This window comes from Acipenser ruthenus, chromosome 20, assembly GCF_902713425.1.
Source record: "Acipenser ruthenus chromosome 20, fAciRut3.2 maternal haplotype, whole genome shotgun sequence".
In the NCBI taxonomy this organism is placed as follows: Eukaryota; Metazoa; Chordata; class Actinopteri; order Acipenseriformes; family Acipenseridae; genus Acipenser; species Acipenser ruthenus.
The window spans coordinates 19,012,749-19,142,664 of NC_081208.1; the positions used below are offsets into that span (position 1 = coordinate 19,012,749).

Below are 129,916 nucleotides of genomic sequence, written 5' to 3' on the forward strand. Positions count from 1 at the left end.
TGACCTTAACCATTCGTAACAGGCTGCTGTGGCTAAAAGCACATACACATATTAACACATGTTCTATATGTACACAGAAGTGGTCATTACAACTAAGAAATATACATTCATACTTAAAAATTATGAAACTGATCAGGATTTTGGAACACTAGTTGCTATTATGAAAATGCAAGGGCATGCAAGGGTATAAAAGAAAAACGTGCGGGTATGAGCAGTTAATTTATAAAAATAAATAAATAAATAAATAAATAAATAAAAAACCCTATAGCCAATTGGTCGTGCCTTTCAGGCCATTTGGGGCTGCTTTGAAATTTTGATTGACGCTGCTGGCGCTGAGATATAACGTGAAAAAGTTCCAATTCAAAGTTCCATGCTATTGGAAAGATTATATATATATATATATATAAATAAAACAACTGGAGCTACCCGTTCTTTCAGTACTAATGCCTCATGTAAGATCCGCTGAAAATTCTGTGCTACAAACATTAATATTACAAAAAGAAGCACAGGGAACATTGGTAAAGCAATACCTGTTTGCAATATGAAATAGAACATATGATCTTAGGATTGTAATATTTTCTTGCCATTTCTTGATTGAACCCCAAAGTCAATTTGGACAAACGTGGTACTGCAATTCTATCCTGCACCACACTGTAGGTCGTGTTGTGATTGAAATACTTTATATAATTTACAAAGTATGTGTAAATGTTGTTTTAACCATGAATAGCTTGCACTATAGAGCTCAAAGCTTATGATTATAAAACTAATAAATAACAACTTACTACCCACAAGCTCTTAAATGAAATGGATGAGTACTATCACACTTATGACATTTTGGAGTAAATGGCTTTAAAAATAATGTATTTTTACAATAGTACATTTTACATAATCGATTAAGCATCAGAGTCCAAGCGTTTTAATAGTCAAAGATTACAAGCCCCACTGTTTTCACCGATGAAGGCACAAGCCAAAACATTTGTCTATTTGACTTAATCAAATCATGCAGAATATTCTAGATTAGCGTCCACATCCATTCCATAATATTGCAACCACAATATAGAAACCTGAAACAGAATCCCTTATCCTCACTGTCATTGAAGACCCCAAATCCCTTAACTCTCCTCTTCAATTATTAAAAATGCATTGGTCGTATTCAAAGCTATCAAGAGGTCAATATTTTATGAGGGCATTTGAGTTTCTGACTAATAATCTATTTTACTTATTATGATTTTATTATTTATTTTCTTAGCAGACGCCCTTATCAAGGGCGACTTACAATTGTTACAAGATATCACATTATTTTTACATACAATTACCCATTCTTAGAGTTGGGTTTTTACTGGAGCAATCTAGGTAAAGTACCTTGCTCAAGGGTACAACAGCAGTGTCCCCCATTTGGGATTGAACCCACGACTCTCCTGTCAAGAGTCCAGAGCCCTAACCACTACTCCACACTGCTGCCCTGAATACTTATATAAGTCTTGCGTTCAAATCCTGTAATCCCGGAGAATTCTTATTCATGCGCTGAAATTTCAGACAACATTTGCAATAAACATTAGAACAGAATAGAATCAGTTTGGACCAAACCTGTTCAGTTATTTATTTAGTTAGTTATTTTTGTTACCTATCTTGTATACTTATTTTTAGTTTAACTGATTTTATTTATCATATTCCATATGTGTAACCTAGTCCTTAGCTTTGCAGGAAACTTTACAATTGAACCTAGCTGTACCATACAGGACGATGGAAATTGAAATAACTGACTCATTTTCGATGTGACGGTCTCTTAACTGTGAATCATTTTATCACACCAATATGTAGGACGGTGTGGTGTAACCAGGTGAGAAAGTGCTATTTCTGGAGTTTACCACCAGAGGCGCTAAATTCAGATTCAGTCTTTTAAAATCTGTTTTCGGAACAACTTGGACATGGGGTTTAACACTATTGGTCCGTGTCTGCACATAATATGAATATTTGATCACAACCTACAAATCAGGATGATCTTTTCTTGTTTTCGTGTTTATGTATTTGAGTATGAACACAGCAATAACCAAGGTAGAAATCAGAACACAGTCAAAGTCATACTGTTATTATTTTCATTGCTATTATAAGATGTGTACTGCACCCAAACAACTGTAAATGTAACACAGAGATGCAATTCATTATTTAATAGAAATAATTCAGTTAAGGTCAAAAATAAAAGCAGTCTCCTTTGATATAAATACTCTAAAGTCCATTTGTGGATGGTTTATGGTATGGAAATAGCAACTCTGACTGGAATGTTATGGACAGGCAGATGTTTTCTTGTTGTGCTGCATTTTAAACGGTTACCGGTAATGTTCTTTTATAATTGGATTGGAGAGGCTTTTTTTATTTTCAATGTCTGAAGATGAAACGGTCTTCTAAATGTATGGAGAGAATTGGAAGGCAGTGGGAGACTAGTTTTCTTTTGCTGAATGTCTTGCTTAAGTGAACGTTCCATACATTCAAAGTTGAATATATATATATATATATATATATATATATATATATATATATATATATATATATATATATATATATATATATATATCATGTTTTTCTCAAAAATATGTATTTTTAAAAAGCACATATTTTCAACTTATTTTCTGATTGGCAACACAACATAATACAGCTTTCACTCTGATCACTGCAAACAAAGATTTAGAAGCACTTAATTGCACAATTGAGCTCAGAAATTGGCAGTCAGCAAACTGAACACTACAAATTCAAAGCAGCAGCAACTAACACAGTAATGTTTTTGTGTGTTTAACCCATTAAGTGCCATTGTCCTCATTTGAAGACATTGCAATTTTTGGAGGATTTTTAACTGGCATCTACCTGTTATTTTAATTTTCTCTTTAACTATATTGTTATGATAACTTACTCTAATGCTGTTACCCACAAAAGTGAAGTCTAAATGTGGCTAAGTTAATTCTGCCCTTCAGATAGTTTTATGACACATCAATATAAAATAAGGAACTGAAGCCTAAAAATGATAGATTTCTTGGTGTTTTCTTACCCACAGTGATGTGAGATAATCTTTACACATATACATGAAAAGCAAGACTTTAAAATCCACAATACATTTTAAAAACCATTTACACACTGCAATGTTAATACGCTAGCCCACCTCACTTTAGAAGATCACCCTTGTAACTTTTGCTGGAATAGTATGGCAAATAAATGATATGAGCAGAAACAGCAAGTGCGCAATACAAATCAAAAGATTGCAATAAATAGTAATATATTAGATCTGCATACATTATATATGTATTTCATTATTACCTCTTGAATAAACTTCAGGAATGAACTCCAGGACTGAATGATGCAGTTGCGCTGTACTGATGAGCCCCAAAAAGGGCGAATCATGTATGCAGCTACTGTATTTTGACTTTTAAAACGCTGTGAATGTAGAAGCCGTTAGGCAACTTTCACGCGATTTGATTGGCTCTTGTAATGCTTTATTTGCATATCTCCCTATAACCCATTTGTTTTTGAATTTATTGCTTTCTCTCACCTTAACTCGAAAGCTACTTGTTATATATATATATATATATATATATATATATATATATATATATATATATATATATGAATAAGAAATAATTGTATTAATTCTATGCTGTCAAGCCAAGAGATGAATGTTTGCTAAAACATTTAATCTTTTTACATTTGCACGGAGACAAAAATTAATTTGTAATCAGCAAGTCTAGTGGTGCATTATTGCAGAAAAAAACAAATAATTGATGAAAAATGTGATTCTTTTATACTTGTCTGAACACAAAGAAAAGCAACATAAGTCTTGTTAATGCTGTTGCCTTGCATGCCAGATGAACTGTATTTTAATATGCTATTTTTCCCAGAAAGCTAGTGCTCCCTATCAAATGATCTGCAATGGCAGGATTAGTCAGCCTTGATCAAATTAAGTGATCGATCAAATTATGTCATAAGGAGATAACAGGTAAAACCATAAGAAACTAAGACAAGGAGACAAACATTTGGGCCAATGCTGCTGTTAATGTACTGTCTTCTCTAGTTATATTATAGCTATTTTATAATGAGAACTTTATTATATAACAGATGCCTTGGTCTTGTTTTAAAGTATTGGTAGATACCACACAGACAAGGTTAAAAGGCAATATCCGATAACAGAGATTTAATTGTGATCAGAAATTGGTAAAATATTGCCTTTATGGTAATGTGTGTACTGTCTGGTGTTCTTTCGTAGCACAACATTTCAGCCAACTAATGAGATCGAAGGACAAAATTTAATATATTTTTTTAATGTTACAGCTTCACAGACTATTCTAAAACTCTGTGTAAGAAAGTGCTTCAGAATCAATCATGCAGTGTATTTGAGCAAACAGAGAAATCAACAATATATATTATTGTTGCTTTTCGTTATTATATACAGTATATAATAACGAAAAGCAACAATAAAATACTAAAGAAATAATAAGATTCCAATGAAAAAATAACAATTTAGATTCGGTTTCTTTACAGTGTTACAGGTTTAAAAGTGTTTTTAATTGGTCATTTTTCTTAGGAAGTGCTAAAAGTGGGCCGCAGTGCCTAATGCAGCTGAACAGGTGGGCCTCAGGTAAGAGTTTGCCTGTGTGATAATTACCTCCATAACCTGATCTCCACTTGCGGGCTGCAGATAAAAACCCACTGAATTTAAAATGAATTGAGTTTAAGGGTTTTTTTCAATGCTCGGCTTGTATTGTTCTTTCCTCAGTCTGCCGGCTTATTCAAGAGGTAATCCATTTGTCGGTTTTTATTTCAGTGGTATGATGTATTATTTTGTGGAGTTACAAGACTTTAATGCAGTTTCCACCCGCATGTCTAGGATAATTACATTCTTTTACGTACTGTGTACCCTGTAGCACTGCCAGGCAGAGAACGTGACATTTATCTGTACTGCTACAGATTACATTACACCACAGCCTCTCTGGTTTACTGTCAGACAGACTTAGTATCAACAAAAACAAGTTTAAATCCTTTTTCTTATCAAATTAATTTTTTCCTCACAATGGTGGCCGATAAATTATTCTCCCATCAGCTTCTTTTGGATTCATTGAAAAGTGTGGAAGAGGAAAGCTGTCAAATATAGTTACTGCCAAAAACAGTACATTTAATAGAACATTTAACAGTTAATTTGTTAAAAACGGGGATAGATCATGTATATTTGAATGACTTGGACTGCCTTTATAAAAATAATGTTTACTTAGTCAGTGCTGTTTAGGGGTCTACAGCACAGAATTGTGTACAACATGCACCACCTAGTGGCAAATACATGTATAAAGGAATCAGAACACAGTATAGTGAAAATGATCATGATTAATTGCTACAAAAATAATAACATTAAAAAGTAAATTACGCTTTTACCATAATGTGTGTGTCTTTCATATAGAAAAATGTACAAAAACGGTAATTAAGATTAGGTCAAATTTAGTGGAACTATGTGTATGTTAGGTATATGTCCTTAAAGAGATATTTTTCAGCAGTCCAGAACTTCAGGTATCATTAATGCAGTGATTACCCTTTGCTTCAGCTGAAAGCTTATTATATCTGAGTGTCAGCAAACTGAGTTCAGGCTTAACCTCAGGGGACTATACTACAGGGTTTTCATACCTAACCTGTGGTGAAATCCTTCTTTAATAATTTTTCTCTTTTGTTTCTGTTTTCCAGTATAACTTGGTAACCTCTCTGTACTCACAATTCATTTTGTAACTGTTCTCCATTACAGCGGTGATATCCCCTTGGTCCTTCTAATAATACTCACAGTTCATGCATTTGACACACACACCTTGCTAATAAGATATATCACTACAAGAGATTACAACAGAAGAGTACCAGACACCAACACCCTCCACACCCAGATAAGGAATGCCCCTATCAGTAACTTTTCACCAGTTTGTCTTTACATTGAGTTTTAGGAAATACTCACATAAAGATTAGCAACATGTAAACTAGAAAGATATTACAAAAAAAAAAAAAATTTAACGCCTTGTTTTCTTAACAGGATGCTAATTCATTCAGACTGTAATATTTTGTGCAACTGATGCACAGACGACGATATCTCTGAAATTCTGGCACGACAGATGGGTGCATTATCATCTTGTAAAGTAGCCATCGTCACTGGGGTACAAGTGCAGCATTAAGTTAACTAGAGCATTCATTCAGCCTTCCAGAGTAATCATGGGGCCATGGGTTTACCAGCATTACATGCCCTAAACCAGAGCAATGCCTAATCAAATCGAGTAGCACTGATATGTTCTAAGTGGGCGCACCTGCCTTGAGCACCTAGAAGAATCTTGAATTGCGGTTGGGTGCTCTCATGAGCTGCACCCAATCAGAGAGCTCAAAACCGTCAAAAGTGGATGATGCCACATCAAGACAAACAGAAAATCTACCTCTTGCTTAATTCATTTGTATTACAGTATGTTAGATTATATGGCTAGACCCACCAAATGCTTTCAAGGACCTTTGTGTTCTACAGCCTGTTAATTTATTATCAATAAAGAGCAAAGTTAGAAAGACAGCCCTGCAGTGTCTGTGCTGAGACTGGTAGGATCCCCCACATGGACTGAGGAAACGCAGCAGTAGAAAGTCCATAAGGAGGAGGCAGTGTGGTCCAGTGGTTAAACTCCAGGACTTGTAACCAGAAGGTCACCTGTTTAAATCCCACCTCTGCCACTGACTGACTCATTGTGTGACCCTGAGCAAGTCACTTAACCTCCTTGTGCTCCCTCCTGCGGATGAGATGTTAAATCAGTGTCCTGTTGTAAGTGACTCTGCATGTTTTGTTTGTCTATTTTGGCCAACGTGCCTTTTGTTTTGTTCTTTATTTTACTTTAATAATTACGATCGTGAAAGCGTTCTTACCCCAGTACTGTGCCTGCCTGTATTTTCTTCCGTGTCTGTGACATCACCACACTACCAATCCTGCCACGGTGTTCTTGGAGTATTACCATGCAAAATGACTACAATCAACAAAAGGGAATATAAAACTATCACTACCAACTTGATGAGATTACCCAAAGTATTGATTCTTCTTATTTTGTCTTTCCAGGTTTATTCATTGACAAAATGAGCAACTGGCTTCCTGAGGGCTCTCATTGTGTCAGCTCTCTTCCAGCTTTTGCTGCACCAGATGAACATAAGGCAAGAAATCACTAAAAAAGGTGATCGAGAGGTCATGAGACCAGCAGATACAGCAGTGCCAGAGCTGTGAACTAGAAACATCCAGGATTATTGACTGAACTGGAACAAGAGACTCTGTAGCTCACATTAAAAGTGAGTGAGAATCAAGGCTCAGAAATCAATGTACTTACTGTCAACAGGGATATAGTGGAGAAGGACTTACACACTTAACATATTTTCATAAATCTGGAAAACCGCTTATATACTTGTGATGAAACTTTGTAACATTATTTAGCATGAGTTTTTGGGAGTATCAGATTGTAAACCAGTTATTTTAATATACAGTACTTTACCACGTTACTAAAACGTAATCTGTTTACCTAACAAGATCTAGGACTTAAATACCACATATCCAATTTTCATTGTCATTTCTTATTTTATACTATTATGTGCATATGCAGTATGTCATGGTCGTCAGCTTTTTCATAATACTAATTTTGAATTTACAGCTGTGGCAGGGAGTGTATGTTGCTGACAATACTTAGAATTACATTTGAAACACGCTATAGCTGTGTAAAGCTTGTACTTCCCTTTCTGGTTCACCTTTGCTTCCTGTGCCAGACACAGACATACATCTACCAGAGTGGAAACATAAAATATATTTAATGTAGAACTTCTCTGAGTTTGAATTGTACTTCATACATTTATATTTGGTTACACAAAAAGGGGTGACACTCCATTAAGTTTCTGTTATCATTACCGTATTCACACAAATAGGTCCATGAGCTTATACTTAGTGATTCACCTTCTCATATATTTTAACACTTTTCTCACCTCTCTAGATAGCTAGCTCATAGCGCCTATTTACATGAGTATACAGGACCTGTGTCCACTGACATCTTGTGGACATTGAGGGTTACACATCCCCAATAATAGTTTGGTGCCACCTTGTGGCTGACGAGGGGAATTGCAGATACCTAATAAAAAAGAAAATCAATGGAAATATCCAGTGGGTTGTGGCTACTTGTAACTGGAAGCTAACACTATTTTACTCTTTAGTAGTAGACAGTGCACAGAGCAACACAAAAACAATCTGTTGTTGTGCTAGCAAGATTGGGCAATGTCCTGACATCTATTAAGCATGTGATTCCCAGATGTTGTTCATGATTGGTGCAGCAGTAACTCTGCAGGGAGGGATACCCTTATACAGTGCTGCATACAGTTTACTTCATACAGTATGCTATCTGCTGCTGTCTTGTCTGCTTTCTAGTGGGGAGTTTATTTACAAAGACACTGTGAATGTGATATATGCAACTGATAAAAAGGAATACTATGTTTTAAGACCAAAACTTAAAAGTGAGTGCCTTACACATACCATGAGCTTATATGGGGTATTCATCAAGTTCAGGGTTTCTGAAGAATGCTTGGAATTTCTCAGTTAGTCTCATGACCATCAGGTCAAACCCAGCACAAAGGGGCTTCTACAGGCGACTCTGGGAATCTTGAAATCATCATCGTGACAACTATATATATATATATATATACAGCTGTGCGTGCAATGCCAGTCCAAAGCCTGCAAATCGAGCTACAGACTTCAAAAGCTAAAAATATAGCAGGTGGTATGCATTTGCACAGCTGGGTAATGCAGAGATGTGATACCTTTCATTATTAGTTACAGCATTGTCTGTTGGGACTTAATCGCATTTCTCAAGCAACATAGTCTGGATGTACAGTATAAATATTGTCTTTTTATCATCACTTCAAAGGAACTGAGCAAAAATTGTGAGAATAAATTGTGAGGAGTTCACCAACAACCTGGCAAAATAAGCATTAACACAGAAGATGTTCATTTAACAAATATGCTATAGAACTCAAAATATAGGACTAGGCATAGGATTGATTAGTTGCATTAGTAAAAAATATATTTTTTCATTATACAGTCTACTATACTGTACATGTACAACATATTGTAATAATTAAACACATGCAATAGCTATTTGCACTTTCCAGTGCTCTGTATGCTACGTAGTACTTCATATCGGAACATTTCAGTGCTGTGATGCACCTTACTCACATGTACACCGTCTAATCTTATGCTTTCATTTCCACAGTGATAGAAAGCAGTTGTATGACTGATACACGTGACTGATATTATGCATGATAAATTAATAAGCAAAGTGCCATTTGGCTCCTGTAATAATCTGGCCGGGGCATTTCAATATGGTGATAATAAGTGGAGGGTGATTTACTATGGTATTTTTTGGAGCAGTAGTCTTCAAAGCACACTAGCGCAATACTTCAGGTGTAAATAATGTGCTCACTTTTCTTACACAAGTTTCAGTGCTGTCGTATTAATAAAAAGACTGTCTAAGCAAATCTAATGTGCAAACAAATGCAAGTTCAGTGTTAGCAATTGGTGACTAGCAGTTAAATATTGCTCACACATTTCATGAAGTTCAAGCAAGATGTGATGTTCACATCAGGCATGTGTACATCTAGGCCAAATGTGGGTTTGCAAGCTGTCAATCTTTCACGAACATTGGGTTTATATTGTTAAGCAGTTTTTTCCTGGACCTTTCATTCATTTCTTTATGGCAGCCCGCCTAGGTTAAACTCCCTAGATAATATGCATCCAGCAGCAGCAAATATGTATTTTCATCCAAAACTTCTTTAAAACACAGTTTTATTTAAAGAATACATTCTATGCTTTATAACAACAACAAACAACACAATTTACTACATATTACAAATGGCATTTGTATTTGTATCAGTCTTTTGACTTGGATATGTTGGTAAATTATTAAGAGAATTGACTTTATATAAGCCTGTGTTATTTAGTTCCTGAAGCTGTGCTCCTTGATTTATGAGGGAGCCACTGACATGTTCTTCAGAAAGTATTGTATTCCAACAAATTGATTATCTATTTAAATAAGGGCAATGAAGCATGTGCACAGTAAAAAGAAGATAGCTCTTACAAACATTTTAGATCTCAGGGTTTACTACCAAGGCGCTTGAAAACCGTTTATTTATTTATTTTTTTACGCTTATCTGCTAAGAACTTGTTCACAACCCTTATTAAAGTTTCTCAGAGAAGTAGCATAGTAAAGTGTATTAAAGCACAGTGCCACAGTGACCCCTGCTGGTCAAGGGCAATGCAAAATCAGTCAGGCTGAGCTTCAGGGTTGGTATAGGGCTGCTTAACTGGGAAAAATGAGGTGATTTGATCAACAGTGGGAATGGAGGTCACCCATTGATATTTGGTAAGTGTATTTGCATCAGTCAGGTGACATTCAAATCATCCATTTTCAAACTGGGGAGAAAAACAAGTGTAAAACATGATTTGGTATTAACAAACAGAAGAAGCATTTCTATAAAAAATATATAAACACATTTGTTTACATGTTATTGACAATTTAGCAGACTTTATACCCAGATGAAGCCCATTCATCTTGCCACAACAAGTTCACTTCCTGTGTTACAGGTAAAAGGACCCCCTCTGAGGAACCAAATGGTCCTTTGGATGTATTACGGTAATATATGGCCTCTGCTGGTCATACATGTCAAAAGGAAGTCACTGGGGAAGCTTGTCCCGGGATTCGCTCCATGATACATCTGGGCTGTGCTTAAGATTCAACTTCCTTCACTGTCAGTACACCTCACTTTCACGGGACCCAACAATTGTAAGTAATCTGCAGTTAAGGATTAGCAAGCCCCTTCTGCTTCATGCATTTGCTTGTTAGGAGTATTTTAAAGGACAAGTAGTTTAAGTGGGTGTTGCTGAAACCACACACACAAAAAAACTGACTAATACTGAAAAACGAGCAATAAAATAAATAAAGAAAGAAATAAGTACTATTTACACTGGTTATTGCAATACTTAGCTAAATTCCCAGAAGCTTTATGCTTTGGCTCTACTTCCCAATAGGAAAAGCAACAATCTCTTACGGCTCACATGTTTTCGGTGTCAACTGCATTCTTTCCTGTGACAACACAGGGACCCAGAAGTACACCATTGAAAAGTCTGCAAGGAGCTATCTATACATTTTCTTCACTAAAAACATTGCATTCAAAATACCCATTTACCATAATGTGCGTATATAAGAAAATGTGAGACATACAAAGTGATGATAATACGCATCGGGTAAGATTTACAGAAATTATGTTGTTAGCGCCATATTTACTTTAATAGACATGGGATGTTTTTTACTCATTAAACCATGGAAATGAATACTTCTGAATAACTTCTGGTGTCACTGTATGTGTGGAACACACGCAGTTCTTCAACAGCAACAATACACAGAACTCACTTTCAGATAAGAATCACAGTAAATTCCAAATAAGGATTTATTATTTTAAACTCTAGGCTTCAGCCAAGTCTGAATACCATCCCTGAGCAAGTAAATGATAATATTACTCCATTCTCATATGGTGGTTATATTAAGCAGATGCTGAGTGATGGAATATTCCATTCTCGTCTTTTTTTTTAACTCTTAATCACTGCTTTTTATCACTGACTTAGATCCAGATGCCAAACGCCATTCCAACTCCTATTTATTTATATGGTGACATGCTTAAAGAACAACTTGGTCTGAAATATCACAGTTAATTAATGTATTCTACATTTTGTTTAGAGTCGGATTTGTATATCATTTCCTGTTTAAAAGCAACTAGCTTCAAATTACATTGCATAGCAGTGTATATATTACAAGCTCAGACATGTCATCTTGAATTTTATGCAATGGGAGTCTTTTTTCCATCCCTGGTTCTGCGTAGTTCTGGGTGCAGAATTTTTTGCCATGGGACCTGGGAAAGTGCTTTCCGTTTCAAAAATCCTGGCTCTTTCGAAGTTGCTGGAACTGTTCATTTCTCTTGCACTTACTCTTTATGGTTATTTCCATAGTCCTCTCACTATTTCAGCAACGGCACTAATAACTACTCAGAATAATTACAGATATCACAGAAATATGAGGGAAAGTAAAAAAATATATATTATTAGAAGCTACTTTGAAAGTGCCCTGTGGCCTCCATCGAGCTCTCAAACATGTCTTCTCTCTAAGTAGTGTTGGTACACCATAGTGTAATCATTAACATGTCCCCCTGCAGAGCCTCTTCTTATTTGGGTAAATAATGCAGAAAGACAGTTGTGCTAGTACATAACAGACAACAGGATAAGAAGTCACCAACATTCTAATCAAATAATGAAATGAACCAACATCTCAATTTCCCTGAATTAATCTTTGCACAAATCTGTGTGGTTTTGAAACAAGGTCATGGCCTCAATACCAGCTAATAATCTTACATCTTCTTACTTCAATTAGTGTTTATAACAAGCGGAAGGGCCAACAGTCTTGAACTCCTGCCACTTGGCAAACGAGACACAATTTAATATTTCCAAAGATGCCAATCTACAATGAGTAATTTGAAATGTGCGGCTTTCAGTGAGACTTTTAAACTGGAATGTGTTCAAACATTTATTTTATAACTAAGTACTGTACTTCTATTTATAACAGGGGCCCACTAACTTGATTTTATCCAGTGGTTGGATAAGAAACCAACTTGTCAGAAATCTCTGTCACGCTCCTCAAACCATTCAACACAATTCTGGTACTGCGAATGGGTACATTTTCTTCTCGAAAGTAGCCACAGAATTGTTGGGAGGACTTGATCCGCAACAATACTTAAGTACTGCATTCATTCAGTCTTCTAGAGTAACCAAGGCACCTAGTAACTTAGCAACTTTTGTGAAAAGTGTGTATTGGTGTAGTCCTAAATCTGAAGGTATCGGTGCACCACTCAAATATTGATATTCTTAAACAAGAATTATTATACAAATTCACATTTTATTTGTATACTGAACTTCTAGTTACACATACAATAGATAATGCATTTATCTAATTTCTACAAGTATTTCCACAAAGTGTCTTTCTCCATCTTGTCAAACAAAGAAGATGTGATACCTTTTATTGGACTAGCAATAATTAATCACAAGCTTTTAAGACCTCAAAGGTCTCTTCTTCAGATGAAAGTAGGAATGAGAGATTGATGTTTTTTCTACTTTCCTACTTTCACCTGAAGAACAGATCTTTGAGGTCTTGAAAGCTTGTGATTAATTATTGTTTAGTTAGTCCAATGAAAGGTATCACATCTCCTTCTTTTTGTCTATCATCTCTGGACTAACACGGCTACCATTTCATCTATCAACGTCCATTGTGTCAGAATGCTTTACTTTACGTGTCTGTGTGTCAGTGGCGTCATTTGGTTTTCGGCCCAACTACACCACGGCTGCCTATAGAAAATAGTACCGGAACGGTACTCTGGAGTGTTCTTGCACATTCCGGCACATTGTTGATTTTCAGTCTAAGCGGGTGGAATTATGATTTCTCTGCAGTTGAAAACAGACCAGTTTCACGTGGAGTCCAACATTCCTCTATAATGTGTGTGTGTTTTTAAAATAAATTAAATCATCTTAGAAACATCTAAGCAGAAACAGCTGAAGCAAAAGGATTTTTTCATTACTTAAGCACCCTTATTCACGCTTGAACAATGTGACCGTTTAGAGTTTAGCAGTAGGTCCTCAACCTTGACCTTCTTCCTAATGGTAGCTATAGCAACAGAATCTTAAAAGTGTTTTTTCTTTAGGCCTTGATCCTAAAAGTTTAAATGCATACAAGCACCTGAGTTTACAGTGTGTGCAACACACTAGAAGCACAATTATTATAGTGGACACATATTAAGTAGAATAGTGCTGTATTTCCTTTGAGGCACTCAGATGGAAATGATGATCTGAGTAATCTTCAGAAAATTACACTAACGAGCTGCGATTCTGTGGCGGCAGGGGTTCAGCTAATGACTCTATGGAATCACGCACAGGCTTCAAGAGATTACCCCTTCTAATCAGCTTTAATATCGACAGCCAATGAATGTGACTGGGGCCGTACAGCTTCTCAGAGGAATCGTATCACTCAAGAATCTGAATTGGCTCGATTAAAAGCTTTACTATCTCTGTGCCTCCCCCTCTTTCCATTTACATATCCTGCTTAGAACTTGTATTTTCTGGTAACTCATTAGTTCGTGAATCAGTTATAAGAGGTTATATAATCTATAGACATAAATAATAGCACTGAGGGGGTTGTTTTCAAAGCTCGGTAACTAAATCTCTGTTAATAAAGCTCTGGAAAATGAATATTTTTGTCTGTGTATATACTTAAACAGATTACTGGACCAAGCAAAACAGAACTTACTTTTAAGTGAATATACAAAAGCACAGCAAATATATGCAGTGAGCAAATATGCTGCTCTGTCGGGTATACTTGCCCATACTTGCCCACAGAGTCAAACCAAAAAAATTAAAAAAGTTTAATTCAGGGCTTGATATGAGAAACAAGTTGGTTTGGCTACAGTTCAAGCGTACACACAGGTTTTATGAACGAAAGAAAAATCTTTCTTTAACGTGAATGTACATGCAATGTAAGCGCTCAGTAGCACAGCATGTTGGGTACCTGCAGCACACCATCATCCAGCAAGTGGTGTTCAACTGTTGAAAGGTTATAGTCATAGCAGTGAATGCTAGCATTGAAATGATGTCTCGACCTGGGGGAACAACACTTAGATACATGGGGCAATTGCTCAGCATTCTGATATTTAAAAAAACAATTTCCTGTGAATGCAGATGGCAGGTTTAAGTTCTTCAGAGGCTGGTGGTGGTTTGCTGTCTTCAGTATAACCACTGGGTTACCTTTTGTCCTTCCACCGCCCTTTATTTAGTATTGCTTTAAAACCTGAGCTACAAAATTAGCCGTTCATCAAAGGAAATCGTCCCTTTTTGATTTAATTTGCTTTGTTTTGCTTTTTGTACTCAAGCAACCTGTATCTGTAATTAGATAACGTGCAATCTGGGATTTGGCTAACGTCCATTTGTTTGAAATCATTGCCGACACATAGTTTAATCTCCTTCTTCAAGCTATTGCTCTTTGTTGTTTGTCTTTAAGATTGAAGATTGAATAATACAGGTTATCGCTTCAAAACATACAGATATTTTATCACCGTCAAGGCAGGCAGTTTTGTATTTCAAGGACACAATAAATAATAATTGTTATTGTTCACAGCTTAAATATAATACTCTTTTAGATTTTATTTAATATTGAAGCTCTTAGATGAACAAGTCTACCTAGCTGATGGTTGATCATCTTTATTCTTGGGAGATTACTGTACAAACCAAGACAAGGCTTTTCTTACAAAACCTATACAGGTACTGCAGGGATGATCAGACTCAAAGCCACAATTGGGTTGTTTTTCAGAGAAAATTAACCTAGTTTACTCTATCAAACCAGTGATTTACTTAAAACATCAAGTTACCTGTTAAGTTGCTCTTCTTCTGTTGCATCTTTAGTTGCTGTGTTTCTTTAAATTACTTTGGTTCCATAACATACATATCAAAAATCTGTTGTGTATGGTGACATTGGCTAAATAGAATATGATGGTGTACAATTACGTGATAACTGGACTCATCAAGTGTACAAGGGGATAACAGTCTTCCATGTAGATAAAATCCTAGACAGGAGATTTCAATAAACTAACAAGGTAGAAGGTTGTCTTCAGCGAGGCCAGCTGGAAGTCCAGAGCCCAAGTTTACTATTATATTTATTATTACATTTTAATGATTCAATTGATACCATGTTTAAAAGGGCTATCACAGTAATAATGTTATCACAAGTAACAGTAAACCAATAATAACAAACTAGGGCTATTTGAACTTTTCATTTAAGCATATATTCATTGTATATACAATGACCAATTCTGTTCTAAGTAGGTCAAACAAACTTGCTAGCTCTTCAGCATCATATGTTTTCTGTTCACTGTGGAAAAATATATTATATTGTGATGCCTCGATATAAATTTTCCTGGCTGTTACTAGTTCCAAAATGTGTAGATTTTTGAGATGTTATACTTTTTTTTCATTTCCCTGGTCCTGCTGTATTCTCAATTATAGTTCATACCTCATGCTGGGACACAGGCTGCATTCCTTGGATTTAATAAGAAACAATTTTACATCTGACTGTATCAAGTCCCATGTTTGTATTCCAACAGCCGCATGCACAGATGAGGTTTTTGGACCCTGGCCATACTTTTGTATTTGAAACCAGGCAGTAAGATCTCAGCCTGTAGCTTTTAATAATATAGTGAAAAAAGTGCTGTACAGCTTGCCTTGCAAACAGAGATCAAAAGTATATATATAAAAAAAAACATTGCAGATAAGGTCTATGTAATGTCTATTCACAAAACTTTAATGGCTTCAAATGCCATTTTAATTTCAGTTTTGTAGTGTTGGCAGTCATCCTGAATGGTTCTGGTTCTGTTTTCCCAATACTGGGTTATTATAATTTTTTCTAGATCTGCTTTTACCTGGCTTTGAGCTAACAGACACATTGTTTTTTTTTTAGAGAAGAGGAAAAAGCTGAGTAAAAGGCTTTAAAAAACACAACTCTTATAGTCCCAATGTGAAACAAGGATATCAGATATATTATACAGAGAGTACAGTATATTTTATAGTCTCTGCTTACTGAAGTCTGGTAACTGTTTTCCATCGATGGTGTTTTATCAGTCCTGACATCTAAATCTGTTTAATAAACAACCTCAACCCCACTGAAAAGATCAAACTAATATTACATGACATTTCCGGCTGCACCGCACTCAGTGCATTTTTTAAACATGCCATGGGGATCTGCAGATAACTAAATGTGTGGTCTTCACATTCCTCCCAAATCACTGAAAACACAGTATCTACTTACATCCACTGCACTTCATATGCACTGGGTAAAGTTACACTTAATTTATTGTGCTTACAATTTCCCAAATCATGTCTCCCAGATCAAAGCCTAGATTTTAAAATATCATTAATTCCTGGGTGCATAACCGTTTTTGTGATTTATGAGGTATTATACTGTATACCAAATGTCTGCTCACAGTTTGAGCAGCTCAGCTTTACTAAGTCTGTCTCCCCTACTGCTCAAGCTGATGTCTCTCATACAAGATGAGACACGCTACTAACATATTAAACCTATAAAGAAATGTGTTACTTCACACATCCAGGCTCAAAATGTAGGTTTGTTTTTGTGTTTGTTCTCTGAGCTAAAACCGAGCTTGTGTATTGCATCCATACGCCCTTGTTGCTGCAGGTAGTCTCTACAGCATGGCTGTCTAGTTAACAGAGTGAACAGTAGCCAGAAAGCTTCTTGGAAGGAGGAACACGATTTTGGGATACTGCAACTTTCAAGTGATTGTAAAAAAACAATTTAATAAATCATACCTCTTGTACGCTTCCATTTAATTATACTGAGCATCAAAAGAAACTTATCACTTATATTTGAGCATCAAAAGAAACGTATCACTTATATAGGGCAGCAGTGTGGAGTAGTGGTTAGGGCTCTGGACTTTGGACCGGAGGGTTGTGGGTTCAATCCCCAGTGGGGGACACTGGTGTTGTACCCTTGAGCAAGGTACTTTACCTAGATTGCTCCAGTAAAAACCCAACTGTATAAATGGGTAATTGTATGTAAAATAATGTGATATCTGTATAATGTGAAATAATGTATAATGTGATATCTTGTAACAATTGTAAGTCGCCCTGGATAAGGGCGTCTGCTAAGAAATAAATAATAATAATAATAATAATATTTGAGCATCTAAAGAGACTTATCACTTATATTTGGATAAAATTCACTAGTATTTTTATTTTAAAACAGGTTGCTTCCACACGTTTAGACATGATCTTCTTTGCACATTTCAAACCAGGCCAAGGGGATTTCACGTGTGATCCAATCTTAATGAACTGTCTTAAAGAGGTTAGCGCTGCCTTGCACCGATGCTAAGGCAGATCAGAAAGGAACTTGGCCAGTTTGCCAATAACCACTTTAAATAACAATTAGAGTATTTATGAGTTTTGACTGCTCTGAATTGGGGAAGGATTACACCTTCACAAGGGTGTTTAAACTGACATTGTAAATAAGACTGCATGCCTGGTTAAACAGCCACTGATTCGCATTCAAATCAGTACAATGTTGGAACACACAAGAGGGATAAAGTATTGCTTACTTGCCAAGTCTCTTCCTTTCAACTACTGTACTGTTTTGTTTTTTTTCATCTCACATTAGCTAGAGGTCCAGCTTATCTCCTTTTGTGTGGAAACTGTTTTCATTTAGAAGTCTTTAATCATTGTAGAAGTGGTTGAGATTCACATGTATTTTCCAGAGCTTTTTATTAAGAAGGTGCACCAGGAATAATTACTTAGTGTATAGAGCATTAGCAGCCCTATACAGTTGAGGGTGTTATAAAAGCTTTCCTTTTATATGGCTATCCTGTCATGTAGGAAAACAAAGGATTTTGCCTTTCTGGATCACATACTCCTAATCTCTCTTAAATTAAAGTGCATTTTAGTTCTTATAAAGGATTAGCATAGCAATCATTCCAACAGGGTCTAATGAATATCCGAGCACCAGGACCATTCACAACGATGGTGAGGAAAGGGGTTTACTCCACATTTATGATTTCCATCATGCATAACAGCATGCATGACAGAATTTTAACTTTGGTTTTCGGATCGTCTTTTACGGCACTTGGTGGAGTTTCAGAGTTTCGATTGACAGCACTGAGGGAGGCAGATCGACTGCCAACACCCCTGTCGAGGGAGAAAATGAGGTGGAGGTTAGGGAGGAGAGAGATAAACTCAAAACAAGGCACAAACTGCAAAGAAAGGCAGGTTTAATGTAGTGCCACGCACACAGGTAGAGAGACAACCAGGTGACTATAACTTTCACGACTTGGCTGCTCAATTTAAGTCTTCTTTAAGTTTTTTAAGTCCTTCTCTCTCTCTGCACAAGAACTTTGGATTCTGTGTCACCACCTCTAACCTGCAGGATGAAGGAACAGGAGCTACAAACCAAGTGAGACACACACACACACACACTCACACACACACACACACACACACACACAGTACTTCAAATAATTTGGCAGGCATAATAAATCAAAATTCAACATTTAAATATAAGTGAAGCTGGATCCCCTACAGGTAAGTATATGCAATACTAGTACCTCTTTACAGGCAACTCAGTAATTCAGAGTTAGTATTCAACTGTCAAATGTGAGCATTATTCGTACATTCTGACACAAGTAAGTATCTGTAATAATACTTAAACTAACAAAACAGTGCCCTTAGCGACAGTAACAACTTTTACCTCTTTATAACTATTATTCTAAAATCCTATAAAACACTAAAATATATCTTAAATAAAGAGCAATATATGAAATACAATGCTGACAGGCCAAGCCTGCCACTCACAAAGCACAATGGGTGGGTACTGTAACAACAAAGCTTGCAGTCCTGATTAACAGTTACTGAGTCCAGTCCTGAGCACACAAGAAGAACGGGAGACATTAATCCTTAGCCTGGGAAGTGGCCACCAATCCTCTTCGTCCTCCAGGACCAGAGATCTTCACACCCAGCCAAAACCAAAGCCCACTCAGAGCTCTCGGTCTAGCAGGGGGCGTCACTTGAGAAAACTGTAGTCCATGAAACCTCCCAATATAGGATTGTCTCTTCTCAGTGATCCAGTGGTGCCTGTAGAGAAGTTAATAACAAAGTCTCGAGTTACCTGCTGTGCCTTGGTTCCCAGTTCCTTCCTTCGGTCTCCAGCTTCCCATCCCACTGCAGCTTCTGTCTTGTTCGAGCCTTGTTCCTCGTTCCAGCCTGCCTGCTCTAGTGTAGATTCTCTGGTTTTATAGGGCAGGTAAATAACCACAATGAGTTTAGATGGAATCAGCTGAAATGCGTGACTAATTCCACCAATAAATCCCCAGTACAAAAAACAAATAAATCTCTAATCAAAAATAATAATAACTCTCCACCATCAACAGTGGGTAAATAAACCAAACAACAAAAGAAAATACAAAGGTCAAATACATAAAACAAAAACAAGTGCAAATTAATTACATAATTAGAGAGAGCTGAACCAAAATGTGAAAACAAACATAATTAATACAATCACCATTTTCTAATATACGTCACTTACGACACAAGCTGGAATACTATTGGTAGCTGCCCTTAAATGAAGTTTGACATGAGTGTGAAAGTTACCTCCATAGTTCAATTTCTGCTTGACTTTTGTCAGTTTTCCTGTAAATTTTTTTTGTCAGTTTCCTGCCTGAAACTTTCCATAACTTTACAATTTTTAACTATTTTCTGTTTCAGTCATCACATCCTGGTGACATATACAGCAACACTTTGGTCTCAGTAAAGCTCACAGGATCATGTTTAACCCCAATTGCTTTTTTTATATAATACCCTTTCATAGTTTTTGATGCAGGCTGTAGTACTATATATTATAGGAGGCTGTGTGGTCCAGTGGTTAAAGAAACAGGCTTGTAACCAGGAGATCCCTGGTTCAAATCCCAGCTCAGCCACTGACTCATTGTGTGACCCTGAGCAAGTCACTTAACCTCCTTGTGCTCTGTCTTTCAGGTGAGACGTTGTTGTAAGTGACTCTGCAGCTGATGCATAGTTCACACACCCTAGGCTTGTATCTTGTAAAGCTCTTTGTGATGGTGGTCAACTATGAAAGGCGCTATATAAAAGTAAAGATTATTTATTGGAAAGAAGCTTCATGTTTAAGTCCTCCAGTACTCCATAAGTACATGACTATACTACCAAGGCCACAAACTAAACTGAAACCAAAGTGGTTTTCCTGACTGAAGGGAAAAACATCCAACAAAACAATAAAACTTCAAGCTGCAGGGACAGGTGCAGCGCTTAGTCACGAGATCATAAAAACAAGCCCTGGGTTGCATGCTTTTCTCTCCCTCTCTCATGTTTAGTGATTTAAAAAAAACTCAGGCCTTGTCTACTGTGTCTGAGGCAGCCAGTGACCCTTCACAGCCTGGAGTGTCAATAAAAGACATAGCGTGCCAGAGAATCTGTATCCAGAGGAGGCCCCATTGCTTGGAGAAGGCCTTATTACTCCATTGTGCTTTCCAATCGTTACCGCACACCTCAGGGGGGAACACTCACTTGTAATAAAGGGAGGAGAGTCCTGTTTTACCAGGCTGGATCATTACAATAACTGGAAACAGCACAGAGGAGGCTGCGGGTTGGGGCAAGCCAGTCTGTCAGCCCTGCCTAGTTTTGCAACATTTACAATACTTGCTAGCGTGCAACAAAGTCATTGTTGGAACAGCTGATTTATACAAAGATTATATACACCATAGAGGTTCTTGTACTAAGGGAGTCTTTATTTGATGCAACTGTCTCGTTAACTACTTCATCTCCTGATGTTAATGAAAACTAAGTGCCTGTTAATAAAACTTTGAAACTGAAAAGGAAAACCACATAGCTAAGCATTAGTTAACTTTTGTAATTTACTCAAAATCAACCTATTGGTCATATTTATTAATATCCATTGCAAGAACGGGTAAAAAATAAATATAACCCGTAATTACATTTATTGCTCAACAATTAAGAAAAACAAAACATGCTTTAGGGGCCAGTAAAGAATCCTTTTCGGCCAATCAAAGCATTTTTAAAATGTGTAGATTTACGTTAGTACATTAAGGACATGAAAAAAAAAATGATGTCGAGATCATAAGATAAATTATCAAAGATCCAGAGATCATTTTCTTGATGCATTTCTTTCAACAAGGAATCATTTAAGTTGGCCAGCAGGTTCAGATGAATCATGTGTTGACTTTATTTTACTCTACATCATATAAATAATGATAAACAAATCTGTTTTCCAGATGTATGGGGTTTACACAGTGGTTGCAAAAGCACTTTTTCTGGATTTCTATCAATGGTTTTACCTCTACCTCCACACAAAAGTATAACCATTAACCTGTGCAATACTCTGTCCCTGTAGACACAAGAAATACATCAGTAAGATATACCTCACAGAACAAAGTGCTATTTCTTGCGCTCGCTGTACTGAGTATTTAAGAGCTCTATAGAGCCACCGGGCTGCTGTTCTTTTAAAAAGCACTGAAACTGGCACCCTGTGCACTGGGAATTGTTCTGTTCAGAGATATGATTGGGTGCAACCCGTGAGTGCACCCAATCACAATAAAAAGAACTTCCAGGCGACCTATAGTAAAGCAGCATCTGTCACGTGCACCCACCAACAGTTAATCATATTAAAATACAATATAAAGAAAATAGTATGATAAAGCATAAGAAACTGCTGGTTACAAGTACCCCTGTGACCTCTATGGAGCTCTCCAAAATACATTTTCTCTGAGTACAGTCGGTACACCAGAGTGTAACAATTAACCTGTCCCCCTGCAACACTCTGTCCCCAGTGGAAGACAAAGTACATTTGTTCTTGTAGCATTTCTGACTGATGTATTTCTTACATCTACTGGGGGCAGAGGGGGCAGGTTAAAGGTTACACTCTGTTGTACCAGCTGTGCTTAGAGAGAAGCCATGCTTGAGAGACCTGTTGAGGCCACAGGTGCTTGAAACTTTTATTTTTAAAGTCACCAAGATGTAATGACAGAAAATGACTGAATTGAATCTTGATTGAATCTTAACAAGAAGTATTAGTTAACATAACGCTGAGATAACAGGTGGCTCTTAAAAGCCTCTTATGTTTCACAGCACTTGGTAACACTGTTCCAGATCTTTTAGCAAAAGAGCAGTACAGCATGAGTACTATTTGAAATAAATACAGTTGGAAAGAGCAGCTTTTTTAATTGTTTATGTCTGTGCCGTTTCTCTGTTGCACAGTGCCTCTCAATACTGCTGACAGGTTGAGAGGTATGCTCTTAAACAGACAATTTTGCTGTTCCCCTTACCAGCAATCACATAATTGCTACTTTTATCGCCAAAGCCTTCTGCATAATGACAGTGCCCCCCTTCTTGAAAATAAATACAGCGGAAATATTCGCAAGCTTGGAATTTGTTCCCTTTTTTTCCCAAACTGATTCAAAACCCACCATCTCCCCTCCCCTCAGAGACACACAAGCACTCCCACAACCGTTACACCATGCCTGTTGGCCTTTTTGAATGGAGTGTGCCAGATGTGAGTAATGCAGGGAGCTTGGAAGTCTAAAAAGTCTTTCTCTCTCTGTCTCTCTCTCTTTCTTTCTCTCTCTGTCTCTCTCTCTGTTAGACAGGCATGTGAAGCACATGCAGACTGAATTAACTGACTACACCACCTGAACCAAGAACTGAATCACACTCTTTCTCTCCGGCTCCTATTTTCTTTCTTTTTGTTTTTCACAGTCGTCATGTCAGACAGATAAATCAACACTCGGATACAATTACAGCTGAAGGGATACACTCAGAAGTCTTGGGGAATACTGTCTTTGAAGAATGCAGAGCAGTCTATCAAAGAAGCTACTGGTTTCAAGTCTTTGCATACTGGTGCTATGGTCAGGAGCTGGAAACATGTGGAAATTACGAAAAAGGGGTCTGCACCAAAAACCTGCAGATAAATACGATGTGAGTACCTTTCAAAGATGAATTCCCTGCAAGGCACAGCCTTTTCTAAAGGCATCTCTTCTGTCTTTGAAGGGTATTAACCTTGTAAGGAGAGAGCTCTAGAAGGGATTGCTGGACCGGAGTGGTAACTCTGTAGTCTGCCGCTTCCAAACAAGCTGTAATTAAAACAGGCTGGAAGGAAAAGTAAAGTTTAAACATTTTTTTAAGGTATGCTGTAGTGCTCTTTTGAGTCAGCAGTGCATTAGATGGCACTGGGAAAACTTTAGATAACTTTAGATGACATATTACCTGAAATGTTTGTGGGTTATTGGAGTTTTTACATTTTTCCCCCAAAAATTGTTTTTGATGGTAACACTGAGGATGTTGGATCTCAATATATTTGATATTTTCCAGGACATAGTTACACTGATATAGTTACATTTTATCTTTTTTAATTACATTTTTACAACATGTATAAAAAATACCAAGGTTTGATTAAATTAAAACCCTTTCCCTCTTAGAAAAGCAATAGTTCTAAAACTGACTGCAGTTTTTTTTTTTTTTTAATTATTATAATTAAATGTTTTATTTGATTAACTGTCAGGGCTGAAAACCTGTATTGATTTTAAGTGGAAAATTGTTCAAGCATTGTGATACAGCTCTATATGTGCCATTTCCAGGTTTTGTTAGTCCTGAAATATCATTTTTGGTTCCCTCGCAGAAGCTTCTGCATTAAACCAATGTGCGTAGGATACATGCACTGGCTGTTACTTAAAACCGACCAGGGGGTACACTTGGGAATATTCCAGCAGCTAAACCAAGCCGGCTGGTCAGCTCACATTATATTGAATGAACCCTGAAGCTCTGTGTAGACCAGCTGTGTCTGGGAGAGTCAATAGCACAGGGCTGTTTGATGTGGAAAATCTGCTAAAGACCTGCTGGAAAACTGAAACCAATGTGGTATGAAAGAACCTTGCAAAATGTGAAGATGGCACCTCCACACTCCCATTAAACATGGAAGCAGTTGAATGAATGGGTGGTTGTTTTAATGTTGTCAATACAGTATAAAAAAAAATAGAGAGGCTTTATGCATTTTTTTTAAATGTTCTTTTTAGCTTTAATCATAAGGACTTAAAAACATAAGAAAAGTTTGGGAACGAGAAAAGGCCATTCGGCCCACAAAGGCTTGTTCCTTGTTAGCACACCATTGGGGGATCTAATTAAAAAGCACAGAACCTAGTCTTTTTTAAATGTGCCCAGTGTTTTAGATCCAATCTATTGTGTTTATAACTCTCTGTTTTAAAAACTGCTTCCTACCTACTATTCTAAAGGTACTTTTACTCAGCTTCCACTTATGCCCTCTGTCTTGTTTTGTGTGCTTAATTTCAAGTAGTGTCGGTTAACTGTATCTATTCTATTTATGATTTTATTGACTTATTGACTTGAACCAAGTCCCCTCTTTCCCTTTTCTTCTAGGCTGAAGTGATGTAATTAATTAAACATTTCCCCATAGCTCACAGATATGCAATACAAATAGAAATACTGTATCAAAACTTGAAAATACAACTTTTTTCTCTTAATTACATATTTGTAGATACATATTTAATGCTGCTTAGCAAATTTGCAGATACCTCTTGATAGTATGAGTAGGGTCTGAGGTCTAGGAAAATGTATTGGTTTGGTCAGTCTACCGTTAGTGTTATCTTCATCTCCCTACGTTTAACACGCCCTGATAATTATCTTTACACAAAAACAAATACCGTAGAGATAGTTATAACGAGAGCCTTATCTCCACTGCCAGAGGACAAAATGAAATCCGTCTTGCTTTAAAACTCTTGTAATTCCTTAAAAGGAATTGTTCATTTCGTGCTGTTTGCTGTTCAGGTTCAGCTACTGCACAGTGCCACCTGCTGGGCACATAAAGAATAGGCTCACCTCCAGAGCCCTGCAGGTAATCATGACCGTTCCCTCTGCAGGATTACGAATATCCAAACCAGCCGCAGTCGGTGCAGTATCAGAAGAACGACCGCTGCCCCCCGCCACCTCAAATGCTGCCGGAGCGTGCCTGCGAGGTACCCAGCTGCAGGTCCGACTCTGAGTGTGAGCGACACAAGCGCTGCTGCTACAACGGCTGCATCTACGCCTGCCTGGAGTCCGTGCAGCCACCTCCGGGTCAGTGGCCTTTAATAATTGAAACTTTAGCTAACCAAATAATTGTTTACACCTGTTGTGCACGTCCATTTAAATATGCAGTTTTGAAAGAAGCACGTTATAGTAAACATGTAGTTTTATTGGTAACACTTTACATTAAGTGTTTCTAAATAATGTGTATTTATGTAGTAATTACTTGGTATATGCATGTGTACTTACACACAAGTACAATGTTTTTATGCATCGTTACAGGGTAAAGGGTTAGGTTTAGGGTTGGGGTTAGGGGTAGGGTTGTAGTGCAAAAAGAGTTACACATTAAGTACATTGTAACTATGCATAATAACATTGTAATTATGTATAAGTACACATGCATTTACTAAATAACGACTATGTAAACACACAATAATTAGAGACACAGTGTGAAGTGCTACCGTTTTATTTTAAAACACTTGTGAAATACATATTTGTTCGCAAAACATGCTTTCATGCGTTCACTTTCTTGGTCATTTTACCTGGAAGGTGACATTGTCACCTTGGCAACTCAAGACCTGCTCCTGAACTCTGACGTAAGAGTATATGAAAATGTGAATGACACACGTTATAAAAGTGCAATAATAACCACTTGGAATGATTGCAAACATCATAAAAAGGAAAGGGGACAGTGAAAACAAGGTGATGAATGGTCTTCTCTCAAGACGAAGTCAAAAGGAATGTTCTATTTTTATTTTATTTTTTTTTCTAGTTCTTGATTGGCTCGTGCAGCCTAAACCCCGGTGGCTTGGAGGAAACGGGTGGCTATTGGACGGCCCAGAAGAAGTGCTTCAGGGTAAACAATTACTGTCACTTAAAAACAGATAGTGCTTAACAGGATCTGCATTTGAATAGAAATCACCAAGCCTCCGTGCAGTAAATACCCCATGAAGAAAATCATGCAAATGTTATCTCTGAAAGAAATATATATATATATATATATATATATATATATATATATATATATATATATATATATATATATATATATATATATATATATATATTAGCAAAGTTTAAATAACAAACAATTATTGTAATGTATTAAAAAAAAAAAAGATCTCTCAGTTATCTGATTTAATGACAAGTTATTATCGATAATCGTATTGTCAAGGTATTGTGTTACATTTTATTTCTGTACACCCTATGTACTTTAATGGGGCAACAGGACATTCATTTAATCCAGTCTCCTCTTTATTGTGGCAGACCAGTCATATGCTAAGCAGACAATGAAAAAAAAAGAATATGTGAGAGAGAAAGAACTACTAACTAGGTAGAAAGCTGTGAGATATTGTCCAACCCAATGGTTGAGTCTTGCCATTATCACCAGTTGAAATCTTGTCTAGTTCGTCAAGACTGGTGCTATTACTGTATCCTACCAGCAGGGGTCATCAGTATTTGTAACCACAAGGTCTCACAGCTACTAAATAAGCAGAAATCCCCTCTCCCAGGCTGTGGCTGCAGTGAGTAAGCAGCGCTGTTCTGATCTCCCTCTGTTTCTGTTTAAGCCGAAGCCTGCAGCACCACAGAGGATGGGGACGAGCCCCTGCAATGCCCCACGGGGTACGAGTGTCACATCATCAGCCCTGGGAACCCTGCAGCTGGGATTCCCAACAGGGGGCAGTGCATCAAGCAGCGCGGAAACTCAGGTCAGCACACACAGAGACTGCACAGCCACATGAACAGGAGGGTTCAATCTAAAACTGTGTCTTAAAGAGACCGCAGCTAAAACAAGTTCTGAAACATTAACGGGTTAAGCTACAAAAGTCTGCAGTTGGTTAATGAAAGATCTCAGTTTGTATGCCTTGCTTGCAGGAAATTTATTCAGCAGTGTCTTGTGGGTGAAAGCAAGGCCCTCAGTCAATAGGGTAAGCAGTTGGTTGTTTAAGGACAGAAAAGTACCAGTCAAAAGAGGGAGGACAATTTCAATAGCCAAGAAAGCATTGCTTACAGAGATAAACTACTGTAGCACCAGATATTTTTAAATATAAATACATGTTTACTATACATGTGTTTCTTTCAAAACTACACATTTGAATCTTATGAATGGAAGTGCACAGGTAAGACTGATGTAATTATTGCTGGAATCTCCATGGCTACCAGTAGCATCGCTTAACCCCTTAGTGATTTTGCTTCAAAAATGAGAGACAGTCAGATTCTATCAGTTATCCTGTATCTGATCCAACAAGTACAACACAGACTGAACAGTAAATGAGACTGTATAAACATAGAGTTAGTGTAGCACTAATTCAATTGAAACACTCAAATAAACCAAATGTAACAATTGCAGGCTCCATTTAAACAAAGAAAATAACAGTGAGGGGTCAAACTAAAGGGACGCTATGGAGATAGCATTACCAGAATGAGGAGGGGGGGGGGGGGGGGGGCTGTTTTTATAGTGAATTCCATTATTTACATAACAAGCCCAACCTTCACTGACATCTGTCTTTATTCTTTGCAGATGGACGCAGCTTACGACATAAATACTTTAAAGATTACAAAGATTATCTGGGTAAGGTGCATCGAAATCCTGAACACATGGAATTGTTTACTCAAGCTACAACAGATTGAGGTCTGTCAGGGTCTAAACAGATATACAGTACCATCCATCCAGCAGCTATGCAGGATTTGTCACTGGCCGTATTGATTATGTGTTCTGGCAATAGAAATCTACTGGTCTTACCATGTCAAATCAACATACTAGTATCCTGCTGCAAGATACCATATAGATGGATACAATACCACATAGATATAGAGCCATACAAAAGAACATAGTTTTTTGCTGATTTACTGTATTTCAGGGTACCAGCTACAGTATAGTCAATTTGAACAGTGGTAGCATTGATACTTGGAGTTCAGAAGCTACTGTCCAGTTCTAGTTGTTGACTTACCCAGGCTAGATCAGCCTAAGTGTCTTTATACAAAGCCAGTGCCATCTAGTCAACAGTATTAGGGATATTAGGAAATACATAAATAAATACTGTGAAAGATTTCACTGAATTTAAGGTTTGTATGCCCCTTTTAAAGTTCAGTACTTTTGTGCACTTTTATTTGCACAAAACCAAAACAAACAAACGAAAGCCTAACTTCTCCCAGCGTACTAACTAAACTTTTAGTTTGCTTAACTAAAGGGTTGGGAGGGCTAGGCACGTCCTCTCTTACCAGCTCCCCGGCGGTCCTCTCTCTAATGCAGCTTCAGGTTCCTTATTAGCACCAGCTGCCTCGTTAAAGAGCAGCCACGTTTCTCACATGCATTTTGGTAGGCTGGGGATTAACCCCATCCCTACTAACCACCACCAAAATACACACCCACATTATATTAATTACAAACACTTAAACAATAATTAATTTAAACGATCCCCAAGTGATTCCCATTTAGCCCTAGAGGCTTCTGGGACGTGTAGTTTTTAGGTTACGGCCATGACACCCCTCCTGTGCACTGCAAAATTACATCACACACACCGTGAATCCCCAGCAAACACACAGTCAGGCTTTGGCTCTGCCACAGTACATATTTGACTATTGCAATATGAACAACTCAGAATGATTCCAAACACAATAGAAAGGCAAGAGGCAGTAAAAAAAAAATGTATTACACACATCATTTAAATGATCTGGAAGTGGTTATGGCTAATACATTGTACTTTATTTATTGCATTTATATAGCGCTTTTTATACAAAAGTATCGCAAAGCACTGCACAGTACACAGCAGAAAAAAATAACTAACCACAATACATTTGTGTAGCACGTCACACATTCAACTACCAGTCAGACCACTTAAATAACAGGTTTAAATAACAGTATACATATAATACAAAAGCAGCAATTTTAAAGTTACATTAAAACCCACAAAGATAAGAAAGCCATTTTATAAAAGTGTGTGTTTTTAGTCTTGACTTGAAAACTGTAACAGTCCCTGCTTCCCTGACAAATGAAGGCAGATCGTTCCATAATTTAGGAGCTCTACAAGAAAAACCCTACCTCCAGTGTTGCTTTTGTTGACCCTAGAAATAACCACCAGCCCCGCATCTTGTGATCTCAGAGTGCGGTTTGGAATATATGGGTAAAAAGATACTTTAGTAACTTCCCAAATATGAGTCTCAAATGATAGATCAGGATCAAAGATGACCCCCAAATTTCTAGTTTAGGTTTTGATGAGAGAATGCAAGGGTCGAGTTCATGTAATCCCACATTTCCTTTTAGTTGGTTCTGTGAGCCCACTAGCATAACCTCTGTTTTATCTGGATTCAACATTAGAACATTCTGTGACATCCAATGCTTGATGTCTGGAAGGCAAGTAGCTAATAACACCCAGGCAGAAGACATTCCTGGCTTTAGGGACAAATATAGCTGGGTATCATCAGCATAGCAATGGAAGAATGAATCGCATAGATCATACTTTCCTACACATTATATAGGATTGGCATGTGCAATTTTGAAAAAAAAGTGATATCTGGATATCTATATTGAAAGTTCTGTTTATAAGGCAAAGTTTCAGGTAGCTTTGCACTTCCTAGGTCATTTATAGCAAGGGCTATTGAAATTGCCCCGGCCCTTTCAGCACCTTCTTTCCAGGACCAACCAGATGCTTCCCCTAAAAACTTTGTAGCCAGTCACCTTGAAGACACACTGTGGCCATGAAATGACCTAGGAAGTGAAGATAACAAACAACCTGAAAGTAAGAAATACAAAGAGTTCCCTTTAAACCAAAAGATACGATGCATGAAATGATTCCATCAACTATAACACTATGTAACACAATTTTTGTTCCTGGGTAGTAAGTGTTATTTCCTAATTGCTTATGCCTCAAAAGTATAGAAAATGGCTATTATTCCCCACAAACTTTGCTTTTGTGACCAGGACAGTGATATTTTGAAATTTACCTATTTCCAATGAGAAAACGGGCAAATTTGTGTCTTTCCGTTCACATAAAGTCAGAAAAAAACAACATATGAATCCAAATTAACATGTATTTATACTAAAGTAATACAAAAATGACTACAAAAGATTTAGAAGTGAGTAGTTTTTCGAGATTTACGATTATACTGTAAATCACTTTCAAGAATCAGCCCCCAAATGTAGTCTCCCATCATGTTCTCATTATACTGTCCTTGGTAGCGGCGTTCAAAGTCCAGTATATCCTGGTGGAAGCACTCGCCTTGCTCCTCCGAGTACACTCCCATGTTCTCCTTGAATTTATCAAGATGAGCATCAAGAATATGGACTTTGAGGGACATCCTACAGCCCATTGTGTCGTAGTTCTTCACCTCTTCACCTTCAGTCTCAACCAGCTCCACATAGTTTTCGGCCTTGTGATTGCCCAGGAAGCCCCGAACCACTGCGACAAAGCTGTTCCAAGCTGCTTTCTCCTTACTAGTGAGCTTCTTGGGGAATTCATTGCACTCCAGGATCTTCTTTATCTGTGGTCCGACGAAGACACCGGCTTTGACCTTTGCCTCAGACAGCTTAGGGAAGAAGTCTTGAAGGTACTTGAAGGCTGCCGACTCCTTATCTAGAGCTCTGACAAATTGTTTCATAAGACCCAATTTGATGTGCAGTGGTGGCATCAGCACCTTCCGGGGGTCCCAGCCGTACTCATCATACTTCAAGGCGTCCAGCAAGGTCTTGATGCTGTTGTAATCCTCTTTGAGGTGCACCGAGTGCGCCAGGGGAAGAGACGGGTACTTGTTAACATTATGGAGCATCACGGCTTTGAGGCTCCTGGATGAGCTGTCAATGAAGGACAGTATAACGAGAACATGATGGGAGACTACATTTGGGGGATGATTTGTGAAAGTGATTTACAGTATAATCGTAAATCTCGAAAAACTACTCACTTCTAAATCTTTTGTAGTCATTTTTGTATTACTTTAGTATAAATACATGTTAATTTGGATTCATATGTTGTTTTTTTCTGACTTTATGTGAACAAAAAGACACAAATTCGCCCGTTTTCTCATTGGAAATAGGTAAATTTCAAAATATCACTGTCCTGGTCACAAAAGCAAAGTTTGTGGGGAATAGTAGCCATTTTCTATACTTTTGAGGCATAAGCAATTAGGAAATAACACTTACTACCCAGGAACCAAAAAAAAATAAAATTGTTACACAGTGTAATCACTTTAATCTAGAACATCTTGCAAGACATTTCACTAACCGGTCTGCCACGTGTTGTCTCTTTGTACAGGGTATCCGAAAATGAGGGTAAAACCACTCCAAGCAAATGTCTAGATCGCTCAGTTCCAGAGAACGCATGATAGCAAGGAACCATCCTGCTGAATACGGAAAAACGACAGCTCTTTTTACAGAGACTCACACAGCAAAGGGTTTTTAGATCTGAAAATACTATCTTTATACATGAACTTGCAGGGATCAACACAAGCACGTAGTAAACCGGAGTTATTTACTTTTAGTAGCCTGGTAGAACTCTTCTCAGGAGTTTCTAGGTACCCCGAAGGGGGAGGGGATGTATGACAATGAGTTTACAGTGCTTTCAGTTCTTAAGAAACACAAATAAGCTATTTTGAGTACAGTTTACTTGGGCTTTCAAGTCACCTTGGCCTTAAAGGGAGCAGATTATTTTGCTATTTAGCAATCAGTCTTCCTACCTCTGACTCATAGTGATAAGCTGTATTCGCCATCTCCCATCAAAATACATGAGATCTAACTAAATGAATAATGCCACAACTTTTCTTAGTTTTTGTTCTTGCTGAAGCTATAGGGAATTTTAATTGACTTTGAGCACAAGAATACAGCACCCTCTCATCACTTACATTCAGAACTTTTTAAACATTAATTCAAAACATGTATTTTTTAAGTAACTAGTTAATTGTAATCAGATTACATAAATGTAATATTGACAAGGACTTTTTCAGAGCCAAAAGTTATGTAAAATACTTATGTAAGTTACTTCAGGTGGCATTCTTTTTTTATTTTACTAACTAGCATAAATACTAGTCAATAAAAGTAACAGTAAAACTCACATGATAAAGGTTTCTTACTGTTTTTTATTGTTATTATTGGCAAAAGTATTATGTAATCAGTAATATGGTATATTACTTTAATAATGTAACAGGTTACTTTTTGGAGCCAGTAATCAGTACTATATTTCAAATTAATATAAACTAACCTGATTTAACCCTTGCATTGTGCAAGGTATACTGGGCAATCAACAAAGTGATACAGACCTTTTTTTAAAAGTTTTATTTCAGATTATTATTTTTTTAGTATAATGTGCTCTCATTATTTTTCATTTCGTGTTTCTCTTTTTAAAAAATTGTTTATTCAAATTTGGACAAAACAACAACAAAAAAAGATAAGGATTAATTTGGGGTTTGACCAAGTTCAGTTTTGCTGTTTCAGTGTTAGTAGTATGAAACACAGGGTTAACTTTTTTTGGTGCACATGAAAATTTCAAAATGATAAAGCAAATCATTTTGAGGTAATTTTCAAACACAGTTCAAATTCGTTTTTAGTGCCTTTTTTGGTTGCAAAGACATTCCAAAATGTTTTATGCTCTATATGTACCTGAATTGACATGGTAGCCAATGCCTTGCAATGCTTCATCCTGTCAACATTTCAGTTGTTTAATGTTTAGTTCAACAAGGGCTCTTTGGAAAAGCTCATTTATACTCTATACTCTGCACAAGCATCTTCAAATAAGAAGAGCTGTCATACTCCACCCATCTGTTTATGAAGATTAAACGGTGTGACTGCGTACACAAGAGGAAATTAAATTCAGACAGTTCTACTTTTTCTTAATTCTACACAGAACAGTCCTGAGAGACCGTGTTCCTATTAGAGTTACTTAGAACTCAACGGAAACCAAGTCAATGTAATGCTAATAGAAACTATGAAACATGTGTTGCCTCTCTCTCATCAGTCACTTTGATGTAAGAAATGTATTATATTTAATCATGCCATAGGAAAAAAAAAAAGGTTCCACAGAACTAATGAAAGAGGACTGTATTCTTCATAGTTCTCAGAAGTGACAATGGGTATAAAGTCCTTTTAAACTGCCTTTTTTTTTTACCAACCAACATTTTTATAGTTAATAAGGCAGAAGTTAAACAATAATCCTAAAAAGATTTCTTACCTGTGAACTACATAACTAACGGATAACCTTGAATACAGTGCTATTAGTAAAAACGTTGTTTTAATACTCATTCCATACCTCAAAAAAAAAAAAAAACACATGGTGCTAGATACTTGGGAATTTTTATTTCCAGATTTTAAAATTAGTACAAATATTTGAGGGAAATTGTTTTAGGCAGCTGGCATATTATAAATCTTAATTAAAATTCACCACCACAGCAGAGAAGGGCCAATGCCAGTGATCACAGATTGTGTTGCAACTTAAGAGCACGACTGTGCTTTGGGTGCTGTATTGGGGCTTTGAAGGCCTCTGGTGCTTGTATATTGTGATCGTATCAGAGGTTTTTGTATTTTAGTTTTTACATAGATAATCGGTTAAGGTCAAATCCTCATTCGGTGCTGAATCATTCAAATATCACAGATAGGATTACCATATCTGTTTCTGAACTACATCATCCACCTTTATGGCTCTTAAAGCACTCGAAGGCAAAACGCTATAATATACAGAGTGGTATAGCAGCATTGTTCTGCAGTTACAAAATTAACTGTTTCCATCTGTGAAGATAGAAATATATATTAAAACCAACAAATGACGGTTTGACCTTGATAGACACACTATATACATGTGTCCAGTGTTGCTGTTAAACTATTACAAAGTAGATTTAAATCTGTGTATTTTAAAGTGTGCCACGGGTGCTGTATGTATGATGCAAAGGTATTTTAAATAAATGTACAGATCACAAATGTGTGTTGTTTTCATTTTAAACCGTAAACAAGTTTTTTTGTATTTCTAGATATCTTTATGTTAACATTAAAAAAAAAAATAGAAAACAAATAGTGATGAACCAAAAGTTCTTCCAACACAAAAGGGACCAGTGATACTGCTCATAAGGCGGTGTGATTTTAAAATACAGGAAAACCACCTTGTAACTACAATTGTCAAAAGGAGGACAGTAATAAACATGGTACCAATGCTTTTTAGAGGAAATAAGTTTAAACTGAATGCCCCAAAAATAAGAGGAGGAAAATATGCATTTTTTTTATCCTTGGGGTACTGAGCAGGTAACAGGGAGTCCACTTTATGTTCCGAATTTCTTCTGTCTTACTGGGGCTGGCAGCTGGGAGTGGATGTCTATTAGGGGGCGCTCTACCACTACCAGCCAGTCATCTTCAAGCAGGTTTACATGGAGGAGGGGCTGCGGGGAACAAGGCAGTGAAGTACAAGGTAAGAATCAGGGTCACTAACCCTAACAAAAAGATCTCTGTGAGGACACATCAATCATAAGCACTATTAGGACCAGTACCTCATATCAGGTTTGCTTATCTGATCATTCGGAAAAGGTCTCCACTGAGGCCGATTGGGCTAATGTACCATTTCAAGCGAAACAAGTGAAGGAAGAGCCGACTGGATTTGTGATACAAATCCAAGCAGCCGTTTATTCACTTGGAATAGTAAATTAGCCCAATCAACACCAAAGCTTAGAGCTTATCTAGTTTTGTGAAGCTCTAATGGCCACCACATTACCAACTTGAAAGCAGCCATTGCCATCAGAGTGCAATTGGGCTAATTTACCATTCCAAGTAAAACAACTGAAGAAACAGCTGCTTGGATTTGTGATGATTGCTACTTCAATACTCTGAGAACACCAATCCACACAAATTCATGCAGCTGTTTCTTCACTTGTTTTGCAGCACAGCGAGCTGGATTGACCCACAACAAAGCTTAAGTAAACTACAGCATTCATTGGTCTTTCAGAGTAAAATGAAGAGACCCAGGGTATGCTAGGAGAACATGCAAAATGGAAGTCTTACACAATCACCAATAATATGACATTGTTTTCGTTTGTTTTACAGTACCAACTCATCTATATTTCCAAATTTTGATACTCACAACGCAGTAAACTGAGCTGTAGAATGTCCTCACCAAGTTTTCTTGGTAAGCAGGCCTCTACACATATGTAAAAAGCTTGTTGAACATACAAGCACCTTCACAATATCCCTGTGCTGTGGGAGATGTATTAATACAGGTTTGGTTTCTGTGTGCCTTGATTTTAAACTACTCTTACTTGATATTTATTGCAGATTTTTAAGGCATTATTCTTGCGCGGCTTGTCCGTTTCTGATGTATCTTTTGGGGTCAGCTGGCTATAGAACTGTGCCTTTAAGCCATCCAGAGGCTGTGGAAGAGATGAACAAAATGTCAAAAATATAATCAAATCAAAATGTACAGTGCAATGCACAGCCCTGGAACAAGGGGGCAGTGAAAATGCACTGAAAAAACACATACACCGCTAAATAAGAAATAAAATATTTCCAGCATAGAAATTTAAAATAAAACTTCCATCATAACATTTAAACAAAATCTTTGGAAAGGATGAAAATATAGAAGTATGAATTTGTGTTTGAAAAATAATTCATAAAAAGTAGGACAATTTTGCTTTGCAAAAAACAAACACAGAAAGAGCATGGATCATACCAAATATAAATGATTGGTTTTGTCAAGAACCATTGGTGGAATCGTTTCAACACTACACATTTCAGATTCTGGTAAAACAGGAACTCAAAAAGGTGATGCTTACCAGGCTTTGGTCAATGATGCAGAACATGTGCATGTCATGGAGAATAACCTGCGATGGTGCCTGGGGGTTAAAGGTGATGTGAGTAACGGGCGTTCCCCACTTAAGCCGGCACCTGTGCAATCCCTCCTTCTGCAGCTTCCTGCTCCAGTCTGTATACTGCTTGTCCACTATACCAAACTCAAACATCTGCCAATGTAAATTGGAAAACCAATGTGTGAATACATGTTCCGCAAATCAAAAATCAGTTTAATTCACTTCTTGCATGTCAAATAATTTATCAAAATGACACTTAATCCCTTTTCGGAAGAATAATTTTATCCGAATTCCACCATTGACATTTGTGTAAAATGGCCATTTAATTCTAGTGGAAAATGCACAAACATATTATTCTATTACTCGAATTGAGCTCTCCACATAAATCAGGTACAGACAATCAGGAGAGGGTCAGCGTTGTTCACTGGGCTAATTTACCATTCTAAGTAAAACAACTGAAGAAACAGCTGCTTGGATTTGTGATGATTGCTGCTTCAATACTCTGCGAGAACAGCAATCCACACAAATTCATGCAGCTGTTTTACCTGGAATGTTAAATTAACTTAATCAACACCAATGCCCCCCCTCGTGGAGAGTGCTATTAGATATCCTTAGTTTTTATACCTGTTGATCTGCATGGGTGACAAGCAGATTGTTGGTCTCTGGGTGTATTGCCATTGCACTGGGGAGAGAGTTATACACTGGCACCATGCAGTGATGCTGAAAGAGAAATGTAAGGTTGGTCACTAGGATGCTATCAACACAATGATAGACATTGTCCAAATGACATGGAGCATTTTATTTTCATAAATGTTATCTCCATAAAAAAAAAATCATCAAGAAGCCATCATAGGATGTGTTCTACTGCTTTACAACTAAAATGCACAATCCTCACCTTCAACTTTTTCAAGTTATACACATTGATCTCACAGTGCCGATTTGCTGAGGTCAGCCACTGCCCATCTGCACTTGCGGCCAGCAAATGAACAGGAGCTGAGGATCCTGTGGGAAGAAACACGTCTAGATGATGAAACACAAAGGAACAGGAGCACTTTTTCTCAGCCACCAAATGTGCTTAATCTGACAAGCACAGGACCACTGCTGTCTACAACCAACTACCACTTAGAGTAAAGTAGCAGGCTTCCGAAAAATAGCGTTATACGTCCCCACATGTTGCTACAACTTTTTAAATAACACACCTTTCATTTTTATTTTCATTGCTAACATGGTTTGAGATCTGTCCTCTAAATCACTGCAGGAAGAGCATTAAAATAAAAAAAAATAAAACGCACACACACACATCACAACAACAACAAAAAAAAAAACATAAAAGTGCTGTACCACATCATGGATCGTTATTGCTGCGTTACCGGTTTGACAACGTGGGCAATAATTGTTAGACTATCAGTGCACTAGTGTGGCCATTTTGAAAAAAACAACAACTTTGAAACAGACTTTAGTTAGACGTGTAAAGGGGGCTCCCGAGTGGCGCATCCGGTAAAGCAGTGAGCTGAGCCTAAAAAATAATTGGCTATTCTAAACTGGGAGAATGATTAAAAAAAAAAAAAACAATTGGCAACTACTAAATTAAAAAAAAAAAAAAAAAAAAAAAAGTGTAAAAAGTTGTCTCGATGTTAACAATGACAAGAAATTACAGGTACATTATTTAAACAGTTGTAGCAACACGTGGAGACATGCAACACACTATTTTTGGGAACCCCGCTACTTACTCCAAGTCCAGAGCCAAGCAAAATCTGAAATTGAAATGAACTTAAAAAAAGAAAAAAGATTCACAAAGACACAAAATGCTTATAGTATGTAATTAAGGGTTTCTCCCATGTTGTAAAATGCTCCTGTGGCTTAAACCGGTGGGTTTAGGTATATCAATTTTTTCACGTTTTGTCTTCTGCCTTACTAGCATAGTTAAAGCAGTTACTGTTAATTATTATTTATTTCTTAGCAGACGCCCTTATCCAGGGCGACTTACAATTGTTACAAGATAACACATTATTTTTACATACAATTACCCATTTATAGAGTTTTTTTTTTTTTACTGGAGCAATCTAGGTAAAGTACCTTGCTCAAGGGTACAACAGCAGTGTCCCCGACCGGGGATTGAACCCATGACCCTCCGGTCAAGAGTCCTAACCACTACTCCACACTGCTGCCCTATGCCACATTACATTGTTACTCCACACTGCTGCCCTATGCCACATTACATTGTTCTAGTATCTAACAGGACTCTCTTCTATCGAAGACTCACCTGACTTTGGTTTGAATGTGTGCACATGTTTGCACTCCGACCGGGAGACGCTGATTACGTGGATGGTCGCCTGTTCAGAAGCAACAAAGAGCTTCGAAGAATCGGCCGAGAACTGAAGCTGGTGAGCGGACCTCAACACTTTTGGGAGCTTCGAGACCTACAAGAGTGGTTGATACATTGAACACATTTTTGTTTTCTAAAAAGTACTGCTGACAATATCCAATGTTTACCTCTACTTTTTATTTTCATTTTGAACACTCCCATACTTAACCATTTGAAAATGTGTAGTATAACTATAACAAATCTTTCACTATCAATAATTGGTTGATAAAAATCAACGATCATACAGTTTAAGTAAGAATATGTGTTCATACTTACAAAAACATGCTTACATTTTAAATGCAATAAATAATAACATTTTCAAAATGCAGCATGTACATTTGACTGTGCAAAACATCACATTTGCAATGCTAGATACAGTTTCTAGAAAGAAGGATCCTACCTTGGTAATACTGATGTTGTTATTGTCACAATGGAGTTGATACAATCGGATGCTGGACACTGTGGAATAGGCAATCCAGTGCCCACATTCTGATATAGTGCTACAGCAAATGTGATCGTCACCCTGGAAATTAAACGGAAAAGTGCAAAAAATTAAACCATTTTGCTTTTTCCTTGAGACTACATTCCTTTGCAGAGAAAAGAAATAAAAACCCAACTGTACCTTTCTCTTAAGCTGAAGAAGTTTCTCCGGTTTTCTTGTAACTGGTAAGCTTTCTCCTGGTTTTCCTTAAACAAAAAAAAAAAACAACATTAATGAACATAAGGCTACCCAAAACATGTTTGCATTAGCATGTAATATAGCAGATTGATTCAATTCAAATTTTACAAATAACTGCCCCACTAAATTGTTATTACAGAGGTATGATAAATATAAAAGAAAACATTAAAATAAAATAAAAAGATTGTTTAATGGAACTCACCAATGGTGTCTGTGCCCCCCAGTCTCCATAGCTCCAGCTGGTCAGGGAACTGAAAGAGAAGGAGGCTGGGCTTCTTTGCACAGGAAACAAGACTCCGCTAGAGAAAAACAACAACATGTGGGTTCATCAATTCATTAAACCATTAAAATAAAATCTAGGACTTAAGTAAATTATAAGACCATTCCAGGACAATTCCAAGATAATCCTACCGTAAGAAAATTATTTATTTGGTGCATTTTCCAGGGCTGGATTTCACTACAGTCATTTTCTTCAACTTTTCAGGTTTCAAGCCCCCCTAGGTGCCCTGTCTGAATGACATCAGCATGACTCACATACACTATGTAATGTTCGCACACAGAGAAAGACAGACTGGCAGCTCCTTATACCCCAGATGTTAAAGGTTTGATCAAGGATAGCCAAGTGCTTCTCTTGCTGCATGCAATAATACAAGTATGACATACCGTACATATGTATTCATGTCACCAGAGATATGCATGTAAAAATACACCTTGTAACTCCTTTCCGCTAATAAAAGAACTGTGACATCAACCAGAAATGCAGTGATGATTTTTGCACTCATTTCAGAGTAATTGCTTGTCAGTGGCTCTATCATCACTGGAGGAGGAAAAAAAAAATCCAACTGTGAAGTGGACTTACATGTGGGAAGATCACTTTCCGAAGTACAGATTCACTAGACTTGACTTCCACTTTATCCATCAGGGGACAAATCACAAGCTGTGTATCCAGACCTGAAGCCAGAAAAGACAGTTTACCAACTTTTAGCCTATTTCTGTAGATGCTGTAGATCTGAATTATTTTTTTAATTAAATACAGTACAGTACAAACAATACAGTAGTGGCTGTAGCTCAGAATTACAAAAACTGTAAATCAGACCTACAGCTGAGGAAGCAGCTTTACATTTTTAATCTTAAAAACGTATTCAGAAAAAACACACACACATTATATAATATATATATTATCCAAGAGCAAAGAACCAAAATGTTTTCAGCACAACAGAAGTGCCAGCATTGCCGATGGTAACAGTTAAGAAACTCCCTTAGCTATCTTTCCTTTATTACTTATGGTTAAGATGTTTGTCAGTAAGAGAATACTCAATGCAAAGTCATCCAATGTGGAGTTGACTTTACACTGTCAACATCTATAAGACAGACCCTGTTGTAAGAGGGCAGAGGCTCACCTCCAGACACCACAGCTGTCCTTGTCTCTGTTACGGCCCTCACATCATGGGTGTGGTGTTTGAAGGTCCTGGTCCTGACCCACTGGGTCTCCGTGTCTCCGATCTTTGGAGAGAGCAGCTGGAACTGGACCACCGTACCTTCTGATGTTCCAGCTACAATGCTGTCCTCATTCTGTAAATTAAAGTTGTTTTTTAACAGTATGTATTTGATCTACCCATTGAGAATGGTGTTCTACTGAAGGTGTGTCATGTTGATGAAAACAGCATCTGTCTAGTTTAAAACATGACCTCTACAGCAACATTAGTGCCTACAATCCCCCAGGGGATATAAAAAATAATTCGATTTCTCACAGAAATTTGTAACCAGGTTTCATTTTGTGATGAAGATTGCTTGGTTCTTAGCTTGTCATTTTTTATTTTGTTATTATTATTATTATTTTTTTAATGTAAAATATAACCTGTTAGTGTAGTTTCTGCAAAATGATTGGGTACCAGGAATAATAATTCATTCTTATCAATGAAATCAATACCTTACCTCCGATACGGATAGTGATAAAACATCCCATTTCGAAACCAGGTGGGTTTTTATTAATGTTCCTTTGTTTGCATCCCAGAGCTGGACCTTCCCAGCAGAATCTCCGCTCACTATGGTGTAATCCGACAGAAAGGCAACATTCCACACCACACAGTCCTTATTGCGGGTCCCTGCTGGCCCCCTATCCACCAGTATCCTCTGAACAGAGTGACCTGAAAACAAACAGCAAGTCAATACTCTACCCCACAGAGAACGTTATATTATTATTATTATTATTTATTTCTTAGCAGACGCCCTTACCCAGGGCGACTTAGTCGTAAACAAAAAATACATTTCAAGAAATGTTATAGTATTCCCCCTTCATGGGCTGCTTTTTAAGACACTTAGATTGCAAGTGGCATTACAAGCAAATCTAGAAGTCTCTCAAACCTCACTTCCGGCCTGGGTTAGAATCCGGCCCAAGTCATATGTCAAATGGTCTCAATTCAGCATTTATTGGACCGAAAGTAGGACAACAGTCACACTGGAGAGAGCATTGTTTGATAGGCAACACATACAGTTTCCATTTGTCCCAATATAGGCTCCCATTATGGGATACTTACTATTAAAAAAATAATGTATACCTATTTGTCTTTGTCAAAATCACCGAAACAGCAAGTGCATGCACAACAGTGGCCTTAAAAGGACAGGTTAGTTGCACCCAATTAGCAAGCCCCCACCCCACCCCCGCTGCCTCCCACTTGTCACTGAATGGCCAGCGTAAACCAATGCTAGCAGCAGCCAGCGCAAACCCTGTTCAAAATCACTACATTGGGGAGACGGCACAGCGCAAGCGCTTTTGAACTCACCTGATTTGACATCAAACACTCTAATCACATCTAGTGAACCTGCAGCGATTAGTGTACCAGACTTGTGCCACGAGAGGGAAAGGATTCGTCCTGAAAAGAAGATAAATTCCTGCTTTTGAATAATACGTCTTCTCAATGCATTAATTGCTGTTGATCATTCCGCGTTTGATTCTCAAATAGGACAATGGTTGCTGATTGCACCTCTTATGTAGTCTATAAAATACCTTACTACTGGGAATGGATTTTAGTATTTTTACCCCGTATTGAAATTTAAAAATTAAATATTTTTACTACAGCTATTGTAAAATCCAGAATGTGTTCTTAATCAAAGATGTGAAGCATGATGAAAAAGAACTTAGTTTTGCTTGATTTTAAGCTTTTCCGTACATGAAAATAAAGAATGTTTTAACCAGTTTTTCTTAAATTGTAATACTTAACTAGAAAAATCGCACAAACTAAAATCAAACACTAACTGCAATTTATGGGGGGAAAATATTGCACCATCTTTACCTGTTACATTATATGTGGGGTGGTATACCATTTTTACCTGTTATGGCATTTTATATGGATTTAACTAAAATAAGTCATATTACAATGATTGTTAGGATGCTCTGTTCATTATTTTTATTTATACATGCTTTTGGACTATGATCGGACCTACCTTTCTGTCGATCCAGGTTTCTCTCAAACTGGATTTTATCAGGTAAAATTTCAAACAGCTTCACAGACCCATCTTCACACCCAAACTAATAATTTAAAAAGAACATAAAAAAAAATACAAACAATGAATATGGTATATTTACTATGCAGTGATATTTAGTTTTCTTTAATACAAATAACGGAAAATAACAAGATTGTTTTTCTGTAACAGATCTTAGTAATTTGACATTAAAAAGGCTCATTAAAATTAACTCTTAAAATGAACCTACCACATGAGTTTATTTATTGAATCGCAACAGTATTTCACTTTTTGGGTTCCGACCAAATCCTTCGACACATTGTGAGCAACTATTCTGCAGCCCTGGCATGGTCTTGCAACTATGGCTCCCGGTTATAGCATTATAATAGGGGAGCACTATATAATGGCATCAAAATAACATTCATGGCTTAGATCTACTGACCGCAAAATGAGTCTCTTCAGAGTTGCAGGCTGCTGTCCAGATGGGTCCTCCGAAAGCATCCAGGGTGTATTTTGGGCAGAGTCGCTCCAGATCATACTCCACAACCTCTCCATTCAAACCAGCCGTGAAGAGGCGATCACAGCCAACCCAGCAAATCGCTTCAATAGATCTGGAGTCATTTCCAGGGATCACCTAAGAAACGACCAAATATCTAATAATGAAACTGCCTGATACTGTGTAATGTAATAGATTTTGGAATGCATTACTGATGTGTGTTACACTTCTGGACATGTGTAAGGCGAGTCTTGTTTAGAGTGCATTATACTAAAAACCACTGAATCAGGTGGTCTTAAGTGAGGAATTAGCTATGGCAGTGTAAAGGGGTCAGTAATTGGACTGTCGATGCATTTCTTCTCAATGTACCTTTTCCTGGAAGTAGTTGTTGGAGAAGTTGAAAATCTCTACTGATCCATCAAGTCGTGCAAGGGCCAGCCGGTCAGCCTTGCTGTTGAAGGCCATGCAGCGAATCCCTGAGGGCATGAAGTCGAAGAAACGCACCCTGTGAACCTTAAACTCCCCCATCCTTCAGCTGAAAATCAAACACAAGTTTGAGACTGAAAACGAAGAAATTCAAATAGATGAACAAAGACAATACAAATCAAGTCGAGTCACTCGAGGTTCCTAAAGCATGGCAATATATTTTAGTATGGTTCAGTGAGTATATAAAACACACTAGCATTCAAGACCAAAGGTCTCTTCAGTCTTTCTTATCTGAAGAAGAGACTTTTGTGGTCTTGAAAGCTAGTGTATTTTATATACTTATTCAGCTGATCCTTTTAAAAGTTATCAAGCAGGACGAATATGTTCTATCTGTGCTACTGTACAGTTTCATTTTGTGGTTGGTACTGGTAGCAATATGTTGTATTAAGTTGCATTTTTACAAGGTCAATTCTCACACCAAAAGTGGTTTTTTTTGGCATTAGTTTGTGTGGTTTCACTATAATGTCAAACATTCCTTATTAAAGCAGATGAGTGTTTTTGTCTGACCATAACTGTTTTTTTACCAGAATTACAGTTACATATTAGGCTATTGGCATTGATTAGGGTTTTTTTTTTTTTTTTTTTTTTTAACACATTACCACTGTGTATCTCTCATACGTGCACTGGCATTTTTCAAAAGGGAAGGCATTATCTGTCTAATCACAATGGTGTAATAATTTCCATTACGTACCAACACAGTGCAACTGTGTTTTACTGCAGAAGCAGCCTTCAGTTTAGAACTTTACATATTAAAATCGGTACTGTTCACAGCTGCTCCTTTTGCTCCCAGTGCCACATGCTGCTAGATTATTAACACTAGTAGTACCTACCTAACTTATTTTCACAGTAAACCGTGCTTTTCTTGATCAGATGTTAGTTTTTATATTTACCACTAGTTGATTATTTGCTTTGATTTAGTACATCATCATCCGTCTAGCCTTAATTCCAAACTTAAGAATCTGCTTTACTTTAGAATAGAAAAAACAAAAAAAAAACGGTGTCACGCACACTTTATCCGCCGCTATGACTACGGTACCGTAATCATTACAGGAAACTCTGTAAACATAATAACAGATTAAAGTAATGCTTAGTTCGTTTTATACATAAAACAAAAACACAGTAGCGGTGCGGTAACTTCTACTGACACACACACAAGCAAAAAACGACTTAATTGCATTTACATTACTAAACTAAATCTACCGGAGTAATAAAAATGTGCAAGGAATGTTCTTACATATTTATGTTTTCCGGACTTTCTTTAGTTGCTTTTTTTTTTTTTTTTTTTCTTATTTTGTGCGTTTTCTTGAATCCATTACAGCAAGCATCACACGCCGATATTCCCCACACGAGCACCACGTTGGTGACCTTCAACTCGGAACTGGAAGCAGTCAATAGTTGCCGAATCCGGAACCACGTGGTTGCTTGTGGAACGCTGGCGGGAAGTTTATTCGCCTTCTGCACTGGGAGCTCGAGCTGGTTATCTAGGCACAGAAAAACGGGAAAAGGTAATGTTAAAATGTCGTTCGTTCTGTGTTTTAATACATGATAGCCAACTCAGCAGGGTGATACACGTGTGTTGAATTATAGTTTAATATAAATCTGGTGGTGTGACTTTGGTTTTGTATTTGTCGCTTGTATAAATCAAATGAAGTTCATAACAAAGTCATACAATCACGTCAGTGTAACGTGGACTGTGCAAGCTATATACATGAAAAATAAATACATCTGTATTTTTCGCATATTTAGTTACAGTAACAGTAGTAATTTGCTAGCCCACTGCTGACGTAATTGCGTTTAACAACTAGAAAAACGACAAGCTTGATTGGTCTGGGTTCGGGTCTTGTATAATATTAGTTAATTCCAACACGTAATATCGCAATGCTGGCGACTGGCGTTTATGTAAACATTGCAATCGGTTGAACTGCTGCTGTCGAAGCAATAATATTACAGTAGTGCTTTTATTAGAACGATGGAATGGGCACGGTACAGTCCTGTTTTTTGTTTTTCCTCCTGTTGATAAAAGCAGAATGAACAATAAACTTGAGTGTTCAAGATCTAAATGCCTCCAATAGCAAGTTCAGTCAATCTATAAAAACTCAATTAAACAGCAAATTATTGCATATTTCTAAAATGGACCACCTATCTCCAAATGCTGTTTCTTTTAGAGCATATTCCTCAAGATTGAAGCCTGTGAAATGGTTCAGATCCTCATCTCAAGGTAAAGTAATGCAATATAAATTTTCTCTTTTTTGCCCATCATATGTGTCAAAGTAACACCAAAAACCCAACGTCTTGGTAAACAGATTTGCAAGAAGTCGCCAGCAGATGGCAGTACTAACCTGGACATGAAATGCGAAAAGTGACCATTACAGTTGGTAATCCACTTTGTATTGGCCTGCCAATAATTTGGCATATTTTGGGGAGCCCATTCAATCGCTACCTTCAATGGCTTCCTTGTACTACAAAATGCTACAGTTTTGCATCATCAATGCTGATGCTCATGTAAAAAATTTGGTAAAGTACAAAAGACTCCTTAATTTTCTCTGTTGGTTTGCCGTGTAATATAGATTTGGAGGTTGAATAGTAAATACCAAGCAGTCATATAAATACTGCCAGCTGTAGCTTGAAGCCTAAGTTTGACCTCGGTAGAATGTCAGCTCTGGTTACGGCGCTGAGTATCACAACAACGCATAATCGGTAAGATTTTTGGATTTGTTTTAGATGTTAAAAATCACTTTACATTGATTCTGTGAAGCCAGTACGAGTGTATTGAATAAAGAGATGTCCTGAAATTAATTTCTTCCAGCCCAGAGGAAGGAAGCCCTGGGGAATGGATGCTGATTGAGCTGCAGGGGGAGATAGAGTCACGCCAAAACACTGGCCTGGCTGGGAGCCTAATGGGGGATCTGCATTACACCAAAGAGGTAGTGAGCTTCCTAAGCAAGGATCATCATTGGGGAGATAGAGCTTGAAATGCACATTCAAAACCCAGACATTTTCAGTGGCAGTGGGGTTGGTGTAATGTACAGGTTATTGTACTTAACATTTCACATGTGGAGAACCTTAAAGAACTCCTCCTAATTGCAATATGAGCCACTATCATTATAAGCTACTTACACTGAAAGTTCCAAGTGATTACATTGCTTATTTATTGATTATTCCTAATCAGTACTATTTAGGTAACTACTGTAATTTAGGTAACTAGTGTATTTCATATACTCTCCATATGGTTGAACAGTATGAATATGAGACTGTAGTCAATTCTATGTCATGAAAGGGTGTTACTGTTTTGTGACCAAAAAGGCAGGATAAGTTTTACTTAGTGCTGGGACAAATAGTTTTTTGACATGTATTCTCGGATACAAAAATCTGATGTTCGTATGATAAAAATACCTTGCACTTATTTACCGGCTGACAAGAAGCTGCGTGACAGTTTAAAAAATGGCAAATGAAAAAGAGCTCTGTGTGATATGTGAGATTTTTTATATATATATATATATATATATATATGACATTGGTTTTTTGTTGGGAAATATTTTTAAGAAAAATAAAAAACTGAAATATCTTGCTTGCATAAGTATTCAACCCCAACACATTAATATTTGGTAGAGCCACCTTTCGCTTCAATAACAGCTTTGTCTTTTGGTGTAAGTATGTACCAGCTTTGCACACAGTGTCGGGGTGATTTTGGCCCATTCTTCTTGGCAGATTTGCTCCAGGTTGTTCAGGTTGGTTGGACGACGCTTGTGGACCGCAATTTTCAAATAGTGCCACAGATTCTCAATGGGATTGAGATCAGGACTTTGACTGGGCCACTGTAGGACATTCACCTTTTTGTTCTTGAGCCACTCCAATGTTGCTTTGGCCTTGTGCTTGGGATCATTGTCCTGCTGAAAGGTGAATTTCCTCCCAAGCTTGAGTTTTTTAGAAGACTGAATCAGGTTCTCTTGCAGTATTTCCCTGTATTTTGCCCCATCCATTCTTCCTTCAATTTTAACAAGATGCCCAGTCCCTGCTGATGAGAACCATCCCCACAAAATGATGCTGCCACCACCATACTTCACTGTAGGGATGGTGTCTTGAGGCATGGGCAGTGTTAGGTTTGCGCCACCCATAGCGCTTTGAGTTTTGGCCAAAAAGCTCTATCTTGGTCTCATCTGACCACAAAACCTTTTCCCATATCGCAGCTGGGTCACTCTCATGCTTTCTGGCAAACTCCAGACGTGCTTTTAGATGGTACTTTTTGAGTAACGGCTTCTTTTTTGCCACTCTCCCATACAGGCCAGTGTTATGCAGAGCTCTTGATCTGGTTGACTGGTGCACCATTACTCCACTCTCAGCCACTGAACTCTGTAGCTCCTTCAAAGTGATTGTTGGCCTCTCTGTGGCTTCTCTCACAAGTCTCCTTCTTGTTTGAGCTCTGAGTTTTGAGGACGGCCTTTTCTTGGCAGTGCCTGGGTGGTGTGATGCAGCTTCCACTTCCTGATTATTGATCCAACTGTGCTCACTGGGATATCCAAACACTTGGATATTATTTTGTACCCTTTCCCTAATCTATGCATTTGTATTACTTTATCTCTAACTTCTGTAGAATGCTCTCTGGTCTTCATTTTCCTTCAGATTCGCAGCCTGACCAATGATCCTTCAACAGTGGGGTTTTTATCCAGAAAATGTGACAGCAACTTTAATGGTTCACAGGTGGAGGCCAATGGTAAGGTAATTGTGTCCTCGTTAGGGCAATTTCTTTCATCGGTGTAAACTGGGAGCTTCCACAGCACGGGTTGAATACTTATGCAAGCAAGATATTTCAGTTTTTTATTTTTCTTAAAAATATTTCCCAACATAAAACCATTGTCACCTTACAATAATTGATTTTGAGTTTCAGTGTTTTAAAATAAAATATCAAACAGAACGAAATTTCAATGTACCATTTGTAATTCAGTAATACGAGGGGTGTAACGATTCATCGAATACCGATGCATCGCAATCTTTTATAAAACGATTCGATCCACGATCCATGGATTATGTATCGCGATACAGAAATAAACATGCCAAATTATGTTTTCATTTGTAAACCGTCACGTGTATTGATCAGCAAATAAAAAGAAAGTGTTTAGTTCCATTATCCAATAGTTGAACATAAATTGTAAGGGGAGGAATTGAACTTTGCTGGCAGCTTGTTTCTGAGGGCAGAGATATTTTCAGGAAGTACATGGAAACAAAACACATGACACAATAATTTGTTTACAGCTTAGAAAAAATAAAACTGAGACACACTGTAAATCCAATGTATTTGACTTATAGTTATAGAAGTATAGTTATATTAGAACATTTATTTTGTCTCTTATTTTAATATATATGTTTTTGCAACATTTATAAATAAAGAAACAAGTGGCTATAAGAAGATACTATTTCATGAGCTTAATGTATGGTACATTTTATTTTTCTTATTACAGTACTGATAATAATGGAATAAATAACTGTTTTATTTATACATATTTAGTTTGAGAAAGTAAACAAGAGAAGTGTCCATTGTTGATTATAAAGACCCTGAGAGCAAACATCATTGCAGTCACTCAGGTGAAATAACATCTTAATTTGCCCCAACATCAATGTTTTTCAACAAGGTCCCTCGGGTGATAGAATAACAAGTGTTTATGCAATTTATAATTGATAAATGACTTTTGTTACTTTTTGAACGAATATTTAAGTTATGAGCGAATATCCGAACATGAAAATCCTGTGGGTGTCCCAGCACTAGTTTTAGCCGATGCTTCACTTTTTTCTAAGTGAATTACAAATCTGTAATGCTTCTTACTCTTCTACTAATTTCTCACTGTGTGTTTGGCTCCAGGGGGTGCCTGTTCTCATAGTAGGACATCACATCCTGTATGGGAAGGTCGTCAAACTGGAGAAACCTTTTGCAGTCCTTGTGAAGCGATCTGGACACCAGGAAGTGGATGATAATGCCATGGAAACAGGCGAAGCAAAGCCCTCCACAAATTATCAGGTCACAGCACTTATCAAGAAAAAGATGATCTTTAAAACTCGCCCAAAGCCCATCATCACTAATGTGCCTAAGAAAGTATAGCACTGTGGGGTCACAGGGCTGTACAGACAGGACACAGAGTGATGTCTATTGTTTGCTGTAAATTACACTGCACCCCCTTTTCCATTCTGGAGACCTGGGTTCAGGGCGAAATTAGTTTGGTCTCAACATTGGTCCAGACAAATGGCAGTGTATTTGAGGGAAGCTTAGGACAGAATGGCAAGGGGTGTTCAGGGCAAGATTGAGGTGCGATTGAAGAACTGTGAGGTAGTACTCTCATGAGCAGTAAATTCATTAGGGGGTTTCACAAGAACATGTGATGTCTCCTCTTCTAGATGCTGTATGTGTTGTATTTTTTTCCTTTGCTGGACAAGGCACACACACACTCCCTCCCTCCCCTGCATATAAATGCACTGGGGAATTTTGAATCTCAAGTCATGTTAAATGTGCTGATGTAACTCAGACAAGAGACTACAAGTCCCCGTGGTGAGTTACCTTTTGAATATGAAGCCAGTTACTGTAGCAATGCCCTAGTATTATTTTACGGTTTCAGGAATGCATAAACTCAACAAATAAAGCTGTTAACCATGTCTCTTAAATTGTTTAACCCTTAACTGTGATGAAGAAAATACTAAAAAACACACAATACGTTTGAGAGGTTTATTGAAAAACAAAACAAGTTGAAATCTGAAACATTTTTCTTTGAAGGCTTTTAAAACATCTGTAAAAATAAATGCATATTTGGAAATAAAATGATTGTAAAAAAAATCTTTAAAAAGCCATATTATATATATTTTTTAAGATACCCCAACATAAAAAGAAAAAAAAAATACCATGAAATACAGCTAGGTTACAAAGGTCACTCATTACCAGCATCCATAATATTAAATATACAATTAAAAAAAATAAAAATAAATACATAATAGAAAAATATTTTTCATTTTTTTTTTCCTTATGTAAACCTGTTGCTTAAATGTAACTGCTGGGTTGTAGTAACGTCTTTTCCCCAATCAAAAAATCAAACCCAGTTTGAAAGCAATGTAACCCTTCTCTTTATTTTAACTGTGGTAACATATGATAAGATACAGGGGTGGTTAAAGTCAGGTGGCCTCATAGCAATTCACTGTGGATAGATGAAACTTTGCCACCACAGGGCCCTGTAGCCTGGCAAGTGTGATTATATTTATATATAGATAGATAGATAGATATAGATGATTAACTAATTTAGGGTCTGGGTGGAGGTTTAATTGGTTCAATTAAACACTTTAGAACAGGGTTGGAAGTGCCAACGTTGACCACCCCTGTATGAGACTGGCTGATCGAGCTGACATTACATATGTATATGACCTGAGACTAGATCTCAAGAGCAGTGCCTGATCTAATAGTCAAAGCACCTAAACACAGACTTATCCAAAAATAACTATTAAGAATGATTGTAAACATTATGAAAATGTAAAGGGATAGTTTAAAAAACAAAACAAAAAAAAACTGCTTATTCTGTAAGGTAAAACCTGACATGTCCTGGAAGATATTAAACTGGTATAAGGAAACTAAAAGATTTAACTGCTTGTAGAAAAAAGAAAGGAAGGAAGGGTTTGGCATTTTAAACAAGTAAATCCTTCTCTCTGAGACATTTCAGCAACCCAACAGATTGTCATCAGTGCCAGTCACAAAGCTGGCATTGAAATAAACAATATTTCTACAAACACTAGATGGCAGTAGTTGGTTCAAATGTAAGCATAATCTAATAATCCATAGTGGCCAGTGCCATGCAGAAATGCACTAGCTGCAGTTTTCCAGTTGGCAGTGCTTTGGAAATGTATAGCTCTACTATAGAAAATGAAAAAATAACACAAAAGAAATACTGCACCTAGAAGATGACTCAGCAGCAATTATGCTTTCAGTGTCCATTCTACTGAACTATTTTCTAAAGCGCTACTATCAAAGCTGCCCCAAGCCCCAATTTAAAACAATAATAATGTGTGTAAAGTACATATACGTTGATCATTTACAAAATAAAAAAATATATTTATCCAGATATATAAGTAGCTGTTTGGTTACAAACTAAAAAGACACAAGGGTCTATATTATTAATCTAAACTGTAATGAATCTAAATACTCGACATGCACACCTCTTCCCACTATATTGGATTTATTTATTTTATATTGAAACGACCACAGGGTTAAAATAGAGTTTAAAGTCAGCTGTATTTAGGTTTTTTGTTGAGATCATTAAAATTGATTCCCCCAAAGACACTCATTTCTGGTTTCACAGACCCCAATTAGCACTAAAGTAGGTAAAGTACTTCACGATTAGTTCTGATTGAGGTCTGTGAAACCAGCCGAAAACCATAACTCTTTACCACATGCTAGTTGAACAAGGCTATAAAGTAATATGACCTTGGAGGCCAGTGGCTATCCCTTTTGAAATGTCTACGATCTTACAGCTCACTAATACATCAGTATAAGCACTGCTACGTATACAGTATAAAGTCAAGGCCATGTCTTGTAATGCATTAGAAAGACATGCATTACAAATTTAGTACTTAATAAAGTGCATGTAGGATTGCAGACTGAGCTGGTGACCTGTTCTATCAACGTGGACCGAAAACATTTGGGATGTATTTCACTGGGATCAAATGTTTGAATACTGAGATCCATTGTATAAATATGTCTTGAATGTGCATGTTACACTTTCAAATATCACAGATTTTATAGGGAAAATAAAAAGTGGTTCCTTACTGGAAAAAAAGCAAGTGGACAGATGACAGATTAATTTAGAAATATCTATTGTAAGTCGAGGAGTATGGGATTGAAAAAATGGAAGGTAAGGTGTTTTAGAACTGTTAAGATCATTAAAATAAACCCCATTACTTACATCATTTGATGAAGTGAAAACTGCTTAGAGCATCCGTAGCTATCCTTATCCCTAAAGAACTACCCCAGGACAGTGCAATCCACATCTAAAGACCTTTTTATCACATTTAGGTGACCATAATGGCTCATGGTTACTGTGACAATTTTGGACAGTTCCTGTTTTTTTTAACTTGCCTGCAATGCTCTGGTACGTGTAGTCCTGAAAAAGGTACCTCAGTGCATTGGGTTGCTAGTAAAAAAAAAACAGTAACTGACCCAAACTGTCCAGGAGCACCTGTAGCCAAATGGTAACCTTAATCACATTGACTTTCAAATAGCAGCATATGAGCATCATTCAGCAGACTGACTAATGCACAGTGCATTAAACTGCTTTACACTTCTCACAGTGCACATCAGCAGTGAAATTCAAATTGCCCTTTCAGGTTCACAAAGCACACACAACTTTTGGCATTGCAAATATCTTGCTTGTCCTTGACCTAAATGGAAGTTTAATAAAGATGTGCAACAAATTCAGACGGTGTGGCTAAAAACAAATCAATCCCTACATTGTTTAAACCACTACTTTTGTATAGGTTCTCAACACTTGGAAATAATTTTCTTTGGTTATAACTCTTAAAGAAACATTTTTAAAAAAAAGAAACAGTATTTAAATTACAAAATTAAATAAACAAACATAAAAAGTCTTGCTTTCAATGCATTTCAATTTGTTAATAAAGGCTCAATGACAGGTACTTGTAAATTATAAAACATCAGCAGTTTTGTTTAAAGAAATAAATAGAAAAATTGATAGGAGTACAAAAACATTAAAAACACATCATACTTTCTAAGAAATCTTTAAATACAATATTGGACTTATTATTAAAAGGATTCACTAGTGTGAGTCTGTGCTGGGACCATGGCTGGTAATGTTTAATGCATGGGCAATTGAGATACCTCAAACTCAGTTCCTGGAGGGCCGCAGTGTCTTCTGGCTTTCGTTCCACCCAAGCTCTCAGTTACTTAATTGGTCTAATTATTTGATTAACTGGACACATTTAACACTTCTCTTCAGGCCTCAAAATGTTTCATCGGTAGTGTACCTTTGCATTTTTAAAACCATCAACTGTAAAAGACCTTGAAAAATATTAAATATGTCAAATTGAACAAATAATTAGATCAATTATGTTAATTGACAGCTTAAGTTGGAATGAAAACCAGTAGACCCTGCGGCCCTCGAGAACTGGAGTTTGACACCCCTGCCTTAAGGCCATGATTCACTATACGATTTCCGTGCGATTGATTGCACGCAATTGCATGCAATCGATTGCAAGCAACAGCGGCCGATCGCTCCAGGTGAAACACCATGTAACAGGGTGCAATCGCATGCACTATATAAAGGGTGATTGGAAGCAGGAATCGGAGGAGTGAGAAGGTCTGGAGTGTGTATATATATTCATTATATATATATATATATATATACACACACACACATACAGGGGTGCTGGAACTAGGGGTGCGGCAACACCCCCTGGCATTGCATGGGTTACAGTTTTGTTGGACAACGGTTTTGTTGTGCACTCAAAGTGATCATTTCATAATAAAATATTAAGTATATATTACATTTCATTAATTCATTTGTATGCATAGATTGTGTAGTTACAGTTATGTGTGATTATTTTGAGTTGCCTTTATAGTTCACTGAACTGGTACACAAAATCGCTGTGTAAAAAAAACAAAAAACCTCAATTGGATTTTTGAAGTAAAATAGAACCAGGAAAAGTATGTACTGGACTGTGGTCAAATTTACAACAAGCCGAATTGTTTGTCTGCTTGGCGTTTAGACATTTGTCTACGGAATGTATGATTGTTCCAACTGTATTTGTTCAAGTAAAATACATGTTTCTTGTATCCATACAAAGATATTGAGTTTTTCATAGTCTTCAACTCAACCAATCACAAGCCAGAATCCATTAATAAGTTGGTCAACATGACAGATTCTCGTACTCTTAGGGACTAATGAACGTTACTGCTAACAAATAGCCATGCTAAGTTTCACCACGCCTTAGTGATCTTTAGATGCATCTAAAAATGTAAGTCTGATGTATTTACTCGTAAGTGTGCCTCCAAAATATTTCTCTTATCGGGGATATACTGTAAATACCATTTTAGAAATAGGCAAGACACCTTGCTTTGAATAAATGTAAGGCAACATAGGGATTAAAGTCGACCTCTTAGCTATTTTAGTACCTGATTAAGATTTAGCAATAAATGAGCCCAGCACTTTAATACTCCTGGCGATCTGTGTTCTTCATTACCTCTGTCATTCTTAATTGAATATATTGCATCCAATAGCTATAGGTAGGAAATAAGTTGGCACTGCTGAAAATCTACTTGGGAACACTTTAGAACCTGTTTTCCCCACTCAGTACCTTTGCAGCATACAATAACTATGTGGCTTTTCTCTCAATGTAAGTGCTGTGGTCTTTAAGTGAGTTAGGGGCAGGGATTTTACCCCTAATATGTGCTTTAAGACTGAAAATAGTTTACTGCATTGCTGAGTTGATGTAGATGTAGCACCAGAGTGTTTAGGCCTCAGCGTACGCCAGGTTGTACTGCTCCTCTCTCTTGCTGCACCGTTTGGCCACAATGGCCAGGTAGAGGATGAGGAGTATGATCCAGTAGCTGGCGTAAATGATGGCTCCAGTGATCAGGAAGGCTATCTCAGTCTCACTGAAAGGGTCCTGAGTCTCGCAGTAGATGGTGTAGGAGATCCCTCCCAGCAGGATGGCGAACCACACCGTGACGGGGATGAGGCCGATGAAGTTGACCACAATCTTCTTCCGGCCGGAGGTGCCCCAGCCGGCTTTGTTGATGGTGGCTATGGCGAACATCTTGGCCGGGAGTAGGCTGGACATGTAGAGGAGCGAGTAAAGAGACATGAAGATCATGACCACGTTCCCCCGGAGGAAGCAGGCGTAGGTGGCTTTGATCATGCCCACCAGCTGCACTGTGAGAAAGAAGAGTAGGATGTTCCAGATGCGGCCCCGGTAGAAGAGGTGGATTACGGTGGCGATCAGGAAAAAGGGGAAGAAGCCGGTCACCACGGACTCGTAGGTCATCCACAGGTTGTGCTTGTGGAACCACAGGGCATTGTAGAGCCACTCGCGGAAGTAGGATTTGCTCCAGCGTGTCTGCTGGTTGAGCCACCGGAGGTACTTGGTAGGTGTCTCGGTCTGGCACGTGGACCTGGCAGTGAATTTGGTCTTGTAGCCCAGGCTCAGGACCCGGTTGGTGAGGTGGCGGTCATCCCCAAAGCTGCATTTGCTGCCCAGGAAAGTCTGGTTGTACCAATCCTCAAGGAACTGCTGCAGGAGGGAGTTGCGGTACATGCCCAGGGGCCCGCTGATGCACTGGACGCAGCCGAAGTAGGACTGGCAGGCCCTCTCCACGTTGAAGGCCATCCAGTAGCGCACGCTGCTCAGGAAGGAGATCCACGAATCGTACTTGTTCAGGATCTAGATTGCATTAAAAAGAAAGGAACAGTTTTATTACGCTTCGCATTGCTAGACAGGAAGTTTGAGAAGTTACATATTAAAATGCTACAGTAATTCTTCTGATCACGGTATACTGGGTTGAACACTTATACCTGAAGCTAAACTAGAACTTTCTTGTACTTATGTTGGTACCAGATATCATTTTTTAAAAGAAAATACCTGTTTTGTTATGAGACATGCTTACTTTAAAACTAAACAAATGAGGTCTCAATAATTAATGGAAGTGCGTGACAGGTAAGATTAATGGAATTATTTCATTAGCCATAACCAATTTAAAACAATAAGGTATTGTTCCTATACCCACTACTTGTGTGCCATTGAGGAACACTCAATCATACAATAATAGCTTAATAGCAACCGTTTTGTGGAGAAGTCTTTGAGATAGTCTTTGTAAATGTCCTGTTGAACGTTTTGAGAAAGCAAGAGACACATGTCCAAGAATATCATAACGGGTTTAGGTTAGGGTCTTTGTATAATATGGGATATGCATCAGGGTAGGGTCGAGTGAACAGAGCAATAGCATGAATCCCAATGAGATAATAACAGCCACTGTTTTTCTTCCTCATGATCAGTCATGATATTGGCTTGTACACTAGCCTGATCCCATGGTTATCCACGAATAGGTCCTAACAAAATGAACATAAGACACTGAACTCTGAACACCTGAGGATTCTTTTCAGATTCACCTCCAGCTATAGCTCAAATGAAAGCTATTGAGTTGAAAATATTTTTTTTAAGTTCACCCAAAGACTTTCCTGGGAGGGTCATTTGGACCTGTTAAAACAGTCCTTAATTTTTGTAAATAGATGAGTGGTAAGAGAATAATAATAAATAATAATATCTTTATTTTTATATAGCACCTTTCATAGTTGACCACCATCACAAAGCGCTTTACAGAGGTAGGCTGTGAACTGTGCATTATATGCAGAGTCACTTACTACAGGATTTTGATTTAACATCTCATCCGCAGGATGGAGCACAAATAGGTTAAGTGACTTGCTCAAGGTCACACGGTGAGTCAGTCAGTGGCAGGGGTGGGATTTGAACCGGTGATCTGGTTACAAGCCCTGGATTTTAACTACTGGACCACACTGCCTCCTAGAATGGTGTTTACAGGTTATCTCAAAGGTCACCCAGAAACACTTTAGGATTAAATGAGGATACAGTGATCTAACCAGAGATTATTTACCTGCACATCCCCTCCAGCTCCTCCCACTTTGGGATCCTGCTCAATGATTTTCAGCAGTTCCATGGTACAAGCAGGATCCAGGACAGTGTCTGAGTCACACACCTGATAAACACAGGAACAAACACGGAAGGGATTTAACACACATTGTACACTACAAAAGATCGGTAATTGAGACTAAAACATATATTTTTTTAAACATAACACTGTAGATGGAAATTTGCTGCTGCTTCCTAGTACCTAATCACTTCATGGGTTGTAGTTCAGACTCCCTCCAATGGTCCATTTGCAATCAGACTGTGTAATGTGCTGCAAAGATACCAAGATGCAGCAGTTCATCTATATAAATTGAAACATTTGCATATCTTTAAAAAAAAAAAAAAAAACCTGAAGAACCAAAATATTGTAATCTCAATAAGGCCAGTAAAAATGTTTGTAAATCTAAGACGAGGTACGAAAAGGCATTTAAATGCATTGGTTAGCAACGAGGGTAGTGTGTATATTAGGTAGTAAAGGTTTTTAAATTGCTTAAAAACAGCTACCACATTGGATTATACATTTTGAACAACTGGTTAGCTGGCTAGCTATTAATTACTTACAATTACTTTTCAGGTTGAATTCTAGTTTTAAAGTAATTCTATGAAGTCTTTGAAGGAGTTTTGAAGTATTTTCTTTCTTCAAGTGAACAGTTCCTCTGTCTGGATTAGGTAGGATATTTCATGGGATTTTCCATGATTATTATGTGTGCAGTATATACCTACTTGTACTATCACAGTGTTGTACATTTGACTGGGTGTGGCTTTAGCCATTACTACTTTTTAAAAGAAAGCTGTGTATATTATTATCTGAATTACTAATCATAGTTTTGGTAGATACACCTAGATAGGCTCGATAAGTATTGTATTGGGTTGCACATGAAACCAGCAACGTTCTAATAGTCACTCAGTTCAAAAGACATGTTCAAACTCCCAAAAGAAAACAATTTCTCTAAGGCTCTACAGATTTATTTATCACATACATACTTCACACTCGTTTACCTGCAGTAACCTTTGAGGTGAGTCATGAAGGAACACCTAAGAATTAAACAGTATGTTTAAACCGAAAATAAAAAAGCTGAATTTGGAGATTTGCTTTCCTGAGATATATTTTCACATCTGCTTAGTGACACAGCATAATTTGGAACCAAGTGCAATTCACCCGGTCATTTTGTCACTGGATTTGAATCAATACAAGACACAGCCAAATGTTTTGCATCACCCTATAGAATTAACTAAATTTGCTTCATAAAGTGAACATATTGAATAACGTACCGCTTTTAAATTTTTTATATTTAAAATGTGACATTTCTAAATCTGACATTATTATGACTTTTGGTAGACTTGCAATATCATTTTGTCGTTTCTTTGATTACATGATGTTAAATAAAAGATTCCAAAATGTAATCCTCAAAAAAAAAAAAAAAAAATTTTTAAATGGCTACACAGTAACTAAACACTCAGCTTCTCACAACTGTTAACTTACATATTCTACTTCTGAAGTCCCACCCCCAATGAGTACTGAGGAGGCATCCAGCCTCTTTATACCTGAACAGCTTTCTGGTGGCCAAATGGTTTGTCACAGAGCTTCTTTCTTTTACATATCAACCTCCCTGTACCATCCAGTTTTCGCAATTCTCCGACAATGTTGCGTGAATTATGAATCACGCTGTATATACTGTATACCTGTAGTACATATGCATATTGCTTACAGATGCTGTAATGTTTTGTTTAAAATGAAACTCACTGGCATTGCACTAATCCCTATTACCTTTCAAAGGACAGATCAACACTAACATAAAATGAATCTGCTATTCAATGTGATGACTCGCGAGAGGTGTGGCTATCTCATTATGAGTTGTAATAATAATTTCATAGTTACAACTCCTGAAGGAAATTCCAGACATGGCCACCACTGCTGTATCATCAGAGCTGATGGTTTGCTGGTTTTCAGTAGGTTGAGCTGGTTCAAGAGACTTGGTGCTGGTTAAGCTGTTACAAGAAAAACACAGGCCCACTGAAAATCCCTTTGCTGTAAAGCTCTAAACTGTTGTTCACATTGCCAAATCTATTTGCTGTAAACCATGTCTGTGGTTTTATATTCCTGCTGGGAGCCAAGTAAGGGGAGGGTAAATATTTGTTCCAATTCCCAATTGTAGTGATGGCTTTCTACATGAGGTATTAATTATGTTATTAATTATAAGTTTTACATTATGTGGATGTGTGTGACTTTTATAGTTAAGTTGTTTTTAATCATTATGTTTAAATTGTGTGTGAATGTGTTTTTATAGTCGTTACAGTATTGTGCATGTTTCCCATTGGCAAAACCAGCTCCGTGCAGTTTTGCATAGCCTAACACGACTCAAAGTCACAGATGGGTGTCTGAGCTAAACGCCAAAAGGCAGGAGATTAGCAGAGAGAGTGTGAGATGGGGGAGTGGAACTGAAAGACAAGATGGATGTTCCCTGATAGGTACAACATGGTGTGCAACACGTCAAGGACAGAGCGCAACCCCCCCCCCCCCCCCCCCCCCCCCCTTTTCCCCTGCAGAGGGAATGGGCAATGTTAGAGTGGAAACCCCTATCATTGGACAGAAGTAAGACAAATGGAGGTGGAGTCTTTTCATCTCTTTCGAATTGACTCCATGGATATCCGTGCTTTCTAATACAAACATATGCACTGAGTTGTACTGAGGCCTTGTCCAAAGTCAGTTTAAATCTCGTGCTTGTATTGGAGGTATACCTTTCTTGTATATAAAGTGTTTTTGAATCAAAAACCATTTGTCAGCTTACTTTTTTCACTACACAACTCCTATCTGCTCACTAGCTGTTGGTGGAGTTTTCATCAGAGAGGTTCTTAAAGAAGGTAGAGGGGGGAATATTGGCTGTGGCGTCTAAGGCACCCACAAAGCACACCATTACCTACAGTTCATTATAGGATTATTGCAACTCGAATTAAACACTCTGGCTGATTTCTTCTTCGAAGAATACAGCAATTTAAATGTTCAACAAGAAACAACTCAATAATGTATTAACCCCCTTTAAATGACTTAAAATATATAAAAAATAAACAGGTTTTATAAGGGTATGTGAAACTAAGTCAGCTAGACCAACGTTTCAACCAGTGCCAGCCACCTTTGGTGCTAGGCCAGATCATGATCATTACAATGCAAAACAGCCAAGGTGTACCGAGTAGAGCACCTGCCAACTTTATAATCTCCAGTACGAAGCGGCTTAGTGTCGCAGAACAGTCTGCCAAACGCCATTAACTGCATGCCTGCTCTCACATGGCCAGGTTCTATGGGCCTCTTCCAGCTGCTTGAACATTTCAACAGGTAACAATCAAGAAGGAGAGTCTGTGTTGGTTGGGTGTCGATAGACCAGGGGTTTGAGGTTCAGGTGTACTGAAACGTTTTGGCATTCACTGTACAACACTAAACTATGCTTAGTTAAAAAAAAAAAGGTCCCTTGAAGATATGATTTAAAAGTACAAGTTGGGGCTTGTTGGAAACAGTTTTGGAAAAGGTACATTTACTACATGTAGTTACACCCTACATTTAAGTTATTTTATGGTAAATGTATTAAATAATATAACAAAAGTGCAAGTACAGTGTAGTTAATGTACGTGTATTTTGAAGTTCCCTTTTTGTATTGATGATCGTCTTATTTTAATTTGGTTCATTATTCTGAAAGAAAATTATGATGTTTCATTAAGAATTGGCTTTGATAAACTATTACACAGCACTTTTCACTCTCAGCCACAAGTGCTTTTAAATGGAATTTTGGGGGGAAGGAACAGCTTAATAGATCTCCCACACAAAACTACGAATGAAGTTTGGAGTCAAGCATGTATGTAGCAGGGTCACGGCAAGAAAGAGACTCAGAGGCAAGGAAGCTGCAGTTTAAGAGCTAAAACCGCACTTTAATAAACCAAATAAACACAAAACACAAACAAAAGGGTGCAAGGGCCAAAACTAAATGTTCAAACAAAACACAGTTCGTAGGCTGAGCGTTCACCTTCACTACCCACAGATATAATATAGTAACACAAATTCAAACCTCACCAGCTCCTATTCTCCCAGACACAGGATTTCTGTCTGCTTTTAAGCAGATGGCCACTCCCCGATTAGCACCAATATGAACTGGAGAGTGGCCACACCTGTGGTTGCTAGCAGAGACGTGAACCCTGTCCCTTCCACAACGCACATAAACCAGTGTGTGAAAATGATCCACATTACACAGAACTGCGTTTAGAAGCAATGAAATAATAACCTTTTGATCCATTAGCATTTCATTGCTTGCGAGAGGCCAAATTACTCTCAAAGACAAACTACAACTGCTGACCGCTCTAGTACTGTAGTATAGAAAAATAACTCCACTTAAACACAAACAAACAAACAGCAGACCAGTAAGCCGATCTAGTATAATATATACCCTTCCAACATGTGTTCATTTACAGTGTAAGACTAAAATTATTGAATTAGTTATCTTAGAGTAATATCCCTGTAAAGTTAGTCAGAGCTGAAGCAAGAAGCAGGAAAATGTAGACTGGCTCTTGACTAAAGTCTTCAGATACATCAGAAAACATGCATGTGCTAGTATTATATACAAGAGGCTCCCAAGTAGGGCACCAGGGTAATTGATCAATGATTAATTAATTTTGGCTCACAAAATGAAAGCTATGGCAATCAATAATTGATTAATCAATTAATTGTTGCCCCCACATTACAAATTCCACAACGACATCTTATCTAGCATTCAAGAATTCTACTTAAACCTTAAGTTTTAGTGTCATTACTCACCTGCATATAATCCACTGAGTCCCCAAGCACTTTGAAGGCCGTGTACATGACCTCCCTTTTTCCGCCCCACTGCTGCATGATGCAGGAGTACCTGCAGTTCCTCACAACCTCAGTCACCCGCCTGGAGCCCTCCTCCAGGGTGTAGTCCTTCTCTCCCTCGGGGGCCACATGGTAGTTACCCTTCCACACGCAGTTGCCCGTCAGCTCAGATCCCATGACCTCGTTAAAGATCTCCATCATGTACATGTCATCGGGGTTGTTTCCATCCACCACCATGACCACCTTGAGGTTGGGGAAGGAGATCCTCTTGACGGACTGCAGGCATTTCTTCAAGTAGTCAGGGTCTTCCTGGAAGGCAGCAATGCACAGCGCCACCGTCTTGCACAGGATCTCTTGCTTGGCCTCCTTCCTCATCTGCCGGTGCTCCAGGAAAGCAAAGAGGCTCTGGAAGAAGAGGTGGAGGGCCAGGATGGCCCCGTACAGTCCGAAGGAGAGGTAGTGCTGCTCTGTGTGGATGAACTGGTAGCCGGTGATGTAGGCCGCCAGGATTCCCAGCAAGACAGCCAAGGCAAAGATGGTGGTGCCAATAACCCTCAGCACTGTGGAGCATCTCGATGGCATCTGGGAACAAACCAAGGGAGAGATGCTGGGTTTTTTGGCAGGTAAGTTCTTAGGATTTCAGTATGCTGCTAGGTAGTGGATTGCAACCAGGTCTATTTGGGTGGTTTGTTATAATCTTTTTTTTTTGTTAAAATATATTTTGCACAAGGCAAAGATTATTATTATTTGTTTATTTAGCAGACGCCTTTATCCAAGGCGATTTACAGAGACTAGGGTGTGTGAACTATGCATCAGCTGTTTCACCCGAAAGACGGAGCACAAGGAGGTTAAGTGACTTGCTCAGGGTCACACAATGAATCAGTGGTTGAGGTGGGATTTGAACTGGGGACCTTCAGGTTACAAGCCCTTTTCTTTAACCACTTGACCACAGCTCCTCCTTGTGACAGTGCGCGTTTGTATGTGTGTGTGTGTGTTTGTTAATTGTTCATTGGTGTTTATTGATTGTCACATCACTAAGGGAGGAAGGTGCACTGTTTGAGGAGAGTGTGTTGGAGAGTGTTGTGAGCTGTGATATTGTTTCTTTTGTTTTAAATAAATAAAATAATAACACGGCTCTCAACACTCTCCAACAAAAAATGAGTTAAAAAACTTTCGGCCATACTTTTGGCCATACAGCAAATATACTTCTTGTTAAACATTCTATTTTAATATATTACAGAACTCTAAACTGGAAAATGCTTAAAAGGTTTTACTGCTTATGGGTGTAGAACGTAGCATTTAAAAGATGAATGTGGCATTGATTTCTAATGTAACAAGACATGAAATTCAAACAAAGTGGGTTATGCTATTTTTTCATCTCTCTCTGCTGGAGCGATGGGGTTTGCTCTGTGGCTCAGGTAAGCCTTGGCAGGGAAATGGCTTTAATTAAAAGGCCAGGTTGTCTTGGCTTGGTCAGGCCTGGGGCGCTGAAACAATCTCACTCATTCATTCATTAAATTACCTCCCCGAGAAGACTCAAAGAGAGGTTTCATTCAGAGGAATATTATCAGAGCATGGATTCAGGGAAAAACACAGTGCTGAGAAATTGGAGGATTCAAAAGTTTACGAAATATGTATAGATTTTGTACAGTACATTAACTTGAAATATTACAGAGAGGGAATGTGCCACTTTTGAACAGTGCCCCTCCCTCCCCTTTCTCAAAAACATAATTGTTCTACACATATCCTGTATTAAAAAAAAATTATATATTTTAAAAAAGTGCTGACCGATTTGTATTTATTGTATACTTTATTATATTAAATGTAACCAGAATGTAATTGAATAGAGTTAACTTGCATTAGGTCTTTGTAAAAAAAAAAAAAAAAAAAATAGCTATTGAATATGTTTAATAATTCTTTAAATATCCACATACTGCTACAGATTTATACAAATACATATGTTTTTCCTCTTATTAGAAGCACTTGATAAACAGAAATACAGAATATATATCTATACAAAAATATAGTTTTCTGTGGTGCTGATTTTTGAAGCAACAAACCCTTACTCTTTACTGATTAATTTTGGTGTGACATGAGGCAAAAGTGGCTGCTCTTAATTGTAGAATAACATGAATACACCCACATGCACAGAAAACACACTTAGACACACACAGACTCACACACACAGACACAGACTCACACACTTAGACAGACACACACACACACACACAGACACAGACACACACACACACACAGACTCACACACACAGACACAGACTCACACACAGACACACACACACACACACACACACACACACACAGACTCAGAGTCAATTTTTTTGTGCACTGGTTAATACAAAACAAGTCTGATATGCACAAGTTCAATCCATTGAAAAAGTTCTATTATATACAAAAGATCCTACTTATTTCCTACTTTTTTAAAAACTTTTTTTTTTTTTACTTTTTTCTAACTTGTGTGTAATTATGTAAATATATATTATGTATGTACCGGTATGTCTGTGTGTAAGTATATAAAATACAGTGCATGCTTGAAAATATTATTTTTCTTTCGTTATGTAATTGCTTTCTACACAAAACATTGGTGTACATAAATAGAACTTAAATTCACTTCATCGGCTCAGTAATCTGACAGACAGCAGCTTGAATTGCTAGTGGTACCCATTCCATGCATTCAGCTGTGGAGTAACAGTAAGCTACCCAGTTCAAATACAACTGTGCAGAAAAGGGTGATAAAAAACAAAGTCAGAGGACTGGACTGGCGGGTGTGATTTATTTGAATGTGTTGTTTCTGTGGAATATAGACAAACTGGCATGTGTATTTATAAGTAAGATCTTTAAAGAAACCAGAAGGCAGTAAACTGTATAACCATATACTGTTAAATTATTGCTAAAAGAAAAAAAACAAACAAACAAAAAAAAAACACCAGTATAGCTAGTATACTGTATAATACTTAAAATATTATTTAAAAATAATATATGCAATAGAAATATTTGTGCAGATTCCTCAATACTCTTTATTTCATTTATCTTAATGCACACTGAATTTCCACCTGATTTTAAATAATATACACATAGCTTACATAAATGTATATATATTTATATAAATACATATACATGTATTATTTTCATTATTCAATAACAATCAAATCAGTAATGGTTATAAGTACTCACTGTTCTTCTGTTGTAAAAGGGAGCTTTAGTCCATTTGCGTTTCCCTGTATCTCAGGTGTGATGGGGTGGCTGTGATTTCTGACTGAAGGAGTTCCTGAGGGAGAGGGAGGAGCATAGGTAGGGATGAGAGGTGTGGGTTGAATGAATAAATGCATGTGGAGCTCCTCCTGAAACTGCAGCAGCAAGTGAAATGGAAAACTAGGAGGAAACCATTTGATCACTGGAAAATAAAAAGAAATCTTAAAAGTTAACTCCCGTTTCAATATTGCGTATTTACTGCACCCATTCAGTTGGGATTCCAAGACGTTTGGAAGCGTGCAAATAAATAAGGAAAGCAGGGTTATTTTTAATATACAGTACTGTGTTAGGTTACTGTTGATTTTGGGGGGTTTGTCTATTGGAATGACAAAGAGTGACTATGTGGTAATAGTTATATACAAGAATAAACTAATATGTTTCTTATTATTTTCAAATACCTCTGAAAAACAATGTGAGTTAAGGGATTAATTTGAAGATGTGTTGTTAATTAATATGTACTTCATATTATTATTATTATTATCATTATTATTATTATTAATCATAATATAAATCAATATTGTAATATTAATGTTGTTAAAACATAATAAAGTTCAATAAAGACTCTAAAGTGCTGCAATAGAAAGAGCAATACGTACAGCCGCACTGACAGACTACAATATGCAATAAATGAGACCAATGAGAATGGGAGGATAAACGAGGGACTCATTCCTTGAACGTTTATTCCAGTGTCTTTCGTTTTCACCCACTCCAGTATCTCAAATGAGCGCGTGCCTTGGTCAAATACCACACAACAAGTGGCACGGCATAAAGGTTGTAATCTCCTGAACTGAAGATGGTCTGATTCTAATGGAAGATTTAAATAAGCCAGAGCACTTTGGAAATCTGGCATTGTAGTCTGTAAAAGGGGCGGGGAGCTCTAGTTCATGTGGTGACATGTTTTTGTCTTGTGGGGGGTGAATTAAAGTCACTTTAAAAACATGAATGAGGGTAATTGAATAATTCCATACTGTTTGTTTCCTGCACTGAATACAAAGTTATCCAGGCAGCTCTGGCTGTCTCCAGACAGCTATCCCAAGGGACAAGAACCTCTACCTGGGATTTGACCTGCAGTCACAACAACTCTATGAAGCAAGCACTGCCAGAAAGGCTCATGACGTGATGCAGAGGCTTTCTGCCAATAATATTGAGGATAATATAAACTATTGCGTTGTGTGTGAGGTGTTACTGTTACAAGTGATGACATCTAGTGCAGATTGGGTTCTGTCTGCTTAAACTAAGCAAAATGGTTTTCATAAGAAATACCCTACACAAGAGCATACTAACTAAAAATAAAGATGTTACTCAGGGAATGCTGTTAATTAAACATAAACAAGTTGCTTTTTTAACTTTAGAATTGTGTCATCTGTTCTTTGCAAACAATGACATATATATATATACACAAGATAAGACGGACTGGCATTTTGATAAAAAGTAGTATTAGAGCTAAACATATAGCACACGAGGTCGTACCTCATGCAAAAGGCTAGGGGGAAAAAAGGCACAAAAAGGCTACAATCCGTATAATGGACTCTACAGTAATGTATGAAGTAATACAGTAAAACTTAACTAGTGATAGTATTTTATGAAACAAATTCAGATATTTTATGATTTTCCAACCAGTGATCAGCTGCACAGTGCTAAAGAAGTCAACTTCAGCTAATATACCAGTTGATCTAAATTGATCCACTAGAGGGTGCTCACACACCCGAGCTACTGTAACTATCAGTACTGCAGAAGCAGTTGTACACTGGCACTGGCTCATGGCTTTATTGCACGACTCCCACTTCTACTGGCCCCTTAAAGACCAATGGCAAGTACACCCACACTCAAACAAACACTGCTTACAAGTTGTGGTATCTCTTGGCTAAAAATTGGATATTGGGTATATATATATATATATATATATATATATATATATATATATATATATATATATATATATATATATATATATATATATAGGGTTTTAGGTGTCCCAATTTCTCATGAACATTCCTAATTGGTGTCATTTTTCACTCTCACTGTAATTAGGCAGCTGTACCCTGATGTATGTAAAAACTAAACCAACCTGCAACACAATAATGTACTGTGATGTACACAAAAATCACACTTTTCACTTGTATGTTTTAAAATCACATATACATAAACAATGTTTCAGTAAAATGAAGTATCTTATGTAGGTATTCTCTGTGAATGAAAAACAATTCAAATAAAAAGATGAATGCTAAAACTAGGTTATGATTTTTTTTTACTGGAGCAATCTAGGTAAAGTACTTTGCTCAAAGGTACAGCAGCAGTGTCCCCCACCTGGGATTGAACCCATGGCTCTTTGGTCCAGAGTCCAGAGCCCTAACCACTACTCCACACAGCTGCCCAGTTGTACAGGTTAACTAAAGATACACTTGAAGTTAAGACAGGAAGCACAGTGAGTTTATAAAGAATGTTTGGCGCTAGGCCCAGCATAAATCAAATGAACTGTCAATGAAAAGCAGTGCATTCACACTAATGTAACTGAACCATTGGTTAAGTTCAGTGATTGAAGCGATTTCATCCATCCAAGCATGTGTTTTAATTTAGTCCTGGGTTAGGATTTTATATAGACTGTTATTGCTGGGATGTTCACTCCTCTAGCAGAATACAAAGAGCAGTTAAGCTTTGTATTTCTGTACTCATGGTATCATATATTATAAGAATACAGTGCAAAAAAAAAAAAACTTTTTTCAAATGTAGCTTCAATACTTCCTTAATCATTAAGATATAATTTATTGTGATCCATTACAAATGACAGTTTCCATTAACTTCAGATTATTGAAGTGCATTTATCTCTATATAACTTTCCAACAAATGACATGCTGCAGCTACATTACTCTTCTTCCAAAATGCCCACACTTTACATTTAGACAGGAGAAGCAGTTTTTAATTTATTAAAAGCCCTTACCTTCTAATTACAGATAATGCTCTCTGTGTTTTCTTCTCACAAAGCTCCACTTGAGTTATCCAGCACACAGAAATTGCCTTGTTTCATGGATCAGAGGAAATTCCAAAATACTTTTTCAAATCCAATTAAAATCTTCATCCAAAAAAAGCAGCCCTTTGCTCCCATGGCTGGGGAATTGCATCTATTTCATTAACATAATTGTAGTAATCATTGGATTAAAAAAAAAAAAAAAAAAAACCCACACACAGCTTCAAGATCCTCATTTCTCACCCTTGTCTGAGATAGATCCCCCTGAGGTAGGAAAAAGCCTGAAGCAAGCTTCACTATAGATCGAGGTAAATACTTTATTTTAAGCTCCAGTTTTACTGCTGCAGTAGCATCCTTTGAATCCATTGCAGTAAAAAAAAATCATGTGTTCCTAATTAAATCATGGAATGGATTTCTTATCAATTCACTAACGTAGTATCCAATCGTCTTAGCATGTCAATACACCCTGTATAAAATACTGTTCTCCCTTTACGCTAGTAGATCCAAAGGCACAGGGAATGTGGGAGGGAAGGTGGAAACATGAAAAAAAAGCTCTGTATAATTAATATTCATACTGCAGTCTGGTGCTGGCTGAATGAAACTTTCACCCCATTCATTCTATTACATATCAACACTAATACCAATAAATCCTGCTGCCGAATATATCAAACTGCACAAGGCATCCTAAAAGTACATTCACTGTTTTGCAGCAATATAGATGAAAAACAGCTGCCCGCACTACAGCTAGGTACCAAAAAACTGCAGCACATGGCAGAATTATAATTAAAGTAATAGCTTCAGCCTCGGAAAAAGGGGATCAGTGATTCTTTAAATAGTTCAGCCGGGGAAGGCTTTTTTTTTGGACGGCAGAACAACATTAGCGTCACCAAGGTTATTTAGCATCACAGTACCCTAAATGCCCTTGGACGGTATGAATGAAAGCAGTGCAGGCAATTCTGTTATGTGCAGATAGGAAAATCTGTCTATCACTGTAGTGCCCAGTATGTTGATTATTAGCAATAAAAGAATGATCTTTCATTGTAGTGTAATAGCTGATTCCACTGCAGTACATTAGAACCTTTACAGTATTCTATAGTGCTGATGATTTGTGTGACTAACAATATGAATACAACATTGACATATGGTGTTTGTATGGTTTTAATATTTTTTTTGTAATATTATATATATATATATATATATATATATATATATATATATATATATATATATATATATATATATATATATATACATACACTGAGTGTACAAAACATTAGGAACACCTTCCTAATATTGAGTTGCACCCCTTTTGCCCTCAGAACAGCCTCAATTCGTCGGGGCATGGACTCTACAAGGTGTCGAAAGCGTTCCACAGGGATGCTGGCCCATGTTGACTCCAATGCTTCCCACAGTTGTGTCAAGTTGGCTGGTAGTGGTTCTCTACTCCGAATAGCTCGTTCCATCTCATCCCACAGATGCTCAATTGGATTGAGATCAGGTGACTTGGCAGGCCACTGCAGTAAGCTGAATTGACTGTCATGTTCGTGGAACCATTCCTGGACAATCTTAGCCTTGTGGCATGTGGCATTATCCTGCTGAAAAAATCCATTAGCAGATGGATACACTGCTGTCATGAAGGAATGCACCTGCTTGGCAATGATGTGCAGATATCCTGTGGCATTCAAACGTTGCTCCACTTTTATCAAGGGGCCCAATGTGTGCCATGAAAACATGCCCCACACCATCACACCAACACCACCAGCCTACAATGTTGATGGATGCATGTACTTGTGCTTTTTTTCCCAATTCTCCAGTGTCTACTGTTTTTGTTCCTTAGCCCACTGCAACCGCAGTTTCTTGTGTTTTGCTGAAAGAAGTGGAACTCTGTTAAATCGTCGGCTGCCATACCCCATTCGTGTCAAGGTACGACAAGTTTTGCATTCTTTTATGGGTCTTTCGGCACCAATGTTGTACTGGACTGTCAGTTGACTAACTGTAGCCCGTCTGTTGCTCTGCACAATTCGTGTCAGCCTGCTTTGGCCTCTTTCATCAATGAGTCATTTTCGACCACTGGCCTGCCGTTGGCTGGCTGTCCTTTGGGTGGTGGACCATCCTTGATACACATGGGAAACTGTCGAGCGTGAAAAACCCAGCAGCGTTGCAGTTCTTGACACACTCAAACCGGCGCACCTGGCACCTACTACCATACCCCGTTCAAAGGCACTTAAATCTTTTGTCTTGCCCATTTACCCTCTGAATGGCACACATACAGTACACAATCCATGTCTCAATTGTGTCAAGGCTTAAAAATCCTTCTTTAACCTGTCTCCCCTTCATCTACACTGATTGAAGTGGATTTAACAGGTTACATCAATAAGGGATCATAGCTTTCACCTGGATTCACGTCGTCAGTCTATATATATATATATATATATATATATATATACACACACACATTCTATTATTATGAAATACTAATACTAATACTAATAATAATTGACGCTACGGTCATTTACGGTGATGTAAAGAAACAAAAAATAAAGTCATAAAGGAAAATAGTCAATAGGAAGTAAATTGAGTTTAAAATGTTGATTAGCACTTTTTTTTGTTAAACTGTTATCTAATACAGTATATAGTATGCAATATATAGGACATTCTAGCAGCTATACTGTATATGTGCTTTGAGTCTATGTAACAGTAACCACTGAGCTACAGCAGTCTGAATGTGTCATTTATAGCCACCTACTGCTGTAATTAGTTGCAAGAGCATGTGCTCTTGGCCATATGAAGATGGGGGCTAACCCCTACATTTTAGACATGTCAAGGACTGTCCGAAGAGCCAGTATGAACATGTGTAAAAATACACTCCTTTAAATCACCATCTTGTGCAGTTTAGGTGAGAACAATACAAAGCATTGTAATCGCTATTAAACACACACACAGAGACAAAAAAATTACTTTAATTCTGCTGTAGTGATCTATACACTGGTAACATCTGTACACAGGAAGACTTTTGACAAATTCGTAACTCCTTTCAGTTGTATTACCTTCTCTATAGTTGCACTCACAACAGAGTTGAATTAAATATAACAAACCAACTTCAACTGCAGGGTTATCCAGGATAAAGTGGTTACCATATTTGTATTAATTGTAATGCTTTTGGTTAAATTGGTCTTCTATATTTCAGAAGACTTTCCCCCTAACTCTGAGAAGTTCGAATTTTCCTGACTCATCTGTTAGGGAATAAATAAGTCTCTACGACAAGCTTAAAATAACACCTTCAACTTTACAATGATCAGGGAAAGTGTGAAAATGGTTTATAAACAGGTAACTTTTATTTTGCTAACAAGAACAGAATTTCATAGGTCACACATTTTACTTTTTCAAAGACACATACATTATGATAAAGATAAATTCGATTTTTGAATGGTATTTTTTCCAATGATCCTAAGGAAGAAAATATCTTGATCGCTTCTCTGCAGATATCATCCAGTGATACAAGTATGTGAAAAAAAAAACTAATTTCAAATTATTAAACATAATATAGAAAAAAGAGAGGATGACTCTAGAAATACACTAGAAATATCTCATTCAACTGTGTCTATGGTAGATACATTTTTTTTCATAAGCATTGAGCCAGAGTTCCTGTTTTGCCTGCTGCATGCTACACTTTACAAACAAACCCCATTCATGACATGACATCAGCCATTATCAGTACGGTTGAAGTGCTTCAAAAATCAGACCTCACTTTGTAATGTAACTGAAATTGCATCATGAGAAAAAAGCTTCAAAATTTAAATGAAACATGGTCTATGTATTTTTTCACCGTTTTGGGATTTTTACTTACTTGTAATTTTTTTAATTTTTATAAAGAAACTATTAAAATGTTCTGTCTTCTTTATTTCTACTGTATTTGCTTGCTGTAAACGTGAGAATTTTTACTTTTGTAACAAAACAATCTGTCAACCATTCACTCTGGAACAACTCCGACTATAGTAGTCTCCTTGTCTACACCAGCATACAATCATGTATTGTGGTTATTAAAACAAAGCCTGTCTTTAACACAACAATGTACTGTATTTAAGGTTAAGCACACCACACTTGCAGTACGGCAGCCAAGCGAAAACTAAATAAAACCCCTTCTCTACCCCACAACCAACTTGGGCGATCCCCTGTGACGGTAGTTAAAGAATTAACAGCAAACTCGCAGTTCAAGGCATTTTATAGAAGTTTCAAATAAGGAGAAACATATTACAAGCATTATACAATACAGCGTTGTGTAGAAACGGCAGGTTCTAAGGAAGAACCACGATCTTTTTCTCGAGTTTCTGCGCCGGGAAGATGTAGCGCCGCATGACATCATCAAGCTCCTCCAGCGCCAGCTGGGCGTGGAGCACGGTGACATCATCGCGGTCGTGCTGCACCACATGCTTGAGGACACGGTACAGATCCCGCAGCACGTCACTGAGCACCTGGAAACAACAAAAACAAAAAGCAGAACAGACATGTTCCTTTAAAAATAGTGTGGTTTAAGACCTATTACAACAACACTAGCATAAAGCTACTATGAATGCAGTATTTGTAATTCATTCTTTTGCTCTGATATTTGTATCCATTGCTCAATCTGTGCCTGTCATCGTGCTTGCAGGCCTGTGTTGCTTTGCCATGTGTCTTTGGCACCTGCTTCTTGAAAAATCATGTGATTTTGTGACCTTTCAACACTATTGAACACCATCTGCTTTATAGTACAGTAAACAGAAGCACGATGTCAGTCGGTTACACAGAACAGTAGAAAAACATGATCAATGATTAAATATACAGAAACATACAAAAATCTATAAGGGGAGCAGTAACATCATTTAAACTTTTGACTTGCTTTGTCGTTTAGTTACACTGTATCTGCAGCTTGTGAAAGGTCATCATTATAGTCAATGCCAAAAGCTATTAACAAAACAGGTAAGTGTTGCACGCCATTTTTGCTGGAATAGTTAGTAAGCATAGCAAATAGCGTGGAGTGCGAGAACGTGGAACAAAGTGCAGAGCAGTTTAGAAGCAGTTAAGAGAAATTAAATCTTTAACTGCTTTAATCAGAAAATACAGTAAACTGGTAATTCACTGCAGCTTCAATTCTAAACAGCTGCATGTCTTTTTCTGATAACAAGCTGAAACTCAGGCCAGCCGAGTCAAACTCGGTGCCATTCTGAGACAAGGAGGGGGAGCTAACAAAGCACACAGGCACTCGCACAAAACCAATAGGTAGTCCAAACAGCGACAGCGTGGGAGAAGTGCTTCGTGGAAAACGGCAGAGCAGTTTACAAGAAGTTTGAAAGCAGGTTGACAGCTGCAGAAACTAAACTTAAACTGACAAATAATAATAATAATAATAATAATAATAATAATAATAATAATAATAAATAATAATAATAATAATAATAATAATAATAATAATAATAATTTAATATGGCCTTCAAGCCATTAATCTATGACACCTGCATGATGTGGGAAATCTGAAAAAAACCAGCAGAGCTAAACTGTGTGTGTAAAGTGCTGCAAGATCCAAGACTTGCTTCAACGAGTAAGTATGCTAGAAATGGAGCTGCACAAAATGAGAGCGCAACAGGATTTTGAGGAGCTGGCACACCCTAACAAAAAGAGAGCCACCGGGGAGATAGAAGAGGGTTGAAACAGCTGGGTTCAGATAGGCAGCAACAAGGAAAAAAAGAAACTTAGTCAAACTCAACCACCAGAAAAGTGTAAGGTACAATAAAAATGTCCATTATAAATATCATATGGGAGACACTGAAATTGAAGAAGGAATATATGAAAAAGCGCTAGGAGTTTATGTTGACTCAGAAATGTCTTCATCTAGACAATGTGGGGAAGCTATACAAAAGGCAAACAAAATGCTTGGATATATAGCAAAAAGTGTTGAACTTAAATCAAGGGAAGTAATGCATTAGTAAGACCTCATCTACAATATTATGTTCTGTTCTGGTCATCTCGCTACAAAAAGGATATTGCTGCTCTAGAAAGAATACAAAGAAGAGCGACCAGAATTGTTCCTGTTTTAAAAGTCATGTCATATGCAGACAGGCTAAAATAACTGAATCTATTCAGCCTTGAACAAACAGCGATCTGATTCAAGCATTCAAAATTCTAAAAGTTATTGACAATGTCGACTCAGGGGACTTTTTTCGACCTGAAAAAAGAAGTAACAAGAACCAGGGGTCACAAATGGAGATCAGATAAAGGGGCATTCAGAAGAGAAAATAGGAGGCACTTTTTTTACACAGAGAATTGTGGGAGTCTGGAACCAACTCCCCAGTAATGTTGTTGAAGCTGACACCCTGGGATCCTTCAAGACTATGCAGATGATATAAAGTATCCCTTTAATTCGCTGAAGGAATTCAAAACCGGCTTACCAAAAGTGCCCTACATTTTTATACTGTTTTTTTATACACCCGTTTAGCTTGGCAACCTGATCCAAATACCAGTACTCCTTCCACATCAAAAGGACAGGAAAGCCTCTACTTCAACAATCAGCTTTCTTTTCATAGGCTATATGAAACACAAGAGCACCTTATTAACAGGCTAAACTAGTTCTCAACACCAGCTATTACCTTCTTTACAAAAAAAAAACAAAGGGAAGCGACTATCACTAAATTACATGAAAAGCCAGGGGGGGTGAAACAACTATCACTTCTATCAGGCTTTCAAACAAGTGACAAATGGATATCTTTGTTTCTTTCCTTATGGTATGACTAATATAAAAGGTGTCTAACTCCAGGACTATTTCAGGTGGTGTCAAACTAGCCCCCAGTGGACATTAGCGAAATCCACACTGAAATACAAAGAAAGACAGAGAGAGACTTGGGGCCCAATTGCAGGCTTCCAGGGTTGAGGTGCGCTTGCTCAAAATGAAATGTAGTTCTCACTGTAAGATAACTGAGATATTTTTAATAAACGCATTTTCTATTTTATAAAAAATTTTGTTTTTCACTCGGTGGGGAAAATATCTACAAAAAGTGCTGCAAAAGTTTGGGTTTTTTTGGTAATCAATACATTTTTCAACACTAGTGAACTAGATTACATGTCCAATTTAACTGCTTCTGGTGTACAGAAGTTCATAAACCAGGCTTTCCTGTTTAAAATTGTGTATCAACAAATACACATGTGGTTATTTTTATTTAAATATATTGCTTCCTTTCTATATTGTAGCTCGCAAAACTTAAGTTTAGCATTAAACGCAATCACATAGAAGCACAGATTTACTTATTGATGGATTTATTTACTTATTTAATCAGATTGTGAAAAACTAGTATCCCTGGTGATCTTTAATACATCTCCTTGTTTCAGTGACAATTTGATAAACCAGAAGATCTGACAGACTACTTGCACTCAAAAACACTGGTTATGCCAGACATGTTTCACCCTGCTTGGGGCTCATCAGGGCAGCGTAACTGTACTTTGACTAGTGAAAAGCTCAGGAGAGTAAGTAAAAACAAGTCGCTTTCGAGTTAAGGTTGGGATTTATGCAAATATCAGAATTACAAGTGCCACAGTTCTATAGCTACTGATATGAGCCCCAAACAGGACAAAACATGTCTGCAGGTACTGTGCTTTGACTTTTAAAACACTGTCATGCAATCTGATTGACTCTTAATTCTGATATTTGCATAAATCCTGACTAATATATATATATATATATATATATATATATATATATATATATATATAAATAAATTTATATACATAAACGTATATACCTCCAAAAATAATCATTTAGAAATCCTCTCTAGTTTGTGCAATTGTTATACTTGCTGTCTGTCCCGTCTCCGTTCCGCTCTGAATGGCTGGGGATCACTTGTCCCATTATTGGACGAGGAGTTCAGGATAATTACCCCTATTTAAATAGTGCTGGGATGAATAAGAGTTTTTCATGTTCCAATACTCTTTCAAAATTTAAACGAATATCCAAATATTCTGAATATTTTAAATCATCTGGAAAACAAAAGTATAATTTGTACAATATTACAATAACCCCACTGGCACCCTGTGACCGAGCTGTTGCTGCAATGACGTCACGGACCAGGAAGGAGTAACAGTAAACAAAGGCAATGGATGGCGATGGTGAAACTGAACGCTACGGCGCTCAGTGCTTTTATTAAATAATAAAACAAAACAAAAGATTTAAACAAAACGAAACACAAAACACTACAAAACAAAAAGGCACGTTGGTCAAACAAATAAACAAATAAGGTTTAGCAGTTGTTTAGCTTCTACTCTCCTCTCTCGCTTAAAAACCTGTCTCGCCTCTGACACTCTCCGCTTTAGCGCAGACAGCTGGAGGCTGGCCGAGGGGTTAACTAGCTGTTAATTATCTTATTACCCCTCGGCTATAGTCTGCATGAGTTCAGTAAGGATGCGTGACTGTCAGCTAGTTAAATAATCAGTAGCTGATCAGTGACGCATCCTCACAAGGTTTTTAAAATACAAAACAATAACAAATAACAATCGGCTTTCGCCGGAATATAAAACATAAATCATAATATAAATAAATAACAAACAAAGGGGCGGGACACTCCGCCACAGACCCCATCAAATGACCCCTAATAGAATGAAAAGCAACACTATTCTGTATAGTAGGACTTGCTTTACTTATGTCAGATGCCATAAGTTATACCCTAGTTCTGTAAAATGCTCTAAAAACTACAGCTTTTCCCAGCCAGGCGAGATTGATCAAATCACCCTTTATGTCAAGTCGACAAACACAGTGGTTATCTCTTCCAGCACTTATTGATTATATTTGCGTTACTCCAGCAAAACCATCACCCATCTATTACCTCCAAATCTGAAGTTATGGGTACTTTTTTATGACTGTTGCAGGCAATTGTAAAATAGATGTCGAAGACAACCTCTACCAAAGGAGCATCTCACCCACCAAAGAGACACCTAGTCATCACCACTGGAACATCTGCTATCCTACACTAAAGGGACGTTCACACCGGATGTGGCAAAAGCAATTGTTTTCAATGAAGGCGGTCACATGCAGTGGCAGAAGGAAGAGGCACTCAAGCGGCACCGCAGAGCGGCGCGCAGGAGATTAAATATTTTCAACTTTCGTCGCGCCGTAACGTAAACTACCAGCAGCCAATCAGGGGAAAGTAGGAGGCTCCTTTGCGAGGAAGAAATTAAAAAAGAAAAAAACATTTAAAAAATAAAATGGAGGAGAAGCTAAACACAGGTCTATTGTTCAATGAATCCCAGATGTATCTGTATCACTGTGACTAACAATGACTCCACTACTTTACCATCACTGGTCTCCTTTATCTTTATTTTCTGAGACAGTTTCCACTGATAAATCAATGGCTTTTTTTATGCATCACCAACGTGTCATTTCCTTTTAGATTAATCAATCCATGACATAATCCTTACAGTTAGGATTGACTTTGCGGTATGTGGGGTACACAGCTTTCCAATATAACTATGAACAGAATGCATAATGTAAACATACTCCAGGTATTGTCAGAAATGTGAATATTAGGGCTGTATTAGAAAGTTTGACGGTTCGTTCGCTAGCCAGGAAGACTCTAGCCTTTCACGCACTGTAGGCTTTTTTTTTTGTTTTTTGTTAACAAAAATCGTTTGACAATGTGTGAATACTATAAATCACACATTAAATGTCACTCACATGCAACCTATCGCAGTTGTAGTGCTTCAGTAAAATATGTACTTAATACCTTGTGTACAAGACAGTGTAAGAGAATTGCTATGGTAGAATATGTTTGAAACGTACAAACTATACGCTAACACTAATAATTTTAATTTTGAAAACTGAGCACCGTCCGTCCCTCCCCCCTCCAGCTTGTGTTAACCAGAGGCACATTTCTTCATTTGCCATCTTGACAGCAAAGCGCTGTATAGCGTAAGCTGTACTGAAAGAAATGTCTCGAAACCCCTCTGCTGTTTGGGTTTTTTTTAATTAAATGCCCAGATGACCACAAAAAAAAGTTGAATGCAAACTGTGCAAGCGACTGTTGATGTATAATGGAGGCACAGCCAATCTCTGTGGTCACTTTACAATCGTAAGTTCATATTATTATTATTATTATTATTATTATTATTATTATTATTAAGAGTAAAATGTGACTGTGACTGATAACCTGCTTGGAACGGTGACGGTTAAATTAAGTTTGTTTTGCCTCAGTCCGCTGCAGTTAGTGCTGCTGCAATGCAAGCTTACTCGCAAGCAACATCAATTACGTGTAAATAAACAATGTGTATTTTTATTTACATTATAAAAAAATGATTATTGTTCTATATAATGTAAATGTGAATGTTTTATTCCATTTATATGGCTTACATGTAAAATAATAGGATTTTCAATCAAATATAAACAAGTAGCTATGGTGACATCACCAGTAAATTATGCGAATTAGTACCATCAAAGGTTCGAACCTTCCTTCAGTAATGTGTTCCGAACCTTCGAAGGTCAAAATGTACTCTTTGTTGCAGTCCTACGTGACATGAGGCTTTGCATCCAGAAACATGCTTTGACCTAGAAGAGATTAAATGACCTGGCAGTGAAGTAAAATGAAAATATACGTTTCATACAACATGAGCTTTTTTTTTTTTTTTTAATAAATTTAGGTCATTGCCAATTATTTTTATTATTTTCTCCGAATTTGGAATGGCCAATTATTATTTTGAAGCTCAGCTCACCGCTACCACTCCTGCGCTGACTCGGGAGGGAGAAAACGAACACTGTCCTCCGAAGTGTGTGCCGTCAGCCGACTGCTTTTTTTCACACTGCGGACTCACCATGCAGCCACCCAAGAGCTACAGCGTCGGAGGACAACGCAGCTCTCGGGCAGCTTACAGGCAAGCCCGCAGGCACCCGGCCAGACTACAGGGGTTGCTGGTGCGCAGTGAGCCGAGGACACCCTGGCCGACCTAAACCATCCCCCCCCGGGCGAAGCTTGGCCAATTGTGCGCCGCCCCCTGGGAGCTCCCATCCACGGTCGGCTGTGGAATAGCCTGGACTCGAACCGGCGACGTCCAGACTATAGGGCGCATCCTGCACTCCATGGGGAGCGCCTTTACCGGATGCGCCCCCGGGAGTCCCCTAACATGAGCTTCTTTTAGAATGCAAATAGGGTTTATGAAATTATTTTGTTGGGATAAAAACACTTTAAATCATGTTTCCTGGTTGATTTAAATTAAATGCAGTGGGGTGTGTGGGGGGCAATCCTTCCTTCTAAATTTTTGGCAACCAAACATGTGTAATGTCACAGCAAGCATGATGCAAATTCAGTGCATGGTTGAAAACCTCTAGATCCTGGGAACCAATCTGAGATCTCCACCCAAGTGTGTTTAGTGTGCGCACCCCCTTGCATGCAAACAAACTCACCATTCAGAACCTGTTCTCTCTTGCCCTCCTTCTTCCTTACATGAATCACTTTCACAACTATTGCTGTTGGATATTAGAAACTCGACCTATGACCAAGTTTCAGACAACATGATGCTTTTTCTTTTGTGACTGTTGTGGGAGTGGCTGATTCAAGGTAGGAGAATATTAAGCAACAGACATAAGGCCTCTACAGTATTGGCTGAGTAACCTACTTGTACAACACAGAACTACTAAATCCAATTTTTAGACTGATAAGGTTATGTGAACTCGATTTTTATGTACAGAATGTCACAAAATAGCCATATTCAGGGATAAAGATATTTAGTGAATAAGGGGTGGGATTTGAGGTGAAATGGTCAATGTCTCAATACACTTGCATATTAATCATTTGCATATATTTGCAGATAAATATACATTCAAGGATGCTAATATATTAGACCAAGTACTTGGAGTTTGAATATAAAAAAAGCATTGTACATGGTTTGTTTCGTTTGAAAAGAAAACATTTTAACCCTTTTGCTCCGGTGAACATTCGACCTGTTTGAGGTCTGACTGACATAACGTGACTTTCAGCTTGTGTATTAGGACAAATATCCACCGAAAATATACCATATTATACATTTCAAAACAGCTGAGAATCTGAAGATTATCAAGAGAATTCACTCTATGATGAAATATACCCTACAATTACCTAGTTTGAATGTAAAAATAAGTTTTAAAATGTACTTAAATTCATTTGGGATGGTTTTATATACTTTCAAAACAAAAGTGAAGTTAGATAGACCGACAACTAGATGAGCGAGTTTTTTTTTTTTGTTTTTTGTTTTTTTTTTGCTGTCGGGAGATTCGGCAATCACAAGTTCAAGCTTACCAAAAAATCATACTAAATCGTCCAAAATGTTTATAAACCAAAAATAAATTTACAAAATATTAACTGTAGTGACATATTCATAGGATAAACATCACAGATGACTCTCCAATCAAAATGCATTTCATTAAAGCCCCAGGCCAATAGAAATGCCTCTTATTATGAGGTGCAGCATTTCAGTATCTTGGTTTCTGTTTTGATTATTGAATACACCATGATTTTAAAGCACACCATTACCGGAGAACATACTAAATTGCTTTACATAACCAAAAATGCTTACAGAGCCGAAAGAAAACATTTATTTATTTTACTATTATTTATTTATTTATTTATTTATTTATTTTATTTTATTTTATTTTTACAGAAAAACGTTGATGAGTTAACAGATCTATCTGATGGCAAACTTCTTCGCATTACGCACCTGTCAAACAATTTGGTGTAAAATGAAATCCAGACACTGTATTTATACAATTCTTTCTGATCCTACTTCCTGAGAGTGTGGCTACCACTGACCCTTTTACACGCATATTTTCGGCGGATATTTGTCCTGCTACACAAGTCGAAAGTCACGTTATGTCAGTCAGACCTCAAACAGGTCTAACGTTCGCAGGAGCAAAAGGGTTAAAACAAAAACATTTTCTTAAATATAACTGACATGAGGATTTAGGGATGTACTCAATATGAATTACCTGTGTGGCGTTGTCACTCAGTCCACGCAGTAGAAGAGCAATGACGTGAACTGCTGCTCTGCGCACCTCTGCTTCACTGTCAGTTTTTATAAGGGCTGTCAGACAAGAACTCAGCTGGAAAAGAAGACAAAGCCCAATGCGCATTTAGGAAACAAAGTTAGGCACTTTTTAATCTTTTGACAAGTAAATTGAGTTGTATCCCTGGTAAGAAGCCTCAGATCTATCTAAAAAAAAAAAAAAAACTTGAAAATATTACAAACTATAAAACAGTGTAAATGGTAATAAAATCTAAAGTATGAAAACATATTTAAAAACAAATTTCTGTAACATGAAATGCCCTTGTGATGTTATGTTCTATAAGGTTTGCATAGCAATATATTTACTTAGGCAACTTAAATGGTGACCTCCAGTTAAAATGAACCTGCTTAAAGTACACATAGCACACTAAACAATTTCAGTAATCTTACCTTATATTAATTACATTTTCCTGTATAAAAGATGCACACTTATGGTAAACATGTATTTCATTGTGGAGTAGTGGTTAGGGCTCTGGACTCTTGACCGGAGGGTCGTGGGTTCAATCCCAGGTGGTGGACGCTGCTGCTGTACCCTTGAGCAAGGTACTTTACTCCAGTAAAGTACCTTGCTCCAGTAAAAACCCAACTGTATAAATGGGTAATTGTATGTAAAAAAAAATGAAAATAATAATAATAATAATAATAATAATAATAATAACAATAATAATAATAATAATAATAATAATAATAATGTGATATTTGTATAATGTGAAATAATGTATAATGTGAAATAATGTGATCTCTTGTAACAATTGTAAGTCTGCTAAGAAATAAATAATTAATAATAAGTATTAAAGAACATAATTTACTGGTCACTCCTTGAAGATACTTCATTGTTACCATTGTGGCGCATTCCTGCATTCCCCTTCAAAAGGTCACATAGAAGGAACTCAGATCAGTTGAAAACATGCAATAAGTGTCATAGAAAAGGCTGCAATTGGTTACTGTACTGAGAAAAGCCAAAGCGTGATGCTTTCAGGAGTTTACAGTTCTTCTAAATGTACTGGTATATCTCCTCAGTAAGCAAGCGTTGCTTTTCCAATGACTCGCATGTTTTCAACGCCCATGCAATCTTCCAGTGCCTTCTTGGAGTGGAATACAGGGACATTCAAGAAGCGATCTCTAAATTGTGCTCTTAACGCTTATAAGCATAAAATACTGAAAATACCTGAAACAAAAGTAATATAGTTTTCATTTATATGTTTGCAATTTCTTCACATTGCTTTATATGGTGGGGAATGGCATCCTCATATAAGGCTTTCATGCATTTGCGTTTTCCATATGTTCCCATATAAAGACTAGAAGAATTTTATATCTGTCCCCATATGAGGTTGCCATGCATGAAAGGGTTAACACAGTAGTTTATAAACAGGATACCAATAAAAAAAAATCATACACAGTTACCATAATATGTGCATCTTTTATAAAAGAAAATGTGAGATTTCTGTGAAATATAAGTAAGATTTACTAGAACTATTTTGTTAGCTCTATGTACTTTAGGTGTTTTCAAGCACCCCAGGCATATTCTTTAATCCATTTGTAGTTAATTACAGGAAAGTCATTTTAGCCATACAGCTTTATTTGTAGAATCTAAGTAGACACAATGAATGCATTTAGAGACTCGTTGCAAGGAGGAATACAGGGTTTACAGAATGGCATCTCCTTCAGTAATCCCATTCACAGAGAACCATATCATTGAAGGCTCAGTTTCACAAGTTACAGCCCCCCCCCCCCCCCCCCTCCCCCTCCCCCTCCCCCCAATCACATGAAGCACTTCACTGACGGAGGAAGAAGTTCCCATCAATGAAGCCTGTTTTACTGAACTGTCTACTCAATCTTACTCTTGCTGACTGAAGCACGTGTCTCTATTTCATCATTCAGGACAGATTTGCAGGCTATGCCAGTTTGCTTTTCTCCCATCGCCTGTGCGTTTAGCAATGAACGAGAGTCACACTTTCACTGCTTTAGTAATTTAACCACTTGACCACCCAGTTTTTGTATAAGGTGGTGTTGTGTTGAAGGTTATGGCTAGTTATCTAATAAGTGTGTGTAAAAGTAGACCTTGTTTAAGTATCAAACTGGGGCTGCTATATTTTCCTTATCCAGTCCACAACCTAATCTGTAAGCAGACATTTAACTAAGGTAAAAATTGCCTGGCTTTTAGATATTCTGGGACATATTTGCAAAGCATGTTTGAGGTGCTGAGGCTTGTTTTTTCTCCTCAAGAGATTATAGGGAGATATTTAATCTACAAAATGGCAGAATAACATTACAGAACAGTTTACCAGCTGCGAATCCAGTGCATGGAACACAACGTGAGCAAATTTCCTAGAAATTCTACATCCAAATTAAGCAAAGGATAAATATTGAGGTATGAAGATACTGGATATGTTTTATAACATAAAGTCAATTGTTTTTGTCTATCACACAGTTTGGTGCTATAAAAGATATGTTACTACTTGACTGAAGGTACGATGAGTGTTGAGATCCAGTCTTTATCGGAAGCAGAAAGAGAAGGAAATGTACTATGCTTCGGTATAAATTAGAATTTCAGCCCAGTAGGAGATGTTGATTTATACACTTCCCTGGAGAGGAATACATGTCACAGGATTGCAGAGTTCAAGGAAGGTATTAGAGTATGTTAGGTTTTCGGTTAGGAAACAACAGATACAGTACTCTCTAAAATACCTTTTGTAAAGCTGCCAAATAATATGAGGTGTTGCTCAATAAAAAAGAACACACACCACACACCACACACCACTTTTGGGTGTGTGTTTCTCCCTGGCTCTTGCCAAGAAGGAACTGGTAAGTGTTTTTTTTTTTTTAAAAAAAAAACAGCCTGAATGTCATATTAAAAAGTGACACTGTCGTGAGATTTTTTCCATTAACTTGCATTACAGGAGTGATATTACACAAGATCAGCCACTGTAAGCAACAAATCAGGGGTTAAACCTGCAGTGTCTCCAGTTTTTGCTTTGGACCACACTTATCAGCAGAGCGTAACAAGGAAGGGAGTGCATTCCTTGCCACCGTTACTGATCGTAGCTGTTGTCCTATTGATACAGACCCACGGCTTTGTCTTTTACGAAGCGCACTTACTTGCTGGGATGCGCAGGGGCGAGTTCCCTCAAATACAAGAATGACTTGACTCTGACACACATCTCCCGTGCGTCAGACAATTACACTGAGGACGTGCTGAAGAGCCTACCTCATGTACCACCGCCCCCAGTGCGAAGTGCAATCTCTGGCACAGCTCCCCAAGGTTAGACAGGCTGCTGGCTCTCACGGTGCTGTCGCTGTCTCTGGTTCCTCTCAGGAAAGCGTGGATGAGAGGTGTCCCAAATCGAGGGGCCAGGTCCCCTGAAAGAAACACAGGTACTTCTGTTAGTCTAGACCTGGCTCTCACCCGAGTAACTGGATGCACATACTGTAACTGAAACATCCTATTAGATATTCATCCCCACCAGAGGCAATAAAAATGGAGCACAGTGCTATATATAGTTGATACAAAGCGAGTACAAACAAACACAAATACACTAATTCCTGGGAGGGGAAATGAACTACATTTGTAGACACCAATTGCCTAAATGCACATATTTTGGATAATGTATATTTCTGCAAAATTCTATAACACAAGCAAAACCTTAATTTTGCCAGTTGATGTTGTGGCCTCCTGGAATCAAATGAATAATAACCCTTCTTCATTTCTGTTGCAATTACTTGGCTATTTTTTATTTTTTGACACCACTGAAATGATATGTATTTATTGTCTACTGGCGGTGCTTCATGGCCCAGGCTAGCCTCTTTTTCTTATTTTGCCATCTTAGCAATGGCTTTCTTACTGCCACTCGACCTGTCAAACCTGCAGCTCGAAGTCTTCTCTTCACAGTTGAAACTGAGACTTGCTTACTTCGACCAGTGTTAAGCTGTGCTTGAAGCTGTTGTCCTGTGAGCCGCCTATCACGCAAGCTGTTGACTCTCAGAAACTTGTCTTCTGATTCTGTTGTGGCTTTGGGTCTGCCAGACCTCTTCCTGTCAGAGTTTCCTCCAGTTTCCAAGTGGCTTTTGATGGTGTAGGAAACTGTACTCACTGACACCTTGGCTTTCTTTGCAATTTCTCTAAAGGAAAGACCTACACTTTTAAGGGTTATAATGGTCTGTCTGTCTTCCTTTATTAATTGCCTTTTTCTCGCCATTATGAGTGCAATATACTACTTCCTGCAGTACAATACTGTCCAAATAATGCTTAAGAGGGTGTAGTAACACAGTCTGTTCCAACACTGCTTTTATACAGACAGAGGGTTTGTAAGTAATCAACAAAAGTTGGGACACCTGTAGGAATTGTTAGCATCAACTTTCAAGGCTTAATTTACTTCCATTGCTGCAGAACAGCTATAAGTTGTTAACCCATTACTTGTTATGAATAATAATAATAAATTGATTTACTTACCACAACATGCATATCCGTTATAGGTCAAGCTGATCGTTACACCAAAATTGCGTTTAACATCACTAATTTTTTTTGTTTTAATGTTATTGAATATTATGTAACAGTTCATTTTGAAACTCCAAAGAAGCGCAAACTATATATAGTCAGTTTTCTATTATGTGCACAATGTATTTACAGGCTGTTCTCTACGAATACAAGACTGTCGTCCTGCTCTGGACACAAGGTGGCACCCTTTTTTGTTTGTTTACATCGAAAACACAGAGGGGCGTACTTAAAAAGCATTTTCAAAACTGATTCGCTGGTAGGATAGGACCAGCAAATCAGATGCTAGTTAACACGGGCAGGAAAAGAAAAGCACGCCCCCTGCTTGTCTGTAGCAGAAATACTGTAAATAGCAAGTCAGGGCATTCGGTGCATTTTCGTTGATAAACTTAAATAATGTTATTAACTATGCGCGTTAAAATATTTTATTATTGAATTGATTATTCAATATTTATATTGAAGTATATAATGAGAAATGGAATCGATCGAAAAATCGATTTTCAACTTAATCGTAGCAGCTGTAAAATATATATACATATACAGTATATAGTGAACGGTTGGTTAAAGAAAACTAATAAAATGTGAAAGGACAACATAAACAAACTGGTTGGTGAACAATGTAAATCAAATAATGTAAAGTGTTTGGGATTAAGCTAAGAAGGGTTAGTGAACACCCTTGTAAATAATAACTGTGTGTTAATTAAGGGAAAGTAAAAACAAATAAGTAATCTAAAATAAATATTATGGTGCATTTTAAATCTTTTAAATTGTTTTGGTAATTGTTTAAGGATGTAATTAGTTATGTTTTAAAGGGGTGTATGTGTGTGTGTGGGGGGGGGGGGGGTTGCGGTGTCACGGAGGGTGATGTTTTGTTTATTTTGTTTTGTGACTGTACACAATAAACATACGCTACACTGTTTTCTGGCACCCTGGTGTCAAATTGCTTATTTGAAGGAGGGGAAACTGTGACAAAGAGCCAATCCGATAAAAAAACACACATACATACTGCCTGGCCACTTTATTTCGGGTTGACAGATCTTAATAAAGATACAACTTAGGTTATTCATAAGATGCAAAAACAATTGTAAACAGTCTACCAGAAATGGGGAAAGGCAAAGATCTAACAGCATTCGAAAGAGGCATGATAGAGAGTGCATGTTGAGCAGGTGCCACTGTAGCCAGGACTGTCAAGTTAGTGGCCTGCTCCAAGACATCAGCCAGAGTGTATCACCAATGGAAAAAACGAAGGGAATGTGTCACCAACAGAGACAACTGTGGTACAAACCGTTAGTGATGGACAGAGGGAAAATAGTCAGAGAGGCTAGTAAAGACTATTAATGACTTCAGATACCTTCCAGCACCATGTAAAGTCTATACTGCAAAGATCGGGCCAAATGTGACCCAACACAATATTAGGTACAGGTCCTAATAAAGTGGCCAGACAGTGTATATTATCAATAATAATTAATTCTAAAACACATTTTAAAAGAAAGGTTTAGCTAAAGAAATAAATGTCCTAAATTAGCCTATGGCGCTCCAGCAATTGGCAAACTGCTGTGAAAGTAATCTCAACACATTATCAAAGCCCCAAATCAATTGCAGCTGTCACTGTTGGCAATGATACAAGGCAAGTCACAGAATTGCCTGAAACTAGAATCACTGTTTCTTAATGACAGGCGGTACTTCTTTCCTTTATTCTCTCTCTCTCTCTGTATTTGGATGAGTTCCAATCACTATTCATACCTGAACAGATTAATTGGAAGTAGCAATACCTGTAAAAAGCTAAAGGCAGAATACAGATATTGTAAGGCCAAGAAGCCACAGGAAAAGATAACCCCTTTCCTTTGTGTGTTGATTTGAAATACTGGAGACTTTGATAATGTCAGCTGTTCTCCCATGACCGCTGCTTTGCTCTTTGGCTGAATTAATTTGACCATACGTTTGTTGCTCAGTGGTAGGAGTACAACCTAGGCCTTCTATTTGTTTATACGGTGACTCAATTCAACGCTCTAAAATCTAAGGACAAGAAGCCTACAATCTGTACAGGACCAACTCTTGATGCACCTACGTGACGAGAATATAAAAGCATCTGTTTCTCAATAGCACTGGCTAAGAGGACGTTTGACTCAGAAATCTCTGAGACAGCCGATCCAATCAGACAGCAGGTATCAATTTGGCTTCCTTTTCCAGTATGTGTCAAATTTTGAAGAGGGGTTTAGAGTTCACCAACACAGTTAGTCAGTTTGGGAAAAACCTGTGATTATATGAAGTTCAGGTCTGCTTTGTGAGGCTCAATCATTTCAAAAACTGTGTCAGGTCTTTGCATTTGTTTTTAACAAAGAATTAAGCCTAACCCAGAGGCTTATTTAAAGAATATTTAGTCTATTCTAGAAAACAGCCGCAGTCAGCAGTTTTAAGTATTTAATAAGCCTTGCCGGCCCACATATGAGAAGGTGATGCCTTTTAAGGTTCAGCTGAAATATATATATATAAAATACCAGTTTCCAATCAAAGGTTTGGCCACCCTAGCCCTAAGATCAGGAACAGCCTAGAGTACAGACACACTATGCTCTCCAATATTTGAAGAGCTGACCTTACCCAGTGCCCTGGTTGCTCTCATCAGCGCCTCTCCCGTTTTAAGCCTGGTCTCAAGGGAATGGGGTTTCTTCATCTCTTTAGGACTTTCCTCAAACTCCTTCAGCAGCCGCAGCAAGATCTGCTCAGGAAACACATCCGAGAGCACAGCGAGACCTGAAACCAAAACACAGCACAATCCTCACTCTCCAGGAAGAGAATTCAATCCAGCAGCAAGTATCAGCGGCTGGTTTCACACTGACTGAGTCGTTGAACTGCATCTGGTATTGTCTATCGATTTTTGTCTATTTTATTATTGTATTCATCTAACTCCTCTCCTATCTGTTATCGCCTCTCATCATGGGTTCTGATATGCGTGCTTTAAGCTGGAAGTCCTGTGAAATGTATATGGTGGTTAGTGCTCTTCAATTTGTGGAAGATCTTATTTGCAAAAAGTGCTCTTTTACTCTATTGCAAAAGGTTTCTGATCTTGAAAAACAAATAGAGACTCTCAGAAGCATACAAAATCATGAGCATTTAATTGAAACCAGTTTTAACAAAATTAATAACACTTGGCTAGTGTTGGATACAGAGGGTGAAGCCGACAAAGTCCTTGATTCTAATTTTTTAAATGAGGCTGCTCCATTCAACATCTCAATATCACAGCCTGATTGCAGAAGCATAAGTGTAGAGGGACCTGAGAAAATAAATATAGTTGAAAGGCAAGAGTTGAATGAGGATTGGGTGACCGCTAGAAAAAATTCTAAGAGGACTTCAGAACAAAACAACTAAAAAGGTTAGGATGCAGAATTATTCTGTCAGGTCTATTACCTGTTATTGGTTGTGGGGATGAAAAATTCAGCAGAATTAGGGCTATAAATGCGTGGCTAGCTGGCTGGTGTTCTCAAGAGGGTCTGAGTTTTATAAATAACTGTTTCTGGAGAAGAAATATATTTTATAAGAAGGATGGACTATTTTCTGTAGTGAACAAATAATTAATCAGGTTACTGTCCCAGGTTATTCATCTTTTGAACTGTTAATATTAACATTAAATAGTGCACTAACCGTTCATATTTTAATTGTCTATTGACCACCTAAATCAAATCCATTATTTTTAGCTAAATTTAGTGACTTACTATCTTCATTGACAGTCTATTATGATAGGATTCTTCTACTGGGTGATTTTAACCTACATGTTGGAGGCTGTGTGGTCCAGTGGTTAAAGAAAAGGGCCTGTAACCAGGAAGTCCCCGGTTCACATCCCACCTCAACCACTGACTCATTGTGAGACCCTGAGCAAGTCACTTAACCTCCCTGTGCTCCGTCTTTCGGGTGAGACGTAATTGTAAATGACTCTGCAGCTGATGCGTAGTTCACACATCCTAGTCTCTGTAAGAAGCCTTGGATAAAGGCGTCTGCTAAATAAACAAATAATAATAATAATAATAATCATCTCACCATTTCTAACCATCTTGCTATTCTTTTTGAGGTCAGCATTCCAGTAACTACAAAATCCAAGGAACGTACACTTACATCTCAGGATATTAATTCCTTAACTGCTGGTAAATTTTCTGATATACTGAGTTTATTATCAATCCCGGAGGGCTTATCAACTTTAGGTGCATGTGTGAGAACTACTGAAAACATAAAACCTTTTTTTTATGGCGTTTTATAAGATGTGTACATTTTTTTTTTTTGGGAGTACAAGTGCAACACAAATTCTGCTGAGAGAAACAAGATTTGTAATATGACAATAAAGAGGGGTAATAACCACCAGTTTATTTGGATAAATAATACATTGTGTTTGAAGAGGAGCAGTCGACAGAATGCAAGTACCGAACAGTTTCATTGTTCTCCTTGTAAACTGTCTCTGTTCAGAATGCATTTAAGTACCAGTTGTCTGGCACAGTTGTTTAATATAAACAAAGTGCAGAGACAGCAGAGTAGGGTGGAAGGTAAGCACACCCAAGACAGATGTTTTAAAACCTGTAACTATTTCAATTATCAAGCACGCCTGATAATTCCATACATTTTCTACACCAAACAATCGTTTATCAAACGTGTTTTCATTTTCAGTATCACGAGGTTAAAGCAATCTGTTACACTAGCACTGCGCAGGTCATTTCAGAAAAACAGGCTTACATAGTTTGTTTTCTAAAAGGCATGTACTTCGGCATAGGTTTTCATCAACAGCATTACTGAAATTAAAAACAGAGCTCTACAGTCTAAAAGCTGACTTTAATGATGACAAAGAGCCATTATTTTAACTGCATGATTTTTCTATTATTTTTTATTTATTTATTTTTTTAAACTGAAGAGATGCTTTAAAAAAGGTAAAACATTTTATTTTATAGAATAAGGATTCCTTGGTGGGCTAATCAATTTGTGTTTGGTTTTGTCAATTCTGCAAAACATTTCCCTGCTGGTGAGGTGAGGTATTGCAATATAACTCTTTGAGGGGTGGTTAAACATTCACAGTACATTTTCAAGAATGTACAAACTGTATTCTCTTTTTGACGGGCCCCTTTCCCCACAAAGAGTACAAATTGAAAATGTAAATGAGTTAAATTCCGGGACAGAACCTTTTACTGTTACAGAAAAATTGCATAAATAATAACCTAGGGATTTTACAAAATTCCAGTACATCCTATCCTGGGTACAGGATCCCATGGGTACAACACTACAGAACAATTCAATATATAGTAATTCCAGAGTTGTTTTTTTTTTTACCATCCTTAATTTGAAAATCATTCATGAAAATGTAAAAAATGCCCCTAACCACTCATTTGAATGGATCTGATCCTTTTACACAGTGGTTAAGGAGTTACAGAACACCCTGTATTTTGACGCCACATTATTTTACCTTTGCTGTGTCCTGTCTTATGTACTGCAGTAAAACATTTTTCATTACAATCTTTTATTCATATATTTTTATTCATAAATTATGAGGGGAATGAAACTGAAAACATTTTCCTAATTATTCTCAGCAACCTTCATGAAGTAAAGCAGAAACTGCGTTTTGGCATCCACCCCACTCCCACGATCCATATTCAAATCAGGGAACCGATAGTGGTGCAGGGCACCGGTGGGGCACTGGTTCATAATGGCTTGGGTTAGATTACAACATAAAACTTTGGAAGAAATGAAGAGAAAACATAAAATAATAATTTACCATATTTAATTAATTAATTTAATGACATTGCGGTATTCAAGGTAACTGGATAATTTACTATGTGGTAATTCGATATGGGTTACGAAATGCCTTCAGTGCATGAATAAGCCACATACATTTTCTTTAGGAAACTGGGCACTTGTTGGTACAAGTCCCATCAGCCTTCTGATAAAAATGTATAGGGGTTACAAGGAAAATATATATTTAAAAAAAAGCCTTAGCTATGGCTCACTCAAAACCACAGAACATCCCTCTAATTAAATTACAAGTTTGCAACTTACTGCCAGTGGAAACGATTACAGTTCATTATAGGGTCACAAGCACTGTGCTCAATAGGAATGCATCAGAGCAAGGGCAATGCCAAGGAAGAGTGAAGAAGACTAATGAAGCAAGGCCATGGGACACTCTGGAAGATCTACGAAGCTTTAACCTACATCTGATCTGTTTCTTAAAAGGCTGTGTTTCCACTTTGTATTGGAGCAAGAGCTTACATCAGTCCCATTGACTTCTTACTCTACCTTGCCTTTTATACTCAAAAGTATATGACTTCACATTTATGATGAGCATTTAATCCTAGAACGGCCAATTCAATGCTCCCCCTTCAAAACTCTGTAGTCGGGAGCCAGAGCTAAGAGACTATTTCTGTTCTGCCTTATAACAAAGACACAAGTGTTAATGTAATGGCATTATGAAGGGAAAGGAAGCCATGACCATACCCGCTTATAACCTGTCCTGCAGCATAAAGAGCCTCATTAGAATTAGAGAGCACTGTAAATAGCTCATCTAAACTACTTGTGGTTTTTAACTGTAAATAAGAATTATGCTGTATTAAAAATCAACTCACACTATTCTATCCAAAACACCAGGAATCTCTTTATAGAATTCCAAAATAGTCCACACCTTGTACAGTATATAACACATGCACAAATAAGTCATGCATTTGTGCATACACTAAACACAATAGTTAACAGTCTTACAGTAAGCACAAACATGCCAACAAAACTCTTGTTTATAGTTTTGTCTCAGAATTCATGGTTGAGGGTTGTTTGAAATGATGGATAAACACACAGCAATTATGTATCATTAATGTCTCAAACATAATTATTTTTTTGTGATGGTGCAGCACCCCATGATCGCAATACCACACAAATAATATAATACCATTTTTATTATTATGAATATGAAGAGACATATAACTTATGCAGTAAGACTTGTTAGTTGTTTGATAACATGATGGGGTGCAGGCTTTTGTAACAAATTCCGATATTATACAAAGAGGATACACGTGAGCGTTCATTAAGTACTGTAGTTATTCCATGAATGAGGATAAATAACTCAACTCTATGTGAGCGAAATAACCACACGGCTCTATGAACATTGAGCATGTATTCTGTTTGCTTTACAAGGGTATCTGGTTTAGAAACATGGTGTAATTTGGAACAGTGTGATTCATCCAATTGTTTGCTGGACATGAATGAACGCAAGATAGTTGCCAAAATGAGAAATATATTCACTCAGGACCACTGAATATAATAAAAAAAAGAAGTTATTCAGGCTAGATATCTCAACAGAGGTATAATAATTAAAAAAAAAAAATTGAAATTTTGGTGAATATATAACAAGATTCCCAGGGGAGATTTATTGTTTTTTTTTCATCTCTGAACCTAACACTCAAACTGATAGCCGTACTCTACCCTCTAATTAATTCAACTCCAACAACTGCCATGCAAATTTTGCAAAGGGCCGTTCACACCGAACGCGATGCGCATGCCGCCTCTTTGTGCGTCGCTCTGTGTCACCGCAGACCACTGTTCACACCGAAGACGGTAAGGGGTCTGTTAATATGTCACGGCTGCATGTACAGTGACTTTTGGTTGCCAAGCAACAAACAGCAAATGCCAGTTCGAAGGGAAAACGTTTTTTATATAGAAAATACAAAGCAAAATATTTCAAGTAATGAGAAGCGAAGCACTATAATATGTTTGTTTAAAATAAAATAAAAACATATTGTTTTTAAAAATTGACATAGTTTCTTTGTTTGATTGCGAGTTTTGAGATTTGTCTGGTTTACTGGGTATGGGCAAAGAGAGAAGGGTTCATTATACATTAATATTATTGAGCATTATCGCATAAACGTGATTTTAAAAAAATGCAACTGCTGTCACCACGTCATGTCTTTTGTGAGGGAAACTGTAAAAGCGCCAGTAATCAGTGGTACTCAGATAAGCACTTTTGACAACCCGATAATTAATTTGGAATCATAAACATCAATGAAAAAAAAAAGAAGTGCGATTGCCCTGCTCTACCACAGAAAGAAAAAAAATACACGAACATTGTGGGTCCATGATATCCTGAAGCAAAGGAGAAAGTACACGTTGAGAGTTGTGTTGTACAACTGGGAACTCCGAAACAGTTACAATTAGCTTCTCTTCCATTTTAATTGCTGTCTGTCTTCCTCGCAAAGGAGCCTCCTACTTTCCCGATTGGTTGCTGGTGGTATACGTCACAGCGCGGCCAAAGTTGAAAATATTTTATCTATTTCGCGACGCTTTGAGTGCCCCCGTCAGTGTGACCGCCTTTATTGAAAACAATGGCTTCAACTTTTTTTTTGCCGCACGGCACTGCCGCACTGCGTTCGTGTGAACGCTCCTTTATGCAACACTTGTGAGCTCTGGAAATTGACGGCATGATTAAATGTTTAAAGGATCATTCTTCTGTTTCCCTTTTTATTGACCTCATGCATGTTTGAACTAAGGCAGCAAGTGAAGAACTAAGGGTTCCTTGAGAAAATCAGCATCAGATCCAAAGCTGTTTAAGACATGACTAGCACAGGATACAGCGTGTAACTATGAGCTTTTAATAAAAACCTAACAAAACAGCCTGTCTGGATCTGTGTGCTGGCTGGTGTTTAAATAATCAATGGCGAAGGGGAAGCAAGGACTCCCAGGGTGGGCGTTACCAGGATCTAACAGGAGTTCAAAACATTGAGTAGCTCTGAGTGTTATTGCTGGAATATTGATTTTCTTTTGGTAAGACCTGTAATAGTAATTTAAATTGTTTTGAAAAGCCCCTCAATTTATCGACAGTGCCTGAACCAATCTGGCTAGTGTATTTCCAGTAGTGGTCCTTTAGTTTGACCACTAATTGAAACGTTTTATTTTTCAACAGTGGAGTCTGCGGTTTTATTCAAGTAATACTAGACGTGTAAAATTAGTAAGCGTTACTTGTTAGATTAGATACGGCAAAAACATTATTTTTAAAGCAACTTCACTAAGGGGTCAAGGGACACCACAGGTAGTCATAGAACCCCACTGCCCGGAATAAGGAGGGGCAAGTGGAATTAGAAGTCCCAGAAACTGTGATAAGTTGTTGGGGTTTTCAAAACCCACTTTCCCAGGTAATATGAAAATAATCCAACAGCTCAATAGCGGTATTAGAGCATTATCACTGTAAAGGAAAATGTCATTTGAAGCTACTTTTCAGAAACTACAAGATAAAACAGATCAATTTAAAATCACTGGCTCTCTTTCAAGTCTGATGTAGTAATGTCATCAGTCACCACTGTTAGATTTATTTGTTTATTAACAGTATTAGCAGGAACCTTTCCGGATGAAGCACATCTTTTCTTCATTCTAGGGAACTCTGTATAACACTCTTATTTTTCCCACATGAGTTACATGCTAAAGAGTTACAAAAGATATCACCTCTTCTGTCATTTCAGATGACAAAGAACAAATTGGTCAAATTCATCTAGATAATCTCACATTCCCTGCTTCTTCAGCATTTCTTACCTTGAATGGCAGATAAATACACAAACGAGTCGCTGTGCTCTAGATTCTCCAGAAATAGCTGAAATATAAAATTAGTAATTTGTGTCATTTTCAAAATTAAAAGGTACAATAAAATAAAATAGGAGAATAAATCCCTTTCCTCGATTGAAATTTGAATATTCCCAAAGCAGTATCCCTGATGATAATCCAATGGGTTCTGTGTATGACAGACAGGGTTGATTACAAAGAATATTAAATGGGAAATAAGCCCAGCAACTCAGTAATCAATTAATTCCAGAGATAATTAAGCCACCCTTCCTCTTCAAATTCAACCATTTTCCCCAGTCCATATTTTATTAATTACTGTTTACTGATGCACTGTGATTCAATACATGAATTTAAAATGTAAAGAGAATAACTCAAACAGCTACTGGAAATCTGGAAGGCATTTGGCAGACACTGTACAATGGGTCAGCAGGACAACAGAGAAGCGTATTGAAGATTAGGCCATGTCAGAATACAACCCTGTAGTCTGGTACCTGCAGGCATTGCTCTCTGTAACACCACCATTATAGCATCTGCAGTGTGCAGGTGATGGCAGCCAAATTTATATACAGTACTGCTGTTTAACAGCAGGAACCAAATTTCAGTTCGGCCTAGTATTCTGTGACCCTGACCTGGTTTCCCACAATCCTTGTGTATGACCTAATTTACCTGTGTGGCCTAGTTGATCTCCATGACCTATCTAGATTGTGAGATAGAGTGTGAGGACAAATGAAAAGCATACATTTAGTAAACTGTGACGTGATTTGTGAGGCTACAGATCACTATGGTTATTGTATCTCAACAATTTCAAGATTATTATCAATAATCAAATCAAATAAATATATATCTTTTACATCTAATTGGGCATCAGTCCCCCACTATTGGGGGGAGAGAACAGTGGTAAGTGTGTGAGAGAAAGTGGACTACTAAGTAGGGAGAAAGTTGAGATGATAGTTAAAACATGATTTAAGATAACTATTTTTAACCAATAATCAATAATTGAACATGTCATTCTCATCCAACCCTATAGTTGAATGGCGATACAAAGATTCTATTCAATGCAAACTTACTGTTAATAGTTTGTCCTGGTTGTGCAGCGCCTCAGCGTTTCTATTCTGAACCATACGAGTCAGTGTTCTTAAGGCAGCTGCTCTTGTAGGAACTTCAGGGTCTACCGCTTCAAGAAGGCATTCAGACAGCAGTCTCCCGGCCTCTGCAGGATCAGCATGTGGACCTCCTCTGCTGCTGCTTTGAGCCACGGGATGTGAAACTGGGCCTGTGTTTTTACAGTGTGCAGTGTCCATCTGACTCGTCACAGCAGTGCCTGGCACATTTGGATTCTTCTTTGGTGTCTTGTCACTGTTTCTTCTCTTTGTTTTCTCAGTCGTTTTGGACGCAGTGTTTTCAGACGGTCTCTCTGGGATCAGTTCCTCTTTCCCCGCTGTGTTGCGAGCTGCCTTGGCCACAGTCTCAGTGGTGAACGCTCCGTGAGTGGCAATGGAGATGTGTAAATCCGAGGCCAGTTCTTGGATAAGTTGTTCAGGGTGCCGTTGGGATATTTGGTCTAAAAGAGGCAAGAGCTCCTTCATTGCAGCATAATCTTCTGACTGCAGCTAAAAAACAAGACAGGGAAATAACTTACATACCTCAATGTAGAGATTCAAAAATAAACTTAATAGAGTCAAAACGTTGTTAAAGAAGTTTAGTCAAAACGTTTGTCATTGAATTTATTAAGCGTCTGTTAGTATTTCTAAATAGCAAATAGATCAGTGTGGCTACTTTTGAAATTCAAGTGGAGAAAAACATGTTGAAACAGCTGCAATTGTATATGGTGCAGTACTTAGTTATATATATATATATATTAATTTCCATTTCAAATCATTCTCAAATTAAGTAATGTATGCTTTTACATTAGTTTTAGATTTGGTCTGTCTTCTGCTTCAACTCTCCCCACAAAAGTGCATATGCTTATATTTGTACATAAATGCACCCTTGTACATATTCGCACGGGCTTTTATATGTGATAATACAGTAGGTTTTCATTTTGTCTCCCATCCCCTGTACAAATAGTAGTTCAAAAACTACTACTACTACCAGCTGTAAGACTGGAAACACAATGGAAATAAGAATGGAAACACAATAATTCTACAGTTTTCCTACCTTGGCTGCCCCAACTAACATGGTAGCCACGAGTCCCATTCCCATGCTGAGTGTCTGTGCCTCCACTATTCCTTCCACACCCTGATCCAGACTGACACAGGCGCGCTTCAGCATGGCACAGATGAACTCAATCACCTGCCGATAACACACCCAACAGAAAACCTCATACATACTTTTATTTTTATATACAAGCTGAATTAGCAGCCACCAATGTTCAATTCCTGTGATGATAATTGTAGGATCTTTGTAATCATTTTGAATTAATTATTGGTACAAACATTAGCTATGATTATCATAAAGATCACCATGACCTACATCTACTGTACGTACGTACATTGCCCCAGAATCTAATATTCTTATTGATTTGATGGTATGTACAGTACAGCATTAAACTTTAATCGGAAACAGCAATCATTTCAAATTCAGGCATTTGAATAATCACCCTTTAAAGATGCATAAGGCATCTTGGATCTTTATCCAGGACATAACAGAGTCACATTAATTTTGAATTAGTCCCAAAGTAGCTGGCAGAAGTAAGACCTGTACTCAGGCACTCGTTTGTACACACAGTATCTCAAATTAGCCCAGACAAATGAAAAATGAATGAGGAGAAACTCATTTTCGTTGCGACTATGAAATTAAAATATGGATTTAAATTTCTATTGATCATTTTGCTTAAAGACAGGGCTGCAACATTTAACCCAGTAACATAACCCTGGACTGTCAGATTTGCATGATTGGGTCTGTTCACAAAACTTTGTTGTTTATTTAAACAACGATGGGTTCTTGCCGTTTTTTCTAGGGAAAAAAAACAAAACTTTAATTTCGTAAAAAAAAAAAGCACAAGTTGTAACTCTTGTCAACAGGGTGCACTGAGCTTGATTTATAAACGATTAAAGCTTTTAAATAGTGTACGCTTAAATAGAAAGAAAAAAACAAAGTGCAGCCAAGTAACAAAGTCTAAACACAGTCAACAGAAGTAAGTTTAACTCCACCTGATTCGATCCTCAATTATAAAAACCCATGCCCGTTACTGTCTGGTAAAAAAGAAGTCAACAGGTATGATATAACTATACAAGTCATTGCAGAATATTTTGCCTTTCAAAAACACAAGTCATATACATATACATTTTTTTCATAACCTGGTTATAAATCAGGTGTTTTTGTTCTGTTTTATGCTTGTAACCCATACACGATAACCTTAATGCGATTATAGTCAGTAGTTTCATATACGTGAGGCTGGGTTCGTCTCAACCCTAAAGTAATATAACACAGGTGCTGATTCCCATCTGCCTTTCAAGTATCGCCAGAGGCAATGGGTGGATCAGGTGAATGAAGCAGGTGTCTCATTTTTATACAGGACAACCCTTAAAAACTTGTGTATAGTAGAGTTAAAGTGGGCCAAGGGTTAGGTTTGATTTAGGCATGAAGTATCTTATTCAAGGTAATGGGTTTGAAAAGACTACAAGGGAAATCCGTATTCTTTGGTAGAAGCAAACTGATGTGTTAAAACATGAGCACAAACGTACTGAAGCTGTGTCTTTTCCAGTCTAGTTCAATTTGATTTCTTCTTTTATTTCTATTTGCTACAACCCAGTCAGCTGTTTAGTTTGTTTCATTAGAAATTTAGCTCTTGAAGAACTCCCTGATCATCAGTATGGCTCTTTTAACAAAAGTCTGGACATCCCCTCTAGTCAATAACTTGACCAGAGCCCTTGAAACAAGCTAAGGTTATTTATTTGGGTAATCCTTACATGGAGAAAAACCTAAGGTCAACAAAATGGGTATTTTTTGTATCACCTTCAGACACATTCTCACCATGTGGGGCTACATAGGTTACACAGCACACAGAGCACCTACATCTGTGGATCATCAACACCAAATTGAGGAAATACCTACTCCTATTCACCAAAACGACCCATGCAAGCCGGTATTAATCGTGTGACTGACCTGGACTGGGTTATGAAGCAGAGTGTGCGAGAGCTTCTCACACATTGCTGCTAGCAGCTGTAATGTCAACAGCCTTTCTTCCTGCCTCGTAGCCTGCTGGATTCGATGCTGCTCCAGCTCCAGGAAACTCATGCTAGTCAGCGGCTGAGGTTCTTCACCCTCCTGCTCCCCCTCCACTGCCATACCTGTCAGACCCTGCAGATGAGATGGGTTAGCATTGGAGTCAGCCAATGGATGCTCACCATGCTTGGTTTAGTAGTACAGTACACAACAAGACCTGACAAAATAGCACCCCGTCATCCATGAAGCCATTATTCTGCGATTTCCCTTTCCCTCCTTCAAAAAGGCTGGCTAGGGCTCTTCATTAGACTTAACATCTGTATACAGCAGCTCACTAACAAAGGGTGGTTATTGAGGATAAACTGGTCATCTCTCAGAACCTGTGCAAGCTTTGCACTAGGTTGGCTGCCATCATATCAAAAGTAATGATACAAATAGGGGAATGATTAATAGGCGAGTCTGTGACTGTTGCACAGTGGAATACATTTGTATTATTATTTCTATTTATGAAACCTACAATGTAACACAACCAATATCCATTTTACATAAATGATTTATATACTTAAACATGCTTTCCTCAGCTCTCAACACATTAGTATGAAGTTTAATGACTCCCCCTAGTCTAGTGAACTCACAATGTGATTAGGCCAGGGAGTTACTGTCCTTTGTTTCCTGGCTAAACTGTAGAAAACAATATTTAACTGAAACACTCTCTATCCCTATTGCTATCACTTACTATTTATAGTCATTTTTACTTTTGTGAAGTATCTTTTGGTTCTTTGCTTGCATTTTACACATTTAGTGCTACTGATTTACCATTCTGGGGAATAGCAAATTCAGTTTTTCAAAAACGACCAATTCTGTTGTTCCCACTTTGTATGAACTTATTAATAATATAATAATAATCTTTATTTTATATAGTGCAATTCATGCAGCACATCTCAAAGCGCTTTACAATCTAAAAAACACACTAACACATAATCATAAATAATCACACAAACTATACATATTAAAAACACACACATACTATACAAATTCATAAAAGTAGATCTCCTACATAGGCTGATATGTCCATTTAAAAAGATGCGTTTTAAGTGACTTAAAAAATATCAACTATAAAATAAAATCTAATTGTCTGTGGAAGGGCATTCCATAACTTAGGGCATTTTGCTTTTATGCACCCATCTCCCATGAACCGGAGCCTAGTTTGTGGGACTTTTAAATAAATAAACACAGCATTTGAACATAAATATAATATTGATAGTTAAAATAAGTACATTAATAAATATTACCACTTTGTTTTTCTTTAATTGAAAGCCAAGATTTTCAATCAGACTCTTTTTGCTGTAATAGTAAGTAAAGCACCTGAAGACACTTCAGACATGTCATAATGTATATAAACATCACTTGCTGGCATTAAAATAAGCAGGCAAACTTAAGAATTACATTACAACAGTTCAAAAAACAAGTGACCAGCACTGTTGTGAGAGAATCATATTTAGACTTCCACTGACACTGTAGTTCAGTCTACAAATAAGGTGTTTTAAAAATACCTGTTTATCTTATTGCTGGCATTACAATAACAAAATATGAAACCGTTAAGTAACAGGCCAGCAATGTCATGTGAGAGTAAACCTACTTTCAGTACTCCACAAATTGAAGTTTTGTGTTTTACTGGCATTACAATAACCAGGATAAAATGTGAAACACTTTGATAAAAAAAAAGGCGTGTGTATGAACCGGTTGTAATTTAAATAGTTCCCCTTTTAATGTAAACGCATAATGAATCCCAATTGTTTCTTTGCTAATTCTTGTTGTTTGCAAAATTTAACAACAGGTGTGTCTCCAGACTGCCTTTATGAAACAAACAGTGTGTAGTGTAGTAACTACATCCTTTACACAGTAAAGCAATGAATTTCCTTTAAGGAACGTATACAGCTAGAAAAATAGTTTTGAGCTTGTTTCTTCATCGTCAGATAATATAATTTTATTAAGAAACGGTCATGATTTAACACTTATAATTATAGCTGTATTAAAGGGAGGTAGGCTAGAAAGAAATAAACTAAACAATAATGAAATATGCAATTCGTTTAGCTTACTTACTTCGGGAAAGCCCTGCCTTGAGCGCAGTACCACAGGTATAAGTTTTTCAGCATAGAGAAGAATGCAGTGCTTTAGTGCTGTCTTTTTTGCTTTCTTGTTCTCTACGTGACTGGCAATATGATCTGTAATGGTATTGACTCATACATGATCAATCAAATGACAGCAAAACTTGCAGAATAGTATCCCACCATCCTCACATAGATAATCAGACAATAATTTAGCTCTGTCTTTTGTTTTTTCTTCGTTGGTGCAGCTGCCATGTTGAGTTTCAGCAGAAAAGCGTAAATAAAGTCACATGATGAATTAACTCAACTTAGCTGCGTGCAAAAAAACTAAAACACAGAAAACTGGAGTTGTGTGGAGAAAAAGACAACGATGCAAAATTCCATTCCCAAAATGCCTAATTTCACGGTCGCGGAAAATCATTAGCCCTACACATTACAGGTTTAGAAGTTACCTTTGGAATTAAAAGGTTGAAGACTGTTGGAATTTATTCTAAACGACAATCTGACTTACTGTTTAAATGGGGGTATATCACACATTCATTTATGTATTTCTTTATTCTTTTAGTTAGCAGTGGCAGGGGAACAGTTCCAACTCTGTATTATGAACCTCGAGTTCTTACTGCAATGTCTCCATGTCATCATTTAACTTGTCAGCGGTGCTCTGAAATTCCCATCTTAAGGGAGGTAATTCTACAGGTAATTTTTAAGTGGTGCTTGTAAATAATAATGAATCACCAACCAATATGCTAATCAGCACTTTTTTTCTCAAGGTTACAAATACTACTTATGTTGCAATTATTGATCCCAACCCTACTGACTAGTACACTTTCTATGTGCGCTTAAACACATACGCCACTAGGGCTGGGTCGGTATACCTGTTTTTCGGTTCACCGCGGTTTAGGTACGTTACGGTATTAATACCGTTCCTTTTATTCTACACCGCAATTATCGTAATTCCTTTATACACCAGTTAACATATTTTTTCAACTGCAAACACGCTTCTTCTAAATCAAGCGATGGTACTTGCAGCCTTAACAAAGTGTCTGAAGAAGATCTCATACTGTATTTTGATAATGATTTTGAATGAAACTGTCAACGACACAGAATACACGTTTCAATTGCTGCGTTCTGTTACCCAGAGCTTCTGCGCCGGCTGCTCTTGGCTGCTGTCTTTCTGGCGTCACACGCAGCTTTTAGGCCCTGTCCACACTATGCCTTTAAACCGTATTAGTTGCATTTAAGCCGGCTTAAAAGTGCTAAATATGGTTTGCGTCCACACTACGCAGCATTTGATACCGTACTCGAGACCACCTCAGGAGGTAGTCTCGAGTCCGGTTCTAATTAGATCGCATCAGGTAGTGAGGTTTATCAGAAGTGTGGACGCTGTAATACCAAACTACATTTTTTGTGTATCCTCCAATATCCCAAAATGCTTTGTGGTATGTTTGGCGAAATACTCAGAGCAGGCGCCTGAAGGACTTGCCATCAGTGTACACTCCGCACTAGGTATTCATTTTTATGCTTCAAAAAATCTGTCAGGACATCAATGTTAAACTAGTGGGGAAAATAACAAAAACACAACGTTAAATTAGGCGACTGCAAAAATGAAATGCGAGTTAAAAGTAGAATCGGGGATGAACAAATTACGTAATTTGTCAGCTCTGTTTGAAATAAAATTAAGAAGACCAGAATTAGGCTCAGGCAAGATATGAAGGTAAAAACAAAGATTGTTTTGTAATTAACAGCTTTTTCTGAATTTAATTATAAAACAGAATCAGCACAATTTGTTTAAAGGAACTTCATCTGATTAAAAATAAAACCTGAAAACTTCAAGCCCTACTTGTCTGTGTGTGTTCGGATTTACTTTTTCCGCAATACTTGTTCTATTTCATTTATGCAATATGGACCTCTGTTAATATGGGGCATAACACATTATTTTAAAATAAAATACAGTGCATGGTGGGATACTATCGTATTAATTTCCACAGTTCGTTGCGCTGCTGGGAATTGTAACTGAACTATTCTAATGGTGTGTGGACGCATTAAGCCTGACTAAACATGAAACGGTACTTCAGTGTGGACGCTTTGAGCTGGATTAATTAGAACGGTTTCGAGTACGGTTCTCGAGATCGGTTATGTAGTGTGGACAGGGCCTTAGAGAAACGCCTTCTCCAAACCTTGCAGCGCAGCACACATTTTCAACGTATTTTGTCTGGATTATCAACAGTCAGTTTAATGTAATTGATTAACATTAACTTTTGAAAAATTATACATCACTTATCATGGACTTAATACATTATGTTTGTTTAAATAATTTATGAGCACAGACCCTCGACTGCAGCAGGATAGCTTATCAACGTAGTTTTGTTGAAACAAGTTATAACAGTATTCCAGTTTTCTTAGGTAAGTGAAGAAATCTTTTTTTTTTTTTTACAAACTCCACATGTGTAATAATCATCGAAGCTTACTTGTGCAATGTTATTTAGCTATAAATCCAATAACATGGTTTAGTATTTAAATACATTCTTTTTTGCTATTCATATTTTATTTATCCGGTTGAAACAATAAACAACTAATCTCTGCTCTTAAATAATAACCTGTGGTAAATGTTTGTGTTTTAAGCAATAAGACCGATCATTTCCAATTGTATTTACCATCAGCTAAACAAAGCAAAGTATTTATTTATTTATTTAATTTTATATGTTAAAATGTTTTAACAAACTACAGCACAACGTCATTTTGAGCAAATAATAGATCTTAACTGTTTATAGTATAACATTGAGAGTGTACAACTTTAGTTTTTTTTTTTTTTTTTTTTTTTTTTTTTTTATTCTGATTGTCTTTATAAAAAAGAAAGATACCAAGTTATTTGGCATAGTAAAATACTAAATACCAAATATTTAAATCATTCCATAAAAGGAAGTGTGATTTGTTGGTTTTATTTTTGTGAATTACAGTCATTTAAGTGACTTACATTAGTCTTTCTTCATTTTTTAAGCCTTTATTTTATAACCTGCATGATGTACTGTATACCGTGATATTAAGGTTACCACAGTGTTTTATTTAACGGTTATTATACCTTGCAAATTTTATACCGTCCCATCCCTATGCCACAAATTAGCAATCTTTTAGGAGACTTGCCCTTCAGTGCCTGAGTAATAAGCAGTAATTAAACGTCATTAAATCACAGAATTTACTAGAAAACATCAGTGGTAGTGATGATACAAGAGAAATGACTCAAGCCTTACAAGCACTCTGGTTCCAGGCAAGATTAGTCATGGATTGGGAAACTTGCTTTTCTACTTCATGCAGGGTTTTCAAAGCCAAGAGAACCCAGTAACTGTATTATTCTTCATCGCTTGATTTCCCTAGCTCTGAATGAGTCAGATATTTCAGTACAGTAGACAGCCGTGCAAGATGTTAAAAGCATGAAAGTGGTGGGCCAAGAAGCGTCTGTCCCCGCGTTAAGCGCATTTAATATCAAACAGATAAAAGAAAGGTATAAGTGGTTTTAGTGGATCAGGTTCTATATTAAATCACACTGTCAGACTGTTACTGACTGATTGTGTAATTCACACCTAACATCATAAAACATGTTAAAGGGAATTTGCCCGGTCCCCCCACCAATTGCTATAAACAATTAGTGTGTCATCATTAAAAACTAATCAATTGCAAAAAAAGATTCCTCAAACATTCAACATCACATTAATCAGTTTGAAAGTTGGCACTGAATTACGCCAGCATTATTGCACTAATGATAATAAAAAGCAGAAGGAAAACAACTTGTAGAGGAAATTAAACTCACAAATCGACAATAATGGCGACCAGGTGACCCAGTGGGTGGTAAAGTAGGAGATGGGAGGGACACAGGGATAAGAGGAATGCTGCTATTTTATTACCCAGAGCAATATAGGCAGATTTTCTTTTTAAACAAAACACACAGGACAAACTCAAATAACCCAGAGAGCTCTTGAGTTGCTTCCAGCTGCAACAGGCTACTAATATTGTTTTATGATTAGCTTAAACTTTACAAACACCACTATTCATTGAAACCAGTTGGGACCAGACCCTGTTCACACAAGTGATTTGTATACCGAAGGAAATCTGTAACATAACAAAAGTGCCTTGTCTAGTCTTTGTTTTATGTTTTTAATACTTATATTTCATCAGAAATAACCCAGAAACCTCTGAGGCGTATGTGAATGATTTGACACATTACATGCTATTACAGTTCAAGTTTTTTTTTTTTTTAATTTAGTCGTTGCCAATTATTATTATTTTATTTAATCATTTTCTCCCAATTTGGAATGGCCAATTATTTTTAGGCTCAGCTCACCGCTACCACCCCTGCACTGACTCGGGAGGGCAAAGATGAACACACGCTGTCCTCCGAAGCGTGTGCCGTCAGCCGACCGCTTTTTTTCACACTGCGGACTCACCATGCAGCCACCCAAGAGCTACAGCGTCGGAGGACAACGCAGCTCTCGGGCAGCTTACAGGCAAGCCCGCAGGCGCCCGGCCAGACTACAGGGGTCGCTGGTGTGCGATGAGCCGATGACACCCTGGCCGACCTAACCTTCCCTCCCCCCGGGTGGCGCCAATTGAGCGCCGCCCCTGGAAGCTCCTGTCCTCGGTCGGCAAAGGAATATCCTGGACTCGAACTCGCGTCGTCCAAACTATAGGGCACATCCTGCACGCCATGAGGAGCGGCTTTACTGGATGCGCCCAACAGTTCAGGTTTTAACGGCTGCTACATGCATGCATTTCATGAGGATTGCATGGTTCTGATTATAGGTCACTTCGGATTAGTGAAAGCCTGCAGTACTTTCACAGGGATACTAAACTTTTCTTGATGGATGCTACAGATTATGCAATTATTCTATGAATCGATTATGAAACTTCATTTTGAAAGCCTCAATTAAAACATATAGTAATCTATTGATCCCTGGTGCCCTATTTGGAGCCGCACGTAGCCAGCTACAAACACATGCTTCACTTGCACACTGCTAGACTACAGGGCCTATGTTTTGCATTTGTTTAGTTGAAAATAATGTCTCAATATAATGAAAATCTAGTTTTAAATAATGGAATTAATATGCCATTAATAGTAACATATTATAATCGCTTCTTGCTTCTCAAATATATCTCCTTCGGTCACAAATGTCTCATTACATTTTTAGAAATTTTAAACCAGTATCTATGGAGTTCAAGAAGTTGCCCTGCCATACCATAACATTTAAAATAGATATACAGATAGGAAACTTAACATGGTACAATTATACACAGTGACTCCATGGTAGCAGCGTGCAGAAGGGGACTTTATTAAAATCCATAACACTCAGGTAAAACTTAGAAGAATCAGTGTGGCATTAACTGAAACATTTCTTACTTGATTGAGTTTATTATGAAATCTTAACCTTTTTAGCTGCCTTGTAAATGAGAGTGCGAATAAGCCTGAATGAGAGAGTACACTGAACACTGTGCTGTTACCCGATTCCTGAGAAACTTTAAATATCATTCGGATCACATGTACAGTTATAATTACTGATTTCACTTTTGATTGTTTATTGTCTTTTACAGCAACACCACTGTCTCCGGGTCCTCCCAGCTAATAAGACGTTGCACGTTTCGTCTTTTATCAAATCCAAATGTCAACAAAGCAAATAAACACCACAGACAGGAAAATAACTGAACAGAACACTTGGGAAAAGCATTGGCACTGTCATTAGAAAGATATAAGTTTGCACACTTATTTTCCCAGCGTTTTTAATTACCCTAACAGTCTGGAGACCTATTAGCAGTGGATAAGGATGTACGGAGTGCCCAGACAAGCTCATTTGATGCCACAGGTTTGGAAACCCTGTATTTTTCACCAAAACAAAAATTGGGACTTGTACGAACACGATACTGTTTTGTATTTTGTGTAGGTTTGGTAATTTATTTGTTGGTTTGCTAATGCTTGGTGCATTTTTCTAGGTTAAGTTTTGTTGTTATACTTGAAGTCAAAACTATTTCAGTGATCTTCAGATGTCATGTCATGTGAACTGCTCTTTGCATTTCCCCAGACTATTCTGTCTGAATGGCAGACTAAGCAATTGCTTAGGGCCCCCGAGCTGCTCAAGGGGCACCCGATTCAGGTTTAAAAAGAATAAAAAAAATATTAATATTATTATTTGACTTTTGCGTTTTAGTATTGTAAAAATATGTTTTCAAAACAATCCAAAAACACATAACTCAGTAACGGAGGGAGGTTTAAAAATTGCTTCAGCAAGACAATTCTCAGTCAGCTGCACGAGTGCTGATTGGTTGCATCATGATTTGAGAAAGCTACCAGCTCAGTGTGCGAGTAGAAATGGCGTCAAAAAGGTTGTACACCTCTGGGGCCGAAAAAAGAAAAAAAAATAAGAAAAACAGAGAAGGAATTTATCCTAAAGGAAAAAGGTATGTTTTATTTTAGTTTAAATTATTGTTATTGGTTTGGGTATATTAGTTAGTTGTCAAGTGTCTGAACTTTGTTATAAGGACCCAGTCACCATAGTGAAGTACTAACTTACCTCCGAATTTCAAATGTGAACTTTTAAATAAAAAATATACGGTGATGTTATATACATATATATATATATATATATATATATATATATATATATATATATATATATATATATACCTTCCTACAGATGTCAGGACCGCCCAGTCCCTGACCACATTCCGGCGCCTCCTTAAGACTCACCTCTTCAGACAGCACCTGTAGAACTCCTCTGTTTTTCCCCTGGGACACTATCACCCTTCCTTAAAATGTGCTTTATTTGCTCTTATCTGCCCCCTATTTTACTGCATTTAATCCTGTACTTCAGAGTACTGTAATCTGCCAAGTGTTTAATCTGTAGTATTTTGTAATTAATCATATCCTGATGTAACTATCACTGTCACTGTTATCTGCTGTATTATTGAATTGTATTTTGTCACACTTGTACTTGCTTGAACCGAAGTCATTGTATTTATCTTGCTCTTAATTGTATTATTACTTGTACTGTGATTCTGAAATGTATTTGCTTACGATTGCAAGTCGCCCTGGATAAGGGTGTCTGCTAAGAAATAAATAATAATAATAAATAATAATAATTATATATATATATATATATATATATATATATATATATATATATATATTGACATTTGATGAGTAGTTATAATTTTTATCCACAAGATCAGAATGTAGTTATTAATCTGAGTTGGCATTATGAGGTAAAGTAATATCTAGCCATTATCTACCACACAGCAGATCAACATCGAATTTCATATCTTTATAAAAAAAAAAATTTAAAAATGCATTCTCTATACAGTATATGAATGTATTCAAGGTGCATGACGTAAACAGCAATATTTCTCCAGGAAATTATTGTGCACAAATGGACTAAGGCTTTGCGTTTTCAATATATTTTGCTCTTCTGTCCTTACTGCATTTATTAGTTTTGATATTAAGCTGACTGTAATTATTAATTAAAACGTAGATAAATGTATTGATTGTGAAAGCTAATACATTTCCACTTCAGGTCATTCTGAGTGAGTTCCCGCAGAGCATATTCCGAGCAGAGATCAGATCTATTGAGGCCACAGAGATCAGAAATTGTAATCCCTATTTTAGCTACCATGTACTATTTGATTTGTTGTACTACTAAATACAATATAAATGCAATGTATTTTTATGTACTCTTTTCTACTGTTTTTATTTGTTTATGTATAACTACTTGCTTGTGTGTGATATGTGTTATACGTCAAACAAAAGGCCACAAAATGGACTTTCACATTCAGATCAACAGGGTCAGGCATACTGCTGTATTTGTGGTACAGATAAAAATAAACGTTTAAAAAAGGGCCGCTTTTCAAGAAAAATTGTTTGATCACTGTTATATTTTTTATAATCATAGTTTGATCAACAGAATAAGGCTGAGGGTAAAATGTTAAATCAATCAGACATATGAAAACTCAACACAATAAAGTTGTTTTCATAAAAAAAGCTAATTAAAGAGGATCCCTGTAAACTGAACAAAAACACCAACACACATTAAAAGATAAAAGGAATAGAGATGGTATGAAATATACAATCTCTTTATTCCTTTTATCTGTTAATGTGTGTTTAAAAATGTATTATCAACTCCAAGTTTCTTTCAAATAATACAATTTATTTTAATAAATGTATATTTAAGTATAAAAGCATACATTTATAAAATACCTAATTGTGTAAATGTAATGGCATTGGGACTTCATTTTCACAGGTGCAATGCTCAAGTTTATTTCCAAAGGACCTTCTGCTGAAGAACTAATCCCCAATACTGCCACTAACGCAGCTGAAGTACATATCAGCACTGCAGGCTCAGTCAGCAATACTGATCCAAACGTAAGAGATCGTATTGCTCCAGCTGTTGGTTCAGTTGCTGACGTTGGACTGAATGTTGAAGTGGATGAAGGACAATCTTTGGGCAGTCTGTGACCACCAAATTAATGATGATACACTGTTAGCTGCTGCACCACTGGATCCTGCTGACTGGCCGCAACCGTTTCAGAATCACTAAGGTTATAGTTTGTTACAGAGGACCATTTAAAGTCAGCCCAAATTTTGCTTTCCCCAAGGGAAAAGACGGCCATCGACTCACTGATAATTTAAGGTATCGCACTTTAGAGAATGGGGAAATAATCCAGAGAAGCTGGCTTGTGCACTCCCAAAAAACAATTCAACCTATTGCTTCTGCTGCAAATTGTTTTCTTCTAAACAGAAACTGATGAGTGAAGGACACTGTGACTAGGTCAACCTTAGTGCTCTTCTGAGAGCCAGGAAAACAGTCCTGAACATATAAAGCACATGCAGTCTTGGAAAGAGCTTGAAATTAATTTAAAGAAAGGGCAAACGATTGATCAGTCACAAATGTGTCTTACTGAAGCTGAAAGAAAGTACTGGCGTGATGTTTTGACGCGCCTGATTTAAAGAGTGCAGTCACTTGCAGAAAGAAATCTAACTTTCCATGGTTCTTTGGTCTCAGAGAACTTATACATGCCAAACAATGGAAACTTCTTGAAAACTGGAGTTGCTTGCTAAGTTTGACCCACTAATGGAAAAGCATGTAGGGTGTGTTCCAAGGGATAAGCCCCATACTCACTATTTAGCACTTGACGAGCCACTTGACGATGCACTTAAGCAGTTAGAGGCTGATATTTTTTTAACAGAGTAGTGGATTCAGCCATCACATCAATTGAGTACAGACTTGACAAGTCTGGAATACTGTGGGATTTGAAACAAACAGCAGAAATGCCTAAGGAGCCATTAAGCGAACGCTACAGTAACTTGCAAAACTATCTGAGCTCCGAACATGAATCAGATTTCAATGGAAAGGATCTTTTCCAAGACATTGTAAGCATATACAGTTTGCTTCCAAAGAAAATGACAGCTTTTGAAGTCATCGCCTTTATACACGAAGAACAAATTAAAAGAGATATCTCCTAACCTTTAGATCGCATTGAGAATTGCTGTAAAACTCTGTGACAGGGCTGACTGAGTGGTCTGACGTCAGGCAGAAGCAGGAAGGAAACTGACACCGAGGAGTACTGCAGGTAAAGGTAAAGAATCGGCTGGCTGCCATTTTTATTAATAACAAAAATAAATAAAATATTTAAACAAAACACTTGCGCTCACAGAGCAAAATAAAAGGGTTAACAAAAACAAATCTCGAACACAAAATAACACGATCAGGCTGGGCAATAGCCTTCACTGATCCTTTGTCTTCTAAATAAAGTTTCTCTTTTTTAATCGCCGTCTCTCTGCTCGCTCTCTCCTCTCTTACAACACCCACCCAGAGCTGGAGAGCTGCAGGCTTTTTATATCGTGGCCGAGGGGTTTAACTAGCTTGTAATTAATTATTCTATTACCCCTCGGCCACAATCTGCACGAGTTTTCTAATTATTTTGTGGATGGGGCTTCCCATCCACGTTACAAAATAATACACAAAACGGCTACGCCGTCATCTAAACATAATAATTATAATAAATAAACAATACAAAATAAACACAGGGGCGGAGGGGAACCCCGCTCTAAAATAAAATAAACAAAACAATTTACAGGGCACCTCGCCCTGTTACACACTCCCAGTAACGATAGCTTCTGCAGAGAGGAGCTTTTCAAAGTTAAAGCTGGTAAAAACATTCTTGCGGTCATCTATGGCTCAGGACCGTTTGTCTGGATTGGCAATTATACGCATCAATCATGACTTAAGAAGACACGTCATACAATGACGTGATTGATGACTTTGCATCCAAAAAGTGCCGGAGACAACGCTTTTAATGAAAGCAAGGTACCGTTTATGTATTTTACTATTATTTACTCCCAATACCATTCATCTTATTTAACATGGACTTTTTTAACAAGTGTATTGGTATGTGTCGTGTATGGTATATTTTTTGTGGAAATAATGCAATTCGTTTGTTTTTTAGAATACAGTAAAAGCACCCTCTGTGCTCAATAGGGCTCACAGAATCATGTCCACATTTTGAGTGTGTTATGTACACGAGAGCATAAGAATCAACCTACCCCCCCCCCCCCCCACCCCCCCCTAACCCCCCCTAACCCTAACCCTAACCCTAACCCTAAGACTAAGATCACTTTCTTCAACAATAATGGATCCAGTTTATGATTCATCAATCAAATAGTTATAGTGTCTTTTCCTGACAAGTTCATAGAAATGATAATAAATATACATATTAGTATATTAGATTTACTGATCTGCTGTTTTGAGTGGAACGTTGAGAGATAATAACTGCCCGTCCCATACCTTGAGTAAGTGAATGAAGAAATCTCCAGATAGGCGATTCTCCTTTAGGTTAGAAAGCAAGTCCACAAAGCACTCAACAGCCCACTGCTCTGAGGAAACCTTCTCATACAAGGCATCGTCTGCATCGCTGAAACAGGCAGGGCGGGTAAACAGAGCGGATTGATTTAAATACGATATAAACAATTCAAAGTGAAACACACTAATACAGGCGACTGTATTTGTTATTATGCAATAAAGGCCTCGGATTATTTCTTACCATGTGGGTTCTCTCACAGTGAACACTGCTCCCCCCTCACTGCCAGGTGAGAAGTGATGATCAGGAGATATTCCTTCAGTCTGCACACTCAGACCGGAGATGTGTTTCAGGGCAGTAACTGCCTGCGGAGGGTCGGCCTGCAGCAAGAACCAAAGCAGTATCTCCTGACAGGCAGATCTGATGGGAAATCAAAGGGCATATTAGCACTCTGCTAGAATCTTTAGACTGGGTCTCGATAATGAACTGGTGTCAGAATGGAATTCTGAAATATGCTCTAGAGATGAGATGCACTTCTCTGTGATAACAATTGTCGTCTATTTTAATGATTAAAAACACAAACACTTTAGATTTTTAATTGTCTATTTGAATGATTTTTTTTTACAGTAATGCTAAGTTAGTCAAAAATGTATCCCCATTTGGGAAAACACCAGTAGAATTAATAGAGTTAAAAAGTGGAAGTATTAAGTTTAAAGTTTGGTTTGCAGTAACGACTCGCTGCTTTTCCTATAACCCGTGTGTTTTCAATCCATCTGTGTGTTGTATTTGTTCTTCATATTAGTTTAGATTTACTAGTATTATTTTGTTTGCTTTAACTAGAAAGCACAGAAAAAGAACAAAGGGGCTATTTCTTAATGAATGAAAAGAGACTTTCTGAAAATATAAAAGGGGATTACTTCATATAAAAAAAAATAAAAAATCACTCACCGTAAATGCGAGACGTTTTGTTTGGTAAAACAGAAGAGGCAAAAGATGACTTGAATTACATTTCCAAGGGAGTTTAACAATGCCGGACCAGGGTTATTCCCGACAACACAGACCTGAGGGGGAAATTAACAAGAATGTCTGTGACTTTCACCCCCTCCCATTGCGAAGAATAAAAAGATGAGAGCTCAGTAACATGAAAAGTGTATACCAGGGGACCATGCCCCACACCAGGGTGATGACAAATCTAATCACATAGACAGGTACTAATGAAGTGGCCAGACAGGGCATATAAAAATAGACGTACAGTGGCATCCGTATATTATATCATTAGATTATGATACTGTCATATCACAACTGGATAAGTGATCATCCAAATGTAAAAATGTATATGTGACACATCACTCAAGATCAGACGGTTGTTAACTTAATCCCTGTCAGCTGGGATATGCATCTCCTGCAGGGGATAATGGCCTTTTTAGTTTTGTGAAGGACTAAAAGAACTGTATAGACTCAAAGGTGCTATAGAGGGGAGAAACTAAGGTTTCGTTCTAGGACACTGTTAACTTGCCAAAGCCATAACACATGTTCATGAACAGCAAGACCAATGACAAATTAAGTATACTCTGTTACTGTAATCTTCATAAACTGTTGTTCCAGACACTGCACAGTGCACGGTCAGCAGTAACCTGTTCTCTTACTTTGACCTGCTGGTTAAAAAAGGGAATGGGAAGAGCAGAGTCTTCTTCCCAAGCACAAGTCACTGAATTTAAATCTACAGTGCCCTGCAATCGTGTTATATTGTACACTAATGTACAGTTCCTTGGTTTCGGTTTATCCAAAAGGTGTCGTAGTATGCCACATCCATCTGCGAGTGGGCATGTTCCTGCTACTTCATGCAGCATAAGGAGGTTATAATGAGATCTGTAAGTTCTGTTAGGGTCCAGGAAAAGCTACAAAACCTTCTTTCAACAGCTGTCGAATGAATTAGCAATGGGAATACAACTACAAGCAGTACAGCATACTTAAACCTTCATATTTTACCTTATAAATGTCCTCTATACATTGACTAAGATCACTTTCTTCAACAGTAATGGACCCAGGACTCAGTTTATGATCTGGCATCAAGACAGAAAGGGAAGGAAAGGTCGATTACTTTTTTTTATTTATTTTTTTGACCAATGGCACCTTTTTTCCTAAAAGATCTAACACTGTATTTCCAACATTGAGGGAATAATATTACTGTGGTCTATACCATTGATCTAAACAGCAATGCATCTAAATACTGTACCACTGTGCTTTTACTCATAAAACTGCTTTAATGTGGATGTATTGTTTCCAGGAAGGTAGTCTGTCTCTGTCTCTGTCTCTCTCTCTAAAGATGCTGCATTATTCTATAATAGAATTCCAACTTCTAATATTTCCCAGACCCAACTACCTGTGGTAACTGCCAAGAGAAAACCAGATCATGGTCATTTATTTGTTAAATAAAATGTCTCATTGATCATACTATACCACTCTGCAATAAGATTTGTCACTGGTGCTCCCTACCGCTCTCATCACTGTGATCTCTACACTGATTGGCTGGCTTTCACTTCAAACACGTCAGCTATGTCATTGGTACAGACTGCTTCATAAAACTCTAAATCGGGAAATCACCCCTCTATTTAAGCAAATTGTTGACTATATCGGTCTCCTCTTACAACCTTCGATTCTGCAATTTGATTAGTTTAAATGTCCCTCGTGTTTTTACTGCTGTTGGGCATAACTCATTCCAATATGCAGCTGCTCACGATTGGAATGAGTTACAATCAAGTCTTAAACTCCCTGGTTTTATCTCAGAGGGTGCTTTCTTTTCTTGGCTTGAAGCTCTTTTCCCTGTTTCATGTTCTTGTCAGAGCAGATGCTGATTTTATTAGTTTTTTTTTTATTTTGTATTGCTGTAATGTTTCTAACTGTCTGTGTATTGTTGTCTGTTGTATTTATGTTGCCTCTTGGCCAGGTCGGCATTTTAAATGAGAACTTGTTCTGTGTCTTTACCTGGTTAAATAAAGGTTTGAATTGAATTGAATACACAATTAAAGGTAACTTCAGCCCAGATATTGTATGGTGTAAATGAAAGAGAAACAGCCAGGACAGAGTTCACAATCAGAAACACACAAGAAGTTCATTCAAGGTCTCAACGTGACTGTAACTAACACAATCATTATTTTTTTTTTTTTTTGCACCTCGCTTCCTGAGATGTGCAAATCTTTTTATTTAACCCAGTTTAGTACTAGACATAATATTTTTTAATAAAAAAATAGATGTTTATTAGAATATGTGTTTCTTTTATTATAGCCCTACATAATGAATGGATGTGCATAACAGGTAAGATTTATACAATTATTCTGTTAGCTACAATCACTGGGGTAGCAATTAAAATGTGGAAGTAAAGCACACAAACATATAGCAGATATCACTTTTTTTGCATTCTAGTTGGGGTGTTCATTGCAGAAGTTTGAAATGTGCCCCATACCTCCAGTGCCCAGGCATCGGGTGAGAGGGCTCAGTAATGGGGCAAGCAGGTACTTCTCAGCAAGCTCTGGCTGCTCCTGCACCAGGGTGAGCACAGTGGTGGTGGCAACACGCTGAAACTGCCGAGCCGTCAGCCTGTCTCTGATGTGCAGCAAATCCAGCACCTGGACATTAGGAACAGATCTAAATACAGTGGCCTTTATAATACAGCCACGCAACTGGTGTAGAGAGGCAGACAGAGGATCATGATGACCAGGGATCCTAGGAATTCGCTTGCGGAATAACACGGATTGTCTATGCTATCTGAGAATTTAGTCATCCAGATTTTTTTATAGGAGAATTTCATTTTTTTATTGCGGAAAACTAGGATCCCTGATGATGACAAATGCATTGTTCAAGTTAATCCTACACATGCTCGATTGAAATGTAACCTGTGGTTAGTGGTGGACATGGAACAGTGGCAATCAGCACTATTTGAATGGGTTATTTTTTTCATATTCCATTGCCAGAGATCTAAATTAGATTTTTTTTTCATTGAAAGCATAGTTCTTATTTCCCTTAAATAATGCAGTCTCATAAATGCTCATGCTGACTTCATCTGATTCTTCCGAAGACAATCATTATAAAATAATGCCTGTTTGGCTTCCTCATTGGAAAACACCTCTCTGTTCAACTCTTTTTGTGACATTTTCTCTTACAAAATAATTAAATAATTCATATAATAACTGTAACAAATGCACCAGAGATCACATGACCAGACCGTGTGAGTTTATGTTGCACAAACCCACTACAGCAGCAACAGAGACACGCGGTTAATGCAATGTCGTTTTTACCTGAGGACACACCCTCCTGTAATAATCAACCAATGAAAGGGACTGCTGGGGACACGAGGCCAGTATCCGTGCAATAGAGTCACATTTCCTCCAATCAGCAGCAGCAGCTTCAGCATCCTGACCTCCTGCTGCCCCAGCTTCAGATTAGAAAAACAAGAGACACGTACTGCCCATTAACTCCACTCAGAACTGCTAAATATTGTGGTATCCCTAAATAGATCTGTATCCCATCTTAAAAAAAGGGAAGATCCCCTGTGAAGGGGACATAGTTGAGGCGGTCTTAGGTATATCCGTTATGTCACATTTTTCCATATATCTGGAGCACCACCTATCCAATTGTTATGAAAATTGGTATTAAAATTATTTAGCATAAGTATGAGAAAATTTGATTCTAGGGATTCCAAATTGTCATGAAGTTTTAAACTAAGTCACCAAACATAAAATGATATACAAAGTGATTCTAAACAGCGAGAATACATCAATTAAGACTAGTGTGATATTTCACTATGTATGCAAGCGTTTTACCTCCAGCTCCTTCCAAAATCCCCCTGACTACAGCCTGAACTCCATTTGGCTGCATCAGCCTCTCTGAGAGCAGCTGCCCACACAGGCGCCTGAGCCAGGGTGGGGCCTGGGCTAGAGGCTGTCGGGAGCAGCTCCCTGCAGACGCTTTCACCTGGGGGGAGACAATGGCATTACAGGGACTGGGGGTCAGGGCAGTGCTGTAGGTAGCTTCAATTCACTTGTGTCTTAGTGCCTGGACTGAACAGACTTCATTCATTCCATTCAAAATCATGTAACATTATGTAACTAGCCTCTATCTATCTAAATGCAAGCGGTGCCGGTAGAGTTAAAAGGTCACACGGTCATGTGTTTTTGAATAGAATGAGGAAGGCTACTCAGTCCAGGCACTCCAGACAATCTCAAAGCAGCAGGTAAGGCAGTTTTAGAGAAAATAAATAATTACTAAATATTGAGGCAACAGAAACCAAAACTACTCTGAACGTGAGCAAAGACCGTTGTGTTTGGAATGTAAAAAGGGTGACAGTTATGTCATACATATTCATTGAACTCTTTAGCTGCTAACCTGAAATTATAATTGATCATTGACACAACTGATCACAACCCTGATCATACAATGTTAATTATGGCACCAAGCTTAATACATAATCTCTAATCTTTGTTTATTTTTCAGAAATGCATACAAATAAACCGTAATACAGCATACCTGGCTCTTCGAATGACCAAATATGGCTCTCTTAGTCATTCACACACAAAATAAAGTATGTATTTTAACTGTTTTAAGACCATACTGGTAGCATCCACACACATGTGCCGCTACTCGACTCAGTCATCACATACTACTGTACCACACTGTTCTTTTAGGTCCACCTACCATCCACTCTTATTGGGTTTTCTATTCCAGGAGTCTGTTTTACCATGTATAGGGTTTGATTTGCTGCAAAGACTGGCTCTTTGCAAACCACTTGCTCTAAATTTCTATTCATTTTGGCTCTTGTACAAAAAGATTGACGACCGTTGTTTTAGAGCAACATATTTATTTTGATCCGTTTCTCAACTGAAACATCATTAAAGCCTGTTAATTGTGCGAGAAGATGGTGCAAATGGCAGAGCCTTTGGTGCTCCATGCATTAATATTTGTTGTTTCTGACCAGCTGAAACACAGCCTGACTGGAGTGAAACAGCGACTGAATAACTGAAATAAAACAGTACTTGTAAAATTGAAGTTCTGAACTTTTTTTAGATTCCTTATGAAAGACAAAAAATAATTACATTTGAAGATGACAGATTTCCCTGGATGTAGTGGCAAAACCTGACTATTAACATGTTTCACAATTTTTCAATGAGGATCCCGAGTCAGCTCACGAACAAATATCCCAAAATGCTAGTGATTTACTATGGTATTGTGTGTGCTCTTCAAAAGCAACACTGAAAACGAAGAACCCTAATCATCACCATCTCTGTTCGCTGCCGAGTTTCATGGTTCTTAGGTTCCAAGGGCATCTACTGTATGTTATTGAGAGGTTAATCTAATTGAGGGTCATAAAAAGTTACCTGTTTTGGTCCTCCCTGCAGTATAAGCAGTTCTCGGATTATGATCGGCTGGTAGACTTTACCCAGCAGGCTCTGTAATGCCTTCTTACAGCCGGTGCGCTCCTCCACACTGAGAATCTGCAATAAGAATTGCTTAGCATACCAGAGAGAAACAGCGCCATCTAGAGAGTACAATTTTTATATTAACATTTTAAATTGACAGGGCTTTAACTATCAGTGTGTACCTAGCATGCTGCTGATATTAAATATTTTGAATACAATAACAGCAAATTGTTTTCTTAATAATCTACGTACAATTTTAACAAACTACTGTCTATAATGACATAAAGCAGGCCCGGTTAGCAACTTATTTAACATTTTTTTATAGATCCAATATAATATCTGAAGAACTGTTTCAGAGAATGTTTGACATGCATTTTTATGTAAGGTATGAAAGATACAATGGCACCCTCTGCTGGCCATCTGGAGAATATAACTGTCCAGTTTAGCAAAACCATGGTAATTGTCCTTTATTGGAAAAACATCTGCACTGGGTTAGACAGGACTATCCAGATTACAATGCTGCTGTAAAGGTTCAATCGTGAGTGATTCCAGGTCATTTGTAAGCGGTTCTGAGACCCAAGAAGAATGTTTCATACAATTTCAGAGTACTGTACTACAATATCAGGAAGTAACAAACACATCAAATTATTACATTGAAAGACTAAATGGAGACAGTTCCAAAGCTTTTAACGTCTGGATTCCTGGGTTTGAAACCAGCTAAAAATGTGTGTGGTGAACTCAATTCTACTGCTAGCGGACAGTACACACTTTTAAACCACCACACACAATCTCTGCTTGACAGAGGCCCAGGACTGAATGGCAGGCTGGGGTGTTCAAGTCAGGATTGAGGTGTGCTTGCTCGCTTGCAGAGCAGTGAGAAGAAGCTCTCATGGAGCCTGTCAGCACCATGCCTGACAGTAACCAGTGCCACTATCCTGGTCAAGCATTCCTTTAATGAAGGGGCTCCAAATATATGGAGGACCCCATTAGTAAATGAAAAAATGTGGGTGCTACAGGGCCATACTACAATCTATTTAAGGAGAAATCATTTAAGGAGAAAGTAGTCCATTCTTTTTTTTTCTATATTGTGTGTTAAGGACTGTTCAGAAGCTGTTCTTCAGGTTTAGGTAATGTAGGCTTGCTCAGCCAGTGTCTGCACCATCTGATTCTAGAGCACTGCTGTGTACTGCAAGTAAAACAAAGGAAACTTGAGCCAAAGTGGCAGATCATCACATGGTGCAGGCTCTTCATTGAACACACTTTGGCTGATTTGGCCTAAGGTATATTGCAATAACAATTGGAATGACTATAAACCAAAAAAAGTCAAAGGGACAGTAAAATAAATTTGAACCTACTTGCTCTTTAAAATTCACACTTTCCCTTTACAAAAACTTGAGTTTTAATCAAATCAACCTACTCATTCAGCAGTCAAACAAACATTTGCTTCAGATTTGAGAGCTGTTTAAAGCTGCTGCAGGGAGGGAATTAAAACTCTTTCTGCATAGCACTTTCACCCATTCCATGTTTTAATACAATCTTCTTTAGCCACCACATATAGGTAGCAAGCTCAGGTGGGTCTTTCATCCCTGCTGCTGTTAGGCAAACTGGGATTTACAAACTAGACAGAAGTCCAATCCAGTTTACCTGGAGAAATCAGGGTCTGACGAAAGTAGGACGTGTGATGTAATTCAAAACACTTTTCCAAACCTGCATTCATTACCTTTGTATTATCAGTGATGGTTGGCTGCCCTGCTTTTGATCGATTTGGGCAGTGCCCCAGCTGGCACAGCCCTGCCAGGATGTCCCCCAGATGGCGAGTCAGAACCATGCTGCCCAAGGAGGCGTGCTCCGCGACTCCTAAAAGGACCGTGCAGCTGATGAACAATCTGCGTATTCCATAAGGGGGTGTACCACCTGAAACGCTCTCAACCATGGCCCCGAATTCAGACCTGCGCTTCAGAGGGATTCCTACCCCGGGCAGGAGATAGGGGCAGATCCCAAGGGTGACCACAAACTGCAGGGCGGACTGAACCACCTTCTGCTGGGCAATGCTCAGAACGTCAGGGGGGAGGGCAGGCGCTGCCTCTGGGGTCTTCAGGTTGGGTTCAGCTGGGCTGAACGAACCCAAGAGAGCTGCCATGCATTGCTTCAGACAGGTCAGGAGCACAAGGATTTCTGTTACGAAATTCCAAGCGACGTCTTTGGTTTCCTCGGACCACTCTGACCCAGCCTTGACCTGCTGTCTCAGGCTGCTCACTTCTCTGTACATAGGGTCTGTCTGGAACTTTTCCTGCGAGACAGACAGGTTGTGTTGCAGTTTTCGCAGCAGAGCATCATGTGCTGTTGATGGAACGGAGCTTGAAGAAGACTCTGGAAAAAAATAAAACACACAAAAAAGCACTTTTTCTTGACCTTCCATTGCTCAGCATTTCCCAAAAGTGCAAAGAAACGCTGCTGTACATTTCAGGGAACCTGATATGTAAATACAGTTTATTCTTAAAAAAAATATATATATATTGTTATGTCTGTTTCACTGGCTAAAGGCAAAAGGAATATCTGATGGCTGAAACATGTTTTTTTTTTTTTGTTTGTTTTTTTAATTAAAAAGCTATATTTTACACACCAGACACCAGTCTAAATGTATTTCCTGTGCTGGGGATATTAGGATCCCATGTGCTGCAAGTAAGTGAGTCCCTGATAACTGCTGCACAGGAAAGAAAATGATGTTGTGGGGGAAGGACATATTGACTTCATCCCAGACTACGGTGTCCATATTAGGACATCTTCGCACATCTTTGGCAAAAAGGAGTCATTATGTGCTCCCTCCTCTACAGCTCTCTGTGAAGGATACTGGATTCAACTTTAATGTCTTTTGTGGAACCAAAGGGAGGAGGGATTTTCAGAGGTGGGAGCACCATACCAGTCGAAGTGGAAGCAAAGTGAATATTTTAAATAAGGGTCTTGTGAGAACGTTAACCTTTTCTACAAAAACGTACATGACTGGTTCTCTCTTACTGGTAATATGTGTTGTAGATAAAGTAGAGTGCTTTTCCAGTGTTCAGGTGTTCATTTTTTTTGCAATCACATAATACCAAGAGACTTTTAAAACCATTTCTCAAGATATTATGTATGGTAAAATAAATAAATAAATATACATACATATTTTGAGGGGAAAGCCACCAATATGATGCACATGCTACTGCTAACAATAGGGTGACCAGATTTTCAAAGCTCAAAACCGGGACACATTGTTAAATAATTGATAAGACTAATCAAACCTGTTAAATATAGGCTATTGAAATAGCCATCCTCTCACTTATCTTTTTTTTTTTTTTTTAAAGCGCTAGCTAATTTCTGTACACTTCCAGGTGTATACTTTGTGGCTAATTAGTTTAACTTGCCATATTGTGTTATATATGTATTGCTCCTTTTTATTATTATTATTAGTCGTAGTAGTAATGCTAGTAATGGTGGATTTGGATGCGTGTAACCTCTCGCTGCTCTAACTATAGTATAGTGTCTGTGCTAAATCCTGCCAGAACTGAACAGGTACAAAATTGCCACTACACATAATTGTGGATTAACACTAAATATAAACTACATGAAAACGCATGGTGCACTGAGGAATAACTACGTATGTCTGTGTTAATCACTTAATAAAAAATAATGTTCTTGATTACCCTAGTAACTTTATTTTATTTTGTTTTCACTGCAGGTGCCATAAACTAAGTCATATAGCAAGTGTTTTTAACGTTATTTTGACAAAAAGTCACTTTTGGTCCTTTGATGGAAAACAGGGCCTCTGGTCACCCTAGCTAACAAAAAATTAAGAATTATAATTAACTTATTTATATTAATTGCAAATTACCGGTTTAATATCCCATTACTTTCAAAGAACGCAGATGTTATGTATTGGTAACCAAAGATCTAATTACTGTATTACTTAGTTGTAACAGTTTAAAATAACCGTTTGTCATGTCACTACCCCGCCACGCACACCGAGCATTATAGTCAAGATAACATTACATCGTGCACATTGTAAAATGTTTTTAGACCATTGACAGCGTATTTCTAAAACACTGCAACAACGTTCAAACACTGTATAAATTAGTTGTCCGTTGTTTATTTTTACTGTACATCACATAGCCATGTATCACACCATCTGCATGTATGCGCACACGCTCAAAGTGTTACAACAACAAAAAAATGTATCATGCATTTTTAACATTTCAAAATCTACTAACCTAATACAGGTTTGATAAGGATGTTGAGAGCCTCAGTAATAATAGCCGTCATTGAAGTCATGTTTTTAAGAACGTAAAAGCGTGGACATCTGTTTGTTTTCGTGAGTCTGCCGATTTGGTGTCGCACTCGACAGACGTCATGTAGCATTACATGACCTCAACGTCGTATACCGAGTCCATGTTGTGTGTGGCAAAAAACGGTATATTAACTTTAGTGTACATACATAACATAGTAATGTCATATCAAGCACATGATATCTAAATCTAAATAACTGCATATATAAATGGTTAGAGGATCGTGTACTCTAAATTAAAATCAGACTTATTGGCTTCTTTGTAAAAAAAAAAAAAAAAAACATGCTTAAAAAATAAGACACAGTAATGCAGAGGAAAAAAAATGTTTATTTAAATAGGCAGAATACAACACAAGCCAAACGTTCATAATCACAAGAAAAGCATTTCATAGAGCGGTTCTGTGATATGAACCACACAAGAGCGCTGTTCATCTCTTCTTCATACAATAAATACAAGGCAGTGTATACAAACATTTTGCAATAAATAATGATTTGTCATAAATAATTAAATAAATAATTTAAAACCTACAGTGTCATAAATAATTAAATAAATAATTTAAAACCTACAGTGTCCCCATTGATGTTCAATTCTATACTAAAATACCATCAGTGGTAAACTGCTTAACATTCGAAGTTCAGCCTTCTCACTGAACTACACTTCATTAAAATAAACAGACCTTCTCTGAAGGACCATAGAGAACTTAATAATCTCTAACTATTTTCACAAGACTGTGGAGCCTATTTTGTGCTTTTATTAAATAACAGAACACATTTCAAATAAATAAAACATCATCAATATTGCTTCTTAAGACAGTTCCATTAATATTGAAATAAATAAATAACTTAAATAAATTATACAATTAAATATGAATAACAAAACAAAAACGCCTCACACAAGCTGCTTCCAATAGTTAGTAGTTTATAAAACTTCTAACTACATTAGGCATTTTAAAAGATTGCATTTCAAACTAAACAATTATACATAATTAATTAAATCGAAATAAATATAAATCACGCATTTAAATATAAACTTCAAAATACACTGTGTCTAACAGTACGTTGTCATGTAAAAACATGATTGGTTAAAAATATACTACTGTTTTGGGTTAATGTGACCCATTACAACAAAGCGCGTTTTAAAACAAACACAACTTTTCTGGTGTGTGATTCCTGCCACTACAAGCAGGTTTCATTCCAAATACCTCTACAAGAGGCATTTAGAAATGGCTTTTTGGAAGCACACAGGTACATGCCACCGGTACCTTGATATATTCGACTTGGAAAGCGTATGTCTTCTGGTCTGAGCACTGCTTCCTGCGAAGTACCATCATGGTCTGGTTGACTGTAACAGAGTTGACGGCGTCGGTCTCTCTCCCAGTCCTGACGTCAATGCACCCCGAGCACAGGCACTCAGCAAAGGCGAGTTTCATCGGTAACCTGTTTTCGTCCACATCAATTCTGCAAATATTACAAATAGAAGACTATTAGCTAAATAAATAAATAAATAAATAAATAAACAAATAAAACCTAGGCACTATTGGACAATTATTATGGACACTTTGGGTATTGCAGAGGCATTACAGAAAAATGCCCACGCATAATTTGTCAATTTATATTAATTCAGATTATAAAGCAGTTGAAAAAAATTGAGAGAAAAAAAATAGAGATTTGACCAAACTCATATTTGCAAGATTACCTGCACAACATGTAACCTTAGCATGCATAATTTTATTGAGCACTTCCTTACGTGTAACGCCAGGGGGAGATAGAGCGAGTGTTGTGATCCTCTGTCACCTGCTGAATACTGCTGGCAACAAGATTGGGGCAGCTGTGTCCAGTGTGCCGTCTTTGCCTCTTCCCGCCGCTCTCGAGCTGTTCTAGCTCCTTCACCATGTAAAATGATGGGTAATTATTCCATGCATGTTTTCCAACAAAGTGTTTGTACTTTTGCAAATCATTGTCGTCGTAACAATGACCTCCCCTGGTCGCTTTCCCTTTGGTCAAACATGCAGACAGCACAGTCAGTAAAACCAGAATCTGAAAATGAAGGAAGAGAGTTTTAAAAAAACCAAACATTAAAACAAATATATTATAACACTGCCTCAACTAAAACACACTCAATGTAAGTACGGTACATATTACCCGGCATTAACTTTACAAGCCGTAAGTAATTAATGGTCCTTTAAACACCTTATCAGTGAAAAACAAACCAAAATACACTATTGTGAGCTTCTTACCGTATTCATTTCAGGAAGTCGGGTGGTGCTCAGCGGACTATATGATGTTACTTGTACAGCCGTGTTAGGTATACTAGTATGTTCACCGCTCCACTCATTTTATAGGCGACACCATGGCATTTCCCTGTAGACTTGCGTGTTGAAGCTGGGAAAATCCTGGAAGTTCCTTTTTTACATGTAAGCATCCGCCTCCAAATATTCAATTGGTTCTGAAAAGTTGCAGGTTCTCTCTTATATCTAAATGGAGTATGTTGTGTTTGTTTGTAAACTTTCAGACGGTCCAGAAAAAAAAAAAAGTAATTCATATATATATATATATATATATATATATATATATATATATATATATATATATATATATATATATATATATATATAAATTGATATATATATATATATATATATATATATATATATATATCAATTTATATATATATATATATATATATATATATATATATATATATATATATATATATATATATATCAGACAGTTGGGTGTGCTTTAAGATAAAATATATATAATGTTTAATAAATATGTTAAGTACTTTGTACCATGTCATTTTTCTACCTTAAAGCACACCCAACTGTCTGATTTTATATATATATATATATATATATATATATATATAGGTTTTTGACGGCATGACAACTATTTCTTACATGATGTAATGGTGTTCTATATATTGTGACATCATTTTTACTTCTATCTTTGAATCTGTATTAATTCTAATTAACACTACTTTATATAAACTTATATTTTTATTATATCATGCAATGCTGGCTCTGAGGATCAGTCTAGATTTGGCCTCCCCAGCGCATCAGCATGCACAACTTTTGAATGAATTTTGTTTATTTATTTAAATGTTATATATTTATTGAAGTTAATTAGTACTTTGTACCATGTCATTTTTTTATCTTAAAGCACAACCCATTGTCGTTTTTGTGTGTGTGTAATTCAACAGATTTGTAGAGGAAGTTGCTGTTGGTTAGATAAGGGAAAGTTATAAAGTTGGAATAATATCCCTATGCACCACAATTATAGCAAACATGACTTCCTGTGACGGGGAACACCCCGCCCCTGTATTATTTGAATGTTTTGTAGGATTATTATTATTATTATTATTATTATTATTATTATTATTATTATTATTATTATTATATTTGGGACGGTGGGAAAGCCATGTTTTTATTGTTTGTTTTTAATTTAAAAACCTGTGAGAATGTGGCTGGAGCCTCAGCAAGGTAATTGTTTTATTGATAATTAATTAAGGCTCCAGCCACAGCTTAAAAGAACCCGCTCCAGGCTAATCGGGGCATTTTTCCTTTGAGCCAGAGACGCGAATACTATAGAGCGAGAGAATACACCCGAAGCAACTGCTACCGCTGTACCACGCGGTATTTGTTTGTTAGTTTATTTTGGCCATCGAGCCCTTTTCTTTTGTGTAAGTGTTTTGTTTATTATTTGATTTATTATTAAAAGCTCTGCGCAAACGCGTCTCGTTCCCATACCCACCTTTGCTTCCTTTGTTTTTGTGTTGCTCCTTCCTGGTCCGTGACGTCACTTCAACCACTCTGCCACACTTCCCTTATAAAAGTGTACCACAGTAAAAAACATAGCCAATTGCAAAAAAACATGGTAAAGCATGGGTAAGCATTGCAAAGAATAGCAAGGCATTTCATTTGAGCAACTTATACCTCACCATGATAAGGACATTTCATTAGAGCATTTCACTGCACTCTACTTTGTATCATTGTCTTTTTGTATTTAACCTGGAATTAACCCTTATAATAGGTTTGAAGCAATCCAGGAGTATCCCCCATTGCTGTAAAATGCTCTAATTAAAGGCTGCTTTGATCAAAGTCGCTGCATCAGCATGACGGCAGGAGCAGAAACATTTACGGTGCCGAGAAAAAGTTTGTGAACCCCTTAGATTTGCCATTCTTTTGTAGATCTGCTTGTATGTTTAGGATCCTTGTCTTGCTGCATGACCCACTTTCGGTTCAGCTTCAGCTCACGGACGGTTGGCCTGACATTCTCCTCTAGAATTTTCTGATACAATGCAGAATTCATGGTTGTGTCAATGATGGCAAGCCGTCCAGGTCCTGAGGCAGCAAAGCAGCCCCAAACCATCACACTCCCACCACCATGCTTGACGGTTGGGATGAGGTTCTTCTGTTCGAACCAAGTGTTTGGTTTTCGCCAAACATAACGTTTCTCATTGAGGCCAAAAAGTTCTACCTTTGACTCATCTCTCCAGAGAACTTTGTTCCAGAAGTCGTGTGGATGATTTTCTGGTTTGTTCTTGGAGAGATTATGGTAGTGACTGTGATGTTGAACTTTCTCCATTTGTAGACTATCTGTCTGACAGTGGATTGGTGGAGCCCCAAATCCTTAGAAATGGTTTTGTAACCCTTTCTAAACTGATGAACATCAGGAACTGTTTTTTCTGAGGTGCTCAGAGATTTCTTTTGATCGTGGCATGACATGTTTCCACACACCTGTTTGGTGAAGACCAAACTCACCCCTGAAGATGTACCTAATTATTTAAACACATGATTCTAATTATCACCTCAATTGAGCTGATAAAACCAGGGGTTCACTTACTTTTTTCCCATACCCTGATTCTTAATTACTCATTGTTTGTCTAATTCATACATAATTTTGTTTCAAAAGGCATGGAATTGGTTAATATAAACCCTATTGGATATTTAAGAAAAGACTTGGTTTTGATTCAAGAAGGCTATCATGGTAAAACTATGGAATTTCCATAATTATCACTGGGGTTCACAAACTTTTTCTCTGCACTGTACTTGACGTCAGGGGTTGATTTTATTAGAACATTCTACAGTACTGGGGAATCACCACCTCCTATCAGTGGTTATCCCAGGATTGCACATAAAATAGGTGGTTAATGCAAGCCAGTGGGATGCTGTCAAAGGCTCTAATAAAATCCAGTTGTGGCACATGCCAGCTGAGTACAGGTTGTTTAAATCGACCACTTAGTTTCTTTGTTAGCTCATCATCTATGATTAAGTGTTTTGGAAGTAATGGATTGATTTTGTAATCTTAGAAAGTATAAAGAATGACAGATTAAAGTGATGTTATACCTGTGGCTGCTACTGTATTACAGTATTTCCTGAAACCAGTGACATGAACTGCTAATTACTGTTTAACCACTTCCTGCTACTCTTGGTTTCAATGCTGGATGTCTAGTTGGATAGTCTTTTTTAGGTCATATTGCGCACAAATGTAAACAAAAGGTGCAATTGCTGAATGGGAATTATTGATCCAATATGCAAATGTACAATATCATTTAAAGTCCGATATTGTAAGCATCGCTTATATTCTGTTCCCACCAAGTATTTAATGTTTTGAAGTTTTGTGGCGTTTGAATGCACTTGAAAACTGAAGCCTGATAGATCATCCGTTACCTTTAGAATAGTTTTCTGTTCTCTTTAAGATGACATCTGCACACAAGATAAGATGAAATGGAATTTTGATAAATCCCTAGCAGTGAGTGGTTGATTTCACATGAGTGATTTATAATAAACTTTAAAATGGCAGTAAAGTATAAAATATTCATAATTCTATGTTAAATTAACAATTAGTAATCACGGTCGTGTGATATGGGAAACATCAACTGGATGAGCCCTTTGAAAAAATTGCTCACCAGATAATATAATACAATATATCACATCCCTGGCTACAACTGTAAATTCAAAGTAGAGCGATCAGATTGACAAATTATATGAACAGTATGTACATAATGCCAATAGTTGGAAGACAATTGGAAAAGTGGTATTTAAAAGAGTTGTCATATGGTAAGCATATGCGGTGTTAATGACTGATTTACAGTATATGGAATAACTTCTTGAGTTCTCATGATGCATGCAAAAATGGAAGGGTGACATACAGATGAACTGAGACCCCACCATATATCCCCACAATCTGATGCTCCCAGTAAGTTATGCTA

The 129,916-nt window shown here is 37.5% G+C and overlaps 6 protein-coding genes and 1 long non-coding RNA gene across 11 annotated transcripts; 2 read left to right on the plus strand and 5 right to left on the minus strand.

Moving 5' to 3' along the window:
* Positions 1-17,966: 17,966 nt before the first annotated feature.
* Positions 17,967-25,649, minus strand: LOC131698900 (uncharacterized). Its single transcript, XR_009307895.1, has 4 exons — positions 25,568-25,649; positions 23,662-23,824; positions 19,818-19,935; positions 17,967-18,841 (listed from the first exon to the last, which is right to left on the minus strand). It is a non-coding gene; the product is annotated as an uncharacterized LOC131698900 (long non-coding RNA).
* Positions 23,204-34,652, plus strand: LOC117425778 (WAP four-disulfide core domain protein 1-like). The gene is made up of 6 exons (XM_034043037.3): positions 23,204-23,653; positions 25,609-25,804; positions 26,526-26,609; positions 27,322-27,462; positions 28,275-28,325; positions 32,002-34,652. The coding sequence occupies exons 1-6, from the start codon at positions 23,525-23,527 to the stop codon at positions 32,043-32,045; spliced, it is 645 nt and encodes a 214-aa protein (XP_033898928.1). The 5' UTR covers positions 23,204-23,524; the 3' UTR covers positions 32,046-34,652.
* LOC117425777 (U3 small nucleolar RNA-associated protein 4 homolog) lies at positions 34,013-45,365 on the minus strand. Of its 3 annotated transcripts, none has more exons than XM_034043034.3 (17): positions 45,243-45,365; positions 43,892-44,057; positions 43,469-43,660; positions 43,009-43,093; positions 42,348-42,437; positions 41,500-41,711; positions 40,965-41,136; positions 40,424-40,515; positions 39,767-39,863; positions 39,508-39,572; positions 39,286-39,408; positions 38,784-38,940; positions 37,416-37,522; positions 37,145-37,240; positions 36,488-36,673; positions 35,975-36,085; positions 34,013-35,104 (listed from the first exon to the last, which is right to left on the minus strand). In XM_034043034.3, exons 2-17 carry the CDS (start codon positions 44,048-44,050, stop codon positions 34,988-34,990), a joined length of 2,061 nt encoding a protein of 686 aa, XP_033898925.3. In that variant the 5' UTR covers positions 44,051-44,057; positions 45,243-45,365; the 3' UTR covers positions 34,013-34,987. The 3 variants fall into 3 exon arrangements, with proteins under 3 accessions (XP_033898925.3, XP_058849578.1, XP_033898926.3); XM_058993595.1 differs by having other exon boundaries at positions 43,892-44,082; positions 45,243-45,343; XM_034043035.3 differs by lacking the exon at positions 45,243-45,365 and adding an exon at positions 44,839-44,979.
* Positions 45,366-45,413: 48 nt separating this feature from the next.
* Positions 45,414-50,835, plus strand: chtf8 (CTF8, chromosome transmission fidelity factor 8 homolog (S. cerevisiae)). Its single transcript, XM_034042551.3, has 4 exons — positions 45,414-45,513; positions 46,174-46,226; positions 46,815-46,932; positions 49,863-50,835. Exons 2-4 carry the CDS (start codon positions 46,204-46,206, stop codon positions 50,097-50,099), a joined length of 378 nt encoding a protein of 125 aa, XP_033898442.1. The 5' UTR covers positions 45,414-45,513; positions 46,174-46,203; the 3' UTR covers positions 50,100-50,835.
* A 134-nt stretch (positions 50,836-50,969) lies between these two features.
* On the minus strand, positions 50,970-65,828 carry LOC117425059 (hyaluronan synthase 3-like). Its single transcript, XM_058993596.1, has 4 exons — positions 65,721-65,828; positions 62,490-63,110; positions 57,657-57,758; positions 50,970-56,428 (listed from the first exon to the last, which is right to left on the minus strand). The coding sequence occupies exons 2-4, from the start codon at positions 63,108-63,110 to the stop codon at positions 55,499-55,501; spliced, it is 1,653 nt and encodes a 550-aa protein (XP_058849579.1). The 5' UTR covers positions 65,721-65,828; the 3' UTR covers positions 50,970-55,498.
* Positions 65,829-71,799: 5,971 nt separating this feature from the next.
* On the minus strand, positions 71,800-123,800 carry tango6 (transport and golgi organization 6 homolog (Drosophila)). 3 transcript variants are annotated; one of them, XM_058993597.1, is made up of 19 exons: positions 123,629-123,800; positions 121,105-121,754; positions 119,343-119,459; positions 117,792-117,942; positions 117,267-117,403; positions 116,435-116,597; positions 114,961-115,034; positions 113,920-114,032; positions 113,215-113,391; positions 112,959-113,085; positions 99,971-100,165; positions 98,021-98,155; positions 96,931-97,473; positions 95,837-95,894; positions 88,898-89,050; positions 85,016-85,167; positions 81,731-81,844; positions 80,174-80,259; positions 71,800-73,235 (listed from the first exon to the last, which is right to left on the minus strand). In XM_058993597.1, exons 1-19 carry the CDS (start codon positions 123,774-123,776, stop codon positions 72,956-72,958), a joined length of 3,573 nt encoding a protein of 1,190 aa, XP_058849580.1. In that variant the 5' UTR covers positions 123,777-123,800; the 3' UTR covers positions 71,800-72,955. The 3 variants fall into 3 exon arrangements, with proteins under 3 accessions (XP_058849580.1, XP_033898912.3, XP_058849581.1); XM_058993598.1 differs by lacking the exon at positions 71,800-73,235 and adding an exon at positions 79,173-79,321; XM_034043021.3 differs by lacking the exon at positions 80,174-80,259 and having other exon boundaries at positions 71,801-73,235; positions 123,629-123,798.
* A 217-nt stretch (positions 123,801-124,017) lies between these two features.
* On the minus strand, positions 124,018-126,111 carry il17c (interleukin 17c). The gene is made up of 3 exons (XM_034042157.3): positions 125,940-126,111; positions 125,450-125,739; positions 124,018-125,160 (listed from the first exon to the last, which is right to left on the minus strand). Exons 1-3 carry the CDS (start codon positions 125,946-125,948, stop codon positions 124,920-124,922), a joined length of 540 nt encoding a protein of 179 aa, XP_033898048.2. The 5' UTR covers positions 125,949-126,111; the 3' UTR covers positions 124,018-124,919.
* Positions 126,112-129,916: the final 3,805 nt, after the last annotated feature.

Bases quoted from the DNA above. Each gene is read 5' to 3' on its own strand.
- LOC117425778 (XM_034043037.3), top strand. From the start codon at position 23,525: ATGCAGAGCAGTCTATCAAAGAAGCTACTGGTTTCAAGTCTTTGCATA. The intron at 23,654-25,608 runs GTGAGTACCTTT...TTCCCTCTGCAG, and splicing joins AACCTGCAGATAAATACGAT to GATTACGAATATCCAAACCA. The intron at 26,610-27,321 runs GTAAACAATTAC...TTTCTGTTTAAG, and splicing joins CCCAGAAGAAGTGCTTCAGG to CCGAAGCCTGCAGCACCACA.
- LOC117425777 (XM_034043034.3), bottom strand. From the start codon at position 44,050: ATGGGGGAGTTTAAGGTTCACAGGGTGCGTTTCTTCGACTTCATGCCC. The intron at 40,516-40,964 runs GTGAGCCTCTGC...TTCTGGCTTCAG, and splicing joins GACAGCTGTGGTGTCTGGAG to GTCTGGATACACAGCTTGTG. The intron at 37,241-37,415 runs GTGAGGATTGTG...TTTCTCTTTCAG, and splicing joins ATAACTTGAAAAAGTTGAAG to CATCACTGCATGGTGCCAGT.
- chtf8 (XM_034042551.3), top strand. From the start codon at position 46,204: ATGGTTCAGATCCTCATCTCAAG. The intron at 46,227-46,814 runs GTAAAGTAATGC...AATTTCTTCCAG, and splicing joins GTTCAGATCCTCATCTCAAG to CCCAGAGGAAGGAAGCCCTG. The intron at 46,933-49,862 runs GTAGTGAGCTTC...GTTTGGCTCCAG, and splicing joins ATCTGCATTACACCAAAGAG to GGGGTGCCTGTTCTCATAGT.
- LOC117425059 (XM_058993596.1), bottom strand. From the start codon at position 63,110: ATGCCATCGAGATGCTCCACAGTGCTGAGGGTTATTGGCACCACCATC. The intron at 57,759-62,489 runs GTGAGTAATGAC...TGTGTTTATCAG, and splicing joins ACTCAGTGGATTATATGCAG to GTGTGTGACTCAGACACTGT. The intron at 56,429-57,656 runs GTAAATAATCTC...AATGCAATCTAG, and splicing joins GAGCTGGAGGGGATGTGCAG to ATCCTGAACAAGTACGATTC.
- tango6 (XM_058993597.1), bottom strand. From the start codon at position 123,776: ATGCTACATGACGTCTGTCGAGTGCGACACCAAATCGGCAGACTCACG. The intron at 115,035-116,434 runs GTATGGGGCACA...TCTTGATGCCAG, and splicing joins CCGATGCCTGGGCACTGGAG to ATCATAAACTGAGTCCTGGG. The intron at 89,051-95,836 runs GTAAGAAATGCT...TTTTGGTTTCAG, and splicing joins GTATTTATCTGCCATTCAAG to GTCTCGCTGTGCTCTCGGAT.
- il17c (XM_034042157.3), bottom strand. The intron at 125,161-125,449 runs GTAAGGAAGTGC...TAATATTTGCAG, and splicing joins ATCTCCCCCTGGCGTTACAC to AATTGATGTGGACGAAAACA.